This window comes from Bubalus bubalis, chromosome 9, assembly GCF_019923935.1.
Source record: "Bubalus bubalis isolate 160015118507 breed Murrah chromosome 9, NDDB_SH_1, whole genome shotgun sequence".
Classification (NCBI taxonomy): Eukaryota; Metazoa; Chordata; class Mammalia; order Artiodactyla; family Bovidae; genus Bubalus; species Bubalus bubalis.
Window position 1 is genome coordinate 81804808 of NC_059165.1, and position 144179 is coordinate 81948986.

At 40.8% G+C, this 144179-nt stretch overlaps 2 long non-coding RNA genes and 1 other non-coding gene across 4 annotated transcripts; 1 reads left to right on the top strand and 2 right to left on the bottom strand.

Moving 5' to 3' along the window:
* Window positions 1-8190: 8190 nt before the first annotated feature.
* LOC123466169 lies at window positions 8191-41037 on the top strand. Of its 2 annotated transcripts, none has more exons than XR_006641418.1 (2): window positions 8191-8400; window positions 40922-41037. It is a non-coding gene; the product is annotated as an uncharacterized LOC123466169 (long non-coding RNA). The 2 variants fall into 2 exon arrangements; XR_006641419.1 differs by lacking the exon at window positions 8191-8400 and adding an exon at window positions 25683-25945.
* A 10158-nt stretch (window positions 41038-51195) lies between these two features.
* On the bottom strand, window positions 51196-51268 carry TRNAC-ACA. The gene has a single exon. It is a non-coding gene; the product is annotated as a tRNA-Cys (tRNA).
* Window positions 51269-60358: 9090 nt separating this feature from the next.
* On the bottom strand, window positions 60359-88768 carry LOC123466167. Its single transcript, XR_006641416.1, has 2 exons — window positions 87439-88768; window positions 60359-60577 (listed from the first exon to the last, which is right to left on the bottom strand). It is a non-coding gene; the product is annotated as an uncharacterized LOC123466167 (long non-coding RNA).
* Window positions 88769-144179: the final 55411 nt, after the last annotated feature.

The window sequence follows — 144179 nt, forward strand, 5'->3', positions numbered from 1 at the left end:
TAAAACAGATGATTGGTTTCAAAATCAGTGGGGAAAAATCAATTATATTATTATTTTGATTTATAGCAGTATTGTCTTCTGCTTGACAAAGTGGGGGAACCAGTTGACTTTTATTAGATGTATTTTCTATTGTAAGAGACACCATCATCTCGATTCCCGCAGTTGAAAACTTCTCCAGAGTGGGTGAGTTATAAGACAATGCTAAGAAAAACCAAGTGTACAAGTGCTTGTTAAATGTACAAGTCTATATTTAAAGCATTGTGTGCAGGTTATAACAATGTACCATTGAGGAAACAAACTTTGCAAATTCTCATCAGTGGACAAATATCTCCCTATGATTGACAGACAACAGAAATCAGCTTTTATTTTTAGCTACCAGAACTAATAAGCTGAAGGACTGAGCTTTGCATCTCAAAAGGAAAGATTCTGTGGGGCAGCAGAGGGAGTGTATGACCAAAGAAATCACCAGAAGCAACTTAGAAAGGAAAATTGGGTGACTGGAGTAGTTCAGCCCTGAGGCAAAGAAACATAGTGAATAAATTCATGAAGTAATAAAAGGACTTTCTTTCATCAGGGAGAGTACTAACGAGTAAGTTGAGGAGGAACTGCTCAGAGTATAATTTGCCTCTAATGAAAACTCTAGGTAAATTTTAGAGCACCCAGGTTAGAAACACGCTTTGACCTATGAAACCGAAATGCTCGTGTAAAATTGCGTAATCAAAATGTATTATACAGAGTGAAGTAAGCCAGAAAGAAAAACACCAATACAGTATACTAACGCATATATATGGAATTTAGAAAGATGGTAATAATAACCCTGTGTACGAGACAGCAAAAGAGACACTGATGTATAGAACAGTCTTATGGACTCTGTGGGAGAGGGAGAGGGTGGGAAGATTTGGGAGAATGGCATTGAAACATGTAAAATATCATGTATGAAATGAGTTGCCAGTCCAGGTTCGATGCACGATACTGGATGCTTGGGGCTGGTGCACTGGGATGACCCAGAGGGATGGTATGGGGAAGGAGGAGGGAGGAGGGTTCAGGATGGGGAACACATGTATACCTGTGGCGGATTCATTTTGATATTTGGCAAAACTAATACAATTATGTAAAGTTTAAAAATAAAATAAAATTAAAAAAAAAAATAAATAAAATAAAGACAAATAACCCATGAGAAATAACGATGAAGGAGTAGTGCCATTGGAGTTTACACCAACCCAGGAGATTATAGCCTATTTCATGAAATGCTCTGTACATTTGAATATATAGCAGGAGCGGAAGGATTGTTGGAAGGCCAAGTGTATAAGCAACAGAATAGAAAGATAATGAGGTAACTGTGCGAACACAGAATGTCCACCGCTGACAACACCTCGATAAGCTGTTGGCTCTCAGGCTTTACTTCCTTGGTAGAGAAATGGAAGCTGACAGCTTTAGATGATGGATTGTCTTCTATGGCAAATCTCGCCTAGGATTAGGTAAGCAATCTAACAAAGTAAACTTTGCAGTTCAGTGAACATAAACCAGGCACAGATGAGATGCTTAGGAAAAACCAAGTTGCTGAAGAACATTCAGTTTGTTACAAATATAGCAGGAAAAAATTTCTCCACCATAAACCCTGACAGGTAGAAGTGTAAATGTATGGATTGTTTCTCTTTGCTCTTTATCTTCCACTCTGCCAAATGGCAGAAGACATAATATTGTCAGTTCAAGGTAATCTTGGTCACTCCCATGTTTTTTCTTTTTGGTGTATACAGATAAATTCAAGAATTTCTCCCACTCACTCCTTTTTCTTTCCTTTCCAAGGGATGCTTCTAGAAGAGACTTCCCAGGGCAACTCACCAGAAGAGATGTTTCCCTTCCATGGTCACTGGCCTCGGTCAGCAATGGTTTTAACCCGTAAGTACAATCTCCAGAGGCTTTTAGTAGTTGCCAGCCATTCTCACTGGGATATGTTGAGAGGGCCCAAGGTCAGAGCTGGTAAACACACACACATTGATTCTTCCTCATTCCAAATCTGAAACCCCCTGGGTCCAGCTGCCTCCTCAGGGACACATTCATATCCTCCCTAGGGAATAAGGATTTTCACCTCCTCTTCTGGCAGCATTCCTTGGTAAAAATTCACCTTATCACACCCCCATTAATACTGTGGTACTGGTATAACAAAGTGCTTGTCTCCTCTTTTAGACCTTACTCTATTGATCAGTTACAAGGCCACATGTTGATTTTAAAACTTAGGGTGCACTACTCTAAGTGATGTATTATGTTTGACAAATATTTGACAATGTATTTAACCGTACATACATGTATCTTTGGGCTTCCCTAGTGGCTCAGTGATAAAGAATCCGCCTCCAGTTTGATCCCTGGGTCGGGAAGATCCCCTGGAGAAGGAAATGGCAACCCATTCCAGTATTCTTGCCTGGGAAATCCCATGGACAGAGAAGCTTTGTGGGCTATGGGCCATGGGGTCACAAAAGAGTTGGACACGACTCTTTTTAGCGACTAAACAACGATGTATATCTTTACCCATCAATGCACAACATATGTATATATGCTCAATAGTGTATGATATATAGAGGTAGATATATATTTTATATATACATATATAAATTGTGCCATTAATGTTATTATGTTACCATCTCCAAATTGCTATTTAACTTTAAATTTAAATATTCTAATATACAGTTTAATTTCACAAGCACATTTGTGCATTGAGCTCATTTTTAGAAATGTTTATAAGCAGCAACATAGTGTGATGATTTCTAGACATGCTATAGAGTCTAATTCTTCGATTGAAAATCCAGCCCTATCACCTGAAGAAAAATTTGGGCAGTTACCAAAAGATAGGAGAATGGGACATGGATCAGTCAGTTTAAATATCTGCTTTAAGGATCAATGTAAATTATGGTTAAAAAATTGTGTTCTAGAGCCAGACTACCTAGGGAAAAAAGTTGACTCTGTTCCTTTCTAGCTTCGTGATTTTGCACAATGTCCTTCATCTGTCTTTGCCCCAATCTGCCCATCTATGAAATGAACAGGATTATCTTTCCTGCCTCACAGGATTCCCTGAGAATTCAATGAATTGACAAATGTAAAGTATTCACAGTATCGCCTGCTGCACCATGAGCATTCAAAAAAACAATAACTATTACTATTTGCTTGTTTAATTTTTACAAGATGCCATTTTATATTTATATTGATTCAACAGCTAAGCACTGCAGGCTTGCTAAAAACCACGTTCTGGTCTAGACACTGAGAATGGAGCAATGATCCAGACAGACTGGTTCTTTCTAAGATACAGTTAAAGAAACAACTTGTTTAGGATCAAACAGCTAGTAATTTTCAGAGCTTGGAATTGAGGTCAGGTTTTCATGCTCTTATAGAGCCCTCTTCCTTCCTTTTCTCCTTATCTTTCTGTACTTTCAATTATTCTCTGCCTTCGCCTTAAGCCTAGAGGTGGGCCAGGGGGCTTTGCCTCTCCTGTTGCTGACAGCTAGGGTGAATGACATTTAGGATTTGCTAAACCTATGTTCTGGGTGATGGGACATCAAGTGGAATCCCTGACTAGTTGTGATGGTTAAGGATTTCGTGGAACTTCTTACTAAGGTGTTAACTGGACTGTCGGGCCCCTTGCCCTCTGAACTCTTGCTTTGCTCTCCTGCAGATCCTTGCCTGTGGTTCTCCTTCACATCTTCAAAGACTCTTCCAGTGATCTGCCACAATCAAGGCCATCTCTAGGCAAATTTTTCCCACTGTTGCTGGACTTTGGAGTCTGTGTCCCTAACCACAGCCATTTCCTCCAAATCTCCAGTGATCTCAGACCATTTCCTGGCCACCAAAGGCCCCCCAACTTGAGAACTGTATGCAAGTTCGTCTTCTGGGTGGCATCATATGCTCTGAAACTGGTCTTTTATCCGTTCTCATTCTCCTACCCGAACAAGTTAGTCCTACATCCTATTCTTGTGGGACCTACCTCTCTGTCTGTTGTTATTTAGTCACTAAGTTGGATCCAACTCTTTGTGACCCCATGGACTGCAGTCCAGCAGGCTCCTCTGTCCATGGGATTTTTCAGGCAAGAATTTTGGAGTGGGTTGCCATTATCTTCTCCAGGAGATCTTCCCAACCCAGGGATTGAACCTGCATTTCCTGTGCTGACAGGTGGATTCTTTACTGCTGAGCCACCAGGGAAGCCCTCTATGTCCATTAGGGGAAAGTTATCCAGGTTGAGAAATGAATCCGTGTGAAAGGGACACTTACAAATGATCAATATTTTCCCCCCTGCTTCCCCTTCCCTACAAAAATCCTCAGTTCGCTCCCCAGAATTTTATTTCTAAATCACTGATAATAATACCTCTGTGAAACAGCCTGTTGAACACTTGTATAGGTGTTTACATTGGCATATTTAATGTTTGTAACAAACCTATAAATGCTATTAATACTATTATCAGACCCATTTTACAGATGAAGAAACTGAGGCTTTAAGAGTTTTGAGAATTCACCCAAAGTCACAGAGAGAATAAGTGATGGAGCCAGGATTTGCTTCCAGACATTGTGGTCCCTGAGCCTTTGCTCTTCCTTGCACTGCAGCATCCCTGCTTCCCTCCTCTGGTGGGATCTCACAGTTCTGCTACTTAAATACCCTCAAAGGTAATGTGATGAAGCTGGAACCACCTAGACAGCAAAAAGACCCTTCATCATCCACCCCCACACTATCCTTGAAGAATTATCCTCCATCTCTCCACCCAACATGCCACGTTTGCAATGCCCCTTCCCTTGATAAAGTGCATACTCCTGTAAATCTACATTTCATCATGCTGTTACCTCTGCCCAAATGCCTTTTCATTCATGCTCTCTGACTGGAAAACCCTTGCTCATCCTTCAAAACCCACCTCAAATGCCTTGTCTTCTTTGCAGCTGTCCCGCAAGGAGATAACTAACTACTGATACTTCTTTACTCCCTAGTACTATAATGTGTGTGACAGTATGTAAAGTAGCTTAGGAAAAGAAAGGTGACTTTAGTCATTTCCAGGGCTCAAAATATAAAAGCAAGATATCAGCTTACTCATTCATTCTCTCTCCAATCCCCAAAAATTCTCTCTCCATGTGGCCAGCCTGTGCCTGTGGGCAGTTCAAGACTCATATCCTACTAATTTAGCTGTTCCAGTAAAAAGAAAGCATTTTCTTTCATAATGCTAACACAAACATCACAGAGAGGTCTCTCAGGATCCTGGCTTAGATCACATATCCAACCCTAAACCAGTTACTGTGACCAGGGGAAAGGAGACATTTAGTACTGAATAACCTGTGTTACACATCTAATCCATTCATGAGGAAGGTGCTGGGAGAGGATGTGATGGTCAGTCTGCACTCTACACCAAAGAAATGGTTGCCCCACAGAAAACCAGGCTCTTTCTTTCAAGAGGGCATATGGGATGCTGGGAATAACATAGATCTCCATTGTATTCTACCGCTTGTCTGGTTAATATTTGTATCACACTATCATACATACCATGAGAAAAACACTTCCAAAACAATTTCACTATGAACTCTTCTACTAACAACTAGAAGTACACTATGTTCAAAAGAGACAAAGCAAAGGTCTGTCCGATTATCATGTCCAGCTCCATGTTCATTCAGCACCCCTGATTTCAGTCAAAGCAAGTCAGGTTCTAAAAGCTGTAACCAACCCAACACACTCCAGACATAGGGATGAAGGTAAAACAAGATAAATTTAGCTATTCTCTTCTCCAGGGGATCTTCCCTACCCAGGGGCTGAACCTAGGTCTCCTGCATTGCAGGTATATTCTTTACCATCTGAGCTACCAGGGAAGCCCATACCAAGAATACCACTTAGAAACCACCTACAATGGCTACAGCCCCAAACATATATCATCTCCTGCCAGACAAGGATTAAAAAGATTCCCTATCCAGGCAGTAAGGTGGCTTCCTCGGTCATTTAATATAACTGCCCTGATTCTATCCTCTGTGAAAATCATTCATGTCCATTGCTCCTTGTAATCATGAGAATATGAGAGAACTATATGAACTTCCTTGGTGCCTCAGATAGTAAAGACTCTGCCTGCAACTCAGGAAAGCGAAGTTGCTCAGTCGTGTCCAACTCCTTGTGACCCCATGGACTATAGCCTATCACGATCCTCCGTCCATGGGATTTTCCAGGTAAGAGTACTGGAGTGGGTTGCCATTTCCTTCCCCAGAGAATCTTCCCAACCCAGGGATCGAACCTGGGTCTCCCACATTGTAGGTAGACGCTTTACCATCTGAGCCACCAGGGAAGTGGCAATGCAGCAAACCCAGGTTCAATCCCTGGGTCAGGAACATCCCTGGAGAAGGGCATGACAGCCCACTCCAGTATTCTTGCCTGGAGAATTCCAAGGACAGAGGAGCCTGGTAGGCTACAGTCCATAGGTTGCAAAGAGTCAGACATGACTGAGTGACTAACACTTGCACTTTTATCAAAGAATATTCCTTTCCTGAGGGCTTACTTACAGCCCAGTTCTTGTTTATTAAATTTGGAGGGATGGGAAATCGCAGACCTTGCAGAATAAGCACCTTAAAACTTCACTTGATCACTGAACAACTAACCTTCTAGAAAACTCCACATACAAGCAATTGAAGTCAGAGAATTTGTCCAGGCGTGGTCTCTGAATCTAACTTAGGGTTCTCTTTCTACTTCTCTGTCTTACTGAGGTGCCCCCATGACAGTCCATCCTCACAGTCCTCAATTTAAACTGTCGTCCCAGCAGAGTTCTCCCCTCTCTGATTTCAGGTGGTCTAGCTTAGACTGTGGCTGGTACCTTTATTATAATACTTTATCAAAAATCTCAACAAGAGGAGGTGGTATGTTTGAGGAGACAGGGGCAACTTTCTGTACTTTCTGTTCAATGGTTCTGTGGACCTAAAATTGCTCTAAAAGGTAATTAAGTTCATTAATTTAAAAAAGACAATGTGGTACGTATATACAATGAAATATTATTCAGCCATAAAAAATGAAATAATGCCATTTGCAGCATCATGGGTGGACCTAAAGATTATCATACTAAATGAATGAGAAAGACAAATATCATATAATATGGCTTATATGCATGCATGCATGTATGCAAAGTCACGCCAGTCATGTCCAACTCTGTGCAACCCTATGAACAGCGGCCCACCAGGCTCCTCTGTCCATGGGATTCTCCAGGCAAGAATACTGGAGTGGGTTGCCATTTCCTTCTCCAGTGGCTTATATACAGAATCTAAAAAATGATACAAATTTATTGACAGAACAGAAATAGAATCACAGAGTTAGAAAACTTATAGTTACCAAGGGGAAAACGGGGAGAGGGATAAATTGGGATTGATATATATACACTACTATATGTTAAATAGTCAACAAGGACCTCCTATGTAGGACAGGGAACTCTACTTAATCCTTGAAAACTGAGTGATAAAGATCAATATATTTGCATTAACTTGATACGAAATAATGTTCATAAAAATAAACCGACTCATCTAATTATTTTTTAAAGTAACCAACAAATTCCAAGTTTCCCACATTTTCCCATAAAACCTCTTACAGTCTTTTATTGTTCACTCGCTCAGTTGTGTCCGACTGTTTGCGACCCCATGGACTTACAATTTAGCAGCTATATTTCTGTACAAAGAAACTGCGAGCAATGACATTGTAAGAGGTGTTTTGGTGTCACTGAATGAGCACTGCCACCTTCTCCGTCAGAACGGGGAGAATTTCTAGGGTCCTCACCCTGCCATCTTTCTGCCAGTTTTATCCTTTAGCCTTTGTTATCTGCAATACCCCATTCCTAATACCAATTTCTCCATCAGTCAGAGTCTTCTGATGATAAGCCAAAACGCAGCTCTAGTTAACAAACAAAAAAATAGGAAGTAACAACCAAAAATATGGAAAAGAAAGATACAATTGCATAAGAGAAATTAGGTGACAAACTCGAAGTCTCACAGACTTGCAGGAGGAATTGGACCATCAGGCCTCTGGGAGGACAGCAATAGGGTAGTTACATGACTCGTAATGGTAGAAGGTAATGGGTCATCTCTGCAGCGCTGCCTTCACAAAGAAACAACTAACGCCACCCCCCCCTCCTCTTTTGTCATTTACTTCAAGACTCAAATTCATGAGAAAGAGAATGGGATTGGTTTAGCTTGAGTCACGTGCCCATTCCTGAATGAATCCAGGGTGAGACAAGAGATAAGAGAATGGAGTATTTTCTCTCTGATTGGCTAAATCTACATCTTGGACTCATACTTAAACTCAGGCTCATGGACAAAATGGATTTCCTACAAGAAAGATAAATTCTGTCACCAGAGAAAGGGGAAGGGATGGCAGGAAGGCCTGCTTAATCAACCCCCACTACAATATCCAGCATGGTAACTTATTTATATTTTATTTTGTTGTTTATATGTCCACTATGTATGTTTATATGTCTTGCCGGAGTTGATATTGCTTTAAACAAGGTTCCAATGTCTATTTGCAAATGAGTCACATACAGATCTCTCAATAGGTGTTTTTTAATTGTTAGCTTACAGTATTATTCATTCAAGATATACTAGCAGGGATCTTCTAGTAATATTGCCCAAATTTTTAACATGATGTTATAAATTGCAGATAACATGTTAGGATAAGTGGTTTATCAAAGCACATCAAATCACTCCAACTGAGGACTTGTGAACAAAGGGTGGGAAGGGAGCAGTTCACTTTCAGTCTCTTTCCTCATCCTCACATTCACTCCATCACTCCACCCTACATGTGTCATGTTGAGAAAAGGACTTTTCCACAATCTGGATGGTTTTATTTCAGTGAGACCTGAATCCTATGGTTTGAAATGTGTACTGATATCCTTAGTATGAGAATTAAGTGTTTATCAATTAGGGGAATGGCTGAATGACACAGCCCTGCAGAAGACAGGCTGTGTGGAGTCATAATTTTCCAACACCCCCAAAACACTAGTCAGTATGTGAAATGGGAATAATAATACCCACTTCAAGGTTGACGTGAGGACTAAATCCAATAATGTTTATAAGGTCTTACCGCAGTTTACGATGTATGATAAAAGTCGATAAACAAGATAGCTTTTATTAAATCTGATCTGCCATTAGATTTGATATGTGAATATTTCCTGGGGATTTTTTTTTTTACAATAGCCACATGTTATAAATAACCTGATAGAATAATCATGTGCGAATCTTTGCTACTTTGCCAGCTCTGATCACATTAACAGTGTACTGTTGGTCTTAGTAATGATGACCATGCTCTCCCTTACACAAATATTAAGCTTTGCCGTTTAGCCCTGGGCTCTTTATTGCTATGCACATTAACTTTGTACTGTTATAAAATTATTCTCTGTCATTCTTTATTTGTGCTCCTTTAAGTGATTTTATACTAATAAGAACTCGTTGCCTTTAGCAACCTTGCCATGACCCCTAGAGCATGCCTTGCTACTGGCCCCTAGGCTCTGAAACTAAGCTGTAAAGTTTAAACATATAGTTTGAAAAACTTCTATAATCACTCCCTACCTGGGCTCCTTTTCTGTTTGTCTTTTTTCCTTTTGCATTCTTTCTGTTCCTCATACACCTGAGGGAGGCTGGACGTGGAAGTCATGCCCACGTAAGTGTTCCTTGAGTCACTAGCTCCTGAGACTAGAGAATAAGAAGGACATCACCTGCCATGGCTCTCCTTGAACTGTGTCAATGTGGGACTAACTTGGGAACCACTGCAGACATTTATAAACGTGCCCAGTCAACAAATTATGTCATCTCACCTTTCCCTTAGGCCAGGTCTTTCTGAGAGAGTTTTAAAGACCTCCAGAATGAAAGGATAAACTTTAAACAAAACTTTTCTTAACTCCTTGAGTGAGAAGCAAGTTATCTTATTATTATTACTTGAATGGTGATACTATTGGCAATATTATGCACATTCTCTTTCCAAACTTTGAAAATATTCACCCATCTATTCATTCATAAATATTCATAAATATTTACTAAGTCTCTCCTTTACTCTAGACAATAGAGACACAATAATGAATAATGCAGAGACCAGTCTATGCCCTTAACCCTGTACAAATGGTGGGGAAGACTGGTCAGTAATTAAACAAGCAATTATAAAGAAAGCAGTAAGCCATAGAAGACACTGAAGCCGCCACGGAAGCATATAGTAGGAAACCTTAATATGAAGGGTATCAGGAAAGACTTCCCAGGCAAACTCCAGGATAAGTAGCGAGTCAGTTGCATTTAAAGTAGGGTGAAGGAGAGAAAGAGTGAAAGCAGGGGAAACAATGAAGGGGCTTAGCACAGTAAATGCTCAGTAAATTACTGTTGACTAAAAGAGATAGAAAAAAATCAAGGCACATTGGAGGAAATAAAATAAGTTTACTAGTTTAAAGAGAATATGCAGGGAAATCAGGTAAGATGAAGTAGAATTGATAAGTAGAGTCCAGATCATATAACTCACAGAAAAAGGAGTTAAGGTACTGCCTTTTAGAGCAATGGAGAGCTAGAAAAATCTAGACGATGACTTGAATAGACTTTTGTTGTAGCAATACCACTTTTGCTGCAATAAAGTGAATTGGAAACAATACAGAAGATAAAGAGAACAATTAAAAGTCTATGGAGTAATTCAAGCAAGAGAAACAGTAGCTGGGATTAAGGAATGTGGGAAATTGGATAGAACTGAGAAATATTTAGGGTTGTGCGAGAATGTCTTGGAGACACAGGATGATAAGAAGTACTAGGTAAAAGAGTCAAGGAGAAATCCCGAGTTACTGGCCTGAGCAACTGGGTGAACTCTAACTATTCACTGAGATAAGTAACATGGGAGAAAGAACAGGTTTGGAACAATGGGTGATTTGCCCTATACTGAGCTGGAGATGCCTGTGGAACATCCAAAGTGAGACATCTTATAAGCATTTGGATAACTGGGTCTGAAATTTAGAAAACATACATATGTTGGAAATGAAGATCTGAAATTTGCCAGAATATGTGTGAGAAGTTAAACATAATGAAAAGGGTGGATCATACAATTTAGGAGAGACTCTAACCAATGCCAAGAGTAACGACTTGGGCAGAAGAAAATGAGCATGCAAAGAATTCTAAAATGAAATGGCCAGAGGCTTATGGAAAAAACCATGAGTATATAATGCCCTGTCATCAATAAGGAGATTGTTTTTAAGATAAAGATATCATGGTTAACAAATGCTGCCCATGGGTTAAATATGATTATGCCTAGAAAGTATATATCCAGTGAATTTTGCAACAACCTATGTCTTGGGACCTACAAGAGTAGATTCAGAAGTATAGCAGAAGTAAAACATAGATACTTTAGTTTGAAGAATGAGTGGGAGGTAAAAAAAATTTTTTTAAAGGAAGCAGTAGCATAGACTTCTTATTTCAGGAAGATTTGCTGTGAAGAAAAAGAGAAAGATAAGTTAGGAGCCAAAGAAGAGAGGGAGTCAGAGGAAGTGGCTTAAGCATAAATTGGAAAGAACCACAAAACAGAGTCATGCTAAACATACTGGGAAGAGCACAATGACTAGATTGAGCTCTCTGAAAAAAGCACAAGGAACAAGGACAAAGAACCAGTAAAGAGGGCAGATTTGAGAGAAGAGGCATGAATCATTTGGGAGAAGAGACCTGAATCACAGATAGATGAAGGAAAACAAGATAGGTAGAGATGTTAGTGGTGGGGGTTAGAGACAGGAGTTTGAAGGAGACCATTAACAGCTTCCACTTTCACTGTAAAATACAGAGTGGGCTCAATGAATTGGAATAAGCAGAAAATTGAGGGGATAGTCAGGAAGCTGAAGGAAAATGGAGGCTTGAAAAAATTAGGCAAGCAGAGGATAATCAGGAAACACTGAGAACCCAGGAGAAGTTGTAGATCTTAAAGTTATAGTTGTACCAGTCTTTTTGGTTCTGTGAGTTTAGTAGTTTTCACCACCTGAGACAGAGAGAGGCAAAAAGAGGCAGGTAATTGGACAAACTGAGCTAATTTACTCATTCAGCTTCAGATGACAAATGGCTAACCCTCTTCCAGGCTTAGAGGGAGGAGGCAAATCTATGGATTTAGAGAGATTCACTTAAACTTGACATATTTCCTAAAATTATTTCCATCACCAAAGCCATGAGAATGGGAGAAATAGGGGAAGCAGCTGTAGGTTAACAATTAGACCCAAGTTCTAACCATAGTTCTGTCCTAAACAGCTATGCCTCCTTCATCAAGTCACTGGGTCTCAATATCCTAATCTATACAATGAAAGGATTGTTTGAGGCTTCCCAGCCAGTGATCCAAGTTTCTGTGGAAACACTGCTACTCCCTTCTACCAGGTGTGAGGGGATCTCCACAACATAAACACAAATGCAGGAAAGGTGATCCTAGGCCCCATATCACAAACAACGAAATGGAGGAAACTTCTAGAAATCCTTTTATATTCGAGAACAGAGATCCCTGTCTCCAAATCATGTCTCACCCACATTCAGAAACACCCTCAGATTAGGTTTGCCTAGGAGAGATAAACTGTGGTGTCATCTAGAAAAAGAGTTTGATTGTTAGCATATCACAGTGAGAAAACAGTCTGAGAGGAGAAGGCATGTTAGCCAACAAGATTTCACAGACCCTGGTGTAACTCTACAATTAACTGACACACAGTGTAAAGCCAAATCAAAAAACCTTTTTTTTTTTTTTAAAAAAAAAAAAAAAAAGAAAGTAAGCTTCCTAGAAACTCAGGCCAGAGAGTAGCAGAGGGATTTTTCTTTCATTCTCTTTCTCTGCCAGATGAGTTATTTCAGAACAACTGCTGAGTGCTGAACAGTAAGACATTCAAGGACCAAAACTCGAGAGTCATTTTTTTCACCACAACACCCTCGGGTAGCTGTTCCCTGTCTCTGGCAGACAAAATTATTTTCCAGCCGACTCCTGGAGGACCATCTATAAACAAATTAGAAATTTCAAAGGGTTTGTTTTCTGCCTTCTGGCTGCCAGTAGGGGCCACTCCCTTTGTGTCCTTCATATGAAAAAGTAATTTAACAAAGAAAAAAAGAGAGCATGCCTCAGTTCAAAACAGACAAGCGCGTCCCCTCTCTCCCCCTCCCTTTCCTCACCCTCCCTCCGTCCATTGTCGTGTTTGGTCAGTTCTCTGTCAAAACAATGTTTATTGTATGCAGCTTTCAGCTCAACGGGCGCCAAGAGCTTGAGAGACAAGCTGTTTTCCTCCAGTAATTCCATCAATAAGGAGAAAATGGAAATTCAACGCTGATTTATGGCTACTTCTCCATAACAAACAGGGGCAGTAAAAGCCCACCCGGCTCTACAGGATGAAGTTAAAAGTGGGCCCATTCCCCACCCAGCTCAGATTCAGACCAAAGGAAGTACAGCCTCAAAACAGAAGCGATCTCTTGAAACATTTTACAGCAGCTTGTCACAGGAAAGGCACAGGACATATTTTAATGGGAAAAAACAAACAAACACACAATCAGGTCTATCTTATACTAACTCAGAACAGGAATTCAGCTCAGTATCTGGCAAAAACCTTCCCCCTCAAAATATCCCAGCATCAGGTATTTAGATAGAAGAATGCATTACATTCCAAAGGAGGAAGTCAGCCAAATTTGTCCCCAGTTTACTCAAAAAGAAACCAAGACCTAAAGAGAAGGAAGGGTCTATGTATAGTCACACAGAAAACTGCCCTAAAGATAGGACAGAGTCACCGCTCCTTGCTTTATGTGGCCTGAAGTCAGCAAACAAAAACTAAGGTCCTTTCCTGGGTTTTGGCTTGAAAAGTCCATTTTCTCATTATTATCTTATTTTTCATTCTTTGGGATTGATTTGGGGCTTGGCGGACAGTCAAGAGCTGGAGAACATGAGGTTCACAAATGCAGCTATTTCTAGCCTGCTGATACACTCCACTAATCATGGTTTAAGTGGCATGCCAAATCGAGACTTTGCTTTCTAGGTTTGCACTCTAAGGTGAAGAGGCCTTAAAAGCCTTCCTAGCACAGAGCATGTCATTTAAGGAAATTCTTGACTCAGGCAAACCAGTTTGGAACTATTGGGAGTATGCCAATAGAGACAACAATACTGTGTGGCTTAATTTGGTTTTCTGTACTTTCTTTAAACATATACTTTGCATACCTTTTACTTCTAATTCTGTGTCTGCAGAACATCTGGATTCTGCAGGTCGATTTCCAGCAGTGAATTCCACCTTGGGGGTCAAGGAAAGAATGAAAATGATTTGTAGGAGTAAAAAGCTTCAGAGCAGTCAGAACTCAAGCCTAGAGTGCACGTGTGTGCATGCATGTGGGCGAGTGAGTGAGTGATAGTCGCTCAGTTGTGTCCGACTCTTTGCGATCCCATGGACTGTAGCCCGCCAGACTCCTCTGTCCAAGGGGATTCTCCAGGCAAGAATATTGGAGTGGGTTCCATGCCTTCCTCCAGAGGATCTTCTCAATCCAGGGATTGAACCCAGGTCTCCCACATTCCAGGTGGGTTCTTGACCATCTTAGCTACCAGAGAAGCCCACGCTTATGCGTATGCATGTGCTTTTTGCTGGAGGAGTACAGAGTGCTAGTGAATGAAGTAGAGATGCAGGATAGAGATGTGACACCTCAATTTGGGTACGGCTCAAATAACACCTCGTAGTCCTGATTAAGCAAAATCCTCAGAAGAATGTTCAAGCCATGGGAAATGATACTAGCTTGCTCACTGCCCACTCTCAGCACTCCGTTCACTCACCCTCCATATGTATGTACTTTTCATACATACCCCTAAAAGCTTGCTTGGGAGCCAGTTAAGAAACAAATGCTATTTTAAATTCATTTCCTTTTTTAAAATAACGTTCACAGGAAACGTATTTCAAGTCTGTTTCTCATGAGCAATGTGAAGCCATCCCTTTCTGGCCACGTTAAAGAAAAGCCTAATCTTGGAAATACAGAAAAGGAGTTAGATTTCAAAGAGAGTATTTACAGCACTTGGGCGAAGATGACGGACCTAAGATCAAATGACTAATGGGGAACAGACAAATATTCCTTCCCTTCCCCCAATAGCATAAAAAACATACAGGATTATGCCAAAGCCAAGATTTAATAAGCCTAAACATGTGTAATATAAGGAAGATGAAATGTAAACCGCAGAAGGGGATCTAGGTAGTGTATTCAATATCATACAGCAGTTTTACAAATTGTTTATTTCCTTTACCAGATGGGCCTTTTAAAATTTCCTCTCTGTGTACCTTAGGACCTAATGGCAAACCCACCTGAATCCCTTCCGTCCTGCACAGCCCTTGCCGGGATCTCGGTCAGACAGGGTGCAGGCAGGGTTAATACCAGCCTTGAGCAGCCCTCTTCCCTGAGTAGGGTTATTAAACAGGACCATTTGACTCATAATTTGTTCTCCTCATGTTAAGTAGATTGCAATAACTCAGCTGTCCAGGATCTGTTTATCAATGCTCTGTGGCTTTCAGCAGCAAATATTTTACAACCACTAAGTAGATGTTCAGACCACTCATCAAATGAAAATCTCCTGTACTCAGAGCTGGTTTTATCATCACAACCCACCAACTAGAGAGCCCTGGAGAGGTAGTAACCCTGCCCCAGAGCCTGTCAGGCTTAGCCAGATCCTCATTTTGGGAAATTCTCTTCCCTAAATGACTTTAAGAGAAACCAGCCCACTCTCAGAAAATAACATTGCAGAGATTCTTCATCGGCCCAAACTGTCTTAGTAAATGGCCTTTTTATTAAGTTTTATTGTCTCTCTTATATGCATTCTAACAAAAGTGAAATGGGGGTATATGTCATAAAGAGGAATGGAAATGAAGGAAGATGTGGATGAGAAGAAAGAGAGAGAGATGAGAAGAAAAGAAAGAGAGAAAGGAGAGAAAACAGAGAAGTTTAAGAAGGGTGGTAGGTAGATGGATCCTACTACAGGTTGCATTATGTTGATGTTGATGCTGAATCCCTAAAAGTAGACCATTTGAAATTAAAAAGGAAATTATTATTGCCATAGATGTGCTTTCTCCATAATAATCTATTTTTTTTTAATGAGCTGCAGTGGTTCTGGTATTTTCCATTTAGGATGTAAGGTACTATCCCCTCAAGCAGGTATACAGTAGTTTATTGTATAACTGCAGAATATTTGACCAGTTGTTAAAGAATTAGTAATGAAACCAAGTCCATTGACCTATCATGCTGATAAGAACCTATTAAATAATGTCATGTCTAAAATAATACAAAGTAGAACATTAACATACATTATTTCATTATTAAATGAAATCCACATGTTGAAAAAAAAAAAACGCTTGTGATCCAATTTTTGAAACAAACTTCTTGTACATTTCAGTGACATAAATACATGAATTGCCTGTATTGACTAAGCTTAAGTTGGGAGACTGTGCCTTGCCACCTTGTGTGTGCAGTACTGTGTGCCTTGCAATACTGAATAATACTGATGTTGGTACTTAGTAGAGTCCTCTGGTTGGCTCAGCCTCCATCACTTACCTACCTAGAACAGGAATGAGGCATAACTAGGAGGTGCTGTACAATAACCGTCCTTAAGCCCCTAGAGAACATGTGAGAAGCATTTGTCCAAAGGAATGGGGGCCACTGATAGTTACAGACAACAAACAGAATGCAAGACAGACAAAAACACAACTACTATCCAGAAAATCCTCTCTTCCCCCTATCTGTTCGTATTTTTCGTTACAATAGCCACATTAATCACAGAGTATTAGTCCTATCACTATGACAACTACTGAGAATCTCACAAAGAAAATGATTTACAATTAGAAGAGAAATAAAAGGATTATTAGGGGAAATCTCTCCCAAGGAAATGATATTTAAGCTGAAACTGGAGTGGTAAACATGAATTGGACAAATTCCTTTGAGGTTGAAGAGACCCTAAATGTGAATTGTCTTAATTCTAAGGAATTTGAAAAATTCTGCTCTAATTCACATGTAGAAAGGAACAAAAACCAAACAACAACCGAAGGCTGGAAAGGCTGCAAAATCATCCTTTGAAACCCATCAGAAGAGGACACAGAGAAACTCAAATGAACTGCACCCCAGAGAGTGAGGAATGCTTTCCAGGAGAAAAAGGACCAAACACTGGTCTCATACCCGGCACAACCTCAGCAGAAGAAATCCATTCATAGATTTAGTAGTCAAAAATCTAATGACCTTTTAATAGTCTCATGTGGGAAGCATGATTGATTACAATTCAAAGAAGCTTCAGCAAGCCGCAAGGCAAGTCTCTACTCACTCACCAGGTCTCTTCCATGGGTCTTCTCTCAGTGCTTGGGAGTAGTGACCTAAAGAGAAGGAGAGGAGATGTGAGAGAGATGCCCCTTGAGATGGAGTCTATTTCTATCCATCTATCTGTCATAGATTCGCATGTATACACACACATACATATTTGTTTTATATAACATAATATGTATTATACACACACACATGATTTCCTTTTGGGATATTATAGATTCTATTTACACATAAACATGTTTTTAACAAACTTTTTATTAAAACCAAAACAGAAACATTGATTATGGTATTTATAATATATACAGTGGTAAAGTATAAAATGATAAGAATACAAAGTGTGGAAGGAAATAGAGGGAATTGTTCTATTCAAGGCACTTATGCTGTTCATTAAAGGAGATGACAATTAAATAATTCATATTGTACACTCCAAAGCAATTACTAAAAGCAAATTAAACACAAAGAACTATGAAGATAATACATAAACGGAAATGGGATACTAAAACAAGCGCAATTTGCTCCAGAGAGGAGGAAAAAGTAGAGGAACAAATGGGTTAAATATAAAACAATAACATGGGAGACTTCCATGCAGCTATACCAATAGCGATATTATGTGTAAATGAACTAAACATGTATATTAAGTGGTAGAAATAATTAGTTTGGATTAAAATAAATCAAGGGCAACATCATGCTGCTTCTAAGAAACATATTTTAATTATGAGCATAAACAGGTTGGAAGTGAAGGGAGGGGAAAAAATACAGTATGTATAGTAGATAATTGCTGGAGAAAGCTACCATCAATCCTACCTTGAAGATAAGCCTACTGTCTCTCACATCAAAAGGTACAGTCTAATACCCCTCCCCTGGAACCAAACTGGCTTTAGTGACTTATTTAATGAATTGAATACAACAGGCATAACATTCTGGGACCACTGAAGCTACTTTATCATAAGCGGACAGCTTCTGCCTGAGGTGCTTAGAACGCTTACTTTCTAGATATTGCTTTTGAAAAACCAAGTACCGTGCAGTGAGAAGCCTGGGTTCTCCCCTGTGGAATCAAGTAAAGGGGAGAAAAGGGACAAGAATTATACTACATGAGATCTCCCCACACGGAGAAAAACATCTGGAAGAGAAATATTGCTCCAAAAAATTCCCTTTGTTTTTTACTCCCCCCCTCCTCCCTTAACATATTGGGCTTAATCATGAAGTATGTAGTCAGTTGGGGATAGGGATGGCTGGCTATTATTCTGGGGTGAAAATAGGCGTCTATCAGAAGAGTGGGCTTCCCAAGTGGGTCAGTGGTAAAGAATCCACCTGCCAATGCAGAAGATGCAAGAGACAGGGGTTCAATCGCTGGTTTGGGAAGGTCCTCTGAAGGAGGAAACGGCAACCCACTCCAGTATTCTTGCCTGGGAAAATCCCGTAGACTTAGGAGGCTGGTAGGCTGCAGTCCACAGAGTCACAACGAGTCAGCACGACTGGACATGCACACACGCATCAGAAGAGTGCTTCATGAAGTCATCCCCACAACATTCTCTTTTAGGCATCCTCCTGAGACCACTGGGAATCAATATTGATTTGCCACCTGGAAAGCTCTAAAAATGAGTTTGATGGATGCAATAAGTAAATTAATTTCAACTTTCTTTTGCAGCCAAAGCTGAAAACCCATTCACTGTTTTATTTTTTGCCCTAAATAATGTCCAGGCACACAGTCTGACATAACATATGAGAGCGTCGGTAATGAGATTAAGTGCCAACGTGAAAATATCCAATAAAAAACTGCAGAAGGATACTCTAATAAAAAAATGTCAACAACGTAGAGATGGCTCAGATTTTAATATACACACTCTCCCATTATCATATTACAATTCAAAAGCATTGCATTTTAAAATCCAAATCAAATTATCTTGCCTTTGTGAGTAAAACTTGTTGCACGTTGAAGTCCAAAGGCATTCAAGTTAAAAATCAGTTTTTCTTGATCAAGTGAGTTGATGATCCAGTCTGAATTTCTTACAGTTCAAAATACACCTTTCCTAATTTAGTATCCTTTCATCTGTCAGGTAAAGGAGTTCTTAATGCCTCAATAAAATTATTGTTTCTTCAGCAGCCCTGTCCTCTGTTGTCTCTCCTTAAGATGGATGTAATTCCTTCTTGATATCAAAGTGGCATTTAGTTCCATGCCAATTCTCTGTGTGCATCCTTCAGCTGCTGAGCCCAATTCTGATGTGTGTAGGTTTTCCATACCATCACATAATTCTCAGACAGCAGCTGGGAGTCCTATAATTCAGTTCAATTCTGACACTTACCAGGAGATAGTATTAGACTCCACGGGTAAAGGACAAAGTCTCACAAGACTGTACTACACTTCAGATGCCAATTGCAAGTCCAGGTTGTTACCTGTGGCTTTGACAGGCTGGCTATATATCAGAGGTTCCCATGACTCCCTTCTTGGATTTGATAAATTTGTTAGAGCAGCTTACAAAACTCAGGAAACCTGTTTACTCAGTAGCTTACTGGTTTATTACAGAGGATATTAAAGGATGTAACTCAGAAAGAGCCAGATGGGAGAGATGCATAGGACAAGCTAGAGAAAAGGATTAGGAGTCCCCATGCCCTTCTGGGGCACCACTCTCCTCTAATCTATTTGCTCACCAACCAGGAAACTCTCTGAACCCTAACCTCTTGGGTTTTTCTGGAGGCTTCATTACATAGGCATGATTGAGTAAGTCATCAACCTTGATAGCTGAACTCAAGCTCCAGATTTTGGGGAGTGAGGGAGTGGAATTGAAGGTCCCATTTCTCTAATCTTGTGGTTAACTCCACTGGCAAGAAACGCCCATCCTTAGGTACTTTTCATCTCATTGACATAACAAAAGACAACTTTATCTTTCTCATCTCTTGGGAAAATCCAAGAGTTTTAAGAGTTCTATGCCAGAACAAAAATAAAATATGTATTTCTCATGGCTGATCACAATATCACAATCCCGTTTCTAAGATGCTGAATACTTCATATGACACATAAGATTATTACAGCCCTGGCTCCAAAAAGACCCAACTGAGGAAACCAGATGATCCCCAGCCTCTATCAACAATTCCTGCAGTCAAAAGTATACTCTGAGAATCCATTCTAAGAGTTGCTAAAGACCATATAACAAAAATTCAGGGATGTCTGAGGGGAATAAAGTAGATGGGAAAACTATTGGTGTAGCATCTTCACATGCAATCGGTTGATGTCTATTATCCAGAATTCATGAACTATGAATGAAAAATTGGTCGGGTGAAATCTCCCAGCAAATGTTAATATTGGCACTATTCATTCACCATTTCTGTGGTGGTCTCTCTAAACTCACCATCTCACTTCTCAAAGTGCATGCCAGATATTGCTGCCTACTTACAAAGATTAGAAATTTGAAATACTGGGAACCCAATCATAAGGAATTATTTGTGGTGCCTATCTTTTCCATCCAAGGTACTAAACTACTTCCGTTTCACTTGCCTTTTTGTCTTTTGCATTCCTGGAACTTCCGTGCTGCCCAAGGGTGAGGTCTGTCTAGTAATACAGACTTCACACAATTTTAGGAGAAAGTGTTTCTGAGCTTATGCTGCTACCTTTGCCTCCTGTATTAGAATTGTTTGGGTAAGAATTTCAGCCCCACACTGAATACATTTGGCTAGAAATACACTCACAACTGGATATCCACTTGCAAAGAAAAAAAGTGGACCCCCTACCACACACTGTGTACAGAAGTTAACTCTAAATGGATCAAAGATCTAAACATAAGGGCTAAAATTATCCACTAATTGAAAGAACCCAAGCATAGAAGGCCACATGTTGTATGTTTCCATTTATATGAAATGTCCAGAATAGGCAAGTCCAGAGAGCAGAAATACATTAATGGGTGCTGGGGTAGGGGGAGAAAGGAATGAAGTGCGACTGCTACTGGATGTGGGGCTTCTTTTAGGGGTGATGAAACTGCCTGGAATTAGAGAGTGGCAATAGTTGCATAAATTTGTGGATACACTAAAATCCACTAGATTGTATACTTTAAAAGTGTGAATTTTATAGTATGTGAATTATTCTTACAATTTTAAGTACATTCAACATATTCTGGAGCCAAAGTTGCTGCTGATACATCAAATCCACATCAAATCCCCAGCTTTTAGTGCCTAGTGAGGACCAACATTATCACTACATCCTCAACATGCTGTCTTTACTCCTCCCACAAATTCATCTGGCACCTACTCTTGGAAACCTCTGTAACAGATTTTGAATAACTACTCTAAAACTTATTGGCTTAAAATAGCTATTATTTATTTAGCTAGAGATTCTGCAGTTTGGCCAGTTGAGCTAGGCTGAGATACGTAATTCTTCTAATTGATAATCTAAATCTGGATCAACTAGGGTTTACCTATTCTAGGACAGCCTCAGTAGAGTAGATCATCTTGATTTCACATAAATGTTCATCCTCCAGCTAGACTGGGATTGTTCTTATAGGGGCAGCAGGGTTCCAAGAGCGAAAGAGAAAATGAACCTAGGAGGAAGAGGCACATCATCACTTCCGGTGCATTCTATTGGCTACCGTCAGTCACAAAGCCAGTCAAGTCTCAAAGGCAGGGAAGTAAATTCCACTGAGGGAAGCTGCAAAGACACTTTGTAAGGGGTGGGGATTCAGATATGGGTAAAGGATATTGAGTACTTTGGTAATCTACCATTTCCTAGAGCAGAAGTTCCAAGACAACAGTTGTACAGTGGATCTAGAAAACAACCAGTACACATCAGAAAAGGCTAGAGGATTCGAGGAGGGAATTTCTGCAAGGGAAAAAAAAAAAAGGAACTTAATACATGACCTGAGTGTTAGAGTGAAAGGAGTCTTAGAATTCTTTCAGAAAGTACTAGTTTGGATTATAGGATCACAGAAAACAATTCCTTCTGGATCAGGTGGGTAATATAACTGTGCAAAGTGGCCATATGGAGGTCAGCAAAGAATGAGGTACAGAGTGCATACCCATCTTAAGACACTGGGATCATTAACTTCAGGGAAAATAAAAAGGATTTCATATATATTAAATATAGCATAATATGACCATATATGCAATGAACTCTATATTTACCTACTTACATATGTATATGGTCATAATAATGAAACACTGAATATTAATTTATTAAGAAAATATATAATGCAAGTACAATGATAAAATAAAGTACAGAAAGATGCATGTTTTTGGATTAGGGAGTGGGGTGAGATTTGGGAAATCAAAATCCCAGGATCAAGAGAAAACTTAAAACATCTCCAGTACTGCTGATAGGAACAGAGACAAGTCTGATTTACTGAGAAATTTTCAAGATGCAACTAAATGCAAGGATGTAAAACTAAGCAGTTAAAATTACAGACTTAGATTGTCCTATATATTATATTAGCATACTGTACTTGTCTGTCCAAGGATAAGTTTATTTGAAGAAATCTGGGCAAAGTAGTACAAAGTTTAATTCAAAACATGTGGTAATTACACTTTAAATAAACTTAAGAGTTTTAAGATTTCCAGTTGCATATGGTCAATCTTTGTGGCTGCCCTTAAAATAGTAGTTAATGTAGCCACAGAATGATAATAAATGATGTCAAAACCTCAAAGCTTATTGGGAAGAGTTCCAAAATGTATCAGCATTTGCTTGAAATGACTCTACCCATGAGCATGGGTTTAAAATTATTACAGGACAATTATACTTCTTCAAGATAAATTTGGAAATTCTGCCATAAGTAGGACTTTCTATGTTAAGGACAACCTTGACCTTCATACCAAGAAAATTAGTATGTGCAAATTTATACAAAGTCTACAGTAGTAGAACATGAAGGCAAATGCATTCTTGAATGAGAAAATAATCTCTTCATCTTCCAGTTTGGGTCAGGTACCTATTTTTAGTTCAGATGCTTTATAATTTTTATAAAATAAGATTACTCATAAATCTTCCTTGTCAGAAAACCAACAGTTAGTGACAGAGTTTTTTGGATTTCTGTTTCCTTGAAGCGGTTCTCTTTCATTTTCTGAAAACCACATACCAGTGTTTCTCCTTGAGGCCAGTGAGATTGATGTACTGGCTAGTGGGGATGGGTATTTTATAGAATGAGGAACTGGCCAGAGCCATTGTTCCCACTGGCATCCTCATGAGACACACCTAAGTTTCATTCAAGATTTCATTGTGTAATACCCTCATTTAAGCACAGCTTATGGATTAAAAAAAAAAAAAAATTCCTCTTTGGAGGAAACTCCTAAGACAGGACCACTCCATCCTGTTCAGCAGGTCACATTTTCAGGGCCACTGGGAAACCAAACATCTGTTTTGTGATTTTTGAGGCCAAAAAAAGGAATCAGACCAATATGAAAGTTTTGGTCTTGGTGTCTCATCTTTCAGCTCAAAATTCTAGATGAGAGACTGAGAGGGGGCAGGTGTTAATCAAACTATTTTAATAGTTTTAAATTACCTTGGTATGGATAGAGTCTATAGAAACAAAAATGACTATGAGTTGGAAGATTAAAGGCAAGTTTTTCATTTTTTCATTTCATTGAATGGACATCTATTGGGTATCTACTTATTATTGGGAAAAGGCCTGGACAAGACACAGAGGGTTTGCTAAATAAGGACTTTCCAGACCCTGAAGATCTTTAGTTATAGAACTGGGTGTTTAACCATGGTTTGCAAACCCACAGCCTGTAGGTAAATCTGGTCTACAGCCTTATATTGTTGGCTTGCTTTATTGACTGTCCAATTTGAATGTTTTAAGCTAGGCATGCACTCTCCAGCTCATTCTCTGCTAATTTACTTTTGACCACACCTCACAATTATATTATCCACCTGATCTCTGAGGGAACTGACTTTGCAACTTTGAAGACTAAATATATTACAGAAGAAATGAAATAAATTGGAAAAGTGTGCTATAGAAAGAAGCACAGATTTTTAATGTGAAAGAAAGATGAATTCTGGTTCTGCTATTTAATATCTATGTGATCTTAAGCAAGTTGTAATAACTTTTTCAAGCCTTAGTTTTCTTATCTATAAATGGAGCTACAAATACTATCTCACAATGTGGTTGTAGGGATTAAACAATATAATATTTCTTATTTGTACGCAGCCATCACACTGCAAAGGCTCTATTCTTTCCTTCCCCTACAGGAGGTGCCTATGGAAGCTCAGAGGAAGAATCCATTAGTTCTGGCTGTGTGGGCAGGGAACATTTGACAAATTAAGTCATCATTTGAACCGGATGATGGATGGAAAGGATTACAATGGACAAATCAGGAATATAGGACTTTCTAAATTTTAGGATCTTCTGTTTTGAGAAAATGTGTTTTGAGTCAAGCCATTTGATGAGAGTTCTGTGGTGCCAGGGGCAGGGGTGGGGGGCATCTCCATAGGGTAGGCAGAGAGCCAATCCAGTCTAGATCAGGTACTGCTGCGCTGCTGTTTACCATTTGCGTTCACATGTTCCCACTGTGGGGTATGATGCATTGGTGCGTGCATGAGTGCTAAGTCGTTTCAGTCATGTCTGCCTCTTTGCAACCCTATGGACTGTAGCCCTTCCATGGGATTGTCCAGGCAAGAATACTACAGTGAGTTGCCATGCCCTTCTCCAGGGGATCTTCCCAACCCAGGGATCAAATCCACATCTTTTATGTCTCCTGCATTGGCAGGCAAGGTCTTTACCACTAGCACCACCTGGGAAGCCCTATATAATGGGGGAGAAAGTAATTCCCAGGTTCCTTTGGGAAGGGCTTGGAGGGCTTTAAAAAAGGGCCATTCGTGGAAGATAGCCATGAAAGGGAATATTAGGCTCCCAGGACCAGTCCTATAGTTGTAATCATACACAGCTATTTTCTTGATAACAAATCAGATGACTTATGTTAGTTAAATAACCTCTTCTTGGGTTTAGTGGCAAGCAAATTATGTTTTACTTAGTTCTTAGGATTATCAGAATGTGCTGTAAGTCCTTCTGAATGGACTGTGACTTCTACAGATGATAGTACTACCTAAGACTAAGGAAGTATTAGTTGCTGGAGTGGTTGTACTGTGGGTAGATGAATAGGCAGGTGAGTCTGTGCAGATTCTGCAGTATCTGAAGTTATAATTTGTGTAGGCTAAGTAGGAATAGGGCATGCCTAAAGGAGCACTTGAATTGTTCCATCAGGCCATTAGTGATGATGAACATGTGGGTGGACATGAAGGCATTTGAACAGTGCTCCCAAAATCTAAGATATAAATTTGGACCAAGTATCTGAGAACTGGAAGAATGATAACTTTAAGGAGATGAACATCTTCCTTCATGACAAGGGTTGCAGAAATTATCACGAACGTGAGGACAACGGAGGAATGGTAACATTCAGGAGATATAGAGGGTGCCATCTAAGAAAGTGTCCGCCTTTATGACTATAGGAGGATAGAAGGCACAAGATCTGAAATAAAGTCCATCCTGAGACAGTCCAAAGGATACAGGGATTAGGAGTAGGAGGTTCCCCTGATCAGATGTCTTTGTCATTTTTCTAGTGGTCTGCTTGCCGTCTCTCAGCCTGGTGACACAAGCACCAGGTATCTGGCCTTACCACACCAGTGGTACTGCTGACCCTACCTAGTGATACGTGCTGTTTCAAGGACCCATGGGAGACCCAGAAGGCCGCTATTTATGTAAGTGCATCAGACATCCTCACCTCAGGATGACAGTTAAGTGGTATGGTGGGAGTCTTGGCAAAACTCTAGCCTTTTAGAAGTCTACATGTTCCAAGAAATCAGATGATTCTAACGCTCTGGCCTCAGAGTGCACTTTTCTAAGACGTCTTCTAACTCTCTAGTCAAGGGATTAACCAGTGTACTCAGATGACCAGGTGAGAATGCAGAATTCAGTGTATGAACGTCCATAAAACCTACCTTCCAAAGAGTTCATTCACGGCATTTGCCAATCCTAGCTGATAAAGTCATCACATGTGAGCATCCTGTGATCAGAAATCTAGGGTTAAGCCCCATAGCCAGGGTCACCCTGTTAGAAGATGCAAATTACCCATCGTCCCACCACTGCAAAAAACAGCACCTCACTGCATTCTCCCTTGATCACTGAATCTGGGTCCCCACCACAAAGCTAACTGCTTTTGCCATTGCAGGTTGAGAAAATTGATGGATTTCCCCCCAAATCTCTCCAGATGCAGCAGTGTGAGCTGGTTTCAGCTTCCAACATTTGAGAATCATCAGATGGCTGCCTTGTTCCACTTTTTTTTTTAAACCATATGGTTATATTTCTTTCATGCAGTACACAGAATATGAACCCCCTGCTGAATAATGAGCAGGAGGATCCAGAACCTCGTGCAGTACATGGAATGTCCTTGTGCAGTACATGGATGTCTGATGTGCCTCTCTAGGGTTCTGTTTCACTGAAACTGTCGGAGATGCTCTTACACAAGTAGATCCTGGACATATGATAAACTCACATGATTATTGGTTCTTGCACATCTGCCCAAGGAAGTTTCACATAAAAATTCAAATTTTCAAGTTTTCTTGAAAAAAATAAACATCCCCCAAAAAAGAATCTACATCCCCACACAGCAACAATCCAAGGACAGGAATATAACTATTTCTTTACACTGGCCCTGCTGTCCAGTCTCCACAATCGCCTTCACTCTTTGTCACGTTAAATGGACAACCTCCCTCATTTACATGTGCAATTGCATGTCTTAATCTAAAGGAACAGGGAGGACAGAGGGAGGAGCATGATAAAAGGAAGGGAAGTATGAATTGTGAGTTATTTAAAAGGATATATGCTTTTAAGAAACTCATACTAATAGTTCACATGCCACAACCAAAGATCATGCAAGCCGCAAGGAAGATGGAAGATCCTGCGTGCCACAACTGAAACTTAGTACAACCAGGTTAATTAACTAATTAAAAAAAGAAATATAACCAATAATACATTTTTTTAAAGAAAAAGGACATATGCTAAGCTATGACAAGAGAAAGATAGGTAGGGGTTACAATGAAATGCTCTATGAAAACTCACCTAAGCTACTGAGCTTATTTCTTAGATAATGTTAAGACAATGAAGGGTTTCACTAAAGTGTTTAACAAAATGTGTATTGCTTTAGAAAGATAATTTCAGCAGTGTGGGGGACAGACTGAAACAATTAAAGACTAGAAGCAAGGATATTGTTATTTTTAAAAAGAGCACAGAAGAAAAAAATGAGAGTATGACCTAGCCTTGCCCATTCCCTGGTGGCTCAGATGGTAAAGAATCTTCCTGCAAGGCAGGAGACAGGTTCAATTCCTGGGTCAGGAAGATCCCCTGGAGAAGGGAATGGCAACTCACTCCCAGTATTCTTGCCTGGAGAATTTCATGGATAGAGGAGCTTGGCGGGCTACAGTCCCTGGGGCTGCAAAGAGTCGGACACAACTGAGTAGCTAACACGTTCACTTTTTTTTTCATGGTAATAGAAAGAAGGGAAGGAATATTGTGGAATATTTGGAGAGGATTTCACAGAACTTAGCAGACAATTGGCTAGAGAAGAGTGAGGAGAAGAGTGAGAAAAAGAGTGAGTATGATGATGTTAGCCTAAGTCTCTGGGAGAAGAACATGAACTCCGAATAGAGTTCAGGGAGAATTCAATGGAGAGACAGATGAGTTCCATCTGAATGTGTTAAAAATAGAAGGAGTGGTGAGTATTTTCATATGAACACATGTTATGAATGGAGCTTGGGAGAGGAAAAAAAACACAAACTATAGATAGGGACTTGGAAATCAACAATTAAGCAATGCTATTTGAAGCCAGGAACTAGGTGGAATTGTCTAGGGCAAGGAGAAGAGGGATATACAGAGCTCTCAGGAACATTATACTTAGAGAAATGGTGATGAAAGAAGTACCAACAAGTGAGACTAAAAAGAAAATGTAGGAGACATGGGGATGCAGTGGATATTTTCCACTGGTTCTTCCAAACCCACTTTCTCCCCAGTTCTGTGCCTGGGGAGGCTGACCTGTGTGGGCTGCTTCCTTTGGCTTGTCCTCTGGCAGTGGTCTGATTTGGCCAATAGGAAGCCCTGAGTTGGGCTTCCCAAGTGACTCAGTGCTAAAGTATCCACCTGCCAATGCAGGAGAGGCAGGCTCAGTCCCTGGGCTGGGAAGATCCCCCGAGGAGGAAATGGCAACCCACTCCAGTATTCTTGCCTGGAAAATCCCATGGACAGAGGAACCTGGCAGACTATAGTCCATGGCATTGCAAAGAGTCAAACACGACCTAGTGACTAAACACCAACAACAAGCACTGGTCAAGGTGAGCGTGATGCTGGGGTATTCAGTCCCCTAGCTCACTCCCTACTGGGTGGTCCCAAGTTAACCACATTTCTCTCTGTAGCTACATTTTTCTCAGAGTTCACAGCTCTGTTGGGTGGGTCCTCTTCATGTAGCTGGTTGGCTAACTGGTCCCATCTCTCAGCCTTCGGGGCAGTCACACCCCCCTTTGTCTTCCTAGCATACTGCTCCATCCTTTGTTGGCTACCTTGATCTTTATAAAGAGCCCCTTGGTTATGCTCCTTTCGGTGTGAATGTGCCATCTGTTCTCTGCTGGGATGCTGACTGATTCAAAGGTAAATCCAGGAGGGTATAATATCCTGGAAGCCATGGGAGAAGGACTTGCATAAATGCTCCAAATCACATCATGGGATAAAGACTAAAAAGAAGTAGAGTCTGGCAATTGTTTTCAGAAGACTGGTGTGGGTGGGAATCAGGATATAAGGTTTGGTGGAGGAAATGAACAGTGAAAGAAAACAGAGGCGGTGAGTTAAAAATATTGCTTCAAAAAGGCTGGTGGTCTAAGGAGAAAAGAGGAAGGACATCAGTCTGAAGCAGCACTAATCCATTCCTTTAAAGTTAAGGAGAGATGGAAATAGCCCCATAAAACTGCTTTTTTTGGTCAATTGCCTCATTGTCACATGATTCAAATGGCCTTCTTAAATTAGCAGATCACCTTCTCTCTGGGATTTTAATTTGACAGAAAGGTTTCAAATATAACCAAGAGACAGCTAAGGATGAAATATCTAGTTCAGGCTCACCTCTCTCAGCCATTCCAGCTATTAATCATTTATAGGACACCATAAGCCACCTCTAGGAAAATGATGATTCTTTATTGCTTGTTAAAAATATTTACATTTTCCTCTACCAGCTGTATACAAGGAATTGATATTTTCCGAATTGCTAAGTCAATAACATCTTCCCTGAACCATCAAAGGATTTGATAAACCAGCAAAACATGAGAGCCTCTGCTGCAAATAAGTGGGAGGCACGCAGGCTGTCAGGCAATTAAGTGGACCTGAATAAGCTGATGTAATTAAGCCTCTTACTGCATAATTATCTTTATTTTAAATGTGTCTTTTGATGAAACATCTGTTCCCCGCTCCAGATATGAAAAGAGGGACCCATGCTTGGGAAGCAAACAGGCTTGTGAGGCCCTCACACGTGCTGCCTGGGCTGCTCAGATCCAAGGCAACAAATGTTGTCATTTGTTCTATCTTTGCATGCAAGAGGCAGGTGTCCTCAGGTCCTAAGCCTGCATTCGACTGACCTCCAAGCTCACAGCAGCTGCCTGGAGCCCTGTCACACAAAGAGTCCCTGAGTGCCAAAGGGAACACTGAGCAGCAAAGGGGCACCAAGCTGTAAGGGCTAGTCCCTTGACCATCTGCACAGTGGGACAGAGGTGGTTAGCAAGGTGGGGAACTGGTCAGCAGGATCCCTTGAGTCCCTGTCTTCAGGCAGCAGTGCCTAGCTGCTTCCCCTTCATCAAGGGTAGATATGATTAGTCAAACCTGACTGATGCCGCAGCATCACTTTGGTGAATTTTTGTATGGTGATTTTGTCCATCCTCAGTTCTGGAGACCCCGAACTCTAATGTGTCAGTTTCCTATGTTTTTTCAAATCAGGAATTTTAAATCATGCTAATGGACATTGAAGTGAGGAAATCACAGATTTGCACAAAAAAGAGACTGGATTTTATCAGATTGGCCAAAAAGTTTGTTCGGGTTTGTATCCATAAGATGTTATAACATACAGGCCCATATATACACAACATAAACGCCTATATAGCATATAGGCATACTTCATCTTATTGTGCTTTACTTCATTGTGCTTTGCAAATCTTGCGGCTTTTGCCAATTGAAGGGTTTGTGGCAACTCTGCGTTGTCAGATGATGAATAGCATTTCTTAGCAACAAAGTATTTTTAAATTAAGGGATATACATTTTTAGACATCATGCTATTGCATATTTAATGGATTATACTGTAGTCTTTTAGAGACACTGGGAAGCCCCAAAATTTGGGGGCCTTGCTTATGGTGATATTCACTTGATTGCAGTGATCGGAAACTGAACCCACGTGTCTCCCAGGTCTGCCTATATTTCTCATGCTGCCACTTGTGGCCTTGTGGCCAACTGCCTGTTGTTCCCTTTCAGCCTCAATTTACTCAACTCTAAATTGAAAATAATGATACCTGTCTTACAAAGTAATTGTCAGAATTCATAAGTAGGCAGAAAGCCTAATGGAAGACATTAAGTATGGTAGCTGATCTGAATAAACATTAGCTCCTTCTCGTTTCTCTGACCAACTCAATGGACATGAATCTGAGCAAACTCCAGGAGATAGTGAAGGACAGGAGAGCCTGGAGCACTGCAGCCCATGGGGTTGTCAAGAGTCAGACAAGTATAGCGACTGAACAACAAAACAGCTTTCTCTGATCCACCTCCTCCCACTGTCCATGAAGGAGCCTAATGGCCATTTCTTAACTAAGGGTTAGAAATCTGCTGTCAAGAACACCTTCTGGTTCAAGATGGAAGGAGATCCTGGACTCATATTCTCTCCACAAACACGCTAAATCCACGGCTATACATGGAAAAGTGTCCTCTGCAAAAAACTGGCTGAGCAGCTGCTACACATGGGGCAGACAAAGGAAGGTCCAACTCAAAGGGGGTAGAGGAGGCTGGGACAGAGTCTCACCATAAACCTCAACTCCAGCACAGCAACCCACAGTTGGAACTCAAAATCTGGACCTTCTCCCTGAGCAGTGGAGGATTTGAACCCCACATTGAGCACCCCCAACTTCTGAAACCTCCACCTGAGGGTTTAGCATACACAATATCTAGGTCTGAAAACTCTCAAGGCTCATGTCCAGGGAACCCATGAAGTCATAGAAATCTGAGGAACAGCTCTTAAATGGCTCAGGCGTGGACTCTCCTCACAGGGCTCACACCCAGCAGCTGATCAAGAGGGGCTTGGATCTTGACTGGGAGAGGCTTACTTGCTTTCTTCTCATGTTGGCTGATGGGCAGTCATCTGATCGGACACACATTTGGGGTTATTGGGTGCTTTCTGAGGATGGAGACTGGGGGCCCTATCTTTGCACTCTCCCTCTGCCTTACTCCAGCCAACAGGTGCCATCTTTTTGTTTTCTTTTTCTTTCTTTTCATTCTTTTTTATTTTTATTTTTTTGGCTTATAAAACTCTCGGTATTTTCCATATCTTTTTCTTCCTTCCTGGCAGGCACCTCTCTACACTCTCCCTCTGCCTCACTATCATCAGTGTGCAGGCTTCACTTTCTCTGTGCTGGGCTCCAGAGCACCACGGTCTCCCAGAGGGGAATTTATACATGCTTCTAGAGCCCCAGGGTTTTTTTTAATACATACATTTTATTGAAGTATAGTTGACTTACAATGTTTCAGGGGCACCTCACGGCGATTCAGTTGTACAAATACACATTATTTTTGAAATTATTTTTCATCAGAGGTTATTATAAGATATTGACTATAGTTCCCTACGCTATACAGTAAAACTTTGCTTCTTGTTGCATATCTATTTTTTAATTAGAAATCGAGCATTCTACTCATAGTAAGTCAAACAAGTGGAATCAAAATGTCACCAGGGACCCTCTAGATCCCCTGGCACTGGTAGTCTGTGGGGTTTATGCTTGCAGTCATCACAAAAAAGCTCTCTTTCCAGTAGTTTGTTGTTCATGAATAGGAAGGTAGCTAATTTTTGCCATTAGGTTACTGCAACACCATGAAGTCAATAATTGTTTTAGTTATTTGTCAGGTAAGGAAATTGAGACCCAGGCTTAAAAGCATAGCTTGTGTGATAATTGCAGGTTTAGATGCAGGGCAGTCTGACATCCACTAAGGATGCTAAAGATTTGAGAAAAGTAATCTTGTTTGCCATGACCAAAGTGCACATGGAGGTTCCTCTCTTCTCCACTTCTCAGTATATCAGGACTCGGACAAATGGTTCCCTTTAAGAATTTTTACCCAAGAGATTCAGCTCCCCTTGTGGAAGGTTTTTAATGCCCTTTTCCTGATCTACAATTTTGCTCTTCCCTTAAAGTCTATTTCCCTGTTAAAGAAATGTGTTCTAAGTCAGGCCAAATTCAATCAAGAAATAACGTAAACTTCAGAGAAAACATAAATAAGTTTTTCCTACTTAAAGAGTTGTTTTAATGTTTTAGGCTAATGGAAGAGATGCAGAGATTCTGTTGACTGGGTAATAATTTAATCTTGGCTTTAATTTTCAGTCTTACATTGGATATTCTTATACACTTTGATCAATACAATTGAAGAATTATCCAAGGAGATTTTTTTAAATATGAAAAGAATGGAAAGGTAGAAAAAGAGTAGACAAAGATTATTCGATCGGATCACTTGAGCTCTACAAATTACTAGCTATTGGGTCTTGGGCAAGTCATTTCATACATTGGGGCCCCATTTTTCTCATCATTTAAATGAGCATTAAGCTGGATACCCTCTCAGCTCTTTCAGCTTTCACATTATTTGATTCTAGTGCCAAAGCATAATTTCATGATATACTCTACGTATTTTTTCCCTGTAAAACACATTGACGTCATGCTAAACTAGACGGACTCATGTTCCCTCCTGTAAACAAATGTGGCTATTACCAAGATTTGCTAGCAAACAGAAAAGGGGCATGGCATGTCTCAAGTTCTTTTTCCTGTAATGCTCTGAGCACATTTTTGATGTGTTGAAAAACTGCAGAGTATTTCTGTATGCTGCTCTTTATATGACTTGTTAGATCATACCAAAAATATTTCACAGAGCTTCTTTCATACTTTTTCTGGACTCACATCCAAAATTGAGCAAAAATATTAGATTTTTTAAAAATATACCTGTGTTACAGAAAGAAGCAAATGCACAAACTCAATGTTAATCTTTCTGTTCTACAAACCAAAGCATATTGATAAGCCCCTGCCAAATAGCTGAGATGTATTATAAATGAATATAACTTTTGTTGGACAGCACGCTTACTGAGCTGTAGAATGCAGCCTGGAGGCATTTGTAACCAGATAGAGACACCATAGGACATATAGTGTCCTCTGTGAGAAAAACATGATGGAAATTGTGAAATGTTTTAGAAAGCAGGAATTCCAAACTATCATCATCCTAGCAGATCTGATTACTCCCATGTGTTCTGATTTCACAGCAAGTGCCAATCCAGTTGACATTTAGGAAGGAAGTTTCCCAAACAAACCATTTGTGGCATCCTTGGAAATACTTCTAGATAGTCATGCATAATGAGAAAGCTTGGTATCATCCTAAATTGAAATCTGACCTTTTTTGATTAAAGGAAATCTTGAGTTAAGGACATAAGCTCGGACCTTAACATCCACTGCTAGTCAACACCCAGGCTGGAAACTACTTGACCTTTACAAGAAGTCCTGACACAGGGCAGCTTAACCTCATGCTCAGTGGGCTTCAGTAGTTCTGATCCTTTTTCTTCTTCCTGGGTATCTCATAGGCTCATCTGAACCTGATGCTCCCATGCTCTTTGCAAGTGACTTCACTTTACGATCAGCTCAAAAGGCCAAGAAACACAAGAATAAGCCAAGTCTTCCATGCCCTAATCTTGTCTCCCCACAAAAACCACTATACCTTGTCCTGGGGTGGGAGAAGGAAGGAGGCATAGGTATATTTCTTCACTAGAATTTTTTGTTGGCTTCACCTCATCAGTGGAGAGGTTGGCCTCTGCACAACCTTCTTGAATGTCCACCACAGTCCTTTACATCATATTCACCTGTCTTTCCCCAACTACTGTCCTTCCACTGCCAACTCAGGCAGTATCCCTTTTCTTCTTTACTTAGTTATATCAACCTGGTACCTAGAAGGACCCAGGGAAAACTAAGCTTTCCATCTTTCTATGAGCAAAGTAAGCCAAACCTGTGAAAGAACAGGAAGAACTCAGATAGGAGAAGGAGAGAAAGGAGACACACAGCGTCTTGCCCCAATGAACTGACTGATCTGACTTCCCTAGCTGCATCATGGTCCTTATTTTAAATACCCTAATTTTCTCTGATTCACTTTGCATCCAGAACTGAGTTGTTCTTTCTGCTCAAGGAGTAGATAGACATTCTAACTGAAGCACAATATTCTTGTATTTCCCTCTCAGTCTTTAAGAAAGATCATATAGGCAGAAGTAATACCCTTAAAAAATTGTATTTTCCCAGGACTTCTGTGGTGATCCAGTGGCTAAGGCTCTGTGCTTCCTGTGCAGAGGGCTCAGTTTCAATCCCTGGTCAGGGAACTAGGTCCCACATGCCGCAACTAAGAACTCCCATGCCACAGCTAAAAAGATCACGCAAGCTGCAACAAAGACTGAAGATCCCAAGTGCTGCAACTAAGACTCAGTATAGTCAAAATATATATATATATATGTATTTATATATAAAATTGTTATATATAAAATTATATATTTAAATATATAAAAATATATTATATATTTAAAAATTATAAAATTTATATATTTATATATATAAAGGAAAGGGCTTCCTTGACCCTCCAGGACAATTGCTCAGAGATCAGGAGAAAAGAGAAGCCTAGATACAGCATATGACTGAAACAAGACATCCTCTGGATCCATCCATCAGCACCATGACCAAGCCAGGAGGAATTTGAAGGGACAATGAGATGACTTCTGTACACAGAGGACAGCAACTTCATAACAGCTTTGGGTAATGAACAGTACATTTCTTCAGGAGACAGGCCCCCTGATTTTCAGTGGGTACCTAGTCAACCCCCAATTTTAAGCACTGGACCACAAGGCCAGGTCCAGAGAAGCTGGAGCATCTGGATTTCAGCAGGATCACAATGGGTAGCAACGTCACCAAGAGCCCCAGACAAGGCCTCATCAGAAGACTGAGCCCAATCTCACAATTTCTTTCCTCTGTTTGAGACCTTGGTGGTCAGAATTGACCCTCCGGTCTGAGCAATATTACTGTTCTTGGGAGTGGTCATGTGAAACAAGTAGAAGGAAAAATGGCATCCCTTCAGTTGCAATAGGAACTAAGAATCATTGAAGTTGAATGTGTACATTTTATATCCAAAACTGATTTCACATTTGTAGATACTTGGAGTGCCCAATATCCATTCATTTTCTAAGAGCACTCTGTTTCCTTTTGAGAAATAACTTCTTTCCTATTGGACAACGTCTATTGGGATAATAATTTAGGATCATGGCCTTCCCTACACAAGGAACTAGCTCAAGATGCATACTGAATCAACTAGATGCCCCTACCCTGATATTTAAATCTGAGCACAGGTCAAAGGATCTGGAAGTAACTAGAATCCACTCTGTCCTCATGGAGAGTTCCTACTGGGGCCTCTAGCATATTTGGCTTCTGTACTTCTGGAGCTGTCTTTTTCTTACTTTATCCTCAGCATGATGTCCTAGGATCCTGGCAATTCTGTGAACCTCTGACAGACTTCTAGCAAATTCCTTCTAGCTTTAGTTAGCCAAGATTCATGTCTGTAGCTTGTCATTTAAGGCAAGAAACTAATATACAACAACATTCATACAATGGGCTAAAGTTTACATGACTTTTGTTCATCTAGTACTCCATTTCACTCCCATAGAACTTTGACATTAATAGAGCAGATACTATATCCACTCACTGATTCATGAAAAAAACCTAGGCACAAAGGGTTTAGATAACTGGCCCATGCTCTCCCAACCAGAAAATGCCCCCCAAGACTTCTGGCATGACACCCAGCACCCTGTACTGCATTGCAGTGAGGTGTGAGCTTCTCATCTGTTCTCCATAAAGCAGCAAAAGGAAGACAAGTTAATTAGAAACACACACGCTCTTTTACCAGCATTCATGTGACTAATATCACGGGCCTCTTTTTAAATTTCCCTTTTGTGCACAGGGATCAAGATGTAAAAACATTCTTTAATATGCTACAGCAACGTTAATGGATCCAGACTGTAACAGAGTGACATATTTACATTCAGAAAGATTGGAAGTAATGGCAAATTGGCTCTGATGTCACCTATAATTGTTGCCTTTTAGAGGAGACATACCTAAGTCTATCATCTCTATGTAGAGGGAAATGGCTTCCTGGAAACAAAAATAAATATCCCTCTTTTCCAAAAGGGAGTTGACACTAATCAAGAAGCATCTGAAAATAGGTCACGCAGGGGCAATAATTATTCCTTGACTAACAGCAGGCAATTCCAGGTTTTCTTTACATATAGAAGGACTAAATTTAAAGTGTCAGTGAAACTTAGCAGTACAAGTGTTGTCTGAAGTCAGTGATATTCTTTTGGAATTTAAAATCACTAAATAATTTGCCTGAAGTCACATCTCAAGTCCTTGGTAATGTTTGGTGCAAAAGGCAAATAATTCAAATTAGAATCAGAGCAGTGAAAACCCACCCAAAGCGAAGACCTGAGGACACAGCCCCCAACACCCCCACCCCCATCACCCAACACTAATTGTAAACTTAGTGAGTTGAGACTCAGATCCACTTTAGGCTCTTCTCTTGGAACAAGCCTTTCTCAGAGAAGAGTAAGAAAAAACTTAGTTCCTGATATCACCTGTTTTTACAATCCTACAATACTTCTCAGTTTAGGTGAGAGGACCCTTCATGGAGATGCTTGAAATAAAAGCACTTAAAAAATTAACATGATAGGAACAAGTTCATAAAGTGTTGAATTCATGCAGGCATTAAGGTTTTTATTTATATAAAAAATTTCTGCTTGCCAACAGCTGCTCCCTGTCAACATCTATTCTAGATCATTTTACTATAAAAGATAACATCATCATCTAGATAAAATACTTTTTATAAACAATAGACATTTCATGATCTTAGGTGGAAAACCAGGCGACAAATTTTTTCTTCATAGTCCTCTAGTGTGAAAATTAGATGTTCTTTCACACCAGGGGAAATGTGAAAAAAAAATTCCCCTTAATAATTAGAGCACGTGATCCCATGGGTACACACTTTGTTCTATTGGTTTGATGGGATATGTGTCTCAATTCCCACAAAATTGATTTACTAAACCAAAACTAAAATCTCAATGCCTCTAAAATACAAGTAAAAGTCTAAAATTGATCAGTAAGCAAAAAAAAAAAAAAAGGAAAGTAAAGCAGAAAAGAATTCCTATGAATGTCAAAAATCACATAATTATGTGATATGCCAGTAGGAATGTCCCCAAACATCTATGAAAAGAGATCCATGAAACTGTTCTTTTTATTCCCAGATGAAAAGCAGACCTGAAATAGTAAATAGTTCCGAGAGTGATGGTTGTATAGCATCAAGTTCAATGCTAGGGCTGCAGGTCAAATTTGATTACCCTTCTTATCTCTGCCTTCCTTTACCAGTTGTCTTCTTCTAGCTTAGTGATTTGTTAGTACTTTGTTTTTTTCAAATATATTGCTCCATCTTGCAGGACAAGCACAAAGTTAATCTTTCTATGGATAACAACTATTCTAGATGTGTAAATCAAGTATTGTCAAAAGCAAATAAAGCATTTTGGAAAATCAAGAGACTAATTCATAGGGTGTGAATGGGCGTGGGGTGGGGAATGGGAGGAATGTTGATTTTTTTCCTTCTTCTTGAGAGTTCCCTTCTAAAAGAAAAATGTTAGATTATTGCAAAGAATACATTCTTTGGCAGCATTCTCTCTTTCCTCCATTAAAAAGAAAGTTTTACACATAATAACTTACAGAGTACATAAATGTCCTTGGAGGATAAGTGAATCCTACTTTATTTGGGGTAGGAGGGAGGGAAAGTGTCCACGATTTGCTTGCTTTCTTTGACCTTTTCCATAACTCTCTCTTCTACCCATCAGACAGGCTCTATCAAAGATGCTGAAGTAGATCAAATTTCCTTTTTCCTTTCCGCAGGTTAATGACATTTGCTGTGAGGGTCAGGAGATTACCAGAGAACTGTGAACTGGAGGCAGGGAGCAGGAAAGCTGTATCCCAGGAATAATTTCCTCCACTTCTCTGACAAGAGAACTGTGAAAGTTCTCATTATTTGTCTATATAAACAACACTGCCCACCCACCTGGCATTTTCTCAGAGAGGCAGGCTTCTGATAGCCTTCTTTCTAGTTTCTATAGTGAACAAATTTAAGTCCTGTTTCAAGTCACCTTGGAGTGCAATACATTCTATTTATATCCAAATGTACATTGCTAAAAAGAAAAAAAAAAAAAAAGGTTTTCAGATCATTTTTTTCATCACTTCTCTAAATATTCTATTTCCCAGATTCATCACCCACCTACTTATTCATCAGTTTTTGCACCAAATAAATCCTGACAGTCTTCCAAATCCAAACACACCCTCAAAGGATGAAAAATCACTGATAACATTCTTTGGAATGTTCAAAAACTAAGGGAAATGTCTAATAAAGCCACCCTAAAAATAAGGCCATGACACTAGAGCCAGCTCTTGCCAGAATGGTATTGATTATGCAAGGACATTTCAAAGCTAATCAAGACACCCTTTCCCCTCAACACACACACACACACACACACACACACACACACACACACACACACACACACACAAATCAAGACCTTTCAAACAAGACAAATCAATAGTGTCCCAAGGTAGAAACAAGAAGGAAAAGAAAAAATATTCTTCAAGTCAGTTCTTTGGAGAGAGATTATCCAAGTCTCCCTTTCACTTCCCATTCCACAGTGACTTCAACTCTTAGTCTCACTAAATTATTATGAAGTGTATGCTTTCTGTTTCTATTGCATTCCTGGATCGTTATGTGCACCAACCATCCCAATGACAGGAGCTCTCCCCCATAGCCCTTTCTAATTTTCTCTCTGTGTATGGTGTTATTTTAGGAAACAAAGTATGAGAAATTTTCATGCTTCTTAAAAAATAAGCATGTTTCATGCCATCTTTCTTATGGATTCTGCAATGGATGAATTGGTTCCAAATGGTTGGGTTTTCACTCCCATTAACTAACACTAAGGCAATGCTCTGCGGATTCATTCAGCATTCAGAATCACACAGGTCCAGAGGGAAAATAAAGGGCAGGATATATGAACCTTGACTCTTGAATGAGCTGAGGTGCCTGGAGTCACCGACATTCCAGAAAGTAGAGTTGAAGAATGGTATTCCTTAGGTAATTATGATCTCAGCCGGTTCTAATGGAGCGATAATAGTTTGGCAGATCCTATGGGTGGTGTGCATTTCAGAGTCCTTACAAATTCCAGGGAAAGAAAGTTATTCTTTTACCTCAGGAAAAAAAGAATAATTGACCTATTGGGAATAGGAGAAAATTGACTACAGTTCCTTCGGCACTAGGGTCCCTTGTCATTTAGAAAACAATGATTGGATTACAGGGTGGATTAGCATAATTTAGTGGCAAAAACACTTGCAACCATTTATCTTCTGGACAAATGGCTACTGAACCATATTTCTTCAATTCCTTCCCTTCTACCTATCTCAATTTGGTAGAGGAAAAATAAAAAGAGATGGGAAACCAAAAGGGCATAATGTAACTCTAAATACAAAACCACATGTCATGGCCAATGTCCCACTGTGAGTGAGGATACCAAGTCCTGGATAGTATTACCAGAAACACAAAGTGGAAAGGAAAGTACTCACTGGACCTGCAGATTTCATGTAGCTAACAAGGTCATCTTGAATAATTATGAATTTCTACTTTGAACTAATTTAATAAATGATTTATCTTAGGGTTTTAATGGATCCTTTATAAACACACACACACTAATACATACACACTTCTTTTTTTTAAGTCAAATACTACAGAAATGATTTTAAATTTTTAAAAATTGTCCTCATCTCCATTCTGGGCTTCCCAGATGGCATTAGTGGTAAAAAGCCCACCTGCCAAAGCAGGAGACATAGAGATGTGGGTTCAATCCCTGGGTCAGGAAGATCCCTGGAGAAGGGCATGGCAATCCAATCCAGTGTTTTTGTCTGGAGAATCCCATGGACAGAGGAGCCTGGTGGGCTATAGTCTGTGGGGTTGCAAAGAGCTGGACACACAACTGAAGCGACTCAGCATGCATGCATCTCCATTCTGGGTGTCCATTCCAGGGACTGCTTCCCAGAGACAGTCACCTTAATCTTGTCATTTTTAGTTATTTAACTCTAAATAACTGGACTTAAATAACATTAGTTTAGTTATTAACTCAAAATAATATGTTACACTGAAATTATTAATTTTGGGGGGGCATTCTTCAGCTTGAAGTTGAGGATTTAGTTAAGCAAACACTGAAAACCAACCAGAGTGTGGATTAAAATGACATGTAAAATGATATTCACTGCAGAGCTAAGCAGGATGCCAAGACTGTAGTTCTCTCTTCACAGGTCCAAAGTCACACACAACCTTTGTGCCATTCAGAGGAGGAGGAACATGTGAACTAAGCATTCAGTTAAACAAATGAACTCTTCTTAAAAATCATTAAATCTAAGAAATCATTTCACACTGGAGTTTGCTCCTTATTTATACCGTTACTTGTAACATTTTTGTTGCATTCATTTTGCTTTATTCTTTCCTGCGTTTTACACTTGCCTTTTTTTAAAGGGAAAATAGAAAAAACTTATACACTTTTTTATCCATGAAACATGACCTTCTCTGTGAAGTCTCTCCTGGCTCCCCAGTGTGAGGTCAGTAATTCATACCTTCAAGCTCCTATAACACAAAATTTGTCTGTAGTTCTACTTTAGTAAAAGACTAGTTGGAAACAGAGTGTCTATTCTGTTGCATTATAATTATACATTGAAGTCTATGTCTACTGGAGAAGACTCTTAAGAATCTTCTTGGACTGCAAGGAGATCCAACCAGTCAATCCTAAAGGAAATCAGTCCTGAATATTCATTGGAAGGACTGATGCGGAAGCTGAAACTCCAATACTTTGGCCACCTGATGCGAAGAGCTGACTCACTGGAAAAGACCCTGACGCTGGGAAAGATTGAAGGGAGGAGGAGAAGGGGACGAAAGGGGATGAGATGGTTGGATGGCATCACCGACACGATGGACATGAGTTTGAGTAGGCTCTGGGAATTGGTGGTGGGCAGGGAGACCTGGCATGCTGCAGTCCATGGTGTCGCAAAGAGTCAGACACAACTGAGCGACTGAACTGAACTGACTACTGGAACAGACTACGAATTCTTTAAAAGGAACAAGTCATACTATTTTTTTGTCCTTTACCTCTTGCACACAGCCCAGCACTTAGTATTTTGTTGTTGTTGTTGTATGAATACATGAATATAGTCTATAAACCTGTGGCTCTCAAGGGACTGATGCTCACTCATCTAACCCTCTCATCTCCCTCATTTCTAGACTTGTTTTAGAGCATCTAAAATTAGAGAATATTCTAAGTTTTAGTTGTTTTCTTAAGAATTCCAGGAGAATATAGCCATGTTATCCTCTGACCTTGAAAATTAAACAAGAACCACCACAAAGATGTTGGCATTCTCCTCCTTTACATCCTCCATTTATAAATAACTCTTCAAAATATTTTTTAGGAAGTTGAAACAGAAAGCATCAGAAAGGCTTGAATTCATCTTACTGCCTTTTAATCCCATTTATAAAGACAGAATTAAACGCAATGATATAAAATATATACATTTAAAGATATGGTATGTGAAAATATGAAGACATAGACCAACTCCGATGCTAGAGAAAAGGGATTAATTGCCTCTTTGCCAAGATGATCAGATTTCAAAGTAACCTATGATTAGAAGTTTCTGAGGGGCTTTCCTAAATCTGTCTCATTTTATGTTACCACAGTAATTTCCTGTTATGGTAGAGCATTTAGGGATAATATTCACAAAAAAAGTTTTTATATAGACTTTGCAAATGTCCTCTCATTTATTGAAAGTTTTTAGTTTTAGTTCTAGGCTGCATGTCAGTTAGGGGGTTAGATCATTTTTTGAGCTACTGTCAATCATCACAGCCAAAGTTTGTTTGCCAACACCAAAGTCATCTTAACTTCAGCCACCCAAATCTTAAAAAAAGAATTTGACAGTGCGGTGTGTCATGACACCCTGTGACAGACTTCACCACACTCTCCTCTGTGGCTCCTGCTCTCCTCCCCAGACCATAGTTACCTGAGTACATTATATGCTTGGCTGGTAACACATATCTCTTTTTGAACTTATCATCCCCTCGAAGACAAGGCTGTATGTTTATAATCTGAGTATCACCATATAATATGCATCAAATACATGTTTGCAGAGTAAATGAGGAAATCTTTCATATGGAAATCTTCTTTTAAAACAGTTACCCAGTAAGTCGTTACACAGACACTCCAAAACTGCTTTGGGCCCTAATTTTGCCTCTAATTAAACAATTAATTTTATTAAGAAACACATTTTCTAACAATCAAAGCATGAGATTTCATGTAGCTGGGGAGATTGTAGGACTGTAGAGCACATTATTGCCTAATGCCAGCATTCAGACATGTCTGGAATTGTTTGATGAATGGGTAAAACAGAGCTGATGAATGTTTATTTGTATGGACCTGAGGTTACTCTGAGGGTGAAAAAATGATCTCAGAAGAAAAATAAACTAGACATTTAACTTTGCTTCTTGGAAATATGTTTCCTTCAAAAAAAAAAAAAGAGCGAGAGATTATAGGTAAACACTCACAGGCATGGGGGGACTTTTTCTAAACTTTTCAAAGAAGTAGGATGTAGGAGATGCTACTTTCAGAGTCAGTAACAGAGACATTACTTTACCGACAAAGGTTCTTCTAATCAAGGCTATGGTTTTTCCAGTAGTCATGTATGGATGTGAGAGTTGGACTATAAAGAAAGCTGAGCACCAAAGAATTGATGCTTTTAAACTGTGGTGTTGGAGAAGACTCTTGAGAGTCCCTTGGACTGCAAGGAAATCAAAAGTTAGTCCTGAATATTCATTGGAAGGACTGATGTTGAAGCTAAAACTCCAATACTTTGGCCCCCTGATGCGAAGAGCTGACTCACTGGAAAAGACCCTGATGTTGGGAAAGATTGAAGGCAGGAGGAAAAGGGGATGACAGAGGATGAGATGGTTGGATGGCATCACTCGATGGACATGAGTTTGAGCAAGCTCTGGGAGTTGGTGATGGACAGGGAAGCCTGGTGTGCTGCAGTCCCTGGGGTCACAAAGCGTCAGACACAACTGAGTAATTGAACTGAACTGAACAAAATGAAACAATGAGGAAGAGTGAGCCATTCCTCTTCAGACCATCACACAGTCCTGCCTCCATAGTCAGGGGGTCCTCCCATGTACAAAAGTCCCTCCAGGTCCCCTGTTGTTTGTTTGGGGGGGTGGGGGTGGGGGGAAAGCCTTTGGTCTCCTTTGCCTTCTCTGAGTTTCAAAGAGCAAGCTCAGGCAGTTAAGGATTAAGAGTCACAGAACTCCTGTGCTGTGTGCTTAGTCGCTCAGTCATGTCTGACTCTCTGTGACCCTGTGGACTGTAGCCCACCAGGCTTCTCTGTCCATGAGATTTCTCCAGGCGAGAATACTGGAGTGGGTTGCCATGCCCTCCTCCAGGGCACCGTCCATCTAAGCCACCAACGAAGCCCCACAGGACTCCTAGTTCCTCCTGAAGGGATATACATAAATATTTAATACAAATTCTTGAGTTGTTCCACAAAAATTAAGATTCTTCACTCAGGTGAAGAATGGTGACTATATGTTGACCTCAAGCACACAGACCCCAGACTGACTGGAACCAAATATTTGAGATTCCAGAGACATTACCCTGTACCTTGCCACCAACCAATCAGAAAAAGTCTACAAGCAGATGACACATCCTATGACCCTCTCTCCTGACAGTATCTTTAAAAATCCTTGCCTGAGGGACTTCCCCAGCCATCCAGTAGACTACAGACTTCCACTGCACAGGGCAACAGTTTGACCCCTGGTAGGGGAAAATAAGATCCCACATACTGCGCCTTGTGGCCAAAAATTAAATATTTTTTTTTTTAAAGTCACTGGGGACTTTGGGTCTTTTGAGCATGAATTGCCCATACTCCTTGCTTGGCCCTTATAATAAAACTTTCTTCGCTCCAAACTCTGATATTTCATTTGTTTGGCCTCACTGTGCATAGGAACATGAACTTGGATTCAACAACAAGGGCACCCAAGTGTGATGGGAGGGAGCCATATGCCTGAGGAGCAGGGGACACTATGGTGCCTGGAGTTGGAGAGTAGCGTGCATGCTCAGTTGCTAAATTGTGTTGGACTCATTGCGACCCCATGGACTGTAGACTGCCAGACACCTCTGTCCATGGATTTTCCAGGCAAGAATACTGGAGTGTGCTGCCATGTCTTCCTCCAAGGGATCTTCCCAACCCAGGGATTGAACCTGCATACCTGCATCTCCTGACTGGCAGGTGGATTCTTTACCACTGAGCCACCTGGAAGCCCCTGGAGAGTAGCATGAAATGATGCTGTGACCACAAGAGGTTATGACGCCCAGTAGAGCTTTGGCATTGTCAGTTAAGAAAGCATGTCTGTGACCATGTGTGAAATGGACCCTAAGGACTCCCAGATAGGCTTAGAGAGAGCTCATTTTTAAGAGGTGAAAGATGTAAGTAGAGTCAGAAGTCAGTGAAATTTCTATTATCTATTCAATCACTGTTTATTGACTACTGATTATGTTCTAACCATTGTGCTGGCCTTGGGTTATTGCTGCTAAAGTGACTTCGTCTGCACCCCCCAGGTGGGATGGCCTGGGAAAATCCTGGTTGCCATAAAATTAAAGTAGCTGCTCACAACAGCAAAATGTAAATGTAAAACTGAAGTGGGGAAAATATGACCAGTATATATGAAGGAATGCAGATTTCAATAACAGAATATCAAGTTTTCTCTCATCTGGGTGGCAAACATTTTCAACATCAATAACATCAAGTGTTGACATGATGAAAGAGGTTCATACAACATAGGTTTGAAATGGAAATGAGTGCAATTTTTGAAGGCAACTTGGCAATATGTATCACTGTAGAAATTAACACTTTCTTTCACTGAGAAATAAATGCATGCATGTTCAAGAAAACACCAACACAAGGCTTGGCTTTGTGATAAATACAGTGAAAAAACAGTAACAATCAAAATGTTGAGCAATGTGGAATGGCTAAATCAAATATGATTCATCCATAAAACAAAGAACTATACAACAATTTCAAAGAACAAAGTAATCTAGAATGCATCAATATAGAAAAGCTTCTTGATACATTGTTGCTTGTACAGAATACAAATTCTACATGAGGACATTATTTATGTGAGAGAAAAATAGAGCAAAGAGGTTAGAAGTATCCACCTGGATATTAATCTTGGCTCTGCTGAAACAGAAAAAGACCCTGTGGGGCAGCCCAGAATATGCTTGTTTGGCTCAGTGATTGTTTTTGAGGTGATTATTTTGAGAAACAGAAGCATCTCTGAAATTACCCTTTTGTAAGAGACATTTACATTTACAAAGGAAATTTCCATTTTTTTCATTCTTTAAATTGAAGTATAGTTGATTTACAGTGTTATGTTAGTTTCTATACAGCAAAGTGATTTAAATATATATATGTATTCTTTTCATATTCGTTTCCATTATGGTTTATCACAGGATACTGAATATTATTCCCTGTGCTGCACAATAGGGCCATATTGTTTAGGTATTTTATATACAGTAATGTGCATGAAATCTCCATTTTTTAAGGAAGATGACGACTCTAAGTCACAGGAGAGTCTTCTCATTGGAGAATGACACCAACTGAAATCTGCATAACAACTTTATCCGTATTTATCCTTGCTTTCCCTGGTAACCTCCCATAACTGTACCCACAAACCACATACACGCACACACCCCATACACCTTTGTCATTAAGGACAGTATTCAAGCTAATGCCTTAGGCCACGTAAGATAGTTACTCATTTTTCCCTGAGTGTCTCCTGTGTATGCATGATATTCATATTTTAAAAAAGTTCTTTTTGCTTTTCTCTCAATAATCCTTTTTAATATTTACTTACTTGGCTGCGTGAGGTTTTGGTTGCCGCGTGTGGGACCTTCCGTTGTGGCACAGACTCTCGAGCTGTGGCTCACTGGCTCAGCACTGGCAGCTCAAGGGCTTAGTTGCAGCATAGCATGTGGGATCTTGGTTCCCCAACCAGGGATCACTCGCTCATCCCCTGCATTGCAAGGCGGATTCTTAACCCCTGGACCACCAGGGAAGTCCCTAGTCTGTCTTTTTATCACAGGAGGTCACAGCCAAGAATTCAGAAGAGTAGAAGGAAAATTATTTTTCCTTCCCTAGAAATATAATGGAGAAGGCAATGGCACCCCACTCCAGCACTCTTGCCTGGAAAATCCCATGGACGGAGGAGCCTGGTGGGCTGCAGTCCATGGGGTCGCTAAGAGTCAGACACGACTGAGTGACTTCACTTTCACTTTTCACTTTCATGCATTGGAGAAGGAGATGGCAACCCACTCCAGTGTTCTTGCCTGGAGAATCCCAGGGACGGGGGAGCCTGGTGGGCTGCCGTCTACGGGGTCGCACAGAGTTGGACACAACTGAAGCAACTTAGCAGCAGCAGCAGAAATATAATAGACTCTATGACCAAAACTCTTTAGTGTCATTACCTGGACTCAATAAACCACTGAATAGTGTTATTTCTAGAGTAATAGAATTCATGATTTCTAAACAAAAAATTATTAAGAATATGTCCCAGGAATACCTCAATAATCATCTAAAAACTGCCATAAATTATTCAAAAGGAAGAGTACCTTTATTCATACACACACATACATACATATATATAGCATTTAGATTTTATATGATTTCCTACCACTTTATGCTCCCATTCTAATGGTTGTTTGTTTTCTTTTGCTTAATTTCCCTTTCCTTTTCATGGAATGTTGTGAGCTTTGTAAAGCTCTGTGTAAATATTAAGCATGAACTGCAAGCTTATAAACTTAGGTTCTGTTGAAAGAATGATAGTAACTCCATGCTGTCAACTCAAGACCTGACAACAAAATGGCTCCATGAAATAAGCCGAGGCCTCTGTAAAGAAAAGCAGCTTTCAGTGCCAAGGAGTTAGCATCAACTGCCATCTCGGTCTCCGTGAGTCTCAGACAAGCTGCTTAACAAGATCAGATAAATGGAATTTGAAAAACCAAACTTAGGAAAATGTTCTGTTGAAAGAGCTGGAAGCAGGGTGAGTGATGGAGCCCTCTAACTCAATCCCTATCAGAGACAAGCAGAGATAAAGAAGTAGACTTGAGCCCCGTCCCCTCACACTTCAGCCCCATTCTGCCCATGTCTTGCCTGCTGGCTGCCTCAGCCCTCCTTAATTGACCTCTCACCCTCTTCGCCACTGTCAGGGAACTAAAACAATCCTACCAACAAAAGACTTTTCCCTTAGCAACGTAGAAGGGAGAGAATACAATGTGTTATGAATTTGCCCACAGAAAATGGTGGACAAAGTCTAGGCAGACTTTCATACAAGTTTATTCAGAAAAATGAATGAGAGAAAAATTAAAAAAAAATTTTTTTTACTTGATATTACCTTCTGTATGACTATGTGAAAGTCAAAGAGTTAGTCAGTCGTGTCTGACTCTTTGCAATTCCCTGGACTGTCGTCTGCCAGGCTCCTCTGTCCATGGGATTCTCCAGGCAAGAATACTGGAGTGGGTTGCCCTTTCCTACTGTGGGTTACCATTTCCTACTCCAGGGGATCTTCCCCACCCAGGGATTGAACCTGGGTCTCCTGCATTGCAAGCAGAACTTTTACTGCTGAGCCAGAGAAACCAATTTGACTATGAAGAGCTTCTAAATTAATCTCAGAGGCATGTATTTATAGTTCTAAGCAGTGTTAGAAGAACCAAGACCTTGCACGCATTGTAAAATCAAAAGCCTGAGTTTCTATAAACACAGGGTCTATATGTATTGGAGAAGACACCCTAAGGAGGAGAGGGTGGGAGAGGAGGCTGCCTCCCTCCTCCTGATGAAACTCAGAGAGCTTGATCATCCCGCCTTGAGATTTGAAAGCTTACCTTACAACACAAAGGGGAAAATCCTGATTCATGTGTCAAAACCTTAGATGATTCACTATCTGGGGCCTCTCTTGTCAAATGCAATTTTTAAGGCTTTGTCTGTAATATCAAACAAAATCTTGCCTTTGGGGCTGATAAGATGAGAACTGTCTTCATTCTTTTTCTGGATTTGACTGAAGTGGGCGAAGAAATGAAGTTTCTATCAGGCTGCCTTGGGGGGTGGAGTGTGGTGGGGGGAGCTGTTCACCAGCTTTCAAGGTCAAACCCTGGGCTCCAGAGGGGCTCACAAAAGCCCTCTCTGCTTGACTCATTCTGGAGATTGGAGAGGAGGAGCAGACAGGTTGGGGCTCTGGAGCTGTGAGCACTTAGGGGATATTTCCACTCCCCACTTGTCTGCCCCCACCACCAAGGCCACCTCTACCCCTGTCCTAGCTTCCATCTCCCACCCCTCTTAGGGCAACGCAGAGGGATGGGCTTTAAGTGGAACAATCTTAAGAACAATCCCCAATAAAGCAGCTGATTCTCAGAGAAACTGCTAGTATCGCAGGCAACTTAACCCAGGTATTTGGAGTCACTTTTTTCAAATCCCCATTTAGGAGGTAACAAAGGCTTCCCTGGTGGCTCAGACAGTAAAGCATCTGCCTGCAGTGCAGGAGACCCGGGTTCGATCCCTGAGTTGGGAAGATCCCCTGGAGAAGGCAATGGCAACCCACTCCAGTACTCTTGCCTGGAAAATTCCATGGACTGAGGAGCCTGGTAGGCTACAGTCCACAGGGTCGCAAAGAGTCGGACACAACTGAGCAACTTCACTACTTAAAGCTTTGCTACCGAGCTCCAAGGCTGCCAGAAAAAGCAACTCCCAGATATTTAAGGTTTATAATGAGACTTCAAAGCCACAGCCCCGGGCTTGGTCCACCACATCCTTGGCACCGATAAATGAACTATCCCTTTGCCCTGTTCTGTTGACAGCCGCATTTTTCCGATCTGACTTTCCCCATTCCGGACAGCATTATCCTTTCAGATTCAGGGAAGGCCCCTGACGACTGGACTTGTGACAAGCAGATTACAAAGCTGGTTTATCCAGGCATTGTATTTCCGAGGCTCTTTCTGCAGCCAAAGTGGTGGCAGCAGCAGGGAGCAATAATTGCTCATTTGCGGCGCTGACCTTTTCAACTGGACGGCACCTCAGCTCTAGTGCCACCGTGATGTCTCTCTTCTTTAATTACCGGGTGCTGGCAGGGGAAGGAGTGCCCGGTGGCACCGAGTACAGCTGTGTCTAGTGCCAGGACCTGTCTCACTGTGCTTCTCAAAGCCGCAACTGAAGAGCATAGCTATCTGCTTTATTCACTGTTTTTATACTTGGATTTTTAACAGGAATTTAAGTCACTGGGATCAGAAGTGCATGAGGAAATAACGTCAAGACATTTATCTGGGGGTCATTCATTTTCAAACGAAAACTGGACAAATTGGCAACAGGTGGAAGAGATTCAGAGAAATCTATTTTGCTGTTTAATCAACAAACCTTGCAGTTTGGGTGGAGGGTCCTATGGGTGGCAGCCCAACTAACCTCATCTGTTCATTTGCTTACTGCCTCTTGGCTGTGCAAATTCATTACAATACTAATCTCGTGTAAGCAAGATCAACAAAAATTTCCAGGAAGATTCATGGATTGTTGGCACTTTTATAAGGACTGTGTGGGACCAGAATGAGCTTGAAAAAAGGAAAGAGAAAAATATGAGTGAAACATTAGCTGAACTGGTCAAAGTCCTGTGATACTGTCTGCAGGTTGGAATGAAGGGATGAAGAGAGGCAGCAGCTGTGTGATGCAGTGAAGGGGCAGCAAGGTGAGAACTGTCACGTAGACTTTATGCTCTGGTTCACGTATGCTGGTACATCTCTCTGCTACCAAGACCTAACATCCAAATACGTGCTGAGCGTGTGGCAGAGTGGAGATGAGAGGAGACGTGCCCCCAGGCCCATCAGCCAACCAAACTCAAATGGAAAATTGACCACTTATTAATGCAAAAAGGAAAGAGACCCAGGAAGGAAACAGAATTCTGAGCAAGGAACAAGGCAATTTTAGTAATGATCAGAGCCCTACAACAGGACAGTCACACCTGGGCTGCATTTCTCAATAATCGTAGATAGTAATTTTTTTTTCCATTATTTATTTCACCAACAACCTGATGTTTAAACATGAAGCATCCAGTGAACAGTCCCTGCCCGTCCCCCTCAGCCCCTGCATCTTTCCCATTAATCCTTTACCAATCTGTCTCATAAAATATTTTTTAAAAACACACATATATTCTAAAGGACAAATGTGTTAGTCATTGTAGGGTTTAAACTATGTATATTTTACATGTACAAAATACATATATGATTATATATGTATGTGTGTGTGTGTGTGTGTGTGTATGGTAAAAGTCTCAGAAACTTATTAAGATTGTTCAAGGGATTGCAGTCAACCCTCCACACACACACAGAAGTCGCTCAGTCGTGTCCGACTCTTTGTGACCCAATGGATTGTAGCCCACCAGGCTCCTCGGTCCATGGGATTTTCCAGGCATGAATACTGGAGTGGGTTGCCATTTCCTTCTCCAGGGGATCTTCCCTGACCCAGGGATCGAACCTGGGTCTCCCGCATTGTAGGCAGACGCTTTACCATCTGAGCCACCAGGGAAGTCCATCAAAAACACAGAAGAGTGGTAGTAAGTTTCAAAAGGATGTCAGTTGAGATCTTTTATAGATGAAATCTATGTCCTAGAAGTCAACTCGCCAATTATATGCACACTCATCTTAAAAAGCTACCAGAAGAAAAAGATGAAAATTTAAGGAGAAATTTAACTTTAAAAAGAATGACTGTATTGTGAGGATGACAAGCATAGTGTTAGTATGGTTGTGATTCTACCTACACAGCTGGTACCATCACCATTTGAAGGATGCTATCATGCTTGTGTGGCAGGGGAAGGAAGAATTAAGAAGACTTCTTCCCAGGTGAAGAGCACAGATCAGGAACCTAGGTCTGGCTCTATGCCTCTCCAGTGACTCTTTCTGTGATCCAGTTTTCTCTTTTCTCAGCTATAGTAATGTTTGAGTTCTAGCTATCACGATCATTGCAATGTTAGCTCTATGCAAAAGATCCTCAGAGAATTATGTAAAGGGTATTACTTTTAAATCCCTATCAGGCACTTGATACTGATATCAACTAGCCAGAACTTGGAGACAGAGTAAGATTCTTAATAGATTTTCTTTTTGTCATAGAAGAAAAGCATTTTTCTGTGTGATTCTATGAACAAACCAGTTAAATCCACCCTCAGAGACAAATGGGTGGCTACCATGATACCTAGTAATGTGATGATGCCCTTATAAGAGAAATGATGGAATTTCCTGGATTTCTCATACCACATCACTGAAATGTGTTTTGAATTGCTCAGCTAAACCTTAATTCCATTGCCCTTACTTAAAGGGGCATATGCTATGGCCAATTCTCAGTCTAAAAACCCCACTGACTTCAGAGGGAGATTTTTCTGAGTAAAGATGACAGGATACAATTCCATGCAGGCTGAGCGACTGTCTATCACTTTTATTACGTGAGGCTGAAAATGTCTTCCAGCCGTACAGACCCCAAGGGACCACATGGTGCTGAAATTATCCATCTGTTTGGCTGTTTGCATCCTTGTCCATCTGACTCCACAAGGGACCAGAGTTGCTCACCTGCTATTGACCACAAAGGCATAATTTCTGTGCCTTGCATTACGGACCAAGGAATGCATTTTCCAGCTGTGAAAAGTACAAACACATCAAAGTACAAGGTGATTTTCAGAAGCAGAACAGGGGCATCCAGGTAGAGCTGACTGATCTTTATCAAGGCAAAGAATTTATCTGCATAACCAAAACTAAACCCCAAAATAATCCATCATGTAGTGAACTCAAATGTGTTTTCAGTGTCAATCTCAATTATTGGTTGGGGGCTGGAGAGAAATATCAAAAGGGAGATGAAAGGAGGAGTGGAGTGGTGAGCTTAATTTTGTTAATATTCTTTCTGGCTTTTTCAAAATAACAAAATAGTTCACATCTAGATTTTTAGTAAGCCAAGTCCTTAGCATAGTCACTATTCCACACATAAAAATTTTGGAGATGTTATTCGGATTCATATTCTGGCTATAGGACTTCATAGAATTAGAAGAATGAAAAAAAAAAACACAACAATTTTCAATAAGTACAATTTTGGCTTTGTTCCCTAGAGTCTCCTCACTAAGGAATCTGAAAGTTACAGATTTTTTTATCCCCAGTGAAATACACAGGCAAAATGTAAAAACCCATTTGAAGAGAGAATGGGTACCAAAAAGCTAATGAGGAGACAACACAACATGTTGTTTTTCTCTTTTTTTCCTAACATTGATTTGGTGCTTCATCTTTATGTACTAAAAGAAACATGACAGAGAAACAAATGTCCTTCTATTGTTTACATTTGAGGTTTACAGAGAGAGCAATCAGCAGATTTTCTGTAAGATCCATCTATCTGTCACTGTGTTTTATTGGATACGGCTGCAGCTGAATCAAAAAGAGGAAAAAAAGAAAGAAGTGAAAGTGACAAAGATGGTTATAAAAATAGAAAAAAAGAGTGAAATCTCTGGAGTATAAGAGCAGTCCAAATACAGCTGTGAGCAATATTCCCTCTGTTTTTATAAAGTGTGAGCATGCACCCTCAACACATGAAAAACAAATTATAAAGACCAAGCATGAAAGAACAGATTTGGGTATTGTATTCAGATGGGATTCACAATGGAAGTTTATCAGACACATTTCACATTATGTCCAGTTGCAACTGTGCTACATAGCAATGAAGCCTCACCAAACCCCCTCCCCCAACACACACACACACACACACACAAATAGTGTCAATCAGTTCTACTTACCCACAAAGGAAAGTCAAAACTCAACTTGCCATTTAATAACCCCCATAATCTGGCTGCAACTTTTCTGTAACCTAATTCTCCTTGCTCTCTCTCTGGCCCACGAAAAGTAATTCCTGCACAAGTGACTCCCGTTTTCTCTTTCGTCATAGTGCTCAAGTTCCCCCCTTATGCTGATGGTATTCCAACATCCCATTTCCACCATCCTTCCTTTTTCTGTCTTGGCCCTCTTTCAAGATCTTGCTTTCCACTTAGACACCACCACCTCCTGGCAACAACTAATCATACCTCAGATTTAGGTATCACCACAGAAAATTGGCATGAAAACCCAAAAGGTCACTGGCCAGAAATCAATAAAATATTTGCAACCAGTAACTTACTTTACAGACATACAATTATTTTATCTTTTCTTGCGGTTTCTGTGGGTCAAGAATTCAACTGGGGTGGGGGTGGGGGTGGCAAGGTCTCTTGTGTGGTAGGTTTAGAACAGCAGGGAGCTGGACTGTCCAGACTCCCTCTCTGTGTAGTCTCACAGCCCTTCCATGAACTCTATCTGGGCTGATTTAGAATTCCTTATAGTAGGAATTCTTACCTGGAGACTGAAATCTCCAAGAGCAGGTATTCCAACAAGTAAGGCAAAATTTAAATCACCTTGTATGATCTAGCCTCAGAATTCATCTAGGAGCACTTGCCTCATCCTCACTAGTCAAAACAGTCACCCAGTCCTGCCTGATGCCAAGAGGAAGACATCAGTTCAGTTCAGTCACTCAGTCATGTCTTATTCTTTGCAACCCCATGGACTGCAGCATGGCAGGCTTCCCTGTCCATCACCAACTCCCGGAGCTTGCTCAAACTCATGTTCATCGAGTCAGTGATGCCATCCAAACATCTCATCCTCTGTCATCCCCTTCTCCTCCTGCCTTCAATCTTTCCCAGCATCAGGGTCTTCATCAGGAAGACATAGACTTCAACTTTTGTTGGCAAAAACATCAAAGTCACCTTGTAGGAAAAGCACTTGAGATACTTGAAATATTTTTGTGGCCATTCTTTAAAAAAATGCAATGGGTCACAAGAGATTAGAAAAGGAGGAATTTCTGGATCCTACCATTTCCCTACAAAATACAGAGTTTCAGGTAAATATTCAAATAGTGCATTTTTATATAGTTTTTAAACTAAGGAGGTTTTTAAAAAGTTGCATTTTAAATGATTCATATGTTTGCATGTTACAAACTATTTCCAAAGATACTAAAATATGCTTACTGATGAACAGAGTGGAGTGAATCTGGTTCTACACGTCACTGTATCTATCTTGTAAAACACAAGAAATATTTGTCCTGTAGACACTGGGATAACATAACTAGCAAATGATCAAAGCACAGGTGCATCCTCCTTTAGATTCTAGGCAGTATTAGGCCAAGGGTGATTCAGTCAGTGAAGGCCTGGTCCTAGACCCAACCATCTTCATCACTGTCTAGTTTGCTGTCAGCAGATAAGCATGACCTAAAACATAATGTTCCCTGGTGGTATATTTCACAGAGTTTAAACAGTAACATAGTCTTGAATCTGATAATGGTGCTCCTGACGTGTAATCTTTCATAACCCTATCGAAGCTGCTACTTACGTAGTCACATTCAGGCTCAATGCTGCCATCAAAATACAGTCCATACTTCAAAACGTACTTCTGAAATAACTCACACTTATACCTTGGATTTCTCTTACTCCATGAAGAGGATAAGTAGTCTTATGAGGATAAGTAGCTGGATTTCTAAATAATTCTTTCCTTTTTCACTTCCTTCATTTATACCCTACAACACTCCCAGAGTCCCTTCCTCCAGCCTCTAACAATTCTTCTGGCTTGAAATGAATCTCTCATATCCTCATATCCCACTCTTTTTCCTCCAAATCTGGAACAATAGCACTCTGCTAATGCCACATCCTTTCCCCATCTGAAGTCTCTTCATTACCAACACTCCTTGTTCATATTTCTTTCCCAAATTGTTCTTTTAAAGCTATGTTTGAATAACAGTCTCCATGTCATCATGGCATTTCCCATTATCAAGCAAGAGTCCATACTTCAGATATCCTTGATGGGTAAGTTAAGGGCCTCAGCAGCACTTCTCAGACTTCATATGTATACGAATCTCCCAGGAAGCCCCCTACATTCTGATCCAATGGGTGCAGCCTGAGCCCAAGGTTCTGCATTCCCAACCAGCACCCAGGAGTATGTCAAAGCCGCTGCTCTGGGAGCCATACTATCATAGCCAGGCCCCTTTTTTATCCTCTTATTTTCAGTTATTTAGATTTATAATTGCTTGGTTTGAACTCTTTCCAGTCAGCTGGGGATTTGGGAATGTATGAGGTAAACAAAGACGAGAAGGACAATCCGGTGACCTGAGTCAGCAAAAGCAACGTCAGTGGTGGCAATGGGAGTGATAAGGCGACAGACCAGTGCCAGGCAGATGAGTGGCAGGCAGGCGTGAGTGGCAGCGGATGGAGCATCCTTCCCTGAAGTTGCAAACCCACCACCAACCTGCCTACCCCACCATACTCTCCTCCTTCCTCTGAGTCTTGAACGTCACCCCTCAGAGGAGTCCCACCCTGTGCTCTCACCTGCTCAAGAGTGAATTATTACTTCATGACCGAGCAGGGTTGGGAGCAGCAAGTTGAGAAGAACTGAACAGACATCAAGAGGTTGCATAAAGCATTGCATCCTTATCTAGGAGGTAGGGAGTCAGGAGAGAGGAGGGTACCTATAGGATCTTCAAGGAAGAAGAGAAAAAAACACTCATAGCAATATCTGAAAGATGTCCAAAACAAAATTCCTTGATTTCCAGATCAACTTCCTTGATCTGGCTCAGGCTTGAGTTCCTGGTACATTTCTTTCTTTTATCATTAACTATAGCTGGATGAACATGAGACATGTATGGAAATCTTAGTGAGCTGTTTGGTTGTGTTTATTTTGGTTTCATTTGTAATCCCAGATTAGGTCGTTTCTTCCGTAAAATTGTACATGAACGTGAGGCTAGAAGGGCCTTTATCTGATTGCTACTAAGGACACAGGTGTAAGGAGAACTTTGTTCTAAAAACTTACAAGGATGACTGAGCTTTTAGATCAAACAATGTGAACCTTCTAAGGTGACTAAAGAGAAACCCACATATTCACAGTCAACCTTTAAAACTCTTGAGGTTTCTCAGTTTCTTTGAGCCTCAGAAAACGTCTGTGTTTCTAAGCCACTAGAGACACAAACAAAACAGATGTGCTATTTCTTTATTTCACATTTCTTCCATGCCACACCCAGTCTGTCACTGTCTCCACTCTCCCTTCTGGGAGGGGATTAATGGATTTCAACAGAACTTTCTGTGGGCCTTGGAGGAGGTGCCTGCCCGCTTGATCTGCCCTGTGTGTGTGATTGTAAAAGTACTTTGACCACATGACCCAGCATAGCCAGTAACATACCCTTCCCACCCCACCGTGAATCTTGATGCAAGATCACCACTTCTCCTGAGCCCTTGAGATTAGTGGAACAAGAATTATTTTCTTTTTTTCAAGGTTAATATTAATTTATATTTATTATAAAATGTTGACTCTAGTCCCTATGTTGCACAATCTATCCTTATAGCTTATTTTATACATAACAGTTTGTATCTCTTAATCCCCTACCTCTATCTTGCCCCTCCCCCACTTTCTTCTCCCCAGTGGTACCCACTAATTTGTATCCGTGAGTACTTTCTAGTGAAACTCCTGGCTCAGAGCCCACACTAAAATCATGGTAACCGTTTATTAACATTAAACATTAATCCTTTCCAAATAGGGTGTGATGAGGATAAAACTAACTGCAGTAATGCCCTGAAGTGTGGACACTGCCATGCATTCATCTCTCCCGCCCTGTGGGACACACCACATGGAACTCTGGAAGTTGCCATGCACGTGTCTGACTACATGAAGGCTGTTCTTGGGCATTCCTACCAGAGGAGCTGCCTGATTTCTGCTAATGAGTTAAAAGGTTAAAAAAAAAAAACAAAAAATTCTTATTTTAGGCAGCTACTGTGATTTAACCACTTTTCAGAGACTAAGCCTTTATAAAAATCTTTTAATGATTCCTATTCCATCATGTATTTTCATTTTCTACTTTTAACTATAGAGAAAACTCAAGTTAAGTGAAATATTTTAATATTTATTCATCAAGGAGAATATATTTATGTAATGTCCATGCTTGCTACCACAGGTACTTGGGCCATAAGAGTTAACTTTGATAACAAGACAATGTGTATCAGATTAAAAAAAAAAAGTTCATTTGCAACAGGATGAAAAATGAATAACACCACAGTGGGGCAATTCACCATATTTCCCTCCCCTACCACATTTTCTAAACCCCCCATACCACATTTGGACCCAAGATTTTAAAGAGAGTGAATTTTTGCATTCTGGACATTCCTTTGTTTGGGAAAGCAAAGATAATGAATATAATGGGAAGAAGATGGGAAACATTCCTTCCCTATTCTTCTCTATTTCCTATCATCAGCTCCAAGGACAGGCCCTGATTTGTTTATCTGAAATAAAACACACACACACACACACACACACGCCCTTCCATCATGTCTCAGTTCCCATGACAAGAGCCAGACTTACTTTCTTCATAGCAATGATTACCATCATTATTTCTTTTTATTTACTAGAAAGATGAACTGTCTGAAGTGAAGTACGTTAGTGTGTTAATCACCCCAGCACCTAGAGTAAATAATCCGCCTTTCCACTGCAGTGGGTTCCTCACTGGTCAGGCTAGCTCAGATGCGGTCCCACACCTGCAGGCCCTTCTCAGCCAGCTGCTATCTTGGACTGCCCAGAATCCAGCGCCAAGAGTGGGTGATTCACAGAGAAACTGAGCATTGCTCTCCTTGATGGACCAGAAAGTGAGAGAAAGCTTGGCCAAATTTTTACATATATACTTCTCTAAAACTTGGGAGTCAAGTGCTACAGTGACTTCCTGCAGAGGTAAATGAATACATTGACCTGGGAAGCAATTAATCAGCTTCATAAAACATGTGGAAAACAATTACATAAAATGATGAAAGCATATCTGAAAGTTATTTTTACTTAAAGTAAAATTTAAGGGCTTTTTACTGAGAGGATTTTTTTTTTCTTCTGATGATTATAGTCTAAAGGAAAATCAATTCAATGAAATTTATTCTATGTTTTTCTTTCAGTATCATTTGATGATGAAGGCTGTCTAATGTGAACTAAAATATTGCGTGCCATATCAGTAAACAAAAGATGTTGTAGCTATCACATTACAGCCACCTGGATGGAGCACCCCGAGGAGACTCAGAATGAGAACACAGAGGATACTGGCCCCAGGTAGCTGAGATGCACATCAAAGGAATGATTTCAAGGAGCCTAGGCTCTGGCATCTTCCCATACATAGAAAAGCTCTACAATTCCTTAACCTGAGATATCTGGTTTTCTTTATTAACAGTAATCTTTTGATGTTCCAGCTACCTGGTCTTTGTGGTCAAAATGCCTGTATATCCTGGCCACTCCCCCTTGCCTTTTCAGAACAGCCTCTCAGAATTATCTGAAATGCTGTGTCCTGGGCTTAAGTCCTCAGTCTTGTCCACCAAATAAAACATAACTCTCAACGTTCATGTTGTGCATTTTATTTTTCGTTGACAATAACGTACTTAAAAGAATTTCAGAGAATAACATAGAAATTTATACAGTTGCATCCTAGATATAGCAGATATTATTACTTTTTCCAAATCTTTTTATTGAGAAATAAAGTATGATGTCTTCATAATGGAAATTAATAAAAAGATTTGGTGTACCAGAAATATCAGTTTGAGTATTACTGTGACCCAGAGGTTGGCAGGATTTCTGTGTAACAATTTCAAATGTTACTAAGTCAAACTGATGCAGGTTCACTAGAAATAAAATAAAGATAGGCATGTTAACTCATGGAGAAGGCAATGGCACCCCACTCCAGCACTCTTGCCTGGAAAATCCCATGGGCGGAGGAGCCTGGTGGGCTGCAGTCCATGGGGTCGCTAAGAGTCGGACACGACTGAGCGACTTCACTTTCACTTGTCACTTTCATGCATTGGAGAAGGAAATGGCAACCCACTCCAGTGTTCTTGCCTGGAGAATCCCAAGGACGGGGGAGCCTGGTGGGCTGCTGTCTATGGGGTTGCACAGAGTCGGACACAACTGAAGCAACTTAGCAGCAGCAGCATGTTAACTCAAAATGCCTTTGAGGTTAATATGTAGCTAGAAGTCATATATCCAGGTGGTGGATCTGAGGTCTCACCTATCTCCCTATAGATTTTGAAATAAAAGTAAATTATGTCATTTCCCTAAATGGTAATTCTCCTCTAAAGCACCATTCCTTCTATTTATGGTTTAGTATGTGGGCAGCTATACCCTGAAGGAGGTAAAACAGAGCTTTCCTAATTGAGAGAGACACTTAAAAATGAGGGGGAAAGTAAATTTCAAAAAAGGGAAGAGAAAATTGAGGAACATTCTTTTCTTAATTGAAGAACTAAAGTAGTAAAAACTTTCAGTCATTTTCCTTCTCTACCCTTGCAAATATATATATATATATATATATATATATATATATGTAATCAAGTAAAGGCTTCTTGGTACTGGCCACAGGAAACACCTGATATACAAGATTATCTTTTCTGTAAAAGAGCTTTGTCAGAAGCAGAGCTGAATTAAGGGCAGAGTAGGCAGCTTGCTGGCCTGGGCACCACTTTGCAGGAAGTAATCAGAGGGTCATGGAAACGTCACAGGATAGAGAAACTTGTATGAACCACATTGCTTCTTATGCACAGAGAAGTTACGTGTTTGGACGAAACACTTGGGGTGAGGCTGAGACCTCCTGAGAGCATTATTGGAGTCTGACTTCCAAGAAGAGTGGGCCAGGCAGCCTCAAGCACAGCCTTCTTGAGTGGAGTATTCAAGTCTTAGTAGAGCCAGCCAGCTGAGACATGGCAGCAAACACTGAGACACCTCTACTCCCCTTTCGCCTTTCTGCTATGCGCAATTCAGTGTCTCTTCAAAGTAAATGTCCATACTGAAAGAATATGATTTTAAAAGGAGCAAATTATTAACTTGTCAGCATGCCCAAAACCTTTTAGTCCATTCAGGCTATTGCCACAGCATACCCCAGGCTTCGTGATGGTGAAGGGATATTAATGAACAACAGAAATTAATTTCTCACTGCTCTGGAGCTAGCAAGTCCAAGATCAAGGCACCAGCATTGTGGTGCTTGGTGAAGGCTCTCTTTCTGGTTCATAACTGGCTCCTTCTGGCTACGTCCTCACATGGTGGGAGGGGCAGGGGATCTCTCTCTCGTTACAAGGCACTAATCCTGTTCATCAAAACTCTATGCTCATGACCTAAGAATGTCCCAAAGCCCCCCATCTTCTAAATCTATCCATTTAAATTTTCAAAATGTATTTTGTGGGGACACAGTGTTCAGACCATAACAGGCTGCATCTGGGCCTGCTCACAACAGAACTACGAGAGCCACACTGTTCCTCTGCCATCTGTCTGTGGAAATAACTGAGACCTTTAGAGACCTTTGCTCTCATGATACGCCAAGTAGTGGGATGTTAGGTAGGTGTTCCAGTCTTTATAAGCTGCAATTAATATTTTTTTTCAATGTGTGAAGTAATTGTTAGCAAGGAAAATAACACTTTTAATTCACCTGTTTCCTTCCCCATGTCTCCATCTTACTTATTCCCAGGTATCTATCACTGATTGGTCTCAACTGCCCTGGGCATGAATGATGGTACCCAAGTTCCTGGGTCTGAAGGGGCTTGCCTCTACCTTAATATACTTTGCCCACTAGGGAAAAAAGTAGTATAAGAGCGATTGGCTTTGAGGAGACTTATTGATAAGATTTTTTTTCATTATCTTCTGGTCAAAAAAAAAAAAAAAGACCACCAAAACAACAACTCCTGCTGAAGAAGTGTTACTAAGCAAGAATATCATCGGAGAAAACATCACCTACAAAAATTGCTTTCTGTCTTGTTGCAACTCTATGACTACATCAGAGCACTCTTCTTTCATTATTTGCATATGGTAATTTCAGAAATAAACCCAACCCAAGCGCAGTGGACCATGCAAGAAATTTCAAATTAGTTGTTTCTGAAGGTTTCCTCATTTGTGAGTTGAAAGAATGAAAAACAGAAATATGTTGAAGGTTGAATGAGATAACATAATATCTTACTTTTGTGAGTTATAAATTGATCTTAAAAGGCAACTTTCATGTTGGACATGGATTAACCCAGTGGTGGGAAGAGCTACAAACTTTTCCCCTATTTAAAGTAAGATTACTAATTCTGAAAGAAGGTGCTTTGTTAAGTCTTATTTCACTGTAAGGATCCAGTTAGGTTGTTTGGGGATTCAGTTATTTGGTTTTCGTTTTGTTTATTGCAAACCCTGGGTTCTTTTACTGCAGGAATCTGATTTTGTTGCTGTAAACCCTAGGTGGTTGTTTTTGATTAGAACCTTATAAAGGAAATGTGGATGGTTATAATCCAGAGGATGGTGGGGTATGGGGGCTCAAACCTAGAGTTTAGCCCTCATCATTATCACTGCCCCAGTGGCAGGAGGAATTCAGCTACAGGATATTTTTGCTGTCATGGTGCATGGTACCAGAAGAATACCATTTAGGCCAGTTTTACCAAACTAAGTTAGAGTTAGAAGCTATGACACAAGAAACAGCAAAGTCTTTTAGACTGTCTTCTTGGTTTTAAGGAAAACATATGAAGTTCCAGATAAAATGTTATTAAAAAGGCTCTTGTTTATAATAGCTACTTAAACGTTTATTATCCCAGCAGATTTCTTTTGATTAGGCTGAATGTATGCATTAATTGGGCTTCCCAGGGGGTGCTAGTGGTAAAGAACCTGCCTGCCAAAGCAGGAGACCTAAAAGACGCAGGTTTGATCCTTGAGTTGGGAAGATCCCCTGGAGGAGAGCATGGCAACCCACTCCAGTATTCTTGCCTGGAAAATCCTCGAGGACAGAGGAGCCTGGCGGGCTATGGTCCACAGGGTCACACAGAGTCAGATATGATTGAAGTGACTTAGCGTGCAGCTTGCATTAATTACCCTCACATGGATTATTTTATAAAAATAAAACAAAATACAAAAGCTTCAAAGTTGAATGTCCATCTTGTGACTTTCATAAAATCTCTTCAGAGTGAATGAGAAGCAATGAAGACGCCCATTAGCTTAAATTCCTGAGTGTGGGTATAGTCTAAATTTTTCAAGATGCCATAGGCATAATGTTTGTATATCAAACAAATGTATCATTTATTTGTAATAAGCTCAACATTATCTTCTACAGAAGGGTAAATATTTGTTTAAAATACTAGTATGAACTTAAATTTTCTATAAAGATCAATCTCCCAACATTATGTATCAATTTGACCCAGCTTTAGCTTTACTTGTTAAAGTCTTTTAACATCTATGAAGCTTAACAAATGGTGAACTCAAAGAGAAATGAAGATTTTGGGCCTTTCCAAAGTCCCTTTGTGGAGAAGGCAATGGCACCCCACTCCAGTACTCTTGCCTGGAAAATCCCATGGACGGAGGAGCCTGGTAGGCTGCAGTCCATGGGGTCACTCAGAGTCGGACACGACTGAAGCGACTTAGCAGCAGCAGCAGCAGCCGCAGCAGCAAAGTCCCTTTGAGCTCCAGGTAATTAGGTTTACTTCCACGGCTCTGTCAAAACACTGGGTACCAAGCCCACCTGTAGATGCAAGTTCTTGGATAGTAGACCCAGCGCCAAGGTCAGCCAGCTTTGCAAAGCACCAGGATTTGGAAAAAGAGTAAGCATGTTCTGATATCAAGTGAAATAAACCTGGGTGTGAACTCAGATGATGACATGGCGACAGGCTGGCATAATTTAGTACCAATATAGTCACCCAAAAATATAAGATGCCATTCTTTCACTACAAATCTGGTCGTAGGTTGTTTCAATTACTTGCTTCATGTAGGTTCATGTACAATGTGTCCTTAGTAGTCTTAACAACAAATTGCCTGGCATTACCGATCAAGATGACATCACTAAATCAGTTATGGTAGTTGGGGGGTGGGGGGTGGGCAGGAAATATCCTGCCTCAAGGACCAGTCCTGCTTCTGCCTCTTCAGTGCTATGAGCTGTGGAAGGGCAGAGTGTAGGATCCTGAATGGAGCAATGAGTTTACTGATTAAGGCCTTTGGAGAAGCAGAATAAGGAAGCCATGAAGTTAGGCCATAATGACCTACTTTTAATACAGTCACTAACGTGCCCCAGTAGACTGTGAGCACTGCATTGCAGAATGCTTTAAAGCAAAGGGTGTGCAATGTGAATCCTGTAAACAGAGAGGCATTTGAAGCTTAAAAAAATATCCCAATAATATCCTCTTGTTTAGTTATAGTAATTGTTCATCAGGCTCCAGATGTTAAGAAAGGAAAAAACTTTATCTTTTTATGATTAGAAGCACAAATCCTTTCAAACATGTGTGTCACTGGACTGGAATGTATCTAATCATCAAATTGCAGATGAGAGGGTGCCAGGTAAATAACCAAAGCCAGCCCAGATCCTTATGAAAAGAATTTGTTTCCAAAGGGAAAGAGAAATACCTTCCCTTCAGAAGAAATCAACCCTCCATTTCAGCCCTGCAAAAAAAAAAAAAAAAAAAAAAAACCAGTCAGACTACCTTGGGCATTCTGGCAGCATCAAGACTCATTTTACAAACTTCCATCAAATTCTTATCCAAATACCGCTGATGGCTGTGGATTTTTTGTGACTTGCTGCGTTCTTTTAAAGCTAATTGAAAGGCCCAGGAATCAAACCTACCCTCCCCTCAACCAGCCATCCATGTATGGCGTTGGGGAAGAGAGAAGGCAACCGTCTTCTGTTTCTGCCAGGGTGCCAAAGACCTAAATGGACAGTAATTACTGGAGTGTGGTAACCAACCTCCAAGATGGTCCCAGGGATTCTCACTTTCCAATATCCATGCCCCTGTGTAGCCCCTTCCACTGTGTATAAGGCCTCCTGTGTATCCAAGAGGATATTGTGGAAATGATAGCATCCGCCTTCACAGGCCAAGACATAAAAGGCATGGCCACTTTCTTCCTGTTCTCTCTAGTATCACTCACTCTGGGGAAACCAGCCTCAGAATCAGGAAATACTCCAGGTGCCCAAAGGAGAAGACCATGTCATGAGACACTCAGGATCCCTGCCCACAACCAACACGAATCTACCGTGTGAGTGCGTCTCCCAATCCTCCAGGCTCCACGGTAATCACAGCTACCATCTGGACTGAAGCATCATGAGAAACCTCGACCCAGAACCACACAGCTAAGCCACTCCTGAGCTACAATAACTGGGGGAGATGGTTGTTGATTTAAGTCACTGAGCTGTGGGGTAACTCATTACATAGCAATAATGACTGAATAGTGTAATCTTAAGCTGCTTGACTGGATCCTTTTACCTTGAAGCCTCTCTATAAAAAAAGCCACACATTTCACTTCAGGCCCAAATAATTACTTGAGGGTGGGGATCCATTCAGCTATGAGTCTCTTACACCCCCCAATGCAGAATTTAGCACAAGGACCCCAAGCCATGCCGTATTTATCCATTTTATGGACTCTCATATTAGAATATATAATTCATGTCCTGTTTTATATGCATTTTTTTTAAAGAAAATGGTAGTTTCATAAATGATGAAATGATTTTTATCTTTAGACAGCCACCATGTTCAAAGTAATATGCCAAATTATAGGAAATATACACAGATATAGAACACTCATAGTCCTTTTTCTCAAAGAACTTCTACTCAGGGGAAGATGCAGTACACATGCATCTGGGAAATAAAAATTCCATCACTGTTGTTGTTCAGTCATTAAGTCGTGTCCGACTCTTTGGGACCCCCTGGACTGCAGCACGCCAGACTTCCCTGTCCTTCACTATCTCCTGGGGTTTGCTCAAACACATGTCCATTGATTCGGTGATGCCATCCAACCATCTCATTCTCTGTCACCACCATCCCGCCGCCATTAAAGGCATGTATAGAGGTAACCAGGGAGAAACCAAGAGATATTTATAGTTTGGTTAAATAGTAAGTAGGACCTTAGACAGTAAAAAGAGGAAGTGAGAAAGTCATTTCAGAAGGAGAAAGCAACCCCAGGATCTGTAGAGAAGGAAACCTCAGAATCTGTACCAGGAATGGACAGCAGTCCTTGGATGATGGAACACGGGACTGATATTTAATTCAGCAGCCAGCAAGAGGCACTGGAGCATTGTACAAATTGGAGTGACCACATATCAAACTGTACTTCAAAAAGCCCTATTGCATATATAGGACAAATTTGAAAAGGGAGAGGCTGAGGGCAGCAGTCAGTAGACTAAACAGGAGAGATGAGGCGTGAATCAGGGCAGGTACAGTGAGAACAGAAAGGATGGGCATGTGGGAGACGTGGAAATGATGGGAATTCTGCTACTGTTGGGACAAAGCTGAAGCAGAGAAATGGAGGAGAGGTCAGAGAGACAAAGACAACATGGGTGTTTCAGCTTGAGATAGAAACACGGCTTTTTAAAACAGAATTAGTGATGAACAGAAAGGTTGCCAGGAGTTCTGGGCAGGGAAATAGGGTCTGAGATGATCATTTAAATATAGATTCACATTTGAACTCTAGCTTCCACCACGTCACTGCCAGCCTGCAGGTGATCGCTTTTTGCAAGTACAAATTCCTTGATTTGCATTGGAAACCATCAGCTGGATTTGCAAATAAAGTATAAAGCTGTTTTATACACAGATGCAAATATTCTTTGAATTCATATAGAAATATTGAAAAATGCCAAATCAGACATCAAAAAAAACCTTTGCCTTTGCTTTTTTTTTTTTTTTTAAAGACAAATGAACTTTCTGTTTTAAGACAGTTTCAAGACAAATTCCCCATCTGACCTCCACACCTCCCTTGCAATAAACAAACTCTTTGCTTTGCTATATTTGCATGAAATGGCTCAAGACCATCATTACCCAACCTGGTATTCTAACCTCATCCTCCCCGCATCTGAAAAAGGAAATATCAAAACCTGTTTTGCTCCACGAGCAATCAGCTAATTGTGTGAAGTACCAGGCTCCCTCTCATTTAAATGCACAGTTCCCCCTGTGTATTCTCAAAGCTATGTGCTTAGCTTAAATTTTTCTCCACATGTCAAAGGTACAGCTTTTCTAAATGTACCAATGCCATGGCTTTTATGCAGAGCTAGGGTCTGAATCCAGATCTTCCAAGTTAAGCAACTAAAGTTTAAATTTTTCTATGTATACATGAAGTCAATGTTTACTAAATACAAGGGATTTTTTTTTTTTTTTTTTTCCCATTAGAACTGGCCCTGGCTAGCATGGAATATAATAATCGGTAAAAATAATAATCACAGCAACAATATACTAGGGGCTTAGCAGCACCATTTTTAGCACTTTAGATATATACAAACTCACTTAATTCTTACATTTAATATGAGGCCTTAAATCAACATCTCAGAGCCAAGATTTGACTCAAAGCAGCCTTGGAGCCTGGAGAAGGCAATGGCACCCCACTCCAGTACTCTTGCCTGGAAAATCCCATGGACGGAGGAGCCTGGTAGGCTACAGTCCATAGGGTCGCTGAGGGTTGGACACGACTGAGCGACTTCACTTTCACGTTTCACTTTCATGCATTGGAGAGGAAATGGCAACCCACTCCAGTGTTCTTGCCTGGAGAATCCCAGGGACGGGGGAGCCTGGTGGGCTGCCGTCTATGGGGTCACACAGAGTCGGACACGACTGAAGTGATTTAGCAGCAGCAGCAGCCTTGGAGCCTGGGCTCCTTATGATTAAACCTAGATAGAGGAATTTCCTATTCATAGTTGGCATTAGAATCCAATAGACGAGACAGCCAGACGTTTCCGTGGTCATCACTGTACTCCTTCTCTATCGGTGCTATAACAAATGACCACAAACCGAGCTGCTCAAATGACACAACATTGCATCTCTGTTTCTTCTTCCCACTCACATCCCCCTCTTACTCTAACCTCCTCTGCCTCCCTTTTCCACGTCTAAGAACCCTTGTGATGATTACATTAGGCCCATCAGGAAAATCCAGGATAATCTCCCTATTTGCAGGTCAGCTAATTAGCAGCCTGCATTCTCATCTGTCATGTGACCTAACAGATTCATAGGTTCCAGGAATAAGGGACAGGGGTATCTTTGGGGGGTGGATGGGGGTACTGCCCTGTCTACCAAACCTACTAAGGCCGCCAAGTAAAGAATCTAAAAATCCAAGCAGATTCCAAACGCTGGAAATCAGAAAGATAAAGAAGAATGGAAAGGTGAGTGAGTGGATAAGAAAACACTGCTGACAGAATTTATCACGCGTGCAGGGCAATGAAGGCAGAAACTGAGCTCCACCGCCCAATTCCTCTCCATTTGCCCATTCCCCCTACATCATTCACTCACTGAGACAGAATACACTCAAACTCCAGCTTTCTAATACTACCTTCCTTGCAGCTCAACTAGGGAAAATCAAAACCTGTCTTCCTGCCACCACCCTTCCTCATCACCGTCTTGCTGGCTTGCTCACAGCACCCTTAACCCCTCGCAGCACCTTCTCTTCCCAGCCACAGAGGACCGGTGTGGCTCTCAGCGCCCTGAGGTGACCCTAGGACAGACGCATGCCCAGAACATGGTGGTAGCGCTATAACGTGCTCCATACTCTGGGAGATGGTGACGCCATCTGAAGGTAGAGCAGGCGGGCTCCCTCAGGCCAAGAGGAAGGGAGAGGGTGGGCTGGGAAAAGAAGACGGTGGCTCTAGGACCCAGCGGTAGAAAGTGCATGAGCTGGTTTCTCTAAATACTGATGTACTGGAGGCTGCAGCAGGGAGGAATGAGAAGTCAGGCCTCAGGGTCCAGCAGGGTCCCATCCTGCAGGACCTGCTGGGGGAGCAAGTTAGAAGTCTGGAATTAAACGCTGAAGTCCTAGGGAGTCACTGGGGGCTGTCAAGCTGGAGCCAGAATCAATCTACTGTTGACCAGCTGGGAATTCACGTGGCAGGTTCCTCTACTGTGAAACGGAGATATGAGAAACCATCCTATCGGGTGATGGGAAAGAAGAAGTGAGGAGCAAACCACTTAGGAGAGGTGAAACAGAAGCAGGGCTCAGGAAATGCTGAGATAGAAAATCGTATGGGGGGGCTTCCTTGGCAGTCCAGCAGGTAAGACTCGGTGCTTCCGCTGCAGGTGGCACAGGTTTGATCCTTGGCTGGGGAAATAAGATCCCACATGTCACACAATGTGCCAGAATGTAAATAATAATAAAACAAAATTTCTAAAAAGAGAGAGAGAATATGTATGTAACAAAAATATCCATCCTGGAGATGTAAAGTACTATTATTCCAGGGCCCCCAAGCCCACTGTCCAGAGTCCCAAGTCCCCTCTAAGACGTCTGCAAATTTCCACAACAGATTGATCCCAAGGCTTCTGCTGCCTCCAGCACATCTGCTTCCCAGCACTGCTCTGTGTCCAGGTGAGAAGCTCAGGCTCCCTCTGAAAGAGTGGAGGGGGGTCCCTGGAGGAAGCACAGATCAGGACAGCTGACTGACTCCCAGGAGACCAGGGTGTCAGATCTTGCAGAGCCCCGAGGCCACACACCAGTCAGAGTCGGATGACTGCTGCTCTCATACATCCCGGCCTCGCCTCCTCTTTCAAAGGGCTCCCCTCCCTCCCCTTCCTACATTTCACTTATCAACCCTTCTCTAAGAAGGAAAAACAATCAGTTATTCCTCTTATTCAGATCATCTTCTCCCTCCTGCAGGCTTATCAAGGGGTATCAAGGCTTATCTCAATGCAGGCTTATCAAGGTGTTTCACCAAGACCGTGAAGAGGGAGTCTAGTGCCAACTATGAAAGTGGTTCAGCATTTTCAGTAGACAGACAAAAAGTCAAGGACGTGTTTGGCTGGATTTGAGAAATGAGACTCAGACCTTGTGTTGGCCGAGGTGTGAGGCATCCCACTGATACTGGAGGAGTTCCTATCCTGCCCCTGACAACTCTGCCCAGGCAAGGAGACAGAAGCCTCTTGAGAGAAAAGGGCCTGGAATTTGTTCCCTTTCCCATAGAAATACAAAGATATTACAGTGGGCCCTATCTGGTGCTAGCCAAACCGCAAAACATAGAGGGCACAGTCTCCACCCAGCATCACCCTCACTTCTGATACCAACTGCAAGTTCAGAAGGTTCCAAAACCACCTTCATGCTCCATAATCCACTAGATCAGACTAACGGAACTACTCCCAATTACACTTTGTTACAGGGAAAGAATACTAGTCAAAATCAGCCAAGGGAAGATGCATATGGACAGAGTCAGAGGAAGAAGAGAGGGGTCTCAAACATTCCCCCTCCCTGTGGAGTCAGGACGCATTACCCTCCTGACATCAACATGTGGCAATAGCAGGGAACATTGCCAATCAGGAAAAACCATGAAAGCTCACCCAAGCTCTGGTGTCCAGTGTTCTTAGCAGGGCTTTATTAGGCAGGTTTGGTGGGTTGATCCAGTGTCCACATGGTTGACCTCAGTCACCAGACTGATGGCTAGTACCACAGGAAACAACACCCTTATCCTAAACATCAAGGTTGGCCTTGCTGGTGTGATCAGCACCCACCCTGTATCTACTCAGGGAGGCTGACCCCAGTCTACGATCTGATGTGTTCAGCCTCTGCCCCAAACCAACACCCTCCTGTCAGGTACGATACAGATTACATTCCAGAAAGTGAGGGTAATGGCCCAAACTCTCTTCCAGCAAGCCCAAGTTCTTTACCATGCAGACTCCATGAGACTAACAGAGCCCTAACTCTCTAAGAACGGATAAGCTCCCTCCACCTCCTGTCTGTCATCACTTGAGCAGGGCATAGAATGGGCAGGATGTTGAAATGCGCTGAGGACAGCACTTAAGTTATCAAGCAACACGGGTTCCAGCTCCTGACACAGGGCTGAGCAGTTCTCGGGAGAACTGTAGCCGCACGTGTGTCAGGAGAGCTGCCTGCTCAGGGACCTCAGATACATCCTCTGGAAGGTAAGAGTACAGGAAGGTTGTTTCATAGAGGAGTACATACAGAGGGTGGAGGAAAGTGTGGGCGAAGGGGAAAGGACGGCTAACATATGAAGTGGGAAGAGTCATGGTATAAGAAATGCCAACTAGAAAAGGGATGAGACACAGAAATGCTAGAGGATGCACGATCGGGGAGGGTGAGTGTGGTCTTGTCCCTTAGCGGGGACGGGACTTACGAGAGTGAATGGAGGTCCTATTTACGATTGCGCTAGGACAAGTGTATATCAGATTATCCCCAAGTGTGTTCACCAAGTTTTAGGTGGTAACTGGGGGGTGACAAGAATCAGAGCTGGTGACCAATAGCCCACAACTGTCACAGTTCATTCTGGTCCCCGAGTTGGCCCAGCCTCCTGGGTCACGTTTGGCCTCATCTCAATGACAGCTGCCATAAGACTAGGTTGGAGAAGTCTGCTCCCAGGCAGGGCCTGTCTGATGGGTGAATGTTAGTGAGGGCTGGGGTCTCAGGAAGGGCTGTCCGGAGTATGCAGAGCAGTGTGGAGGGGTCTTGGTCCAGGCAGTGACCCCTGGCCTGGGTGGGAGTTCTCCCCAGAATCTGCGGGCCTGTGCTGAGGGCAGGTTCTCAGCTCTCCTCCTGTATACAATCTTTAAGAATTACACATTTAAGGTTACCTCTTTCAAACAAGGTCCTCCAGGGACTCAGGGCGGCTGATTGCACTCTGCAAGTGTTTGACTGGCCTAAGGCTTTCTGTAGCACTTCAGCTGAATTGGAGTAATAGATAAGACAGACAGATAAACATAGAAAAATGCATATGGCACTGTATACACAGTCTTGATGCAGAAGTCATGGGATTAAAGCAAGGGAAACTGTTGTGACACCATGTCTATGGAATCTTATAATAAATGGGTAAAGTTGGAAAATCAGGAGAGTTGTGGAAAGAACCTGGTATCAGAGTTGGATCCTAGTCTTCTTTATGGCACTAGATTTTACCCAGACACTAATTTGGGCTTTAGTCTTGGTTAATTTGCTCTCAAATAGAAAAATGCATATGGCACTGTATACACAGTCCTGATGCAGAAGTCATGGGATTAAAGCAAGGGAAAGTCCTACGTCAGGACTGTGTATACAGTGCCCTATGCATTTTTCTATGTTTATCTGTCTGTCTTATCTATCACTCCAACTCAGCTGAAGTGTTACAGAAACATGAGATACAGAAAACAGAAAAACAGCCACAATAATAATAGCAAACATCGTTGAACACTTAGGATTAACCCCTGCACAAACCTAAGAAGTAGATACCCTTTATTCTAATTTTACCAAAGAAGAAACAGACAAGTTGAGCAATCTACCCAAGGTCACACAGCAACTTTGTGCCAGAAGATAAATCCAGTTCTTGAGTTTATTCTCGTAACATTAGCATGTTTGTTATTGGTCTCCAATGGCCACTGCTCTGGAGTCAAGTGTGGACACACAGAGCAACACTCTACTGGTGTAGAGTTAAAACACACACTCACATTTTCAATAGCAGGGAAAGAACATCAAGTTATTACAAGCCTCTAGTTCAGCCAAAAAAAAGTTTTTTCCAACCAAAAGCGACCTGACAACAGTGTGTTTGTTTCCATTCTATCTCCTTTCTTCAAAGAGAAGGGAGAGAAGGCGATAGATACCTCAATATTTCTGTGGTGTAGGCCAAGTGGGTCTTCCATAAGTCCCACTTTTTTTCCTAGAGTCCTTTGCTCTCAGAAAACCCCGGGGCCTTTCTCATGTACTCTCTCCTTATTTATCTTTCCAACACTGCCCTTTCCTCTTACAGGAAAAAAGGACCAGGAAAGCTCAAAGCACTGCCTCTCCAGGCAACATCCCCTCTAAGACCACAGCTCTTAACTAAGCTCTGGGTGAAATTTCATCTATTCAGTCCATGCTAGAAAAACGCACAGAGAGTCATGAAAAAACAAAACCAGGGTACCAGTGCCCCTTTGGAGAAGTGAGGAACCAGAGAAGGCTTCAAGAATGAAATGATCCCTATGCTGATCATCAATGCAGGATCGTGAACAAGCAAGACAGGAGTGGAGGAGGGCGTGCCAGGCCAATGGGAGACCAGGGACTAAGCCCAGGAGCTAAAGACATCCTAGCGTGGATCCTCAATGTGAGCATCAGGATGGTGCTGACAGGAGAAGCTCCTGAGGAGGAGCCCAAACACAGGGCTTGTCTGCCTTTATCCTGTGAGATACAGAGTTACTCAGGTGTAGTGACGCCAGGCCACAGCTGGCTTTACAGAGGTCATCTGGCTGATATAATGGGTGTGAGGGTTCCCAGACCAGAAGATAAGTGACTAAGAGCTTATATCGTAACATCTTAAATATCTTGGATGCAAAACAAGGAAATTTTGCGGTATGGAAGAGACAAATGGCCCCTAGAGATGCCTCCTGGGTGAAAAAATTGTCGGTTATGCAGATCTCCAGCCTCCCACAACATTCATGGAGCCCTGGTCCATGACTCTCCAGGTCCCCAGAGGCTCACATGCACTCAGGAAGGTCTGACCCTGTGGTAGCTACGTCTGGACCTGTGTCTCCTGTATCTGTACTTTTTATTGTTTTACAGTGAAGGTGTATTAGTTTACAGTTAAAAAATATATATATATGAATACCTTAAAAACACACTTATAAAAACCATCTGAGAAGAATCCCAACCTTTCACAGTTAGAGCCAAAACCATCTCTGGATTGCAGGAAGTCATTACAAAAGCAAGAAGATGCATGACAGGTACAGGGACACTTTAAGAAAAGTTGACATATTAAATTAAATTTTGAGGCAGTCGCCCCTCCAGTTCAGGGTATCCTAAATAGAAAAGCCAGTTAATGGGATGTTTGAATTATCCAACACATGTTCTGGCCCCATTTAAAAAAATAGGCAAATCTTTAGCAGTAAGACCAAGCACTTGTCTTATGGCCACTGGGAGATAAATGACTTACAATAAAATAAGCTGTATTTGGTAATTAAGATGATGTGCATTGATTCCTACCACTTATCTCTTTTGAAACATCCTTGTAAGAAGATCAGACAATCAGGCCGCTGAGCTGTCAGAAGGGTGTGTGGGCTGGGGAGGAGGAGGACAGGGAGCAAGGTGAGAGGTGTTTGTTTGTTTTTTAAGCGCTGCTAAAATTAACATTGCTATTTTCACACTTGTAAAGTAGGCAGCATGATTCTACTGCAAGCAAGGATGCTTCCTCTCCCCAGAGACCAGGGCTTTGATACAACCGGACAAAGGCGAAGCTATAAACAATCACCATTTACTCTTGTGGAAGAAGTCAGCAGCCTCCTCCAGAAGGACTGGGGCCTCATGCATTAATGCAGGTGTGCTGTTGGTGAGAAACTCCACGTCCTGATGGAGTTTTTCTCACGGAGATGCCCTCCCACTGGCCCCATTCACCAATGAACCTCTGGGCAACAAGGCTGGAGCTGGGTCCAGCATGCAACCCAAGAATGTTGCTGAATCAGTGAGGCACCTGGTGATGACAAGAGGCAAGCAGCTGGTTTCTCAGTCCTCTCTTTAATCCCTAGTATCTATTGGGTTGCAATGTTCAACTCACTGGAGGAAGAATTTGTGGTCCTGTTTAAATCAGGGCTTTGGGGCTTCCCTGGTCGCTCAGATGGTAAAGAATCCACCTGCAATGCAGGAGACAGAGGTTTGATCCCTAGGTTGGGAAGATCCCCTGGAGAAGAGAATGGCTACCCACTCTGGTATTCTTGCCTGGAGAATTCCATGGCAGAGGAGCCTGGCAGGCTACAGTCCATGGGGTCGCAAAGAGTTGGACACGACAGCAACTAACACTTTTGGAGGATATTTAAAAGAAAAAAAGCCAAAGTTCTCATCATGGAAACATTCATTTTTACTGAAAGCACATCTCCCACATTTGGGCCTAAACAGGGATGGGGGACGGGGTTAGATCAGATTCCTGAGTATTGTATATAGATACAATTTTAGGGTCCAGAAATGTAAGCACACTTGTGCTTGCATTTTAAAAAATCTGGACATAAAAACAACAGAAAACAAGTATTTTAAAATCTAAGTTGGAGATAAGATGGAATTTATTGGAGGACAGTAGCAGTGACCGCCCCCCCACACCTGCCACCCCGCCCCCTCACAAAAAAGGCAGGGGTGCAGTACCTCACACGGGAAGTGATCAACAATAACGTGCAAATCCAATAACCTGCAAATCCAATAACCTGAATGCTGACAAAATGCAACAACTATTCTGCCTTAGTCATTCTTTAACTACTCATCTGCTCTAGAAGAGATGGTTTTAAAGGATATGAAAAGAACACATGGAGAAGAAAAAGCACAAAGTGACACAGTCTAAGAGTAGACAACTCCAGTGGAGAAGTCAGTTTCCTAAATGGATTAAAATGAACTATATTCAGAATCGGATGGAAATCCAGGGGAATATGTATTTTCCCCACATTCTTAATGCCCTCCTATAAGCAGGTGTCACACTCATTGATGTCGCTGATCTCTGACTCATCAATTCTTTATTTCAGAGCAAATCCATTTTTTTCATCTTTCTTCTTAAACTAAAGCACCTCTCTGAATTGCGGTTTTTTTTTTTTCCATGTGGCTTTAGCATATGGGGGGTGGGGAGGCGACAGGTGGGGGTTTGCAGGGAGAAATGGGGGTGGGGTGGGGTGTAGAGTTTCAGAGACCACAAAGCCTGCTTTCTCCACAGTGCCTCCTTGCCCTGTAGCATCCCCACCCTTACAGTTATTACCCACTGTGGCTAATCAGATTAAGAGTCTTCAAGACAACTCTTTGATCCCCGGTCAAACAAAGGTATGCAAGCAAACAGCAAAAAAGCTGGGAAGATGCTAGTGTCGCACCTGTGGGATGCGAGAGAAGCGAATAGGACCGTTCTGTGCACGCGGGTACCTCCGAGACCTCCCTCTACCCGTCAGAGGCCTGAAAGATTTCTTGTGGCCCTGGTAATCAGATTTAATGAAGGCGTGGGGCAATTAGCAAGAAAAACACAGCTGAGGTTCTCTAACCACAGACTGCATCCAAGGAAACGCAAGTAGAGCAATGGCAAAGTTCTCTGAGCGCTGTAACTGACTACCCCAGGGCAGCCCAGCTGCGGAAGGCCTGAGAGCTCTGGTGACATCACAGTATACAATCCGAGCCGACCTTGGGTGCAGCACTGCAATACAGAGAGCAGGGTCTGTGTATCCCTGGAACACAGAGGGCATTGAGCCCAAAGCCTCATATACATGAAAAATATAATGGGAGAGATTTTTTTCTGCCATGAATATTTAATTTTCCTGACAGCTCACTATCTGCATATCACAAGGTCCCAACGCACGTGTGTGATTTTCTCTGTTGTCTTTCAAAAGCAAGCAGACCATTTCCTGTGATGCCTTGAAAGTTGCTTCAATGTGCATTGATCCCTTTGATCTAATGAGTGTGTGTATTTTAAAACCAAGTCAGCTCTGCCTCCCTCCTCTATTTGTGGGGAGGAACCAGAACAATGGGGGGAAAACCAGGTTGGTTTCCGCTGTTTTCCTGCTGGCCTCTGTCCCTCTTCACCGAGGTTTTGGATGCTGCTTAATTTTTGCTGATGTCTTTTTATCTTAGGCTTCATGTGAATTTAAAAAGAGTTCCATTGATATGCAACCTACTGTGTATTCTGATACCCTGCCCGCCCTGTGGCACTGCAGAAGCCTGCAGCTGTCTGAAGCTTAATTATGCATGCATGCATGCAAAGCCCAGATGCTCGGCCAAGAGTGCCTCAACGACTACAGTTTCTCACTTGTTTTTGTTTGAATTATAATTGGGCTGATCTCTATTTCTCAGCCCATTTGTAGCTTCAGCATGTTCCTCTTTGCCTCCGTCACTACCTCTGCTTGACTTGGCTTATTCCAGAAGGAGCCCTTTGCCAATCTGCCATGCCTCAGAAATCTGAGAAGGGTCATTCATGGGTCTGACAAATCCTTTTACCTACATGGCAATTTTAAAAGGTACAAAAATGACCCTAGCCCCAATCAGTTTTCCTCCAGATGGTTGGTAGCTTAGAGGGAAAAGAAAAAAAAAAAAGAATAGTTAACTAAAAGCTGGCATCTGGGTGGAAACAAAGGCGGCTTAGAGCCAGGCATCTACAATGGAATGGAATACTGGGTATAACGCTTTACACCTGCTGAAAGAAGGTAATGCAGACCAGCAAAGGCAGGTTTGTTAAGCATGCATATCCTCCATTCAGAGCCTTTTGTGAACAGTTTTCCAGCCTACCTAAGGGATCTCAGTCTTCAAGAAGAACAGAGCTTCATGTCAGAGTGTGAAACTGGGTATGGCATTGCACAATATACAAACGTATTGTGTTACCCTGACTTCATCAGGAGATGGACAAATAGAGTAACTCACTCGTGAGACATGGCAGTTGCTGGTTAATCCTATTCCCGAAGAATACTCAGGGACACCTGGTATGATTTTTTAAGTGAAGCATCAAATTAAGTGTCCAGATTTATCTTGTTGAAAGCCATAGGATTATTTTGTGCTACTAAAACTTGGAAGAAAAATGTTATGGAAATACATTGAGGCTTCAAAGGAAGCAAGAATCTATGATAGCATAATTAACCATGACAATTTTAAGACATAAAAGTCATCAGGTGAGCATTTGCCACTCAATCAGATGATTTCTGTTTGAAGAATAACTCTTAACCACCAACATTTTCATGAAGACATCTTACTATTATATGCCAAGGCAATTACTTGAGGCAGATTATATCATGATTCCCATTTTACAGATATGACCACTGAGAGGAAAGAAGACTTTCCTGAGGCTTTTGTGTGGTAGAGCTGGGACTGGTATTGTCTCAGTCCAAAACCCATGCACCTAATAGCTACTATATTTTGCCCACCTAAGAACATTTATTGAATGTATATCAAGTGCCAAACACTGTTATAAGCTCTTTAGAACTACCCTACAAGGTAGGTACACTTTTTTACCCCATTTTCTAGAAGACATCTTCACAATTAACCTTCTATGCCCAAGCTTTTCTCCATAGCCCACCCAGTCTTCTAGCCTAGTGGTCTACCAAATTGACTAGCCCTATAGGATAAGGATTGTAGTAAAAGAGGTATGCCTTATACTTAACAGCATTATCATACAACACAAAGAATTATAATTCCCTAGGATGTACAGAATAGCACTACTGTCTTGAAATATTGCTTAGAAAATAAAATTGTGTTATGGATGTCAGCACTGTATAAAATGACAGGATACATCATACAGATAAGAAGATTTTCATGACCAAAGATGCTATTATCGTTAAGAAAAATGTCAAGACATTAAAAACATCTTTTCTTCTACCAGTGGATGGTGACATGGAAAAGAAGAGAGATGAATGGTGGCCTCCCAGGGAGTGGATATTTATAGGTATAAAGACTTTAAAGTTTAATTTTCTAAATTGGATAGCTCTAATATTTTTAAGAAGAAATTAAAAGATCACGAGCTTTTTCACCTCTCAATACCAAATTAGCAACAATATCTAAATTATTAGTATTATTCTACTCACAGATGAGTCTGTGTCCTGAAGCGCAAAAAGCACCAGAAAGTGGGTTTTCATAGTTCATTTGCTTGTGTTCTAAGTTTAAGAGGAAAAAAAGAACCTCAAACTCCATGACAGAGATTTCTATCTACAACATCAGTTAACTTCCTTCCTTTTCTGCCAATTGGAAATTAAATTTATAAGAATCTGTTTATGTAACATGATGCTAACCTATGATCCACTAATATCTGAAGCAATCATATTAAACTCTATTTCTGAAATCTCAATTTTATGTAACATTACAGAATGGAATAACCAAATGAACACTAAATTCTTTGTTGTAATGGAGAGAAGTTGGCTTGGTTTGGGCTTCAAACAAAACTGTATTGGAATACCTACTTTGTCTCTTCCTCCTAGTTTTTCCTTGGATATATGTGATTTAACCTCTCTGAAGGTTATTATCTCTATGTAAGATGGTGATCCTAATACTGCATAAACTTGCAATAAGAACATTTGCAAAGGATTTGGGGAATAATGTTTGTTCAGCTTCCCCCAGACTTTCCTATAGGAAAATTGAAGAATGTCCAAAGGGTATGAGGACAGTCCTTGACTATTTTGGTAGGATTCATTTTTCTCATGTCTTTCTCATGTTCTTGTCTGGGAAATAATAGAAATAGAATTTCAATCAATGGATAGACATGGAAGGGAGAGATGAATTTTCAAAGCCAAGCATAGAACATTTTACAGTATCAGAGCTTCTAGGCATTAAGGATGATGTTCTGTTTTGTAATTTTATGAACCACTGCTCCACATCTACCTTTCCATTCTTCCCCAAGGAGGGTTTTTCCAAGCCAGTATCATGCTTGGCGCATATCAGATGCTGTCCTTTATCAGGGTACATGGTACTCCAGATCAATGGGAAGGAGTCTAGTTAGAGTTAACCAGGTCAGAAATCAACCTAAGAGACCCAGCTCAAAAAGATCCAGTCATCACCAATTCCTTCTAATATACTTTGACACCAGTTTACCCAAGGCTGCCAACAATCATCCCTTAAAAGAGATATGAATCAGAACTTAGACTAAATATAAAGTATTGTTCTTTCCAGTAGTAGGATGTCTAGCCTCCTTGTGATGAGATAAGCCAAGTAAAAAACTTCTTCAGTCTTAATTTTGGTGTGTGCATGCTCAGTTGATTCAGTCACGTCCGACTCTTTGAGACCTGATGGACTGTAGCTTGCCAGGCTTTTCTGTCCATGGGATTCTCCAGACAAGAATACTGGAATGGTTTGCCATTTCCTCCTCCAGGGGATCTCCCCGACCTAGGGATAGAATCTGCATCTTCTGCATCTGCTGCATTGGCAGGCGGGTTCTTTACCACTGGCGCCCCCTGGGGAAGCCCTAATTTTGATAATAATGTGTAATGAGTTGCTCTTTTCTGAGAAGTTAATGCAAAGTAAAGTATTATAAACTAGTAATTAATTCATCCAATAAATATTTGCCGAAAGCTTACCAGGTGTTCCTACTGTGCTAGAAGCTGGAGATGTAGTAATGACCAAGAAATCAAGAGACACACTTTCATGAAGCTTATGTTCTGGTGACATTTTAGTGAGTTGTGAAGGACATTTTCACTTTCTAATAAGAAACAGCAAACATCTGATCTGTAATTTAGCCAATAGGCTTACGTTTCTAACTGTCAGACCTTGGAGACAGTTCAAGACGGCAAAATAGGAAGATCCCAAACTCACCTCCTCCCACTGAGGCAAAGAAGCTACAGCTACATATTGATCAATTCCCTCTGAAAAAGACCTGCAAACTAGCTGACTAAGTCCTCCAGAATAAAGGGTAGCTGCACTAAAAAATATACCACAGGGGTTCAACAGAAGACTAGATGGTGCAAAGAAAGGATTAGTGATCTGGAGAACAAGGTAATATAACTCACCCAAAACAAAGCAGGAAAAAGAAAAAAATTTTAAAAAGTGAAAATTTCTTAAGGGACCTATGGGACAATATCAAGCAGAGTAACTTTTGCATCATAGGGGTCCTAGAGAAGAGTGAGAGAACGAGGCAGAAAACTTATTTGAAGAAATAATGGCTGAAAACTTTCCTAACCTGGGGAAGGAAATAAACATCCAGATCTAAGGGGCCCAGAGAGTCCCAAACTATGAACTCAAAGAGACCCACACCAAGTCACATAATCAAAATGTTGTCAACAATTAAACAAAGAATTTTAAAAGTAGTGGGATAAAAACAACTTCCTCCATAGAAGAGAACTCTCAGAACACTATCAGCATATTTCTCAGTAGAAACTTTGCAAGCCAGTAGGGAGTAGCATAAAGGGCTAAAAGGAAAAAACATCTTCAAACCAAGAATACTCTACCCTGCAAGGTTATCATTAGTAATTGAAGGAGAAATAGGGCTCTCCAGACAAATGAAAGCTAAAAGAGTTCATTACCACTAAACTGGCCTTGTAAGAAATGTTACAAGAATTTCTATAAGTTGATTACAAGACACTAATTAGTAACAAGAAAACATATACCTTCCAAAGATAAAAATCTCACTGGCAAAGTTGAACATACAATAAAGGTAGTAAATTAATCACTTACAAAGTTAGTATGAAGGTTAAAAGACTAAAAAATAATAAAAATCTAGAAATACAATAGCTAGCTAAGGGATATACAAAATAAAAAGATGCAAAATATGACATCAAAAACATAAAACTTGGGAGGAAATATAAAAATGTAGAGTTTTAAGTATGTTCAAACTTAACTTGCTATCAACTTAAAATAGACTGACATATATGTGTACGTGTGTGTGTGTGTGTGTGTGTATAGGCTATTATATGTGAGCCTCATGGTAATCATAAAGCAAGAACCTATAGCAGATACATACAAAAAAATGAAAAAGGAATCTAAGTATAACATTATAGAAAGTTATCAAAACACAAGGGAAGAAAGAAAGATAAGAATAAAGGGATAGGGACTTCCCTGGTGATCCAGTGATTAAGAATCTGCCTATCAATGCAGCAGACATGGGTTTGATCCCTGGTCCAGGAAGATTCCACATGCTGTGGGGCAACTAAGCCTGTGCACCACAACTACTCAACTCTCGAGTCCCCAAGGCACGACTACTGAGCCTGCGTGCCACAACTAATGAATCCCTCACGCTCTAGAGCCCACGCTCTGCAACAAGAGAAGCCACCACAATGAGAAGCTTGCATACCAAACAACTAGAGAGAACCTGTTTGGTACAACTAGAGAAAACTTGAGCAGCGAAGACCCACTGCAGCCAAAAAAGAAAACGAAGCACACAAACACACAGAAAAGAATAAAGGAATAGAGAGGAACTACAAAACAGCCAGGAAACAATGAACAAAATGGGCAATAAGTATATAACTATCGATAATTATTTTAAATGTAAATGAACTTAATAGTCCAATAAAAACATGGAGTGGCTGAAAGGATAAAAAACAAGAACCATCTACATGCTGCTTAAGAGACTCATTTCCAATAAAAGGACACACAGAAAGAAAGTGCAACGATAGAAAAAGATATTTTATGCAAATAGAAGCCAAAAGAATTCTGGGGTGGCTATACTTTTATCAAACAAAAGAGACTTTAAAATGACATCTGTAAGAAAAGAAATAGATGGGTATTGCATAATGATAAAAGGGTCAATCCAGCAAAAAAGATGTAACATTTGTACTATCTATGCACCCAACATGGGAGCACCTTAGGATATAATGCAAACATTAACAGATCTAAAATGAGAAACATAGTAATACAGTACTACAAAATAATGAGGAGCTTAATACCCCATTTACATCAATAGATACAGCTTTCAGATAGGAAAATCAGTAAGGAAGCATTGGCCTATAACCACACATTAGACTAGATAAACTTAATAGATATCTACATAACATTCCATCCAAAAACAGCAGAATGCACATTCTTTCAAAGTACACATAGAACTTTCTCCAGGCTAGATTACATGCAAGTCCACAAAACAAGACTCAATAAATTTTAAGAAAACTGAAAGGATAGTCAAGCATCTTTTATGATCTTTTCTGACCATAATGGTATGAAACTAGCAGTTACAAGAAAAACTTGGAAAAATTACAAATACGTGGAGATTAAGCAATATACTACTTAACAGCCATTGGTCAATTAAGAAATCAAAGCAGAAAATTTTAAAAATACTTTGAAACAAATGAAAAAAAAATACACCATAAAAAAATGTATTGGATACAGCAAAAGCAGTCCTAAGAGTGAAGTTTATAGCAATACAGACCTTCCTCAAGAAACAAGAAAAATCTGAAATAATCCAACTTTATACCTAAAGGTACTAGAGAAACAAGAACAAACAAAGCAAATGGTAGAAGGAAGGAAATAATAAAAATCAGGATGAAAATAAATAAAATAGAGACTAAAAAGAAATAGAAAAAATCAATGAAACTAAGAGCTCTTTCTTTGAAAAAATAAACAAAATTTTGATATTTTTATCTAGACCTTCTGAGTAAAAAAGAGAGAAGACAAATAAATAAGATCAGAAATTAAAGAGGTTACAACTGGTATTAAAGAAATACAAAGGATTCTAAGAGAATACTACTAACACTTCTATGCCAACAAATTGAACAACCAAGAAGAACTGAATAAATTCCTAGAAACATATGATCTTCTGAGTCAGGAAGAAATAGAAAGTCTGAATAGACCGATTACTAGCAAAGAGACTGAATCAGTAATCAAATCCAAAAATACAAAGTTCAGGACCAGATGGCTTCACTGAGGAATTCTACAAAACATTCAAAGATTTAATACCTATCCTTCTCAAACTCTTCCAAAAACCTGAAGAGGAGGAAATGCTCCCAAACTCATTTTATGACATTAGCATTTCCCTGATACTAAAACCAGACAAGGACCCCACCTGCCAAATTAAATCACAGGCTAATATTCCTGATGAACATAGATAACAAAAATCCTCAACAAAATATGAGCAAACTGAATCAACAATACATAAAAGGATCATACACCACAATCAAGTGGGATTTATTCCAAGGATGCAAGGATGGTTCAACATTCCAAAAAATCAACATGATACCTTGAATTAACAAAATGAAGAATCAAAAAAAAAAAAAAAATCACACAAAGATCTCGATATAGAAAAGTATCTGACAAAATTCAACACCCATTCATAATGAAAATGGCATTTTTTTTTTTTAACAGAAGTGGAGCAAATGTGTCTAAAATTTGTATGGAACCACAAAAGATTCTGTGTAGCCAAAACAATTTTGAGAAAGAAGAACAAAGCTGGAGGGATCATGCGCCCTGATTTTACACTATACTACAAAGTATAGTAATCAAGACAGTATGGTACTGGCAAAACAACAGACACGTAGATCAATGGAACAGAATAGAGGGCCCAGAAAGAAAGCCACACATGTATAGTCAATTATCTATAGCCAAGGAGACAAGGATACACAATGGGGAAAGAACAGACTCTTCAATAAATGGTCTCAGAAAACTGGACAATCATATCCAAAAGAATGAAACTGAACCGCTATCTTACACCGTACACAAAATTTTACGCAAATGGATTAAAGACTTAAATATAAAACCAAAGACCGTTAAACTCCTATAAGAAAACATAATTGGAAAGCTCCTTGACATGAGTCTAGCAATCTATGTTTTGGAGCTGACTCCAAAGGCAATGGAAGCAAAAGCAAAAATAAACAAGTGTGACTATATCAAACTAAGGACCTCTCCACACACTGAGGAAACCAGAATTGAAAGAGACATGTTTACCCCAATGTTCATCGCAGCACTGTTTATAATAGTCAGGACATGGAAGCAACCTAGATGTCCATCAGCAGATGAATGGATAAGAAAGCTGTGGTATATATATACAATGGAGTATTACTCAGCCATTAAAAAGAATACATTTGAATCAGTTCTAATGAGGTGGATGAAACTGGAGCCTATTATACAGAGTGAAGTAAGCCAGAAAGAAAAACACCAATACAGTATACTAATGCATATATATGAAATTTAGAAAGATGGTAACCATAACCCTGTATGCGAGACAGCAAAAGAGACACAGATGTATAGAAAAGTCTTTTGGACTCTGTGGGAGAGGGAGGGGGGGGAGGATTTGGGAGAATGGCATTAAAACATGTATAATATCATATAAGAAATGAATCGCCAGTCCAGGTTCGATGCAGGATACAGGAAGCTTGGGGCTGGTGCACTGGGATGACTCAGAGGGATGGTACAGGGAGGGAGTGGGAGAGGGGTTCAGGATGGGGAACACGTGTACACCCGTGGCAGATACATGTTGATGTATGGCAAAACCAATACAATACTGTAAAGTAAAAAAATAAAATTAATTAAAATAAATAAATAAATAAAATAAAGAAAAATAAAGACCTCTCCAGAGGAAAGGAAATCAGCAAAATAAAAAGGCAATCTGCTGAATGGGAGATGATATTTGCAAATCATATATTCAATGAAGAGCTAATATCCAAAATATATGGTTGGCACTTGAACAACATGGGTTTGAACTTCACAGGTCCACTTTTCCATGGATTTTTTTTCAACCAATACATACTGCAGAACTACAGAATAGGCAGTTGTTTGCATGTGCAGATGGCCAATTGTGGCTGTGAAGGGCCGACTTTAAATTATGTGCCAATTTACAACTGCATGGAGGATTGGTACCTCATCCTGAATTGTTCAAGGGTCAACATTATAAAGAATTCATATAACTCAATCACAAAAAACAATTCAATGAAAAAATGGGCAGAGGATCTAAATAGACATTTTTCCAAAGAAGACATCCAAATGACCAATGGGCATATGAAAAGATGCTCAACATCATTAATTATCAGGGAAACGCAAATCAAAGCCACAGCAAAATATTACCTTACACCTCTTATAATGGCTATTATCAAAAGGACAAGAAACAAGTGTTGGCAAAGATGTGGAGAAAAAGGAACCCTCGTGCACTGTTGGTAGGAATGTAAATTAGTACCACCACTAATGTGGATAACAGTATGGAGGTTCCTGAACAAATAAACTACCACATGATTCAGCAATTCCACTTCTGGATACTTAACTGAAGGAAACAAAAACACTTATTCAAAATATACATATATATTCACCCCTGTATTCATTGCAGCATTATTTACAATAAACAAGATATGGAAACAATCTAAGTGCCCATCAATGGATGAATAAATAAGATATATATATATGTATGTATTATATATATATATTTACAATAGAATGTTAATTATCCATAAAAAATGAAATCAATGTTTTAATTTGCGACAGCATGGATGGACTTTGAAAATACTATGCTAAATGAAGTAAGTCAGAGACAAATTCCATATGATTTCACTTATATGTGGAATCTAAAAAACAAAACTCATAGGTCCAGAGAACAGGTTGGTGGTTACCAGAGAGGAGGTCGGTATGGATGAAGAGGATCAAGAGGTACAGACTTCCAGTTATAAAATGAATAAGTTATGGTGATATAAGTATAGTACAGTGACTACCCTCACTGATGTCATGTTGCAAATTGGAAAGTTACTATTCAATCTTAAAACTTCGTATCACAAAGTTTTGTAACTCTGTATTGTGACAGTGACTAGACGTACGGTGCTGGTTGTTTCACGAGTATATGAACGCCAAAACTAATGTCATGAAACGAATGTCATGTTGCATGTCAATTACACTTCAATTAAAAAAAAATTCAAATCTTGTCAGCCTCATAAATCATACCTTCCTAACGTTCCCCTGATATTCATCACCCAGCTTATTTCAGTACTTGAGTGACTCAGAGCTCTCTGCTTCACAGTGTAGGCTGCTACATTTCTATATATCCCATATTAATTAGAAAATCCTTTTAAAAAATGATCAAAAATTTCCTTCATCCTAGATTTCCCTCTGAAACTACATAGTGTTGCCACATAAAAGATGGAGGTGCTGTGAGTTCCCAGTCAGCGGGAAGATGTTAGCCTTAAAAGGAGAGCTTGGCTTCATTCCTGGGGTAGTGGAAAAGAAAAGCCTAGCTTTATAGCTAAGTGGGCAGCACAGGGGCCCCCAGCTCTCCTACATTCTGTAGGCGATACTTTTTCATTTCCAAGTTTACTCTCTGAGAATCTTGCCAATCAAAGCACTTTTTGTCTTCCACCAATTTCAGAGACTTAAAAAAAAAAATACCTCGAAGGGAAGCAGTAGAATAGGTACCTGCGTTCTGTAGGCAGCTTTCACAGTGTCTTTTTATGGCATCTAAGAGAATCATTTTTTATTGAATAATGTAGTTCCTGACAGTTTTGAAATGTAACCATTCAACACTTGTATTTTAGGTGAGTGTACGGTAACAATAAAGAAACACACACACTCATGCACACACACCATACAGACAGGGTCGATCAAGATTGAATTTTCCCCTAGGATGAAAGTGAGGTATTTGTGTGGAAACAGGCAGGTCCCTACCCCCAACAAGTCCACAGTTTGAAAAGAAGCTTTATCTTTACTTCAAAAAGTTGCTGTTCATTACAGCATCCATGTCAGAGACCAATAAAGAAAAAAGCACCAGGGAGAGTGATTACTGTGTTCCTCCAACACAAACAAATTGTTTTCCGCTAAGGATGAACACAAAGCTTTGTATCCACTAGATTAAGCACGTTAACTATAACCCTGTCTCTGGGCCACACTGAAGAAGAAAAGGAAGAACAAGAGATTATGCACACAACCTACATATAATATATATATAATGAATATTAGCTACCCCACAGTAAGGTTAATTGTGGCTTCTCTGAACACTTAATCTGCAAGCCGTTGATAAATCCCACCCTGAATAGAAGTGGCTCGTATTTAGGTCACACAAAGTCATTGCCGTTTTTTAATTTAAACCACGCACTAGATTAAAACACAAGAGTATTTCAGGAGGACAATTCCGAAGCCACAGCAATAGGCTGTCATTTGGCGTAAAAAGTTTCCACAGCACACCCCAGGGACATGTTAATCAAAGCTTTTTAATGGATTCAGTCTGATCTGTGACAGGCTTTGTTCCAAAGATGGCATTTGCTGGAGAGAGCTGCAAGTTATCAATAAGACACAGTAATTGCAAGGAGTGATGGAGCTCTGTTTCTGGGGCTTTCTACCATCCAGCTTTTTTTTTTTTTTTCTAATCAGTTGAGGCAGAAATGTCTTGCCGTAGAAGTCAAGGCATGACTTGGTTTTTCCTTTAATCACCCAACAGAGAATAAAGCGAAATGAAACAATAACAACAATAAAACTGACCTTAATTCATTTTTCTTTTAAAAAAAAAAGAACCCTCACACCACCTTCTTCTGTTTTCCTCCTTGTTAAATCTTTGTCTTAGACTTTTAAGCCAGGGCTGGGCAGCAAGTCTTTTAACCTGATCCAATACATCTATTTTAACCAGAGGCAGCCTGGGGAAGCTCCTCTGTGGGCTGGTGCAGGGCCTTCTCCACCAAGTTCTCTGATATCATTCTGAAATCAAAGCAGCCAGAGGCTAAATTAATGACAGAGGATCACGCTGATCACCTATCAGGGATAGTTAGCTTTTCAGCCACTTAAGAAGGTTAAAATGTTCCCTGTTGGATGGAAAGTGTCTCGGTGCCCATTCAAAATGGTCATGTCTTAGGAACTGAACGGTTGCTTTCTTTAGCCAGTCACAACAGTCACTCTGGAAGATCAGAATCATTCCCCGAGTAAGAGATATGAAGGTGGTTAAGCGGGGGCAGGAGGGACATAGTATTCAAGAAGGAACCAGCCTCATTTATAGTGCCTTTTCACAACCACATGGCCGCCTTCGGCTCTGGTGAAGTCCCTGAGCTCATATGTCACCACTGAAGATTCCACACCTGGATAGCCAGTGTCAACACCTCAGAAAGCAAGGAAAGAAAAATCAGACCTCCGCAGCTCAGTCTGAGAGGACCTCTTCCTGGTTCCCAGTGTGCTCATGTCTATGCAGCTGTTACCTCGGTTCCCCAGGCACGAGGTCGGGCAGATTTGTCAAACTCTTCAGCTTGCTACACACTGCTTGCCTTTCCCTGTCTTTGACCAGGAAATAAACCAGTCTAGAGATACAAACAGGGGATAGAACACTTCTGACGCTGTGCCTCGTATTTACACACTCCATGTTTCCTGAAATAAGCCCAAACTCCTGAGTGGGCTCTTTAGGACTGATGACAAATGACTTTTTCAGTCTCGTTTCTTCTTCTCAGCCGCACTGTTGGACTTCTGTGGCTCACATAACGTGTCTTGTAATTCCATCCCTCTTGTCTTTGTTTATAACATTCCTTCAGCCTGAAATATCCTTCCCCTCATTCTCCACTTACCAAATCCTTAGCCCGCAGGCCCCATTCCAATGCCATCACCCTGGTGAGGTTGGAATGAACCAAGACAAGGGACAGAGCCACAGAAGGCAGGGGCACAAGGGTCATGGTACCAGGGACCTGCGCTGTCAGAAAGCTTTAGGGAGACGACTCAGCCCCCTAGGCAACAAGTCATTTGTTCTCAGAAGTCCATAGTCGACTGCTTCCAAGCAAAAGCAAACCTCTGAAACTGAGTGAAGAAAACTAAGAAAGAAAAGAACTAACCTGGGTTCTGCTGCTGTGGCAGCCAAGCAGGGAGCACACTCAGAAGTCACTCAAGAAACCATAAGCCTGGCTGTGGGCTAGCATCTAGGGATGCAACACGGAACGAGGTCCTTGCTGAGACGACAGGAGACGTGGCTTTGCCTTCCAGCGTCCATTTCCCATCTTTGGTTAACAGCTCCTTGATTATCCTTGAAGACAGTGGTATTCAAACTTTGGGGTTTCCCAGGTGTCTCAGTGGTAAAGAATCCACCTGCCAATGCAGGAGATGCAAGAGACACAGGTTGTATCCCTATGTTGGGAAGATTCCCTGGAGAAGGAAATGACGACTTACTCCAGTGTTCTTGACTGGAAAATCCCATGGATAGAGGAGCTTGGCGGGTTACAGTCCATGGGGTCACAAAGAGTTGGACTCGACTGAGTGACTACGCATGCACTTTAGATCATTAGAATCATCTGAAGGCTTGTCAAACACATTGATAAGCCCACCCCCTTGTGCTTCTACCCAATAGGCCTGGAGTCGGGCTAATTTGCATTTGTAACAAGTCTCAGGTGATGTGAATGGTGCTGGCCCCACCAGAGCATGGGCTGAGAACCTCCGCTTTGGGAAACCACCTGATCCCCCTTCTCTCTGTTGCGTGGAGTGTGGATTTAAGAGCAGCAAGAGAGGAGGAAAGAAAGGAGACTGGTTAAGAGTTGAGTGCCAAGATATTCAATAGAGATGCTGCTGCTGCTAAGTTGCTTCAGTCGTGTCCAACTCTGTGCGACCCCATAGACGGCGTAGAGCCCACCACGCTCCCCCGTCTCTGGGATTCTCCAGGCAAGAACACTGGAGTGGGTTGCCATTTCCTTCTCCAATGCATGAAAGTGAAAAGTGAAAGTGAAGTTGCTCAGTCGTGTCCGACCCTTAGCGACCCCATGGACTGCAGCCTTCCAGGCTCCTCCGTCCATGGGGTTTTCCAGGCAAGAGTACTGGAGTGGGGTGCCATTGCCTTCTCCATCAATAGAGATGACAAGGGTCCAAATTAAGAAAGTAGATGGAGGAGTGAAGAGAGAAAAGAGAAACTGATCATTGACTAACCAAATTTGGGAATGAGAGAGAGAAAAGAGTCTAGAATGTCCCTACATCTTGGGCTTAAGAAATTAAGACTCATATCCCAGAGAGGGTCTGTTTTATAAGAAAAGGCTTGTGCTGGATAATTGGTAAGAGGAAGGAGACAGTGAAGCTGAAAAGTTGATACATGGCGAATCATGGGGATAAATAAGCAAAGACATGTGAATGTTTAAGAGGACTGGCCTGGCTCATACCCTGGGACACAGAGAGGGCTATGGAAGAAGGCGAATGAAGATCATTTTGTGCACCAAAAGTTAAGAAATTGGGGGAATTCTCACTCGATATTTTATGAGATAGAAGTTTCTGGGATTAGACATTTAAGGAGAGAAGCTGGTAAGGGAAGCAGAAGAACAAGCTGACTAGAGACAAGTGATGTTTCTGAGAAGCACTGAAAGACTCAAGTGACAACCCCAAATCGTATATCTCAGGCCACTAGGCTCATTTGAGCCTTACAGCAACCCTTTAAGCTTCCAGTGGAATTTGAGCTCAAGCAAGGTCTCATAGCTATTAAATGGTGGACCCAGGTAATGAATCCAGGTCTATTGATTAAATAGTTTCCTGTGTAAGGCAGCTAGTTGTTACCTAAAACAAGAGAACATGCTTTTCTGGGAGGAAGGGAAAGGATTTGGATTCTCTCTTGCTCTCTCTCTCTCCACAGGTGACCAGAGCCTGCTCTGACCTGAACGTTTGCATCCCCCACTCCCCACACCCCTCCCCCCACCACCATCACCAAATTCATATGTTGAAATCCTAATACTCAGAGGTAATGGTATTAGCAGGTGGGGCCTCTAGGTAGTAAAATGGTCATGAAATTGAAGCTCTGGTGAATGGGATAAATTATTTTTATAAAAGAGACCCCACAGAGCCTCCTGGCCCCCTCTTCCATGTGGGGACACAAGGAGAGGTCTGTGACAGAGCAAAGGGCCCTCACCTGAGCATGTTGACACCCTGATCTTGGACCTCCAGCCTCCAGAACGGTGAGAATTAAGTCTCTGCTGTTTACAAATCACTGTGTTATTTTCCTGAAGCAGCCAAAATGGACTAAGAGTCCCAGTGAAAAAGCTCCTCCACGTGTGTTTCTTATAGCCCTCTGAATGCACAATGTCACATTTCAGGAGCAGTATGAACCCTGGCCTCACACTCTAAATAACTAACAACCCACCATCAGGGCGCTTCCAGTTTTGTCAATACCTATCATAAAAGTCTCCAAACCAAAATTCATTTTAGCTACTATTTAAAGTCATTTAAAGTCTAAGCCAGCAGTCCCCAACCTTTTTGGCACCAGGGACCGAGTTCATGGCAGACAATTTTTCTACCGACTGAGGGTGAGGGTGGACAGTTTCAGGATGATTCAAGTGCATGACATGTATTGTGCACTGTATTTCTAATCTAAAGCAATCGCTGATCTAACAGGAGGTGCCCAGTCCTTAGCCTGGAGGTTGGAGAACGCTGGTCTAAGCAACAGAGCCTCTCTGTGAAACCCTGTGCTTCCACAAAGATGCTACATTTCCCCAGAGGTAGACAGCATCACTCTGGTCCATTTTAGACGCAGACAGATCCCATTTCAAAGCGTGTCTCATAATGGCTGCTGGATCAAATAAAAGCCCCTCAGCACAATGTTCTCAGCAGCCTGCATGGGCCTGCCATCGTAGAGAGTAAGAGAACATATTCAGAGTAGGGTTACACAGCCTCAGTGTAGAAAAGCTTCCTGAATGGGTAACCCGAGAAGATACCATATATAGAAACACTCACCTGTTCTCAGAACCAACCGGATTTGTTTTTGTGTATAGGGGGAAAAATTTGATTCTGGGAACAGATGCTTTCATTTTCCCAAAGCAAAAACAAGCACCTGTCATTCACCCACCCACCCCCTACCCACCCACACTCACACAGATATGTGCATTTGTGATATACCTCACACACATTCTCACAAAACTAGGAGTGGTTAGGAAATGTCAAGAAAAGTAAAAGTAATGTTGATCAGCTTGCCACAACTAACTGTGATTTTCAGTCTGTCGGGGAAAAAAAAAAAAAAAAAACTAGTATGGAAATAACCAACTTGCCATCTTCGGTTATATACAGCAACAAAAATGCCGGCCTCCTCGGGAACTGTGGGACCATGTTTATGACAGTCGCTGGAAGCACGATGTCTCCTCAGCAGGCTACCTTATCACACAAAGACCTGCGGGCCCAGTCTTCTACTTGCAACCAACCTTGTTATCAGTCCCCATTTGGTGTCTATTTCATTTTGCAGCTGGCTAGAACAGCAGTCTAATAGGACCAAAGGATAATCAGTTCTTCCTTAAATTTTAAGAAGAGCTTCCATTAATGCAACTACCACCATGAGACTAAGAGTCTTCTAATTCAATCCCAAAGCTTAAAGTTTACGAGAATATCATTAAATTTAATAGTTTAAGAAGATTTCCAGCAACTGAATACAGCAAGAGAAGATCAGGCAATTAAATGCAGTGGTCAGATTTTCAATTCAGGATTTCAAACCTCAGATGGGGTCTCCAAACTCTTCTTGCCTCTAGCATCCCACACTTCCTTGGCCCTCACTCTCAGCCGACAGCTTTACTGCATACTTCATTAAGAAAACAGAAATGTAACAAGGCCACTGGTGCAGGGATATTCACAAAGCACTGGTTTTAACTGTAAAAAAATCAGATGTCCATAACTTGGAAAAGAAATTAATGCATCATGGTATATTAACACAATGGAATGCAGTATAGCAGTAAAAAGGAATGAACAAAATCTACACACATTAACATGGACAAATTAATAAACACATCGTTGAATGAACAAAGCAAGTTCCAGGCTTAAAGAAAACAAACAAAAAAAGGAAACAGAAATGAAACACAAATCCTTCATCTTACCACCCCTAGCCCACATTCCCACTCTGCTCTGCTTTCTTCCTGACCACTAAAGACCTCTCACTAAAAGCCAACCTCTCTATTCTCCTATCTTTTCACTTCTCCAGGATTTCTCTCCTACAGTCACCTTCTACTTCTTCTGTATCATCAACCTCCCACTTTCAGATGGGAAATCCCCTCTGGAGTTGCTCCCTTATTGAAAGAAAACCAAACCAAACATCTTCTCCCCACATGTCTGCCCAATCCCTCTACAGTCCTTCCCAGTAATCCCAGCACATTCTCAAGACCCCACTCTGTCCGCCTCCCCTCACTCCCACCAAAACTATCCTCATTGAGGTAGCCATGGAATTCTATTTCACCAAACCCAATGGATGCCTTACCAGACCTTTCGGTAGTACTCCAAATACTGATGTTTTCTCCCTCATGCTTGCCTTTGTTGGTCTTATATTCTCTCTGAGTTTCCCTCCTATCATATCACATGCTTCTTCTCAGTCTTTTTTCCCGATTTCTCCTCCTATGGCTGACCTTGAGGATCAGCCCTGGATCTTATCTCCCTTCCCAGATGATACTTATCTACATGTGTTTCAAAATCATTTTTTGCTGATGACTTTCAAGTTGATGTATTTAGTTGAGACCTGTCCTCTGAGTTCCAGACTTGTGATTCTAACTGTCTAACTTATGTCTGTACTTATATTTCCAATGGACAATTTAAACTATGTCAGTAACAGAACTCTTGATAGTTTCCCACCAAAACTTTTTCCAACTCCTCTAATAGGTCTTCCTATTTCAGTAATAACAAAAGCTGGTGTGTGTTCAATGCATGCTAAGTGCCAGTAAGAAAGCCATCTACTGCTTAACCTCCTTTAATGCTCATAGCATTCCTATGGAATAGATATTTTTATTATTCATATTTTATAGAGGAGAAAACCAAGGCACAGAGAGGTTAACTTTGCTAAGGTCAAACAGCTAATAAGAATCTTAGATGAGATTAGGAGCCAGGCATTCTAGCCCAAGGGCCAATGCTTTTAAGCAATACATTATAGTATCTTCTCCCCAGAAACTCTTAAAGGTTTCATTAATTAGTCTTTTCCTTAAATCCCCTTATTCTCAGTCATCAGTAAGTCCAATTCACTCCAGTACTAAAGGATATTATGGAACCCCCACTTCTCTTCATATACTCTACCACCATTTTGGTGTTGTGTACAGCCTCCTAACTGATTTAACCTCACTTTTTCTACCTCTGAACCACTCACCATGTTACTCAACTCAGGTTCATCTGTTGGCCGCTCAAAAACCAATAATTGAGAGGCAAGTGTCAGTAGAAAGGAAAGATGCTTCCATCAGCAAAGCTAGTAGTCTTGGGGGAAGGTGGATTCATGTCCCAAGACCAACTCTGAGCATTCTGCTCAGCCATGACAGCTTTTAAAGGGAGAAGGGGGAAAGAATCTCAGTGAATCATTAGGGCATGAGGTTGGATTCTGCATCGTTCTCCATTGTATGCACTGACTCTTCAGTTTTTATCTTGCCTGCATGATCTGCCAGCAGGATTCCTAAGGGGACTAGTGGGGGTAGGGAACCAGTCATTCTTTAACTCCTTAATCTTCATCCTTACTTCTTTTAATCTAGGAAAATAATCAACAGGTTAGTCAAAGCATGGTGTGCATTCAGGAGAGCATAAGTCAGGAGTTAGGTGAAACTGCCTAGTGATCTCATTCCTATACTTAGGTTTTTATAAGGTTAGAGTGGAGCAGAAATGGGCAAAGACCAAAGGGGCAAAAGAGATGCTTCCAACCATGGATGGACAAGCATATTAAAAAGGGGAAGATCATATCATTCTGAAATTTAAAAACCATCAAAGGCATACCACTGCAGTTAGACAAAAATCTAATGTTCTCATGGTGCCCTCCAGGGCCCTGCATTTCCCTCCAACTTCTTCACAAGCCGCACGTCCCCACCTCACAGTTCCTCACACCTGCTGGCCTCCTCTCAGCACCACGAATGCACCAGGGTTCCCCCTCCTCCCTATGTGGAGTGCCCTGTCCACCTGACTGCCTCCTGCCTACCATTCAGATCACTCCTGAGAAAGCGTCCCCTTCAACACTCTACCTAAAGTAAGGTTCTGGCGGATACACTATTTGTTTTTCCATTTTCTTGGTTTTCTTAAAGAAAAAAAAAAAAAAATGCCCTCTCCCAAGAAGCTGCACAAGGTCTGACCCAGGTCTTTCTTGTTCCTTATGAAAATGCTCATGTTCAGGACAACACCCGGCAGAATCGAGTCCCTCAGTAAATCCTAAGTAATTAATATACTGATTCTCGGTTTTTAAAGTATCTTAAATGGATCGGGAATCTCAAATTTTAAGGTTCCATTGTTCCTGAAAGGGAGACTGATTATTGTGACTCACAAGAAATTTAGAAGTACTTATTCCTGAAAGAACTAAAAGTAAAAGGGGCGGGGGCAGAGAATTTCCTTGGATGAACAGGAATGTAAATTGTTGAGGGAAGCTTAGCTCAGCAGAAAAAATAAAATTTGTGTTCTTTGCCTTTATGAGCTAATGGGATAGATGGGATCCTCTTAACCTGAAAAGTGAAAAAGAAATTTAATAAAAAATTTTAAAATCCTAGTCAAAAAGTATAAATTCTCTAACATAGGAATCATGTGGAGAGTTTTTAATAAATAGTATGCCATGAATAAGACGTAAATGCATCACCTAAACTGTTAGACTTCCTGAAGAAAAGCATGAAGTTGACTTTGTCCCTGAGGTTTCTGAGATTCTCACTGAAAACAAGGGCATTTGTTGCCATTTATCAAGACCTCCACGTTAGACTTTCTAACAGGCAGTGAGAACAGCGCTACTGATATTTGCTGGGTTCAACGATGACTTTGTTCAGTGTCATCTTGGGGCCAGTAAATTCGGCAGAGACAGCTGAAAGGCATAATGTGCCGCTCTGTTATGGAGTGCTGCATATCTCTGCCAGCATCTTGGGCTGCCTTGTCTATTTGCTGCATTGTTTGATATTGCACACCCAAAACACTCCACTTGCTCATTCACTAACTCACACATTGATTCAGAATATATGTCTTAAGAATCTAAACTATGCCAAGCACTGACCCAGAGGTTGGGGTTCAAGCAGGGAAGAAAACAGACAAGGCCCTGTCTTACAGAGCTTTTACCTCATAGAGGATGGTAAGGATAAGTATGTTAACAACCTAAGAAACTGAAGAACATGAAGAAAATAAAACAAGGAAACAAAAGAAATGAGTGAGTGGGGCCCTGTTGGGGTAAGAACTGTGTACAGAGATAGAACAGAAGTTGGGGTACTCAGAGGTGGACTCTCTGATCAGGCTACATTTGATCCAAGGGAGAACCATGCCAGGCAAAGCACAGCACCACCAAAGATTCAGGCTCATCAGTGCAAGTCCTTGTAAAATCTGGTTTTAGCAAGAACCCTGCCAAGTCAGTTTAACCAGAAACCCGTCCCCTTGATATCTGATCACCCTCAGTACATGATCATTTATCATCCACCAACCTCAGGTGATGTCTGATCATCTTGGCCTGTCTTCAGTAAAGAATCTTGTTAGGTCAGTGTAGCCAGAATTCCCCTTACATTTGGTGTTCTCCCTGAGTAATTTTCCACCCCCGGACCCTGCCTCCTTGGCTATACATTCCCACTTGTCTATGCCCTGCCTCTTGCCCCCATTGTAAAATCCCCTTGTATTCAACCCTATACTTAATGAGATGGCCCTGAATAGAATCAGTGCTACCAACTTTAACAAGCGTCATTGAATTTTTCTTTTTCCTTTACCAAAACAAATGGCCAGTGGCCCAAGGTCAGTTTGGCTGACACAGTAAGTGGTGTGCAGAGGTATCAGGAAAGTGGGTCCAGGCCAGACCAGGTGGAAGGTCTGGCCCTGCTTCTGCACTGTGGGTTCGTGCACACTGAAAGGCAGGCATTTCGGTTTCTATTTGAGTTAAGCCACTGCTCCCACCTATCCTGCTTTGCGGAGCACAGAGGGTGGGAGCAGGATGAAGTTCACTCTGGACAGGCTGTGCTACCCACAAATCTTCTCAGAGGCTTTCCCACATGATTTTCTCTCTTGGGTCCTAAAACTGTTCCCTCCACTTTCCCCTTCAGGTCTGGGGGCATCATAGCTCAGCACTCTTACTATTCTTTGCAGTGAGGCTGTCCCATCTTTAGCTGCTTTTTCAAAACTCTTGTCTCAAAACCTCCTAGAAATTCTCATTAAACACCCACCCTGTGAGGGAAGTTCTCACCTGGACCTTGACTGAAGGACTGTAACCTAAAAATACTGCCCAATCACTTGCTCTCTTTCAGCTTTTACCTTTCACTTCCTCCTTATGTTTCGTAAGCCACCTGCTAGAAGCTGGTTCCTCTAAGTGGCACGTAACTCCATAGAACATTACTTTGGGACTCTTCAGAGGTTTCTCAGTTGATTAAATGTCATTCAGCATCTATGGTTCCCTTTCTTTGCACAAAGCTTCCTGGTGATCAGAGCTCTCTTTAGGGTAATGCCAGTCATTCTGATAAAATGATTCAGGATGGAATTTTTAAAAAGTGAAAGGCAGTGTGGTACAGAAAGAGCACTGGATTTGTAGTTTAACCATGTGACTCTTGGCAAGTTGATCTCCTTATCTTTAAGATAGTAATAACAACAATGTACAGTGATAAACTTATTCATCAACACCACGATGAAAACTCCACTCCAGTCTGAGGAAGAACCCGTCAGTAACAGCCGATCAATCTAGCATTAAATTCTTCACTTCATTGTTTCTGAGACACAAGCTATAAAGAAAACCCAGGAAGACTCTTGTTTTGGTCACTTCTTAAAATGGCAATGCCCTCAGAAATGTTAGAATACAAAGGTTACTATATCAACCACTTTGGTCTGCTATAACCAAATACTACAGACTTGGAGGCTTAAATAATAGATATTTCTTTCTCACAGTTCTGGAGTCTGGACATCCAGTGCCAAGGTGCTGGCAGATGCAGTTTCCAGTGGCATCTCTCTACCTGGCTTACACATGGCTGCCTTCTCATTGTGCCCTCACGTGGTGGAGAGAGAATGCTGGTGTTCTTCCTTTCCTTGTAAGGGCACCAGCCCTGTCGACTGTGACTCCATTTAACCTTCATCATCTCCATACCAGCCCTGTCTCTAAATATAGTCACATTAGGGGGTTGGGGCTTCAACATAAAAATTGGAGGGCTATGGGAAAGACACAAACATTCAGTTCATAATAGTTATCTAGACCAACTACATGATAATCATTACCAAAATAGTATTTCTCTTGAGACCAGGAACACAGAGATGACTTAGAATTTCATTAGACTCAAAACTATTTTCCTCTGTGGTACATAATGGAGTATGCTGAAGATTGTGGAGATGGCAATGGCACCCCACTCCAGTACTCTTGCCTGGAAAATCCCATGGACGGAGGAGCCTGGAAGGCTACAGTCCACGGGGTCGCTGAGGGTAGGACATGACCGAGCGACTTCACTTTCACTTTTCACTTTCATGCATTAGAGAAGGAAATGGCAACCCACTCCAGTGTTCTCACCTAGAGAATCCCAGGGACGGGGGAGCCTGGTGGGCTGCCGTCTATGGGGTCGCACAGAGTCGGACACAACTGAAGCGATTTAGCAGCAGCAGCAGCAGCAGTGATCATTTATATGAACTAGACCCTGATGCTGGGAAGGATTGAAGGCAAAAGGAGAAGGAGGTGGCAGAGGATGAGATAGATAGCATCACCGACTCAAGGGACATGAATCTGAGCAAATTCCAGGAGACAGTGAAGGACAGAGGAGCCTGGCATGCTGCAGTCCATGGCATTGCAGAGTCAGCCATGACTTAGCAACTGAACAACAACAACATATAAACTAATTGCTTACTTAGAGTCTATGCACAAAACTAAACCAAAAAGCCAGGCTTCAATTTATGCTATGTGATATCTAAAAATTTAAGTATCAAAGGTTGCCATGGCTTCACTACAACTTTAACCAAAAATCTTGACCAGTATGAGAAGTATTCTTGCCACATCTTTCTGTCATTGCATTCATGCTTTCATAAAGGATTAAATTTTTTTAACCATTAAAAAAAATGCAAGAAACTGAATTTACATAATAGAATACTTTATAGCAGTTTTAAGTTAACCAGAGTGACATATTTCAGTGTGGATAAATCTCAAAAACAAATATGAAATGAGAATAAAAAAAGATTCCAGAAGGATATATCTGCATTCTGTTCCCCCTTCTTTTCCACCTTGAACAGTATAATCTAAGATAAATGTTACAACGAACACTTTGTGAAACCCAAATGGCATATTCATGGAGCTTACTATTATTTTTTGAACTTTTCTGAATTTTCAAAATATTCAAAATTAAAAATAAAACATTTTAAAAATAACAAATATACATCAAGGCAATAAGGCAAATTATAATAAAAGATACAGAACTAAAAATTACATTTGGGGAAAACCCAAAATACTTTCTCAGTACATCAGTGCTCAAGGATCCTGAATCAAAATATCAGTCTCTTACCTAATAAGTATGGAAAAAGAGCAGAGTTTCACAGATTTCTTTCTTAAGGTTTGTAGGATGTTAATGTGCTTTTGTAACTTCAAGGATGGTGAGGAACTGATGGTGAATACTGGACAAGATAGAGTATGGTATTTCCCAGTTCACATGCATTTTAGGAATGAATGCCTTTGGCCACAAATGGATCAGACCATAGAGTGGAAATGACATATGCCAAACACAAATATTTTTGTTGACTTTTTTTAATTCTTTGCTGTATCAGCTAGCATAGTACTTTTCAATCTTTTTGACCTCAGAATCCTTTACACTCTGAAAGAATAAAAATAAGGGCCCTAGGGAACTTTTGCTTATATGGGTTATACCTATCAATATTTATCCTAATGGAAATGAAACCCACCCATTACATGTCAACATTTTTTAAGTGAAAATAACTTTTCAAAAACCATGAGAAGAGTGGCATTGTTTTACATTTTTTTCAAATCTCTTTCACATCTGGTTTAATAGAATACAGCTAGAACTTCATGTCTGTTTCTGCTTCTGTTGCAATATGATTTTTTGGTTGAAGTTCATGGGGAATATCTTCACACAGCTATTCCTTGGGAGAGGAAGCTTTTTCAGAAAATTATAAAAATTATTTTATACTACACCAAAACTCAACAAATAGCAGTTTTTAGTTGCAATAAGCAATACACTCTTTAAAATTCACTGGTCTACCTTATACTTTGGATGGATATTTAACTCATTCATAATTTTGTAATATACACTGGTCATTTGGAAATGTTTTGTTTCCTGGGGTAGGCAGATCTTCCCAAGACTGACTTAGCTCATTACACAATGTCAAGTAATCACATTTGTTAATCATCAGTATGGAAAGCCCAGATCTTATGGACAGCCCCTTAAGTATATGGAAGCTGTCAAGCTCACAGGGGCAAATACACATTTTCCAAAATTCTGATTTTTCTTGAAAGCTCAGATTTACCTCTGGCAAGAAATACTGGCAAATGTTTTTCCTGACGTAACAGGCTCACTTTGCTCATTTTTCAGAAATCATCTGCCAAAAGTCCAAGCCTGAATAACCATGGTTTGTCTATCACTCATTATGTCGGATAAAAATGATGCTCCAGGGAAAAAGGAGATAGTTCAGCTCACAACTCAAACAATCACACAAGTGCTTTCCCTCAAGATAACCACTGTACTTCTTTCAGTTGCAGGGGTGTTTTATACATATGTTTGTCACATAGAACATTAAAAGATGTGTATTCAGAGTCAAAATTTAATTAAAAAATATTAATTTTACTGTTTCATCAAAGACATTCTCAAAGAAATTGGAGATTTTCTTTTTTTCAAATTACAAGTAGGTGCCAGTGAAGAATAACTATTAGTATAGTTTGGTGCCATTATCAGGATTGATACTAAGGTACTTTTACCCACCATTGCTTTTCTAGCATCAAGACAAATATCAATACAGTGGAAAAGGCAAGTATTAGCATTATTATAAAAATACTTTGACATCACAACCTCCTAAAAGGGCCCTGTGTGTGTGTGTTAGTCACACAGTCATGTCCGACTTTTTGTGACCACAGGGACTATGGCCCACCTGGCTCCTCTGTCCCTGGAATTCTTCGGACAAGAATACTGGAGTGGGTTGCCATTTTCTACTTAGAAAAGGGCCTTGCTGCTGCTGCTAAGTCGCTTCAGTCATGTCCGACTCTGTGCGACCCCATAGACAGCAGCCCACCAGGCTCCCCCGTTCCTGGGATTCTCCAGGCAAGAACACTGGAGTGGGTTGCCATGTCCTTCTCCAACGCGTGAAAGTGAAAAGTGAAAGTGAAGTCGCTCAGTTGTGTCCAACTCTTAGCGACCCCATGGACTGTAGCCCACCAGGCCCCTCCATTCATGGGATTTTCCAGGCAAGAATACTGGAGTGGGGTGCCATTGCCTTCTCTGAGAAAAGGGCCTTAGGAGCTCTCATTTACCTGAAGACCCCGCTTTGAGAACCACTAACATAGGACTGATGTAGAACATTACAAAGATAATTTAGTCTTAAATTATTTGAAAAATTAAACAAAGGTAAATACCTTTGGCCACTACAAACCCTTAAAAAACTAACTCACGTGCTTCTAAATTGAAACGAATTCAAAACAAAATATATCTCCTTTATACCTTTGTCTGTCTATGACAGCATAACCTCATTTAGACTTTTACATTTTTTCCTGGTTTTTATCATCTCAAAGATAAAGACAGTAACATCCAATATGAAGAATTTTAATCATAGAGATTAAAGGTGTGAAAAAGAAAATTGTGCAACTTAAATTCTCCATTTAAGTGGTTTTATATATAAGATTTTATAGTTAAGTATCAACTCTAACATTTATCTATTAATAATATCAGCTATTTGTCAGGCCTTATAATATGCACTTTAGTTTTCAATGTATATTTACCCTTTAGAACTCATCAGATATTGGCACATTTTACAGCTCAGAAAGTTGAAGCACACACAAACACAATGACTTTTTAGGAGTTCCACAGTGCTGAAACCATTATACAAGTCTTCAAATGGAAAGAGCCTAATTTTTGCCCTTGTCCCCAAAGATTGGGTAATGGCAATGAGTAATCCAGGTCCTCAGAAGAGCCTTACAAAAGCCATTGAGATGAAGCAGCCAATGAAAACACAGCCTCAGGGTGACACGACCACAGAGCCAATCGACAGTCAACAATTACTCTTCTGTATCCAGAAATACAAGCTTGTCCAAGAGCAGGGATTTCATATGAACCCTGTAATCCTTAGTTAGAACAAAACACACAAAGCCAACTTTGAATGCTTGTTGGGGAATAACATGATCATAAAAAAAAAAAAAAAATGAAGTGAAGGACGTTCCACTATGCCATCAAAAGTAGAAAGTGAAAGTCACTCGGTCACATCTGACTGTTTGCGGCCCCAGGGACTGTATAGCCTGCCAGGCTCCTCTGTCCAGAGGTATTCTCCAGGCCTGAATACTGGAGTGGGTAGTCGGTCCCTTCTCCAGGGAATCTTCCCAATCCAGGGTTCAAACTCAGGTCTCCTGCTTTGCACATGGATTCTTTACCATCTGAGCCACCAGGGAAGCCCATCAAAAGGAGAGAGGAGTGCAAATTTAGCAAATCGACATCTTAAAATCACTCCTCAGCTTAACACTCATTGTTTTCCTCATAAGACCGTTGCCATCATAAAAATGTGTTTCTTAAGAGTCAAACCCCATCATCTTCCAGGACAGAAGATCAAAGAGCCTCCTAGTACACTTGGTATTGGAAAATTCTTTCTTCCGTGTGTAGGTTCTGCATAAAAACAGATGCAGAGAGAAAAGCCACATCTCCGAGCATTCAGGACCTGATGAAGCTGGACACGTCTGGTTGAGTGGAGGTGCTGCAGATGTCTCTCCTGTCACGGAGAATAATCTGCCTTCCCAGGGAGGTGGAGCCCAATCACAGCAGAGGGTGATATGTGGAAAGCATCTCCCTGAAGGAGGGGGAACTAATTCACCCTGTTACCTTTCTTCCATCGAGGAAGGCTGGCAATTTGAGAACCTATGTCTAGATCCATTTTCTACATGAAGAGGAAGCCTTTTGCAATAAAGCAGGCATTTTGTCATCTTTTAACAAGATGTCCATTTTATTTTTAGAAACACACATCAGAGAAGTGAAGACAGGGAAACTTCTAACAGGTCCTCTTCTGTTCAGTAAGGCCAGGAAACAAGACAGAATTATACCAGTACACACTGGTCCCCTGTAGCTAAAAATATACATGGTTTTTCTTGAGGCTTTTAAGGAATGGCATCAAGCAGCCCTACTGTGAATATTATTTAGTTTAAGACTTAGATATAGGGAAAATTTGATTTTATTTAATCCTTCTCTATTTGGAGAAGCACTTATGATTACTGCTATATGCAACAGCTTGTTTTAATTCATTCTTTCAATTTTAAAAGCCATAGGAATATATCAGAAATGGCCAAATCATGAATAAGTTATTTACTTTATTCTAAATGTAACTAGACCTAAGGAGGCTTCGCTAATTACTGGTATCTCAGTGAAGCAGAAATCTGTTCAAATCTCATTCAGGCAGTGGATGAGATAAAACATTAGTTCCATGGAGTTGAGCACTCTGGAGATTTACTCATTTTCCTCAATGCAATAAATGTCGGCATTTTAGGTCTCCTGGAATATCCTGAAGCTGGCCTAATAACACATCTGCTGTGTTTATTTTTGAACGTAAATGGCACTCAGAAGTATGCTTTGAAAATTAATTTCAGCTGGAATACAATAAACATTAATAAATCCAGATTTTGTTTCTGCTAACAATTACTTCATGAAATTGTCAGATGTGGTGGAAAGCCCTAGTTTACAAATACAGTTTGTAGCAATTAAATCCTTTCCAAGTCAATCTGCTCCAAACTCAATGGGTTCCTCTGCGGTGCTGTGAGGGATATCAATATGGACTTGCAGGATTTTTATGACTTCATGATGGGCACATGAAGAGCAAAGGCGCACTTAGGTCAAGGCTGCTGTGGCCATGAAAACAAAGGAAATTTGTCTCTAACAATTGGCTCAAGACAATAGAACAAAGTTACACAATTCTTTGATGAAAATGAATTCTCCACTGACGTGGGCAATGAAAACATCAAAGGGGACACTTCCTACTTCAGTGTTCTAGATCTCTTTAAAGCGTGGCAACAAAGGCACAAGGGTGCTTTCTCTTTAAGTCCCGAAATCTGAGATGAAGGAGCTGCCACGAGGGTGTTTTGGCCTACAGTACATGTTAGGGATGGGTTGCTTTGTCCTGATGGTTAAAGGGGCCAGATTGAAGCATTCAGCATGTTCTCTGAACCACAGCCCATCTGTTTACATCCTGTGGTAAAATCACAACGCTGGGAATTGCAATGGGGACCCTTAGCATGGTCTGCAAGTAATCATTCCTGGAATGTTTGGTTCTGTCTAACCCTCGAGGAGTAGGAAAATAACCCTGTCCTGAACATCCAGAGACCTCAGTTCATTTAGACCCAGCCACAGATCTCAGACCTTTCACCCGGGGCTTTCTATACTCAACTTCAACACCATGAACTAGGAGAACTAACCATCACCTTATCTCCCTCAAACGTGCTCACTGTACATCTTTACATTTTTACTCCTTCAAACAGGTGACTGCAAAACTAAAATAGTAATAGACACAGAAACAGGCAGAAGTTTTATACAGATAAGATGAAAAGGTGGTTCTCTAACATAAACCAAACAACTCTATGAGAATAAAATATGGAATTAAAACAAAAACAGGATACTGATCTAGAGAAAACTAGGTAACTATCTTGAGTTCTGTAACTAAGGCCCTGGGTTATAGGCAACATGAAGGGCTGGGCTGGGTGTGAGGCATCTTTGAGCAGTGGGGACGCTGGTTACCAAAGAAGGTAAACATAATGCCTATCTGTTGACTGAAAAGTGGCTAAATTATATTTTTAAAGGTAAAGTCAAAAGTCACTGCTTTCATGAAAATGGCATGACATTTGTGAGTTTACAAAGTTTTAAAGAGTTCAAGAAACAGAAGCTGAAGAATTGCAAGTTAAACCATGTGGCCCCACCCTCAACCGAGTTGAAGACACCCCGCATGGATGGAACGTGAAGAGTTGAGCAGAGATGCAGAAAACGTCACCCATGGATCCTCTCTGGGAATAAGTAGGAGGACTCAGGGACAAAGAAGACACAGCTCCTCTACTTCACTTAAATTTGCTACTTTTAAATGCGTTTTATTCATATTTCAGACACACCGTTTTACGGTGAGTTTTCTGCTGCATTCCATCTTTTCCTAAGAAAAAAATGAAATACATTTGGGAGGGGGGTATGCTATGAAAAAAAGAGTTAAAGCGAGAAAACCAGAAAAACCACACTGCCTTATCTAATTTCATTTTTACCATGTGCCTACAAAGTCTACAGAAAAAATAAAGGTCCCACATTTATTGGTTGCTTATAGTTCCTCAGCAGTCCTGTCTTGGTTCCTGATCACATTGCTGTTCTCATCCCAAGACGAGAACACCCAGTATGACATCAGCTTCTATTTTAGAAACTGGTTTGTTAATGACATTCTAATGTCGATCATCATATAGCAGGAACTGTATTAATTTTTTTTTTCCTCTCTGGCACTGTTGCACAGATGTCAGCTCTAATCCCTATAGAAGGCTGCTACAAGTCAATCTTCAAGGAAATCTATTAGCGATGCCTCTGAAGTTTCTAGAAATATAAGAGGTGTGAAAATTATAACTGGAAAAAAGAAACCTTAACAAAAAAAACTTCAGCTGAGCTTGGGATATGTAAAATGATTCAGCTTTGATGACAATAACTGGCCTGCAAAATATTCTAAGACTATGTAATGTAAACTCATAACACGAATATTAAAATCTGTCAAGTTCTCTAAATACATCAACTCTTTAATACAAATCAAGCACGGAAAAGTTCTCTGTTTTGTCTGTAAGTGATATCCAAGACTAATATTTCACAATTATAAATTAAATGAATAAAAAATCCGTTTGTACAAAGTTACTGATGTTTCTCTTTCAACATAACCTTTATGCTGTGTTCAGAGAGCAGGAAGACAGATGTTTGCCAACCTGCAGGCTGGGGCAAGCCTGCCTTTTAAGAGCTCGATTGTAAACCGATGAAAGGTGTGTAAACAGATGACAAGGGCAATTACAATGTGGAATTGATTACGCTCTCGATTACTAAAAGCACATTGTCCACATTATTCTTTTTATGCTGCTCTTTGATGATAAAAAGCATGAATAGTTCATCAGGACTACAATATGTTTGTATTTCGAATTTCTCTCCATAAGGGAACATCTGCAGCTATGGGAGGGACTAGAAAAAGAGGATGAGCTGGTACACGTGTATATAGTAAGAGGAACAATGCTTCTATCTCCTACTGGTAGCAGTCACCTTTTAATTTTTCTAAATGCCAAAGAAGAGTAAGCACAGCCCCCTAAACAAATGGAATGTCATGGTGTTAGAGGGGAGAAGTTGGGAAGTGTCAGAGGGAAAGCACAGTGGAAACTGAGACATATTAAGAATAGAAGTATGAACTGGAACAGAATCTGTAAATCAATGGTCACTCCTCCTCGAAGATGAATTTATCACTCCTGCCTCAATACACACGTGTAACTTCCAGATCTCAGGCCAATTCCTGTCTCAATTCATTCTCTGCCTTTTCAGCTTGTCTTGTAGATGCTGAAGAGGCTCCCAAAGTAATATTAACAATAGTTGGAATTGTAGTTATAAAGATCGCATGCAGGGCTCAATTCTCAAGCCCCCTATCCTGCCCTAGAAAGGAACAGAACTCTTGGGGTTTAGTCCAAAATTATCAGCCTCCCAGCGGGCCTCAGGACTCACAGGACTCTCCACCGCTCTGCCATTCCTAGACCTCGTGCCCGGGCCAAGGAATCTCAAGAATCAAACTAGAAAGCAGCCCATTACTGAGGTCACAAGAGAAGGTTGCCATTCCTCGAGTGGGCTGCTCATCTTAAAAACACCTCTTCTCTGCAGGTTGTTTGTTTGTTTCCTTTGTGTTTTTATGGGGTTTTGTTTTTGTTTTGAAAGGCAACAAAACCAGCTAGCCTGTGACCAATACCAGAGCTGTTAAACAGAAGGATTAATTCTATACTTGGCCTCAAGTGTTGGCAGATGTTTTGGAGGATGGAGTTGGGGGATGTTTAAGAACACTGAGAACTCAAGCTTGTCATGTGCAGATGTGGTAAAACTGGAGTAAGTTCAGAGAAGTGACAAAGATGATTAAAGGGATAAAGAATGGTTTCTGAGGGAAGGCTAAAGGGATTCTTTTTGCCTTTATCCCAAGAAATGAGAAAATAATGATTATTAACTTCAAAGTCTGTTTGCTCTTCATGTCTGCAACAAACCCCATGAATGAAAATGGGCTTGAATTAAAAGCAGGAGAGAATTTGGTGGCGGAAATAGAAAACTTTCTTGTCCTTCAGAGGGCAAAGCATGACAATCTGATCAAGGAGTCTACATTTGTATGCAGTTTTTAACAAAGGGATACACCACACATTTCTCTAAAAATCTAAATCCATTAACTTTGTTTTAATGTTTTTTTTTTTTCTTGGAGCCTTGACTTTGAGGAGCAAAAACTGGAAACATGTAAATGTTTCTGTTCCCCTATCCCACACAAGTTCTCCAAGACTCTCAGTCCAGTTTTAGGATTGCTCCATAAAAGGAAATTTATGGCTCAATCTCAGCTCTCAGTGGACAATATTTTTCTTGATTTTTACTATTTTCAGCACTTCGCAGAGCACATATGGGGAAAAGGAAATGGAGGATTATGGCTAGTCGGGGAGGCTTTAAAGTAAAGAGAAATAGGAGCAGATCTGGAAGAAAGCCTGTGTCATTGATCTTGTCCACAAGCTAATTGAGAACATTCCCGGGCTTCACAAGGCAATACTCTGTCTAGACTCACAGGATTTAAGAAGCACTCAATAGTTCGACATGAGGCAGTGTGCCTGCTAGATACAGAGTCTGGTTAAGCAATAACTCAATCTGCCTTCTGAGCCTCCAGTGCAGAAAAACCTAAGGAAGTTTTTTTTCTGTGCAGAGGCACCTCCATGCCTGCTATTTAAAAATAATAACTGTTACTTACTGTATTTAGGTTATTGGTTATTAAGACTGTTCTTTATTTAGCCCCCAATCATAAATAGTTTGGAGCTTTGTTCTAAACAACCTGGTTCAACCTGGCCTCTTTGTTTTCCCTTTCAACCCAAATATCCTCTTTCCCAAGACCCTTCCTTTAGCGACCAGTCTATCCCCTGTGGGCCAAATGAGGCTCCAACTACATGTAAAAAGAGCAAAAGCCTCTGTCAGTGACCTTCAAGCTGGCTAAAGACCCAGCCAAGACATGTCACCATATGGAGTTTCCATTCCCCTGTGAGAAGCCACAAGGGCACTTGCATGGCTGACGTGAATGGAGGTATTCGGTTGTAAAATGTTATTCACATGCAAGAGATCATTGTTATTGTTTCCTGTAATTATTCTGCCTAATAACAAAAGGAAAATAACTGATTCTGACACCCAAGTTTTGCTGTAAATAGGCAGAATGTTGTCATGAATATGCAAAATATTATGATCATTGCCATACCTAACTAATTGCATTTGAAACATGCTGGCCATAAAATAATTAATTAGCAGTGCAGAAAGGCATCATGATACTAGCTATAAATACTAAACATAACTAATTATTTCCGTCATGAAATGGTCCTGCCAAGTAATTTATAACAAAACCCAGCATAGAAGGCAGAGCCCAAGCTCTTCAACAGCGTGGCATTCAAGGGCTGTGTCACCCAAGACTTTCTATTTTGTGATATTGTTGGGATGAGTGGATACCAATTTGAACATAAACTAAAATGAAACTAATCTAGGATTTTCAATGTTCTTTGAGCTCTGGGGTGATTGTTGTGGAAAATTCAGGCAGATCCTTTTGTTGTTGACATCAAAAGTGGTAGGTCACTCTGGACCTGCGGAGTACATTCTGAGCTCAAGCAAAAATTGATTTCCTTTTTTAAAAAGCAGCTGGCATTACAATGAATAGCCTTCTTTCGATTTTTCTTCTCCACTGAAGCATTCAGTGAATGCAGCAGGCATAATAGGCTGAAGTAAACAGTGTCAGGTTCTGTTATATCAGGAGCTCTTTTAAACCGAGCAGACAAGCTATCATCAGTGCCCGAAACCCTGCAAATCATGGCAGTCGGAAAATGAGTTTGTTTCCTGACCAGTGTGTTGATGACATTTTGAAGAATGGAAGGAGGCGCTTTGCTAATCACTCTGGCTGCCACAAGCTCCATTATGATGCCATCTCGTTAATGAGCAAAAATAATGTGCCTGGATGAGGCGGTAATAGAATTAGAGGCTCCGGGAGCTGGACTCAGGACCCTCACTCATGAACATTCTCTGATTTTTTTTGTGAAATGTGAAAGAATCTTGGGATTCATCTCTGAGAATCATTTATCAGAATCCTTTGGCCTCGTTTTTCGTTGTTGTTGTTTTTGAAAATCAGAAATCGGCCTACGTCATAACAAAGTAACTTGTCCTAGTTTTCAGTCCTTAGGGTGAAGACCTCACAGCCAACTCAAAGATAGCACATCTGAGCTGTGACTTTTTTGTTTCTGCTTTTGTTCCCCACCCCACCCCCACCCACTGCCTCCCACACCCGCCCCGCTCCACTCAGTTACTGTAAAAGCTGATGGTTGTAAACAAGGAAGCAGGTGATGGAAACGTTAACATACATTCATCCCTGGGGAATTAGGCTTGCGATGATTCAGTTGCATACTAAAGAACCTTGGGAGACCAGCATTCATCTTCTTAAAAGTATTTCTACATATATAACGGGATCATTTTGCTGTACACTTGATACTAACACAACACTGTAAATCAACTATGTGCTGTGTGTGTGCTTAGTCGCTCAGTCGTGTCAGACTCTTTATGACCCCATGGACTGCAGCCCACCAGGCTCCTCTGTCCATGGATATTCTCCAGGCAAGAATACTGGAGTGGGTTGCCATGCCGTCCTCCAGGGAATCTTCCCAACCCAGGTATCAAACCCAGGTCTCCAGCATTGCAGGCAAATTCTTTACCATCTGAGCCACCAGGAAAGCCCAAGAATACTGGAGTGGGTAATCTATCCCTTCTCCGGGGGAACTTCCTGACCCAGGAGTCGAACCTGGGTTTCCTGCATTGCAGGCAGATTCTTTACAACTGAGCTACCAGAGAAGCCCAAAAAATCAACTATATTCCAACATAAAATAAAATCAAAAAGGAATAACAAATAAATTACTCTTAACATACAAAAAGGAAATAGTTCTCTTCTAAGTACATAGTCTGCTCACCTACAGAGCAGTGATGGTGAGGCTGGGGCCCATTCAGTCCGCCTTCTTTTCATCCTGGGGACAGAAGGAGAGCTAAGAGCCTTCAGAGAGACCCTGGAATTCAGTCTGAGTGCCATTCACATCCAGTCAAGGAAGCTTTCTTCTGAACGCTCCTGCCCACTGCTCTTAAGATGAGAGGCAGCCACTGGGATGGGAGGGACTCCGGAGGCACCCCGATGGGTAAGTGCCCAAGGGAAAGCAGGGAAAATAACTACTTGCTGTGCGGTGCTGGGGACCCCTTCTTCCTCATCCCTGCCAGAATCAAAAAGCTTTTTCCGCCAGGAGGGTATTTCTAAGCAATCGCACCTCTAAATAGAAAGTAATTACTGAGGAAATTAACTTCACAGCTAAAGATTGTGTTGTCATGATAATTTAGAAGAGTGGGAAGGATGTTTTCTGAGCAATCCCTAATCTTTTTTTCTTCTCTTCTTTTTGGTTATCACTTAATGGTATTCATTAAAACCGATAACAGAAATTGCTTCTCTTTAAATTTCCTACTGAGGCTAGATTTAGTTGAGTTAGACTTTCCTTGAAACAATACATTAGTGTCATGGCCAATTGACTTCTGCTGTAAAAGAAATAAATCCCTCATGTGACTCTGTTGCTTGCCATCTGGAAATGGTTAAAAATGTGCACTCTGTCAGCCCATTGTTTAAAGAACAACCTGGATTTCCTTGTCCCCTAATCTCCGTGTACCTGTCACCACTCTGTCCCCTGCTGAACATGAACTTATGACAGGCCTTCTTTCAGCTCAAAGCAATATTTACCTTCGGAGATAATTCATGCTTAGAACCTAGTAACGCTTTACCTTTGGTTAGCCTACGGGTCACTGCTCTTTCACTCACACTGGCCCTGTGTTCCTGCAGATCAACCCAGAAGCTTCCCAGAGAGGCAAGGCCATTTTGTCCCCCAAGATGTTCAAACTAAAGATTTGGAAGGTGCTAACAAAATTATAGCAAACATTGATGTCCTTGGAAATTGTGTTTCATCTTCAAGCCATTAATACAGAACACAGTATCTTCTGCCTTCACTCTTGAAATACTAAGTATACTTTTTAGGTTCATTAGATAGAGCCCCTAGATGTGTGTGCATGCTCAGTTCCTCAGTCATATCCATCTCTTTGTGACCTATGAACAGCAGCCTGCCAGGATCCCCTGCCCATGGGGTTTTTCAGGCAAGAATACTGGAGTGGGCTGCCATTTCCTCCTTCAGGAGATCTTCCCTACCGAGGGATCAAACCCACATCTCCTGCGTCTCCTGCTTTGGCAGGAGGATTCTTTACGACTACAACAGAGCCCTCAGGCACATGACATCATATATATCCTTCACCAGATATCCTCAAGGAAGGAGGTTGCATTGAAAAGTGGTATAAAGTTTGTAAAAATGATAACTAATGCTACTGTTGGTCTTGGCCACATGTTTATCAACCTAGAGATTCTGTAACTGAATCAGTTCAGTCGCTCAGTCATGTCAGACTCTTTGTGACCCCATGGACTGCAGTGCCCCAGGCTTCCCTGTCCTTCAGCATCTCCCAGAGCTTGCTCAAACTCATGTCCATGGAGTCGGTGATGCCATCCAACCATCTCATCCTCTGTTGTCCCCTTCTCCTCCTGCCTTCAATCTTTCCTGGCATCAGAGTCTTTTCCAATGAGTCAGTTCTTCACATCAGGTGGCCACAGTACTGGAGTTTCTGCTTCAACACCAGTCCTTCCAATGAACATTTAGGACTGATTTTCTTTAGGATTGGCTAGTTTGATCTCCTTGCATTCTAATATGCTGTCCAGGTTGTTCATAATTTTTCTTCCAAGGAGTAAGTGTCTTTTAATTTCATGGCTGCAGTCACCACCTGCAGTGATTTTGGAGCCCAAGAAAATAAAGTCTCTTACTGTTTCCATTGTTTCCCCATATATTTGCCATGTGACTGAATAGCTGAGTCTCAGTCTGTGATCTTCAAGGCCACAATCCAACAGAGTCCTGGCCTAAAAGTAAACTTCTAGGGACACAGTAGACAGTGTGGTTGAGCCCCTGCTACGTGCAAAACATTCCAATCACTTGATATCCAAAGTACTTCATTTAATCCTTATGATTCTTCCAAGTAAGAGAATTCCTAGAATTTGTCTTATTAGAATTCCTATTTTATGGTTGAAGAAATTAAGACTTGGAGAGATTAAAGTCAGCCAGTTAGTGACTGGGAGGATCAGGATCTAAATCCGGGTGTTTTGGTCTCCTGGAACCAACATACTTCAATATACTTCGTGTCTGTTTGATTTAACCACCGTGTGGTCTGGCATCAGTTTCAGAAAAGATACTACCACTACCACTAGCTAATACTTTCAGCAATCATTATAACTAACTCTACTTTAGAGATGTGAGTGAACATGAAAAAAAAAAAAAAAGTTACTTCACCCTTTCTAAGAGCAAAGGAGAATAGGAAGGGAACCAACATTGGATGAATCTCTTCTACACATACACACAGCAATCTTTCAAGGTGGGCATTTTTATCTACCTTTTATAGATGAAGAAACTAATTTTCAGAGAATATAATGATTTCTTAATTTGATACAACTCAAGAGTACAGAAGCCTGGCTCAAACCAAGATCTGGTTTGTCCCATATGTCATTCTGAAACTTAGTTGAGATGAGAACATCAAATCTATGCAGTCTGATTATGTGAATGAATGAACAGAACTACTCCAAATGCAGTGCTAAAACTGTTGTATTTAGAGACATCATCATTTAAAGCTTTGTTTTCTAAGTCGTCCAAAGAAAAGAGAAGGAAGTAACCTTAAAAGCATTGTTCTCAACTCCTCATTGTAGAAAGCAGAATAAATACGCTGGATTTCCCCATGAGGTTGTTTGGGGTTTCATGTAAACCGTGATGTCACTCTGTATGGATAATAAGGAACTTAAACAAGCACACCAGGAAGTACAGTGATAAGACTTGGGAATGAATTATATAGTTCAACACCTTTCACTGAGGGATTTCTCACTATTCAAGGTCAGAGTGCCCTCCAAAATCCCCCTGCCTTTTCTGCAAGCTAAGCAAATCTGCAAGGGTTGCATAGCTCCTCATTGGAGCTTCTTTTTCTCTTTGTTATTAGAATATTTCCCGAGAACAAAGTCAGTGTCAGATGCAAAAATGATATAATGCTCAGCTTTGCAGAAACAGACGGAGTGCTGTGGAATACATATCGAGCAGGCACCACAGTGAGCCGACAAGCATCACATGAATACATGAGATGAATAGTGAGTGAATAACATTTTGCATTTATAAGTTGTTTTTTATTGAAGCAGTAAACAGTCGCATGACCTTGAATATGGCCCTTAGGATGGCAGTAGAACTCTGATGGTAATCCAAAAATATTGCTGCCCTAGAGAGACAGAAACGTACTAAAATTGATCAATGCCTTTGGCAGAGTTGATGAAAGTTTTACCTAAGAAGAAATACTTATTTCAATCTGAATATCATATGTAAAAGTTCATGCCAACTGTCTAAACTAGCTGCTTTATCAAAATGGAGAGTTGACTTGGTCATGAATTATAATGCCTTTATCTTGTCATTGGCTACAAGATGTAACATGAAGTATCACCTTCCACATAAGGGTGATAGTCACTGAGGGAGCTGAAAAATGATACCAAACTCCAAAATCTAGAATGCCTAGCAGCAAGGAACAAGATTTTGACATGTACACTTGTGCTATTCATAGTAAATGGCTTCACAAATGCACTAGCTGTGAAAACAAATAAAGTCTAGACATACTTGCCTCCAGTTTGGAAAGCGTGCAACATTTTAAATACATTATGCTGTTGTGGTCCCAAGTATACCTGTCATGGAGCCAACATAGCTGGAAGGTGAATTCTTAAACTAATGTGACAGAAGTCTACTAGCATGAGCAAATTTACATCTTATTCAAATAAATTTTATTAGCATATATGCCCTCTAAAATGGCAGAAAAACTGTTATGTACATTCTGCTTTTGAATTAGTAAGACTGCATGGTGGATGTCTTACCATTTTAAGAATAAACTTGATCATTTTCTTTCCTATGTGATCTGCTTTTTTACTCATTTGCACTAACCTAAGATAGCACATGCAAGAAAACATAGTCACAAAAGGCTTAGATTAGCTCTTATTCAGAGAGCCCAGTGAAGCCAGTTTCTAGGGCAGAGCTGTTTCCTCTTATAGAAAACTCAATCTTATTTTAATTTTTAAAGAGTAGTCCTACTGGGCAGTAGCCTATTGAATCACCATTGTGTATGTGAGAATTTCATACCTTCAAAGGTACACACACGAGAGTCTTCTGGGCTGGTTTGTTTATTCTCAGCACAAGTACTGCCAGTAAGAGCATTCCTCCAGAGGCCTCCAAGTACTCGCTCCTCCTCTCTCTAGTGCATGACCTCTATAGAGAAGAAAGAGGGTTAAACCTTTGGGCATTATGCCGAATCTCTAAATTCAACATCCCGTTCTTTCAGGATGCAAAGCTGCAAATTCCAATCCCTGGATGCCCACTCTAAAAAGCTTTTGAAAGGCAACTTTGTTTTTCTGGATTGAGGCTTCCCTGCTTTTATGATGGAGGTGATGGATAATTCTGACCTACAGAAATTAATTAGTATAATTCACTTGAAGGCTTATTGCTAACAGCATTATAATTCATTCCCACAGGAGTCATTTGATTATTGCCTTTCTTGCCAATAAGAATTAAAACAGCTAGTTACTAGTTGCAGATCATTAATCCATTCAATCTCTGCTATCACACAGGACTGCTGTATGGAGGACATCAGGACCCTGACATTTCCCTGTGGCCCCTCTTCTCTTCCTGTATAGAAATGCATTCTAGGATATCTGTGAGCCCAACACCAAAGATATATAGGTCACAGAGGCAGCACATGCTAGATTCCAGAATATTCAGGAGGTACTTTCTTTCCCATCCCTGTTTATCTTAGGAGAAATGCACAAAATTGGATAGAAAGAATTCAATAGCTGCCAAATCCAAAATACTCTCAACATGACTGCAATTGAGTTATAAGTAGTGTAGCATGCCTACAGCAGGTAATTTATAAATAATGATATTAATTAACCCATTAACTAATTAATCTAATTTCTAAACACACCATTGTCTGGCAGGAGCAGCGTCTGATCCACCTTTCAACTTGTCCTTTATAAGACCATTTCAAGTTCTGTTACCAATATCATTGCAATTTTTCCAATGTATGTCATAATTACAACTTATGAAACTTTTTATAAACTCTATACATGTGAGAAAGACCTTTGTGCCTATTAGAGTCAGAAGGATGCTTCACTAGATTAAACTGGATTTATTGATTCTACAAAGGCATCAATAGTGAAAGAGAAAAGTTGAATGAAGTTGGTTTTTCAAATTAGAAAAAAAAACACATAATAGCATAAACCAGTAGTTATTGTTTAATTTGCATTTATTTTTCCTCACTTCAATTGGCCCATTTAGGTCACTAGTATTTCCATTTCTTTCTTCAGCCCAGTATGTCTATAGAACTAGACAGGGTATAATTTATCCTCAGGGTAAGTTTTGCCAAGCTCCTTTACTTTGCTCTTTTTCAAAAGAATTCTCTGAGTTGATATATATTCTCTCTAGAGTTTCATGAAGAAATTTTTATCTGTGCATGAGCCTTTCTTGCACAGGAAATCTAGTACGGTTAGCCCTAGGGTGACTCGAGTTTGTGTACAATCACTGGGATCAGTAATGTTAAATTCAAATCAGACGATCAAAGGTGACTTGGGAAAGATAATATAAAAGTCTGTTTCTGGAAAAACTATTCTTCATTCCTATAAATATTTATATGTTTATTACCCCAGCAACCAATAGGTATAGCTTCTGAAAGAATGACCTTACAGAAGGGAAAAATAAAAGAAAATCAAAAACTGTTCTAGCAGAACCTGAAATACATTGAGACTTAGAAAGGTACTTTTACAATTGCTATTCCTTTCCAAGCTAAAAAAAAAAAAGTAAGAAAGAGGTGAACATTAAACCCACATTGACCCAAAATCATTTCACGCTAGATCTAAAATACTTTAAAAGGAAGGCACAAACGTGTTGCCAAAATCACGAGGAACGGCACATGGAAAGGAGCACTGCAGCCTTGACCCTACCACCAAGCAGATCCACGGTTACTAGTACCGAATCTGAAGGAAAATTGGTTTTCCACGAACAAAAAGCAGGTGAATATAAGCCTGAGCTACATTTAGTGACTGTGGAAATCTACGTATCACAAAACACTCCTTCACTATTTAAAAGTGTCACCTATAATTTAACAACAACAAAAAAAACTAAATAAAATAAATTGAAACAGATCGCATGTGAAGCAATAATAATAAAGTAAAGGTGTACTCTAAAACCCTTCACATACAAGAACTGGTTTCATGTCACTGGTTTTTGTCACAGCTAAACGCTTTTACACCACAACGCAGAAATCCAGCAACTCAACAATTAAATCTGCATCCCAAAGCCATTCATAATAGGCTTCTACTCTATTTGATCATTTGATCTATTTGATCATCTACTCTATTTGATCTTGTATGTTCAATATTTTGTCAGTCTTTTCAGAGTGAGGTGGGAGCAATAGTGGGAAAAAAAGCATAATAGCCCTGGGCTTAGGCAGATATGTGCTCAAATCCCAAATCTGCTGCTTTTGAGTTGGGACCCCTTGGACAAAGACAGCATTTTTTTGACCCTTGTTTTCCTCATCTGTAAAACGAGGCTAGCATTAGTATTTACTTTATAGAAGCATTTATAAAGAATTTTTAAAAATTATATACTCAAGGCACATTTACACAGCCCAGCCATGTAGTTCTTAACAGGGATAGCTACTATTAATAAAATAAGACAAAGATTAAGGGAGGATTTAGTAACTGAAGAGAAAAATCAATTGTTGCATTGGTTTAAGACAGAAAATACTTCTTGCTGAGCATGATGAATTCTACTTTCTAGGATCAAACTAAGACTTTTTGACTGATAAAATTTCTGTGAACATATTGAAATGATAATCTCTACAAAACTTATTTTTTTTACTTAGTATAAACAAAGCTATTTCAAGCAACTAAAAAAAAAGCAGAAGAAAAGTAACGTGTTTCCTCCTCACCCAGTTTGTTTTACTATGAAAATACAAGGTTCTAAGGATCTCCTATTTCACAGAAATTTGGTTTATTGCCTTACTCAGGTTTCACAAGGGGTTGAGTGAAATAGCTCTGTTCTTGTAACCCACTTTGCATCTCATTTAGAGAAAAATGAAAACAAATTAACATCTCAGATAAAATAGAAGTAACTAGCATGAGAACAGAGTTAGTAACATTGTATGCACGCACTGAAGCCAGTCAGTCCTACTGAAGTGACCTTGGAATTTACTGGACTCCAATTTCCTCATCTGTGAGATAGGATTATAAAGAACATCCACCTCCCAGAGCTGTTACATGGATTAATGAGAGAAAAATGAAAACAAATTAACATCTCAGATAAAATAGAAGTAACTAGCATGAGAACAGAGTTAGTAACATTGTATGCACGCACTGAAGCCAGTCAGTCCTACTGAAGTGACCTTGGAATTTACTGGACTCCAATTTCCTCATCTGTGAGATAGGATTATAAAGAACATCCACCTCCCAGAGCTGTTACATGGATTAATGAGACAGTATAAACTACACCTGAAGCTCTGCCTAAAGTTCCTGGAACCACTGTACCCACAGTTTCACTCAAACTAGATGCTTTATGGAAAATGGAATTAGTCTCTAGAGTCCCTGAGGGCCTTCAGGACTCTAATTGAATTTGTTATCCACTGCTGCATAACAGAATGCCTCAAAACTTAGTGATAATGGTCTATTACCTCCCAGTTTCTGTGGGTCATGACTTTGGGAATGAGGCACATCAGTGGTTCTAAGGGAGGCTGTGGTCATCCTGACCCTGTACTGATCCTGGAGTCCCTACTTCTAAGACAACTCCCTCATACAGGCTGGCAAATGGGTGCTGCTGGATGGCAGGAGGCCTCAGTTTCTTGTCATATAAAATGCCTCTAGGGATGTTTGAGTGTCAGCTTCCCTCAGAGCAACTGCTCTAGAGAAAGCAAGCATTTCTAGAAACTGCAAGCAAAAGTGGCAATGTCCTTCATGAGTCTCACAAGTCAAAGACCATCATTTCCATCAATTCTGTTTGTCATGTAGAGCAGCCTTTCTACACTGTGGAATTGTTGTTGTTCAGTTGCTAAGTTCTGTCTGACTTTTTGCAACCCCATGGACTGTAGCACACCAGGCTCCCCGGTCCTCCAGTACCTCCTGGAGTTTGCTCAAATTCATGCCCATTGAATTGATGATGTTATCTAACCATCTCATCCTCTGCCACCCCCTTCTCCTTTTGCCTTCAATCTTTCCCAACTTCAGGGTCTTTTCCAATGAGTTGTTTCTTCACATCGGGTGACCAAAGCATTGGAGCTTCAGCAACAGACCTTTCAATAAACACACTGTGGAGAGGACGACTGAAAAACTTGGGTACCAGGATGCAGAATCACTGGGGCCATCTTGGGGCCTCTGCATTAGTACTGTTTTGGAATGGAACCCAAATTCCTCTTTTTGAGGAGTTGGTAGATCCTTCTAACAAAAAGAAAGAATATATTGTCCCCCTAAACTTCGTAGCCTAGAAACATACAGTTTCTTCAATGATGTATGGCATATGCAATTGGCTTATGTTCAGCACATATCTGTTGTATGAAAAGCACATATCTTTAAACTGCTAAAATCACACTCAATGTGGTGAGATGTTCGCACAGCAGGAGGCCCTGGGTACCTGAGTTTTCATCTTCCCATCTCCAGCTCTTGCTAGTATTCTCACTTGCAGAATGGACTAGCTGGAGGGAGGATTCACTCAATTTAAACTGTTTTCCTCTCGCTGTCCATTGACACTCCCCACCCCAGTCTGTTTAAATCTGTATTTGATGCTGAAGGGTCAGAAAGATGAGGAGTGAGAATTCATGCTTAAAACAGATGTCGTTCTTAAAGGCCAATCCATCAACAGAATACAGACCTTTGCCCATACATTTCCATCACTCCTCTGCTAATAAAATACAGGTAGAGAGCAACTAAACATCAACTTGACCATAACCATTTGGGAGTTTCCAGATACAAAAAGAGGAGCCAATGAATTATTGAACTAACTTTCAGCACTCAGGTCAGATTTCCTGCAAGGACATTTCCCACCAGGAAAGGGGGAACTGAGGGACTCAGTCGTTTAGGGCAACTTAGGGAAACAATTTAACATAACTTTAAAAAAAATCTACTTTATTCAAGTATAAAATGAGATGTAATAAGCTTTACATTTTTAATTTCAGTTAGAAGAGTTTTGTCAGACATATATATACTTGAATGTACTTATATAGTCACATCTCCTGCTAGCACAATCAGGATCCAGAATATTTGTCCTTCCCCCCAAAATGTTTCCTCCAGCCCAACACCACCTCTCCTCCATTCCAACACCTAGATGACCACTAAATGACCTGCTTTGTCAATATACATTTGTTTGCATTTTCAACAACTTCACATAAATGCAATCAATCAGTATGTACTCTGTATGATTGGCTCTTTTCACTCAACATAATGCATTTGAGTTTCATCCATGTTGTTGAATATATCAGCTCATTTCTTCTTATTGTCAAGGATCATTCTATTGTATGGATATAATACACATTTCAAAAACCTATTTACCTGTAGTTCCCAGTTTGGGGCTAATATGAGTAAAGCTTCTAGGAACATTCATGTTGTGCGAAACATACATGTTCATTTCTCTTGATGAATGTGAATGGTACGGTATGTATATGTTTAACATTTAAAAACACTGGCAAACTGATTTCAAATCGGTTCTTTAATCTCATACCCCCACCAGCAGTGTATGAGGACTTCACATCCAATACAGCTCCTTGAATACACTTTTTGAAGACTAGAGTATGCACCCTTGTCAGTATTCAGCTGAGAAAAGCCTTGGTGGCATAAAACAAAGCCACTATTAGAAACCCTAAAAGTTACAAGACACACGGGCCTCATTTCTTGGACTCTGAAGATCGCTCTGCTGTCCCAAGGTGTCTGTTCAGCGGCACTGGCTCCATTTAGTGCACTGGCAGCAGAGACGGGGTCATAGATGAGGTTCACAGCAAAGGCAAGGTCCCCCATCTTAAGAACTTCCAGGCTAGGAAATCCTATTAGAAGCAGAGTATCAGGGCTTCCCTGATGGCTCAGTGGGTAAAGAATCCTCTTGCAATGCAGGAGACACACGAGACTCAGGTTCAATCCCTGGGTCAGGAAGATCTGCTGGAGGAGGAAATGGCAACCCACTCTTAATATTCTTGCCTGAAAAATCCCATGGACGGGGGAACTTGGCAGGTTACCCTTCAAAGGGTTGCAAAGAGTCGAACACGACTGACTAATCAAGCATGCACGCAGATACAAATAGCTAAAATAAGTAAAACTGAACTGAACCAAATCTACTCCCTTCTCTAAATGATGATGAGTTTTGTTTTTCACTGAGCTAACATGTACATGTTCCATGGCTCTTTAGGACAAACTTTTATGAGGAATTAACTAAACAGTATAGTTTAAAAGGCTTTGCCATCCTGCTCTATACCTGACGTAAGCTGAAGGAACACTGAGCACCCATCCCATCTAGCTCTTATTCATCTAAGGTTATAACCACGGTATCAGTTTCAACAAAGGGAATGACAATGGCACCGGAGAAGGGAAAGCAACATAAAATATGTTCTGGCCCTAGATCCATCACATGAGTTTGAAAACAGCTTCTTATGAGCCCAATAGCTTTCGTAGGGTTAACTGTCAGTGGAAAGACCACAAGCTCCAGCCATGAAATGGTTAAGAGACTCATTTCATCTCTTGAGCATCCATTACTTGATTTATTCAATATGAGCAATAACAATGCAAACCTAGTAATGAAGAAGAAAAGGCTCTGAATTTGGACTTAAACTTGTGTCAAAGTCTTGGCTCAAGGCTACTGATACCATCACTAACTTCTCTGAGCCTCAGTTTCCTTATATTCAGAGTGAAGTGAAAGTGAAGTAGCTCAGTTATGTCTGACTCTTTGCGACCCCCGTGGACTGTAGCGTACCAGGCTCTTCCATCCATGGGATTCTCCAGGCAAGGATACTGGAGTGGGTTGCCATTTCCTTCTCCAGGGATCTTCCTGACCCAGGGATCAAACCCGGGTCTCCCGCATTGCAGGCAGACGCTTTACTGTCTGAGCCACCAAATGGCACTATTAAAATCTCCTTTGCAAAGTGGTTGTAATGATCAGCAAACGAGTGAAAACCAACCAGCAAACTGCAAGGCCGTAGCAGCGACTCAATCAAATGTGGCTAGGATTGCTCACAGGGTTTTCCTACAGACGAAATGAGAGTTTTCACAAAAGCCATTGGACCATATCCCACACAGAATGATATTTTTGTGAATAACTGAGAGTTTAACTCTGAACATGTTACCCATGATTATTAACAGATAAGTTTGCCAGAGGACGTATCTTGGGAGAGTCCTATATGGATATTACACTTTCTTGTAGATTTTTTTTAAGTACATCTGACCATCTTACTTTCCTGTGCAAAGCTCTCCCACGGTCTCCAGCTATATTCAGAGTAAGATTCCATGTCTTGAACTCAGGCCCCCAGGGCAGCCTGATCCAACTCGGCTGCCTCTCCAGCTGTCGTGCACTTGCTCTCTGCGTTGTAGCTGCAGCGACTCCTTTGTTCTTAAAGACTAAGGTACATGACCTTAGAACCTTGGCACTTACTGTGTCCTCTTCCAGAGCACACCCCACCCCCAGGTATCCAGGTGGTTCTTTTCCTTCAATCTCTGCTCAGTGCATCCCTCAAAGATGGTGTTTCCTGGCCCCTATCTAAAGACCACCCTTACCCATCCCTTTCTTTCTCCTTCTTGTTGTCCTTTAGTCGCTCAGTCATGTCTGACACTTTAGTGACTCCATGGACTGTAGCCCTCCGGGCTCCTCTATCCATGGAATTCTCCAGGCAAGAATACTGCAGTGGGTTGCCATTTTTTCCTCCAGGGGATCTTCCCAACCGAGGGATTGAACATACATCTCCTGCATTGGCAGGTGGATTCATTACTACTGAGTCACCTTTAACTTTATTTCTCTTCGTAGCATTTCTCACTCTCTAATTTTAAAGCGTCTGTCAAGTAATTAACATATGAATGTACCTTCAAGAAGATTAGAGATACCAAGGGAACATTTCATGCAAAGATGGGCTCGATAAAGGACAGAAATGGTATGGACCTAACAGAAGCAGAAGATATTAAGAAGAGGTGGCAAGAATACACAGAAGAACTGTACAAAAAAAGATCTTCATGACCAAGCTAATCATGATGGTGTGATCACTAGAACCATACATCTTGGAATGTGAAGTCAAGTGGGCCTTTGAAAGCATGACTATGAAGAAAGCTAGTAGAGGTGATGGCATTCCAGTTGAGCTATTTCAAATCCTGAAAGATGATGCTGTGAAAGTGCTGCACTCAATATGCCAGCAAATTTGGAAAACTCAGCAGTGGCCCCAGGACTGGAAAAGGTCAGTTTTCATTCCAATCCCAAAGAATGGCAATGCCAAAGAATGTTCAAACTACTGCACAATTGCACTCATCTCATACACTAGTAAAGTAATGCTCAAAATTCTCCAAGCCAGGCTTCAGCAATACATGAACTGTGAACTTCCAGATGTTCAAGCTGGTTTTAGAAAAGGTAGAAGAACCAGAGATTAAATTGCCAACATCCGCTGGATCATCGAAAAAGCAAGAGAGTTCCAGAAAAATATCTATTTCTGCTTTATTGACTATGCCAAAGCCTTTGACTGTGTGGATCACAATAAACTGTGGAAAATTCTGAAAGAGATGGGAATACCAGACCACCTGACCTGCCTCTTGAGAAACCTATATGCAGGTCAGAAAGCAACAGTTAGAACTAGACATGGAACAACAGACTTGTTCCAAATAGGAAAAGGAGTACGTCACAGCTGTATATTGTCACCCTGCTTAGTTAACTTATATGCAGAGTACATCATGAGAAACGCTGGGCTGGAAGAAGCACAAGCTGGAATCAAGACTGCTGGGAGAAATATCAATAACCTCAGATATGCAGATGACACCACTCTTATGGCAGAAAGTGAAGAGGAACTAAAAAGCCTCTTGATGAAAGTGAAAGTGAAGAGTGAAAAAGTTGGCTTAAAGCTCAACATTCAGAAAACGAAGATCATGGCATCTGGTCCCATCCCTTCATGGGAAATAGATGGGGAAACAGTGTCATACTTTATTTTTTTGGGCTCCAAAATCACTGCAGATGGTGACTGCTGCCATGAAATTAAAAGACACTTACTCTTTGAAAGAAAAGTTATGACCAACCTAGATAGCATATTAAAAAGCAGAAACATTACTTTACCAACAAAGGTCCATCTAGTCAAGGCTATGGTTTTTCCAGTGGTCATGTATGGATGTGAAAGTTGGACTGTGAAGAAAGCTGAGCACTGAAGAATTGATGCTTTTGAACTGTGGTGTTGGAGAAGACTTTTGAGAGTCCCTTGGACTACAAGGAGATCCAACCAGTCCATTCTAAAGGTGATCAGTCCTGGGTGTTCTTTGGAAGGAATGATGCTAAAGCTGAAATTCCAGTACTTTGGCCACCTCACACAAAGAGTTGACTCATTGGAAAAGATCCTGATGCTGGGAGGGATTGGGGGCCGGAGGAGAGATGGACAACAGAGGATGAGATGGCTGGATGGCATCACCGACTCGATGGATGTGAGTCTGGGTGAACTCCGGGAGTTGGTGATGGACAGGGAGGCCTGGCGTGCTGCGATTCATGGGGTTGCAGAGAGGCAGACATGACTGAGCCACTGAACTGAACTGAACTATACCTTATGTGAGAGCAGCGACTTTCTGCATGAATCCCCAGAACAATCCCTAACATATAATAAACCTGTGTTACACTTGGTGTTTTACTCTGAAATATTTGAGTGTGAATAGCATGATGTGACATATGTGGGAATAAGTTAAAGCCTCATCAGCACCTGTATGAGACTGATTTTGTTATTATCAGGAACATTAGAAATATATTGCAATTCGTGGAAATTGTGATGTTTAGGGCATGTGATTGGTTGGGAGTGACGTGAGAGGACCCAGGACTCCTAAGTGAAGTGGAATGAACCCTCGCCATTGCTGGACCAGAGGTTCAAGCCTGCTTCTTCCCACACTTCTGTACCGAGGCAGCAGAGGCTGCTCAAAAGGAAGGACCACAATCACTGGCAGAAGATCCTGTCCGCTTCACAGGGAGCCTGTTTCATGCAAGATGCTGAGCAGGGTATCAAAGAGCAGGGGGATAGTCCTCTTCAGGACTACACACCAGGCCTATGGGTTAATAAATGTCTATGTGGGAGACTCTGCTGAGATGCTCCTTCATTGCAGTGTACCATGCGGAGGCCAGTCAGCAGGATGGAAACATGGAGGTCCTGCTGGCCTTGAGCCTTGGAAGTTTGTAGACATTCCTCAGGAAAACTTGATATTCACTGGTGTTTATACACACCAACCAAACCGAAGTAGGTTCAGCTCCAATAGTGAGAGCACTCATTAGAGACATGTGAAAAAAGAATAAATGAATGACTTTTCTTTTTCAATCTTCCGGGATAAATTACAGTGTGGATTTGACATGAAATCTTTATGTTTTCTACTCAAAACAAGGCTTTTTTTTTTTTTTTTTTTAAGAGAGAGCACAGTGACCTCATTTTCCTTCTGCGTCTTCATTGTTGCTCTGTTCTGTGAAATAAAAATCCAGTCACATTTGTTTGGCAGTTCTCCTAATCAAACCTCAGCTGGAATGAGGCCTTCACTTTGGTTGTGCTGTGAATTTACTGTCAGTTTTTTCTTTAACAGTCTCCTCATGTCTTGGGGGAAAAATGCATTTCAGATTTCCATGTCAAGAGGCAGTAACTTTATGCTCTTCTGTAACCCATCACAAAAGCCATAGAAAGTGACTTCCATGGGTTGTGTCAAATGTACCTATGTCATCAATCCATCGACACTGGAGAATATTTCTTGAAATAAACTCTTTTACTAGAGGGGATTATGCAGACTGGTCTTTCTCCTTTTAGTTTTTTTCCATGTTTTCAAATAAGAAACTGTGCTTTATTCACAGTACCAGCTGGTTTTAATAAAATCTATATTTTTCTTAAGCCTTCTTACCTTGTTATAAAGTTATTCATTGTCAAAGAATTGTGTGCACCCCCGAAGAGGCGACATGAGCAGTTTCACAGTCAGGAACACCCCTGGCCATCACAGGTGACACCAACTTTTCAAGAGCCTCTGGGAAGCGATAATTGGGTAGAGTAACCTGGCTCTTTCAGCAACAGACGAGTTACCAAATGTCCTAATCATTCCCAGTTTGGTAATATGTTAGACACCTACAGAACACAGGTTAACAACATGCTAGCCTTGCATAGTGGTGATATCACAACCCTTCAACCCATTACTTGAATGAACAAAACCCAGGAATTGCCTTTATATCTCATTGGGTTAACAAAACCATATCCCCAGATTTCCATGAGAAAGAAGGTCATTGCTAGGAAAAAAGAGCAGAGAGACAATAGCCAGGAGTTCCTTCCAGAATTTGTATGTAGGAGATTATATTCACTAAATTTATCTTTTCAGCTGATCACCGTTCAGATCCTATCCACATTTAGATAACAAGGGTTGGAGACCACTATCTACGTTTACACAATAAGGATTATAATGACAACAAAGCAAATCTGTTACAAGCAAACAATCTGTACTGTATATTGAATTGTTTCTTACAACAAGGTTTGACCATCTGCACAAACTTCATTAACAGAATTATTACCAACAGACTGAGCCAAAAGGTATGCTATGTAGCCAAGCTTGTACCTGAATATAAGTAACATGTAAAGAGGGACTAAGGGGACTTCCCTGGAAATCCAGAGGTTAAGATTTCACCTTCTAGTCCAGGGTGGGGTTTGATCCCTGGTCAAGGAGATAAGATCCCACATACTTTGGGGCCAAAACTATAAGACATAAAACAGAAGCAATACTGTAACAAATTCAATAAAGTCTTTTTAAAAAATGGTTCATGTGAAAAAAAAAATCTTAAAAAAAAAAAGAGGGGGCTAAGAATTAATATTTGCCTCAGAAAGTTATTTTAAAAAAATAATCTTTAATGATCTCCTCACTCAACCAGGCAAATTGTTTATATTTCTTTTAATATCATTTCTTTCCAAAACTTTCTTAAATTAGCTTCTAAAATAGTTTTAGTCATTTTCCCCCATGTGCTACTATTTCTCATGACTAAAAATGATTAGAATATTTGTTTATGATTATCTCTGTTCAGCCTGGAGAAAGTTTCTTAAAAAAACATAAAGTTTTAGTTTAATTTGAAATAGATGTTAAAGAAAATAAACTTTTCTTCATTTTCTAAAAGTTTCTGAAGTTTGTTATTTTAAGATGAATATAAAAATAACTTGTCTACAAATCTATTGATTATTAAAGATAGCCCCAGTTTGGAAAGGGTATATTTCATGAGAGACACTTTGCTGAATACTGGATTTTTTTTGTAGTCTTAACAATTAGCCAAACAATTCTTCCTTTCTCCCCTTTCTCACCAGAAATTGCTTCTTACAGTAAACAATTTTGACCAGTAACTAAGTTCAGTGAATTAGGTTGGGCACATAGCCCAACATATTTTAGCCCTTACAATATATTCAGCACTATTATAAGCAAAATCTAACCTCTTAATCACTTACTGACTTTCTTCAACCAAGTTGGATACAAATATATACCAATGAAGTAAATATTCTAAGTGTGTTCCTAAAAACATGACATTGAATGGGGAGAGGGATTGGGAATGAGATAAAATAAGGAAAGAAAATTAAGAGGTCCAAATGACTAGGTATAAAATTAAAAAGATACAAGGGTGTGATGTACAGCCCAAGGAATATCAAATCACTATGTTGTACATCTGAAACTAGCATAGCATTGGAAATAAACTATACTTCAATTTTTAAAAATGACATTGGGATATCCATCAACAGCAGAAAAAGTAAACACATACATCTATAGAGTAGAATACTATACTGCAATAAATGAGAACTAACCACTGATATACTCAGAAATGTGGCTAAGTCTCAAAGATATAATGTTGAGTAAAATGTCAGGCATGAGTATATACTTTATGATTTCTTTTTTTTTTTTTCATATCAGGGCTTTTCAACCTGGGCACTATTGATATTTTGAGCCAGATTTAATTCTTTGATGTGAGGCCTTGTCCTGTGCATCTTAAGGTGTTTAGAAGCATCCCTGGTCTCCACCTATCAGATGCTGACAAGCAACAGTACATCCCTCCACCACACCGCTCACTCATTGTGACAACCAAAAATAGGTCCAGATATTGCCAAATGTCTTCTAGGAGACAAAATTACCCCCAGGTGAAAGACACTGATTTACATTAAAAAAAAAAAAAAAAGCAAAGCTCATCTATGGTGCTAGAGGTTAAAAATAATGCTTACGCTGCAGGGGCTGGAAGAGTACTGACTTGACTGGGGGCATGTTGGAGCCTTCTCAAAATATTCTAGATCGTGATTTGAATGGTGGCTATATTTAAATTTCATCAAACTGCACACTTAAGATATGTGAATTTTAGTGTATCAAGTCATACCACAGTTTTTAAAAAACTGTTCGCTTGAATGTGGATGCAAATAAGGTACTTGGGGAACTGAGAGGAAGAAAGAGTTCTGATGGGAAATGAAGGATCCTTGAGGGCCACCAGAAGGGCAGGGCCCTGAGAAGGAAGGACTGGAGGAGCAGAACTGGCAGGAAAGGGGAGAGCATTCCAGTCACAGGAAACAGCAAAAGCAAAAGGCAGAGGGGCAGGCAATTCGCTATTACAAACATTTCATCAGGTGCTGTTTTCCTGTGAATATAGCCAAAGGCAATTTAAAGTGCCTGCTGGCAGAATCCGCTTCTAGATGGTAGTATTTAGGTCAATGCTGTGTTCACAAGGGAAACTAATAATCACCATTTGGTAATGGTGAAAATTAAACCTTTGAAATTAAATAGAATAAAAAAAAAAAACAATTGGGTCTTTCCGCTCATTAGCTCAGTATTGCAGAATTCCCCACTGTCATCTATTCTTGCTATTTGTCCAGCCTTGTTCTATCCCAGGTGGATGATGCTTCCGCTACATTTTTCATCTGGCTAGTCGAATTAGGGATAAAATTCTCTGGGGAAGTTCCCTACTGTTTTTTTCAGCCGTCATTTTCTTTCAGGCTACTAATTACTGTTAGTTGCATTATTCGTCATCATCCTTAATTGAGCATGAACAACGGCACAACACTGTAAAGAAAATGTTAGAAGAGAGTCGTTTTATTGAAGCCAGAGCATTTGGAGCTGAATTAAAGAGGAAGAATAATGAGAAAGAGAAATCCTTGCAAGGATAAGGTGGCCACCATTACAGCTCTATGGAAGGCAGACCTTCCCTGTGCAGAGAGGAAAGTTTGGCCAGCTCTGATTGTAGAAGGACATGAGGTCAACCCCTGGCCAGGCACAGCCAACAGCAATGCCAATGGAGCACACTCTTGTGTGAGGGGGCAGCAGGCGGAGGCTGAATGTAACTAGAATGTGGAGGATGGTACAACACGACTAAATATGTTGCTTCGTAATATCTTATATTCTATGCAGAGATCTAAAACCAGTGAAGACGATGGAGAGTGAGAGAATCCGTCTTCAGACTTTGAGATTTTAAATGATCCCCAAGCTTCCTTCTCAAGAATAGCTATCTATTCATTTTTCCCTGAAGAAAATAGTTACAATTGAGGTTTATTTGAGTCATGGCTGTGTCTTCATTTTCTCATGTCCTCTGAATCAATGACAATAATTTTAGCCAATAAGGAGGAGTTTAAGCAATACAAACCTTCATCGCCGCACTTATTGGCAAGCCCACGGGCAGGCTGTTTTGAGGTTGGCAAGTGCCAACACTGTCAGCAAGGACAGCAGCCATTCCTGAGTTTCTGCTCAGATATTCTTGGAAGTTGGGGGTGCTTCCTTCATGGCTATAAGTTGGTGCTTCAAGCTTGAAGCATCACATCACCCGTAAGAAATATCCAAAATGAGGAGCAAGGAGGAGGGCAAATGAGGAGCTTTTCCCTGTACCACCCACTGTTTTACGAGGGTAAGAAAATTTTCCCAGAAGTTTTCTTATATCATTGATTAGAACTGCCCTAGTTTAGTCCCTGGGCAAAGAGGAATGAGATTTTTGTGGCTGCCCTAAGTTAATCACAAACCATATGGGGGCTGGATGGGATTCATTAGAGTAGGCATAAAATCAGACCAAGAAAGAAGGGGAAATAGCTGTTGGGTGAGCAATCAATTGCCCCTGGCCAGATCCTGACTTTTTGCTACTTATATGTCTTGAACAGCTTCTGTTCCATCTACATTTATGGTATGTTCCATTACAAAAACCTTGATCCCAATTCTAGATTATAAATTCAGGTAGTCACAAAGAACAGACCTTACCTTACAATAGGATGTACATATAGGTTAGATTTTTTAAATATTCAAAGTGGCCATAGTGCCATTTGTACACATTCTACCAAAACCAATTAACCCCCTCCTACATGCTAAGCAGTTCTTTGGATGTTGAGGATATAGCAGTGAGCAAAAAAGACAATCATTTTTTCTTCTGGGGAATGTCTATTACACCAGCAAGAAACAGGCGTTAAGCATAAGAAAAAGGATACCATATTGCATATCAGACTGTGAAAAGTGCCAAGGAGAATGGCAAGGAAAAGACAAGGAGCACAGGGGTGGGAATTGCATTTTAGACTGGGAGCTTGGAGAAGGTCTCATGGAGAAGCTGACATTTCAATAATAATGGGAAATAGCCACGAGGGTTTCTGGGGAAAACAAGGTCAAGGTCCAGGATGCAAAGGCTCCAAGGTGGGAGGGGGGTTGGTGCTTCTGAATGTCAATAACGGAGCTGTGTGGCTGGAGAAGAGTCCAAGAAGGGGGATGAGAGAAATAAGGGATGAAGCCAGAAGGTAGTGTGGTCTGTTCATGGAGGGCTTTGAAGGTCAATGTAAGGACTTCGTTTTCATGGCAAATGACTGGAGAGGTGGGGAGAGAGAAGAGACTTGATCTCCCTTTTAAAAGAATCACTCTGATTGCTTTTAGGGGAATAACTGTAGGGTGGGTAGGAGAGGAAACAGGGAAATAGGTTAGGAGGCCACTGAATAATACCAGTAAATTCACTGTTTAGATCAGGTGGATGGAAGTGGAGGTGAATTAGATGTATTATAAGAATAAGAAAGGATTATTACTGGGGTATCTAGAAATTGTGCAAATGAAAGGATGGAAGTTTTAAGTTACTGAAATAGAGATGTATCTAGGAGCAAGCATGGGGGAAAGTAGGCATTCAGTTTTGCAGGTATTAAGCATGAAATGCTCATTAGCACCCAAATGGAGATGTTGAGTATGTAGTTGTATGTATGAGTCTGGAGCTCAAGAGTGAAGCCAATGTAATTCACATATCCATGGTGTTTAAAGTTATAAGGTTCAATGAGTAAACAAAATCATCAATGCATGAAGTCAAATAGAGGATAAGTGATTCAAGAACTAAGCCTAGATACTCCAACATTGAGATATAACCAGAAAAGGAGATGAAGATGGAGCGGTCAGTGAGACCTGAAGAATTCTAAGAGAGAGTGATGTTTTAAGAATATTTGAAGCAGGAAGAAGCAATAATTGTTAAAAAAAAAAAAAAAAATCCTTCAGATCAGTCAAAATATGAACTGAGCATCTAGAAACCTGGGCTTGAGGAAGAGAAAAGTTAAGTGGTTGCCAGTTCTTGGGAAGATGAAACACTCATAAAATCTTTAGATTTAATTGACTATGATTTGAATCATTCATGATTTCCTACAGTTTTGTTTTTTTTTTCTCTTGGTCATTCTAGTATTTTGACAGACATTAAAGTTGCTTTCGACAATGTTTTTAAAGCTTTTCTCAAATAAAATCAGATTTAGAAAATCTAATCAGATATTTTAGGCCGAATCATTGACATTACAAATGGACTCTTGGTTTTACAAAATGATGAACCACAAATGGCAAGCACACTGATTTAATTTACAAAAATTTTACATATCTGTTGCCTTTCAAAATCCATCTGCTGCATAAATCGAGGCACAGAGGCCTTCCTAATAGATGACATTGAATTTCTAATGGGAATTTCTGCAAGAACAAATTCATCATGTCCAAAGCTTGCCCCTGCAATATTTCACTTAGTCATCAGCTACACTTTTCTAAGCTCAGTGATGCTCGCAAAAGTCAAAGGGTACCATTTTGCCTGAATCAAGAGCTATATAGTTTCAGAGAAGAAAGAGAATGTCAAATGCCTGCTTAAATTTAATAATCCATACCCATCACATTTTTTGTTTTAGTAGGTACTTATTATTTACTGTTATATTTTTCCTAAAACATTCAATTTTTTTTTAGTAACTTTATCATCACTTAACAAAATTAAACTGATATCATGATCAAAACACTTATACATATAGCATGCTCTGGGAACTATTTGAGATAATCTCCTGTTTTATGTTATCCTCTTTCTCAAGTCTGGTCTCTGTGATGTAGCTATTTTTCTTCTGCTGCTGATATAACATTTATGTAGGGGGAGGTTTCTAATTTTACTTTGCTGGTGTATAAATGTGTCATTTCATACAACTTGCTGTTTTTCTTTGTTGTAACTTCTTTCTTTCTGTTTTAGCCTGAGGCTCTCCTCTTTATTTGATCAGTATAGTTTATATCATATTCTAGGCAGCACTCCTTCCCAAGAGAAAACAGGGTTTCAAATTGCTACTCATGATTCCTAAGGCAAACTGAAAGGGCACTGCCTGAATTAATGTTTTCTTTGCTGTTTTTGGTACTTATTGGTTTTATTTCCATTAGCTGATAGATACATTTATTTTCTGCTTTTTAATATCTTCTCTCCCTACAACTGCCAGGTTTTGTGTTTTTTGTTTTTTGGTTTGTTTGTTTGTTTTGGCTTGCTTATTTGCCATGAGTGGTTAGATAAAAAATAATAAGTGTGATGACTTGATAGCAAAAATTTGAATTAACTTCTCAATAAATAACTAAAAAGTGCTTGGGGTGTGCCAGGTTCAATTTTCTTTTGGTTGGCTTCTAGATGAATGTTTCATTTAAGGAAAGAAAGTTGGATTGTATGTTTTCTATCATTATTACAGCTGAGAGGGATTACATTTGCCATTAAAATACAGGATCTATTTTTAACAGTATTTCTGCACATGGCCTTTTGACCACACAATGAATTAGCTAGACTTAAATATTCCTTCATGCATCTTCATCCTCAAATTTTAAACAAGTATGTGCCATTGCAGAACATGGTGGGGACATTCAACTACCTCTGATAGGACTTTAGATACCCTTAGTAGCCAAAAATAAAAGAAGTACTCCAAAATGCTGCTGCTGCTGCTAAGTCGCTTCAGTAGTGTCTGACTCTGTGCGACCCCATAGACGGCAGCCCACCAGGCTCCCCCGTCCCTGGGGTTCTCCAGGCAAGAACACTGGAGTGGGGTGCCATTTCCTTCTCCAATGCATGAAAATGAAAAGTGAAAGTGAAGTCGCTCAGTCGTGTCTGACCCTCAGCGACCCCATGGACTGCAGCCTTCCAGGCTTCTCCATCCATGGGATTTTCCAGGCAAGAGTACTGGAGTGGGGTGCCATTGCCTTCTCCACTCTCACAATAATAATCCCTCCAACAGAAATAACTTAAAAAACAAAAAGTTAAGTTTTCATCAAATGTGAGTAGGAATTGAAACAAAGAGAAGCAATATCGACATCCTTAGAGTCAGATGTGGTCAAGAGTGGAACCAAGAATAGGGGCCAGGATTTGGACTCTCTTCATAAGGCAGAGACAAAGTTCATGACAAGGGAGATGGTGAATTCATGTGGAACCATTTCCATTGCCTTCTCCAGGGGAACGATTTCCAAATGAGTATAAAGTTCTAGTTCCTCTTTCATGCCAACCTTTGGTCATTTATACTATTAATTGTACTGATTCTTTAAAATGTTTTTATGTTAGTTCATTATTTTACCCTTTTGTCAAAATCTGCCATTGGACTAAAACCATTGTCCAAAGTTCTTAATATTTCCATTATGCCTGAGTCATTATTACTAGAATATTAATTAAACCATTAATGTTCAACCAAAGTCTATACAGCCATAGACTGCCAACAAAGTGTAAGGATACTTTAATCTTGTATCAAATGCTAAGCTCCAGAAGGAAGCTAGGGTAGTATCATCTCACTATAACACATTTTGCAGTATGGATTTGGATGTAACTTGTCTCAGTGCCAAATACCACTGATTCATAGGTGAGAAGGCCAGATAGATACCTGTTTCAAGAGAATCCATTTAACCCCACCACCCACACAAGTTTAAGGTTTAATTTGAAGGATGGATGAATTGGTCCTAACCTTTTCTCTTTAATGTACTGTAATTCATAACTACATTGAAAATGTGAGTATATCTTCCTTGGTTACCTTAAAATGAAATGCTTTGTTAGAGATGTGCTATTGTGTTTCAGTGATTGTAAATTAAAATGATAAAATTAATGTCAAATGTCATTTCAGCATATGCTTTATTACCATGGTAACCCACAGGTAACTGAGTTGGTAAAATTTCAAATTACATATTCAGCTCTTTAAAGACATCAATGAACTACAGTTATTTAATCAAGCTTCTCGTTGCTTATGCTGTGTAATCAAGACAAGCCGATTAAAGTTAAAGTCAGAAAGCCACAAGTTTTCCTCTCCTGTCTGGCATGTCAGCCTGGCCCATGGCTATAGGTTATATTTCGTGAGCATGTTAATAGAGATTTGTTTCCTCAAGGGGATGGTACAAAGTAATTTTACTCACAAAATACAAAACAGAGAAGGTTGAATGAAGACATTTATGCCTCAAATACAAATACTGCAAGAGCCAGAGCAAATCTGCTTCCCACAGAGTGAGACTGGTAGAGCCTTTCAACTATTTACCTCCAATCTACCCAACCCTCCATATTAAGTCACAAGCAGCCATTACAGACTGTCTATGGTCAGCTGGACTCAAGACACAACTGGACTCCTGCGGTTTGCTTCTTCCAGGTTGGATACAGAGCACAGGGCCATCTCCAGCTCCCTTTCATCACCCAGGGCCCCATCTCACCCTGGATCAGTCTACCCAACCCAACATATTAAGTCACAGGCCTTTTCCTGAGGTCAACCCAGGGTCTCCTTGATGCCTATCAAATAACTCTCTCTTTCATGACCCCAACTAAGAGTCCACATATGACCAGAGGCATATTATGTGCCCCTTAACTGGATTCCTCATGGACTCACACGTCTCCATACTGTCTTCAACAGCCACTTAAACCAAACTGGACTGTGCTTTCAGAGGACAGGGAGCAAGTGAAGTGAATTAACCTATTTGTCTTTTGAGAGTTGAGCTGGTGTGCTGCATGAGCACAGAAGCGGAGAATTCTGCATTTGGAAATATGTAAGCAGAGCCCAAGAATTTCTGTTTGCCTGCGAGATTTACTTGAGTAATGCTTATTAATATGATCTTAATAAGAAACAAATTGACATAAGGCCTCTCTCTTATTCCCAAGCAGCTTCACCGGCAGATGGAGAGAGCTCTTCAGCCACTTCTGAAATACCTTAAAAAGCCATAGGCACTGTTGCCCTGGCAACATTGGATAAGAACAAATCTTGACCCAGATGAGAGGGTAAGGCAGGTCAGGTGAAATTTACAAAGCAGAATGAAGCCTATCCAGAAAAAGACAGTTTAACTGTGTTTCTTCTCTGGGCAATCCTCAAAGCAGTTCTAAACCCCAACCTGAGTTGCTATGGTATTTACACGTGGCTGTGCTTCCTCTACTCACCCTCAGCAGGCATGGTGATACAGCCCTGCTTAGCAAGATGTCCACTGCGGGAGGGGAGCAGAGTCCTGGCTCCCCAAGGTCCAGGCATGCAGCACAGGCAGCCAGAGTCAGTGATGGTGGGACACAGGGATGAGAGCTCTCTGAAGGACAGGAGGGCTGCAGCCCAGAGGAACAAACCACCTTCCACAGTGAGCCAATGTGCACAGAGGGAACGGTTGTACCTGACCAGGAAATGCCACCTGGGACCTCTAGCACCTCAGAGATCACCAGCATGGGGAGCAGCTCCCTCCTTCCACATGCCATGAGGTCACACGTATCATCCAGACAGCCTCTCAAAAAGAAGTGAGGGAAGGGCACTCAATTCTGAAAACCTGAATTGTATCCAAATCACCCCCTTCATGGATCACAGCCTTGTCATGGCTAAGGGGCTTGTTAACTTGATGAAGCTATGCGCCATGCCATGTAGGGCCACCCAAGGTAGACAGATGAGTCATAGTGAAGAGCTCTGACAAAACATGGTGTGCTAGGAGAGGAAACGGCAAACCTCTCCAGTATTCCTGCCACGAGAACCCCATGAACAGTATAAAAAGGCAAAAAGACCCCACCCCCACCAGGTCAGAAGATGCCTATTATGTCACTGAGGAAGAGTGGAGCTAATTACTAGTAGCTCCAGAAAGAATGAAGCAGCTGGGCCAAAAGAGAAATGACTCTCAACTGTGGATGTGTCTGCTGGTAAAAGTAAAGTCTGATGATATAAAGAACAATATTGCATAGGAACCTGGACTACGAGGTCCATGAATCAAGGTAAATTGGATGTGGTCAAGCAGGATATGGCAATACTGAACATCAACATCTCAGGAATCAGGGAACTAAAATGGACGTGAATGGGCAAATTTAATTCAGATGACCATTATATCTACTACTGTGGGCAAGAATCCCTTAGAAGAAATGGAGTAGCCCTGGAGAAATATCAACAACCTCAGATATACAGAATACCACTCTAATGGCAGAAAGTGGAGAGGAACTAGAGAGACTCTTGATGAGGGTGAAAAGAGGAGGGTGAAAAAGCTGGCTTGAAACACAACTTTAAAAACTAAGATTATGGCATCTGGTCCTATCACTTCATGGCAAATACAGGGGGAGAAAGTGGAAGCAGTGACAGATTTCATATTCTTGGGCTCCAAAATCACTGTGGACGGTGACTGCAGCCATGAAATTAAACAATGCTTGCTCCTTGGAAGAAAAGCTATGACAAACCTAGACAGTGTATTAAAAAGCAGAAACATCACTTTGCTGACAAAGGTCAAAGCTATGGTTTTTCTACTAGTCATGTATGGGTGTGAGAGTTGGACCATAAAGAAGGCTGAGTGCTGAAAAATAGCTGCTTTCAAATTGTGGTGCTGGAGAAGTCTCTCCAGAGTCCCTTGGACAACAAGGAGATCACACCAGTCAATCCTAAAGGATATCAATCCTGAACATTCATTGGAAGGACTGTTGCTGAATCTGTGCTTAGTTGCTCAGTTGTGCCCAAACCTTTGTGACCCCATGGACTGTAGCCTGCCAGGCCCGTCTGTCCATGGGGATTCTCCAGGCAAGAATACTGGAGTGGGTTGCCATGCCCTCCTCCACGGGATCTTCCCAACCCAAGGATCAAACCGAGGTCTTCCACATTGCAGGCGGATTCTTTACCATCTGAGCCACCAGGGAAGCTCAAGTTGAAGCTTCTCCAATACTTTGGCCACCTGATGTGAAGAGCTGAGTCATTGGAAAAGACCCTGATGCTGGGAAAGATTGAAGGCAAAAAGAGAAGCAGGTGGCAGAGGATGAGATGGTTAGATAGCATCACTGACTATATGGACATGAATTTGAGAAAACTACTTTGCCAACAAAGGTTCGTCTAGTCAAGGCTACGGTTTTTCCTGTGGTCATGTATGGATGTGAGAGTTGGACTACGAAGAAGGCTGAGTGCCGAAGAATTGATGCTTTTGAACTGTGGTGTTGGAGAAGACTCTTGAGACTCCCTTGGACTGCAAGGAGATCCAACCAGTCCATTCTGATGGAGATCAGCCCTGGGATTTCTTTGGAGGGAATGATGCTAAAGCTGAAACTCCAGTACTTTGGCCACCTCATGCGAAGAGTTGATTCATTGGAAAAGACCCTGATGCTGGGAGGGATTGGGGAGAAGGGGACAACAGAGGATGAGATGGCTGGATGGCATCACTGACTCGATGGACGTGAGTCTGAGTGAACTCCGGGAGTTGGTGATGGACAGGGAGGCCTGGTGTGCTGCGATTCATGGGGTCACAAAGAGTCGGACACGACTGAGCGACTGATCTGATCTGATCTGATCTGATGGGAGATGGCGAAAGACAGAGGAGCCTGGCATGCTACAGTTCACATGGTCACAAAGAGTCAGTCACAACTTAGTGACTGAGCACACCAGCCCCCCAGATTAGACAGAAAGAGATTGAGTTATCCAAGTCTGTAACAGGTCAGACAAAGTTTACCTGACAAGATTAAAATGTGGGTTTTGTTTCAGCAGGTAGCATGGGAGGTCTTGAGAGGATGATCAGATTGGTTAAAACAAAATGAAGATACATTTTCTCTGAATAATCTATGTATATGTAATTTTGTAACTTTGTTCTGCGTGTATCTGTATGCATATGACATAGACACACACACTCATAGTAATGTAAAGACAGAGGAAAGGAGACTCTAATTAGAACATCAAAATTGGAAGTGATTCTTTCTGGATAATGAGTTTATGGGAAAGTTTTAGTTTTTTCTTCCTCCTGACTCATATTTTATAAATTTAGTATCAGATCAGATCAGTCGCTCAGTCGTGTCTGACGCTTTGCGACCCCATGAATCGCAGCACGCCAGGCCTCCCTGTCCATCACCAACTCCCAGGAGTTCACTCAGACTCACGTCCATCAAGTCAGTGATGCCATCCAGCCATCTCATCCTCTGTCATCCCCTTCTCCTCCTGCCCCCAATCCCTCCCAGCATCAGAGTCTTTTCCAATGAGTCAACTCTTGCATGAGGTGGCCAAAGTACTGGAGTTTCAGCTTTGCATCATTCCTTCCAAAGAAATCCCAGGGCTGATCTCCTTCAGAATGGACTGGTTGGATCTCCTTGCAGTCCAAGGGAGCTCTCAAGAGTCTTCTCCAACACCACAGTTCAAAAGCATCAATTCTTCGGCGCTCAGCCTTCTTCACAGTCCAACACTCACATCCATACATGACCACAGGAAAAACCATAGCCTTGACTAGACAAACCTTTGTTGGCAAAGTAATGTCTCTGCTTTTGAATATGCTATCTAGGTTGGTCATAACTTTCCTTCCATGGAGTAAGCGTCTTTTAATTTCATGGCTGCAGTCACCATCTGTAGTGATTTTGGAGCCCAGAAAAATAAAATCTGACACTGTTTCCACTGTTTCCCCATCTATTTCCCATGAAGTGGTGGGACCGGATGCCATGATCTTCGTTTTCTGAATGTTGAGATTTAAGCCAACTTTTTCACTCTCCACTTTCACTTTCATCAAGAGGCTTTTGAGTTCCTCTTCACTTTCTGCCATAAGGGTGGTGTCATCTGCATATCTGAAGTTATTGATATTTCTCCCGGCAATCTTGATTCCAGTTTGTGTTTCTTCCAGTCCAGCGTTTCTCAGGATGTAGTCTGCATATAAGTTAAATAACCAGGGTGACAATACACAGCCTTGACGAACTCCTTTTCCTATTTGGAACCAGTCTGTTGTTCCATGTCCAGTTCTAACTGTTGCTTCCTGACCTGCATACAGGTTTCTCAAGAGGCAGGGCAGGTGGTCTGGTATTCCCATCTCTTTCAGAATTGTCCATAGTTTATTGTGATCCACACAGTCAAAGGCTTTGGCATAGTCAATAAAGCAGAAATAGATGTTTTTCTGGAACTTTCTTGCTTTTTCTATGATAAGAAACCTATTTTTAATATTATATAATTGCCTCGATAAAGACAATTATTTTTAAAAATAAATTAATGAGACTACACTGCTTCCTGAAGGGTATCTCTCTTTGTACTTTACACAGCCACCCAAACTTCTGCCTGATGCACTCTGCAAAGCACCAAGGACGAAAGGTCAGTTCCTCTGGTTCACCAGGACCCATGACCTACAATTCGCCACATATAACCTTGGGCATTAAAGTGAAGGTTTAAAATCACATTAGCTCAGCTCATGCAAATGTGACAGTAGCCTATATCTCCATTTATCTTGCTGAACTTTACTGTTCCCCAAATTATCAAACTTTAAGCACAATCTGCCACTACATGGCCATGCATCTTCATGAAGTTTTCTTTGCTAAAAGAAATACCTGAGAGAAATGACTGCACTCTGAGCCTGCTCAAAATATTCCACCAGACACCAGAGGCCCACAGGTTAATAGTCCTAAACATGCACACAGTACCAGTCCGGAGTCAAGAGGGAAAGGAATGAAGATAATTTTGCACTGTTCCTAGAGTTCAGTGGTCCACCAAGCTCTCACACACTCCCAGTCACAGCCTTAAAATCTGACCAGCTGAGAGACAGAAGGTGCCATATTTCTAACATCCATTCTACACGTTTATCATATAATCAAGGTTGTCATCACACGTGTAGAGATTTCAACCCAACAGAATGGGCAGGGCAGAGCATTCAGAAAAGATCAGATGGTTTTATGTTACGGTCTTACTTTCATCTTCTCTGTCAACAGTGCCACCGCCCAACAGATTCCAGAAAATATATATCTAAGATGAAATTTGAGCCAAGTGCCATCAATCCCTGAACACACAAACATCGTGAAAGATAGCATGCAACACCTCCTTCCAAGTAATTAAAGCTTATTGGGACCTGCCTTGATTCTAGCCGTGGAGAATCCAAAGCTCTTATCTGACAGGTTAATGAGGATTTGAAATGAATAGTCTTACTAATGAGGGTCTTTAGAAATTAATCATATCATATTATTATTAACAACTGCAAAAGCTAAACTTCTAGAGATTAGATTACATAGGCTGATTTTAAAATGTGAGCAAGCCAATATGAAAGTGACAGAAGGCTATTTCCAAGAGGGAATAATAAGACATAATGCAGAGAATAAAAATTAAGAATGGGTAAGGCAATTAAGATGTGCCTTCATTTGAATGTCTCTATGTATTTGAAAATGTAATATATTATTTAATAAGAGTTGGTGCTGTGGTTTTCATCATCTTCTACTTTATGAACTATGAAAGAAGAAATAAATGCATGCTGGGAGAATATTCTGATGTTAGGAAAAGCAAAGTATAAAATGGAACGATTCTATTTACTCAGGACATTTTACTGCAACATAAGGCATCACATACCTTGCCCAGTTCCTCAATGGGTTATTCTTCTTGGATTCATATTCTGAGTCAAGACTGAGAATGCCATTCTAGAATGAGGTTTGGCAAGTCTTCATAAGCAGAGCATCAACATGACTACTAACCCTGTCCCTCAACTGTGTGGTGGGTAAGTCCAATGATGGAAGACCAGAAACTGAGCATATACTTTGAAGCCCTACACAGTTCTGAGATGGGCTCTTTCCCATCAGGGAACAAGGGTCAGATTTTACTAAATAGGCAATGTCATTCATTGGGGAACAGTGAATGAGCCTCCAGGGTATCAGAGATACAATAATAAAGAAAATAGGCACAGACCCTGAGTTCACAGAGCTCAACTTCTAGTGATGGAAATGACATGAAACAAGCAAAAGGAAAAAAAGTTTCAAACAACTGAAAAAAGGCAAAGGGCTTGGAAAGTCAAAATTGAAGTGGGGGGTGGGCAGGGACCAAGCCATGTTTCATCGTTATCCTAAGATCTGGGTGAAGCTATCTAAGGATTATGTGTGCTGCATGTAGGGGGCGGGGAGGTGCTATGTGTAATCTGACCAGATATGCATTTTGAGAATATCCCTGCCTGTACTGTGAACAGTGTGAACACTCTGGAAAGAATCAAGAGTAGATACAGGGAGACCATCTCAGAGCCTATTCCAAGTAGCTCAGGGAGGTAGGGCTTTAGTACTTGGTATCTTGGACTAGTGACAAAGAACGCTCAAACTATCGCACAATTGCACTCATCTCACATGCCAATGAAGTAATGCTCAAAATTCTCCAAGCCAGGCTTCAACAGTAAGTGAACTGTGAACTTCCAGATGTTCAAGCTCGTTTTAGAAAAGGCAGAGGAACCATAGATCAAATGGCCAACATCCACTGGATCATCAAAAAAGCAAAAGAGTTCCAGAAAAACATCTATTTCTGCTTTATTGACTATGCCAAAGCCTTTGACTGTGTGGATCAAAACAAACTGTGGGAAATTCTGAAAGAGATGGGAATACCAGACCACCTGCCCTGCCTCTTGAGAAACCTATATGCAGGTCAGGAAGCAACAGTTAGAACTGGACATGGAACAACAGACTGGTTCCAAATAGGAAAAGGAGTATGCCAAGGCTGTATATTGTCACCCTGCTTATTTAACTTATATGCAGAGTACATCAGGAGAAATGCTGGGCTGGAGGAAGCACAAGCTGGAATCAAGATGGACAGGAGAAATATCAATAACCTCAGATATGCAGATGACACCACCCTTATGGCAGAAAGTGAAGAACTAAAGAGCCTCTTGATGAAAGTGAAAGAGGAGAGTGAAAAAGTTGGCTTAAAGCTCAACATTCAGGAAACTAAGATCATTGCATCTGGTCCCATTACTTCATGGCAAATAGATGGGGAAACAGTGTCAGACTTTATTTTTCTTGGCTCCAAAATCACTGCAGATGGTGATTGCAGCCATGAAATTAAAAGACGCTTACTCCTTGGAAGGAAAGTTATGAGCAACCTAGATAGCATATTCAAAAGCAGAGACATTACTTTGTCAACAATGGTCCATCTAGTCAAGGCTATGGTTTTTCCAGTGGGAATGTATGGATGTGAGAGCTGGGCTATAAAGAAAGTTGAGTGCCAAAGAATTGATGCTTTTGAACTGTGGTGTTGGAGAAGACTCTTGAGTCCCTTGGACTGCAAGGGGATACAACCAGTCCATTCTGAAGGAGATCAGTCTTGAATATTCATTGGAAGGACTGATGCTGAAGCTGAAACTGCAATACTTTGGCCACCTGATGAGAAGAGCTGACTCATTTGAAAAGACCCTGATGCTGGTAAAGATTGAAGGCAGGAGGAGAAGGGGACGACAGAGGATGAGATGGTTGGATGGCATCAGCAACTCAATGGACATGAGTTTGGGTAGGCTCCGGGAGTTGGTGATGGACAGGGAGGCTTGGTGTCCTGCAGTCCATGGGGTCACAAAGAGTCGGACACGACTGAGCGACTTAACTGACTGATCTTGGACTAGAGGAGAAGTGATAACCTTGGGGAAGGGTAAATGGATTCAAGGGATCTTGAGAAGGTGAGTACATAGAACATGGTGATGAACTGAATATTCAGAACTGAGATTTTTTTTTTATATCCACTCCTTAACGAATTCCCTGAACAGCCTTGTCATGTTGACCAGCTGAGGTTTATAGATACAAAAGTGAAAGCTCAAGAAGGCATGAAGTCAGAAAAAGACAAAAGGCAGCTTCCCAAACCAACTCTGCCTTAGGAGCCCCTATTTACTTCCACAGACCTTGTTTCATAAGAAGCAGAACATGATCTCCCCACTGTCTCCCACATACATTTGAACTTCCTCTTGCTTTGTCAGTCCTTCTTAGTTCTCTGTTCCTAGATTTGCTCACAGAACGAACACTTATTGTCAGCCTCTTCCTCCAGTGGGCAAGATAAAGCCGCTGACATCTTCACCTACTGCTACTTTATAAACCAAACAGAAAACCATCACCACCAAGATCCCTCTGTTGGCTTTACAAGGTATAGCCAGGATTCTTTTTCCCACTGTGCTTTGTACAGTTCTTTTTTCCTCCTTCCTCCCAAGTTGGCTAGACAAAATTCCTTTTCTGTAACAACTGTCCACTGGTGTGCTTTTTTGTTAGTTTTTGGGTTTTTTTGCACCAGAGAAAATAAATATCCCCCTTTACTCCCCGGCCTTAGCCTCTTTCTCCCTGCTCCTCGTAGTAATTCTCAACAATCTCTTTCAGTTCTTTGGGGTACTTCCAAACCATATACCAAATTAAGACAGCAAGCTATGTCATAAAACTTTTCTGACACCCTCTACTTCTCTCCCATCTTCTATTACCTGCTCCCACATCCTAAAGATTTACTGATCTCATGTCTTGATCAGTAAGGTCATATGCAATATTTTTGTGTCTCTTTTAAATTTATGACCTAGCCAAACTTCTTGAGGAATTGAAATTTTTTTTTTCCTTTTTAGAAGCAATAGATCGCATTCCCCACTATATAGAGAGCTGGGGCAGCTACTCTCAGCTCACCAAATACAGCCAAGTAACCTTGTGGATGACCATCCATCTTCCTGGGCCAAGCTGACACATTCTGTATGCTAGGGTTGCCGAGCACTGGCACTGAAGGGGTTTAGCAGATGGAATAAACTATGACCTGGCCCCTGAGAGTCTGCCCACTGTAGGAACTAGCATGTCTCTGACCTGAACACATTTTTCTGATTTTAAAAATGCAAATACATAGCTTAAAAGACTATGTTTCTCATCTTCCATTTGCATCACCACTCCATGAGATCTTGCTGATGAAACAAACCCCTTTACATGATCAGGCCACCCATTTCCCCAGGCAGGCAACCAGCAACCACCCTTTTGAAGGTCTCAGTGAAAAGTTCTTCTTTGGAAGTCCTTTAGCATTTACTTTCTAAATCAGTGCTTCTCAAACCTTAATGTGCATTTGAATCACCTGGAGATCTTATTAAAACACAATCTGACTCAGTAAGTCTGAGGTGAGGGTCAAGATTCCACATTTTTAACAAGTTCTTTGGGGACACTGATGTCACTG